The sequence below is a fragment of the Haliotis asinina genome, chromosome 15 (assembly GCF_037392515.1).
Source record: "Haliotis asinina isolate JCU_RB_2024 chromosome 15, JCU_Hal_asi_v2, whole genome shotgun sequence".
Lineage (NCBI taxonomy): Eukaryota > Metazoa > Mollusca > Gastropoda > Lepetellida > Haliotidae > Haliotis > Haliotis asinina.
In genome coordinates this window covers 43038927-43183105 of record NC_090294.1, presented here as the reverse complement: position 1 = coordinate 43183105, position 144179 = coordinate 43038927, and the positions used below count along the sequence as shown (strand labels likewise).

The 144179-nt window shown below is 39.3% G+C and overlaps 5 protein-coding genes across 6 annotated transcripts in view; 2 read left to right on the top strand and 3 right to left on the bottom strand.

Moving 5' to 3' along the window:
* The window catches only part of LOC137265490 (sodium-coupled monocarboxylate transporter 1-like), a 118608-nt gene extending 85715 nt beyond the window's left edge, over positions 1-32893 (bottom strand). Inside the window, exon 1 of the mRNA XM_067800901.1 lies at positions 32704-32893. The gene's annotated coding sequence lies outside the window, so the exon portion shown is untranslated. The remainder of the gene's footprint in view (positions 1-32703) is intronic.
* On the top strand, positions 16230-72543 carry LOC137266140 (sushi, von Willebrand factor type A, EGF and pentraxin domain-containing protein 1-like). The gene is made up of 10 exons (XM_067801629.1): positions 16230-16520; positions 51523-51622; positions 56167-56349; positions 57107-57283; positions 65490-65666; positions 66650-66826; positions 68204-68377; positions 69458-69637; positions 70487-70675; positions 72329-72543. The coding sequence occupies exons 1-10, from the start codon at positions 16230-16232 to the stop codon at positions 72541-72543; spliced, it is 1863 nt and encodes a 620-aa protein (XP_067657730.1).
* A 9364-nt stretch (positions 72544-81907) lies between these two features.
* Positions 81908-100298, bottom strand: LOC137265491 (telomeric repeat-binding factor 2-like). The gene is made up of 12 exons (XM_067800902.1): positions 100144-100298; positions 93688-93923; positions 92886-92975; positions 90367-90525; positions 89542-89609; positions 88728-88857; positions 87375-87447; positions 86245-86293; positions 85188-85265; positions 84711-84764; positions 83059-83324; positions 81908-82361 (listed from the first exon to the last, which is right to left on the bottom strand). Exons 1-12 carry the CDS (start codon positions 100292-100294, stop codon positions 82069-82071), a joined length of 1647 nt encoding a protein of 548 aa, XP_067657003.1. The 5' UTR covers positions 100295-100298; the 3' UTR covers positions 81908-82068.
* Positions 100299-104643: 4345 nt separating this feature from the next.
* On the top strand, positions 104644-116919 carry LOC137265343 (threonine synthase-like 2). Of its 2 annotated transcripts, none has more exons than XM_067800726.1 (10): positions 104644-104707; positions 106216-106506; positions 107470-107664; positions 108639-108791; positions 109879-110030; positions 110900-110966; positions 111822-111967; positions 112400-112525; positions 113474-113610; positions 114087-116919. In XM_067800726.1, the coding sequence occupies exons 2-10, from the start codon at positions 106287-106289 to the stop codon at positions 114310-114312; spliced, it is 1422 nt and encodes a 473-aa protein (XP_067656827.1). In that variant the 5' UTR covers positions 104644-104707; positions 106216-106286; the 3' UTR covers positions 114313-116919. The 2 variants fall into 2 exon arrangements, with proteins under 2 accessions (XP_067656827.1, XP_067656828.1); XM_067800727.1 differs by having other exon boundaries at positions 104669-104756.
* Positions 116920-118491: 1572 nt separating this feature from the next.
* Positions 118492-140848, bottom strand: LOC137265341 (GPI transamidase component PIG-S-like). The gene is made up of 16 exons (XM_067800725.1): positions 140745-140848; positions 135710-135849; positions 134607-134700; positions 133558-133653; positions 132238-132381; positions 131513-131622; positions 130172-130292; positions 129226-129287; positions 127508-127622; positions 127043-127132; positions 126297-126469; positions 125318-125374; positions 124395-124523; positions 123714-123816; positions 122938-122995; positions 118492-121352 (listed from the first exon to the last, which is right to left on the bottom strand). Exons 1-16 carry the CDS (start codon positions 140770-140772, stop codon positions 121244-121246), a joined length of 1629 nt encoding a protein of 542 aa, XP_067656826.1. The 5' UTR covers positions 140773-140848; the 3' UTR covers positions 118492-121243.
* Positions 140849-144179: the final 3331 nt, after the last annotated feature.

Below are 144179 nucleotides of genomic sequence, written 5' to 3'. Positions count from 1 at the left end.
CTAAATGCCTGAAAGCACTGGATTTGTTAAAGGTTGTTTCAAATTCAAAGTGGGGAGGGGATCAGACTACCCTCCTTCACTTATACAGATAATTGATACGGTCTAAACTTTTAGATTCTGTCCACCACCAAGGTCTAAGATTCTGTCTTGGGTCTTTCAGAACTTCACCTGTTGATAGCCCTTATGTCGAGGCTGATGAGCCATCTCTTGACTAACGCCGTATTTTCACTGTGCTTGACATTAAAATGATCAATGTGGTTTATCTGTTTAGTAAACATGACGCCATATGATATGAATTACAGACCTGAGAACGTGGCAGTACATCTAGCCAAAAGTTTTCAATATGTAATCATGCAGTATCTTGATAAATGAGGCAAATATGTAGTCATTACAATTCTCTTATCCATATTTATCAATTTACATGTGACCATCATGAAACCTTGTCAATTTATGTGCATATTAAATATGATATATTAAAAAAAATGCAAATCACAACATTTCAAAACTGTTTCAAATCCTATTTTTATTTATCTGTACCATTTAACCCCCTGGATGCCACAGGAACATATATGTCCTTCCTCGTCACCCCTCACTTTGAAGTCCAATAAATTTCTAAATATACCACGTACGAGGGGATGTCAATAAGTTTTGAGCCTTGAGCATTTTTCATACCCAGGAGTCACAGCCTATGGTACGACATTGAACCTTGGGGTGTAGATGATGTGATATATAAGTTTTGGTATCCTACTCTCAGAAGTTATTGAACAACTCACACTAACAGAAAGAGACCCCCCTCACGGCAGTGAAAATGAATAAAATTGAGTAAAGAGCAGTAATTAAGTTTTTAGTTCTTGAAGGAAACTCGGCGAAGAACATTACAGAAAGACTTTCAGCAGTTTATGGGAAGTCTTCCCCTTCATCTGCTACCATAAAACGATGGGTCAATGAATTTAAGCATGGTAGAGAGACCATGGTTGAAGACGACCCCAGTCCAGGTCTCCCAACAACAAGCACTAGTCAGAAAAACATTGACAGAATGCATAGACTTGTGCTGGAAAATCATCGAATCACACTCCACGAATTAGAGGAGACCACAGGCATTTCACACGGATCCATCGAGACAATTCTTCATGAACATCTCGTCATGTCTAAGGTGTGCGCAAGATGGGTGCCAAGAATGCTTACAGATGAAATGAAGCACACAGGGGTCACCATAAGCAACTCCACGCTAACCAGATACAACAAGAATCCAGAAGATTTTCACTTTAGGCTAGTAACCTGTGATGAAACCTGGATCCACCACTATGATCCTGAGAGCAAACAAGAATCCATGGAATGGAAACTTGTCACTTCTCCCGGGACCAAAAAGTTCAATGCCTCCAGATCAGTGCAGAAGGTAATGGCGACAGTCTTCTGGGATAGCAAAGGCGTAATCCGCATAGATTACTTACCAAAAGGAAGAACAATGGATGGGGAATATTACGCTAACTTGTTGAGGCAAGTGCGACAGTCAATCAAGGAGAAGCGCCGGGGCAAGATCAGACGTGGTATTCTTCTACATCAAGCCAATGCTCCAGTACACACCTCTCGCGTTGCAGCCGCTGCTGTCCAGGAATGCGGGTACGAAATCTTGCCGCATCCCCCCTACTCTCCAGACCTGGCACCAAGTGATTACCATCTGTTCCCAAATCACAAGAAACACTTCTGTGGTCGTCGATTTCAAAATGATAATGAGCTTATTGCTGCTACTGAGGCTTGGTTTGAGGACCAAAATGGCGCCTTCGACAGGGATGGCATCAGCGACTGGCAGAAAAGATGGAACAAGTGTCTTGACTCACAAGGGGACTATGTTGAAAAATACATGTGGTTCATACCAATATTTTGTGTTTTTCTATGCAAGGCTCCAAACTTACTGGCATCCCCTTGTATACACTTCATAATTTTGAATTCTGCGGAAAATGCCCCGTTTCCGGATACCATCCACTATTATCTCAGACCAAGCTAATGCACTTAAAATTGTCTTTTAAAATAGACTTCATCGTAAATGTCGCCATTTTCCAAACTATACAAAATCGCGATTCAGAGCGTTATTTGCTGTGTATTTTGAAATGTGAAAATCGGATAATTTCTTACAATATTGAATTTCACAAATAGCATATTAATGATCACTGATATCAAATTTTCACGTAACCAGTAATGATAATTCTGAAACGTCGCCGATGAACCCGGAATCCGTTGGGATGTTTTCTTGCAGAATCCGTGCAGAATTTGCCACTTTTCTGCCGTGGAATTTGCTTATTTTAAAAACTGAGTGAAAACTGACTGACAGCCGAAATGAAAAGTAGAGTTAATGTCAAAAGTAGGATCGGTTATACAGATGAGTTAATCTCGTCTGTGAAGGGAGTGGTTGGTGCCTTTCGTATTTTTTGAACATTTCAGCATGAAAAAAATATTCTGTCTAAAGAAAACAAACAACTGATTATTCAGTGCAATAATGTAATGCATAAGAGCTTGTTTTTATCATCCCAACTCTACACGACTGAAAAACGCCTATTGCTTTGTTTGCCGTGATACTCTACCCCCTTGGTTACACAATAATGGAATCGTCTCACCCACTTATTTTCATGGAAGTAGAGTTACGCAACAGGACGGTAATACAGGACAAATTTTATGGATAGCAACTTCTTGGGTTTATTTTTACGACGTTTCGGAGCTTATCCTAGCCCCCTCATCAGATTGAGCTGAACTGAACAGTAAGGTTGAAGAATCAGAACAGGACGGTGTTTACATTTTGCGAAAGTTTTAAATTTGACGTGAAAGTGGAAAATACCTGACTGGATGTCGAATCACAACCCTCCAGAATCGAAGAATAGATCCTTTTGTGATAGACCTGCGATCTGTATCTCATTAAACACTGTTGATTTGTACGCTCGGGAGTGCCGATTGTGCTCTTATGTACTTGCCTCCACCCCGGCATGCGGCAAAATAGTGACAGTGCCGTGTTGTCAAAATGTGTGTTCATGCGACTAGCTTGGGGTTCCTGGAAACTTTGTTTTCATCATGGATGTATTGAGACCAAGCGTACGAGCATAACAGTGACTGCCTTACGGGGATGATTTTTTACATGTAGATATTATTGTGACAAGATGGAGTACGAGTAGCTTAAATCTGATGTTTCGCCACAACCGTTGTCTGTCGTATTTCCCATTTTAAATGGAAACATATATACATATTCCAGGTAGGTAGATGTTTATCAACGTTTTGCTGCAAAATTTTATATAGGTAGGGATGTATAATGGCAAGGCATTCTGATTTATGTGTTAGATATTGTTTATGTTAGGGGCTGTGTATTGTAATTGAATGTTTTTGTATAATAGAGGGTAATATGATAGTGAAATTCCCATAGAATTGTGAAGGAAATATCATATAATTGTATTTTTTTAGTGTGAATAAATGTTTGCTATCAGCATTTCCATCACGTCTGTTGTGTTCATACAGTTCCGGATCACTAAAGAAACACCGACTGCATGCGCCACCGTAAAAGTATATCTGAAGCGTCTGAGGACATTTTCTGTCTGAGCAATGTTTCATGTTACTCACACCAAAATATGAAATATATTCGGTCCTGATTAACTTGAGAAATCTGGCAAAAAGACCACTCCGCTATTACGGCAGTTTCGAATCATTTCAGGGTATTCCAGATCACGGGACAAAACGAGGCAGTGTTTGGTTATTGATGCTCATTTAGGGCAACAAGGGGCTGTGTCAAACAGTGACACGCGTTTAATTGAATAGATGTGTTAACAATATACATAATGTTTGATACACGAATAATTAACAAACATTACAGTTGATAACAGCATCACATTCCAGAATCATGATTCCAGGTACCAGTATGAGCTGAAAAATATTCTGTTGGGGTTTATAATACGTAATTTAAGGTACTGATCTCTTCTGAATCGATATATGACATTTTGTCGTGACTTTTAAATGCGACTTTAACTTTAACAAAGTGCAACTATCGAGACAAAATAATCCATTTTTTTCATAAGCTTTAACGATTTATTCAGTCAATATGAAGATTTTTATCATCACATCATCAGTCACAGAAAGTAAAGCCAACGAACATAATCAATTAATACCAACATATTCGAACTCTTTATGGGTATGTATCTCAGTATGCCTAAAATGAAAAACTAGTGTCTACTCCGGCCTCATCGATTACACCTCTGGCAAACGCAACAGGGCATTTTTATTGTCATTAAAACCCACTTCCTGCTGCTTCGGTTAATAGTGGCATGTTATGACCATGCCTCCACCTTTTTCTGCCGGTGCAGGCCAAGGGGGAAAACTTGGAACAGGTTCTCCAGCTGGCTCAGCAAACACACTGCCACCTGCATAAAGAACCTGCCGGAATGACCCTGCATGACCTCTTGGCACATGACCAATGGGTAGACCAGCTACGTCCTTAAGTACAAGATTCCGCTTCACATATGTAACCATATGTACTGGAAATGTTTCAATTGAGGGTATCCACACCAGACAAGCATTTACGTCGTGAATATTTGTATATTCCCTGTCCACTGCTAGGGATCTGTTAATAGGGGTCTATTCTTAAACTCGTGATAGCCCTTGATCACACTATTTTCCAGTCTAATTGGCTGGCTTGAAGGTGCATGAGAAGACGCTGTAGTGGTTATGGTAGTGATGGACGGCGAGGAACTGCAGCACAGTCGTGTCTTACAGGTTGTGATGAACACCCCCCATGAGTTACCTGGATACAAAGGAAGATTGCTTGACAAAGGACACAAAATAATGTACATGTGTCTTGTTTAAATTTCGTGTCATGAGAAGGTGAGGTACCTTTCACACATGCAGTATTTGGTGATGTATTACATGTAAAACTCACTTTGACAACATATAATGTCGACACATACATGTGTGGTATAGGTTTGAATGTGAAGGGATAAAGTACTCAAAGCGTTGTAAATAATAAACGGCCCACGTCTAGTAAGAACAAAATGCACAATGCGTTTATTTCAGAAATAAATGTACATATCAGTGAGAAGTTATTCCACACTTTCTCTTTGTGAAGGCTATATGCTTTAAGTTTAATATACCTAGTATTTAGTACGATGCTCACACGAAGGACACATGAACTGATCATCAGCTGAAACAGTGGGATGAGTTGAATGTATCCACCCCTTACAAGAATCACATTCCACCCAAACGTGACCACATTCAAGTTCCTGATCATCAGCCCATGACAACCCATACAAATGACATCTTCCACCTCTGCTTCGTCCCACTGCTTTACCTCTAACTGAAGCCTTCTTTGTAACTGACTTGCCCTCGGCTGGAACGGCTCCTTGCAACATAAACCTTACCTTAGCTCTTTTTTTCTCGTTCTGCAAACTGTCTAACTTTATTTAAACTCATGGCCCTGATGCACTCATCTGACGTTACATTGTCAGGCATATTATCAAGTATATGGGTTCTCTTACGCAGAGAAACGCGCTTGATCCGTGGCAGTACCAAACGTTCTTGCAGGATCGGGGATACCAACAACGTATTAACATCAACGGAGGACTCTCCATCATCATCCTCAGTCATCAAACGATGTAGCTGCACTAGCAAGGAGTTCCAGTCCAGACATGTCCGCAGTGGTTGAGGTCGCATCACGGACACTGGTAGTCTTCATGCATTACTTGTCAAGACGTTTCTTGTAAGTATCAAAACATGGAGACAGACCAACCACATCATATCCCTCCTGGATGTGTTTCTGATACGTCTCTCTTACTGGTGTTGACAAAGCATCTTCAAGGGATCTTAAGGCCATAACAGCGCCTGTATTCTCATCTGACATACTGGGTGTTTGAGTTACACTGGTCGCATTAGAGCTGAGTACTTCATGGTCGTCACAGGCTGCTAATGTGAGTCCAGGTTACACATGATCCAGTGTGATGACAGAGCTGTCAACCGGGAAGATGCTAGATGATCGGAAACTGTTGATGACTGCGAGAGGCTTATAAAATAACAGAAATGCCTCTAGCAGTTTTTCAGCAAATGTTTCCTTTCCAGTGGACATACCTGGGTGCTCTCGGCTGTGCTACCTGGAACTACCTGGTTCCAACGTGTCTTTAAGGGCCCAAACACCCCTTTGTCGAGAGGTTGCGTAACATGTGTAGCATTGGGTACAATCCTGTATAACTCAATGCCCCTTTCCTTAGCATCCTGGATAGCTTGGAAATCCATATGACTACTTACACTCTCGATCAGGAGGATCACAGGTCTTTCCCTCCTACAGTGCTGATCGAAGTGCTACACAAAGGCTCGGAAAGCAATTGCATCCATCCATCCATCCCTTTTGGTTTTAAGCAATGGAACTCCCTTCATGTGTACCTGTCAACGGATTTATAGCCCCTTGGTTTAGGTGCCGGGTATACAAAAAATGGAGGCATCATCCTGCCATCTGCACATCCACAAAATATCACCGTGAACCGCTGCTTACTTGATCCTCCAGATACATGTGGAACATGTGAAGAAGTGCTTCTTCTCATGGTTGGTCCAACCATTGTATTAGCCTTGCTCCCCATGGCAAAACCAGTCTCATCAGCATTCCAGATTCTCTCTGGTTAGTCGATGAGGAAATCCTTGAAGTCATTATACCATCTATCGATCCTGTGTTTGGATAGTTTAGCTCTGCTAAACTCAAGGGGTGTTTCTTTTCTGGGTTGAACAATGTGTGAATTCCTTTTAAGGAAAGAATGGTACCAGTCATAACCCGGTCTGTTATTTTTAAACGGTGTTACTCTAGTTTCCTTTATGACTACGCTCTGTACAAAGTCTGAAAACTCTTTTAACCACAGCGCCATCTGTTCCTCCTCTCTTTTTTGTTGAAGAAAGGCATAGGCCCATTTTCCTTATTTATTTCTACTTCTCCCGATAACCTACGATAAAGAAAACCATACGAGAGGTCATACATTTCTGCAGCCTTTCTGATGGATACCTTTTTGGTCTTGACATCATACAGGGCTCTTCTCACTCAATGATGTCTAGGAGTGGACGGAGAACTGCTCTGCTTGGCTTTATACTTTTGTTTGTGCTATTCTTTTCGCTTTCTGTATAGCGGGGCTCTGTTTCTTCCTGGGACCTACTTTTCTGGATCTTAAACTATGTCTTCACATGATGAATTATCTGAAAGATTAGGCTACAGTAGTTTAGTAGCTGTTTCACATTACACTACACTGTAGCTGCACCGTATATGTATACTGTAGCTGTGTTTGTACCTTACAAAAAAGCATCATGTTTTTGAAAAAAAGCTTTAGATGACTTGGAAAATCAATTCAACCCCAAAGCATTGTCAACTGTTTTCCAGTCATCATAACCTAGCTATTACCTGGTAAACTGTTCTGTACCGCAAATTACGTTTGGTGACATGAAGACCAAAACGTTTTATGTATCTACCTTTAGCAAAGAACATCTAAAACAGACCCTAGAGTGAGTATATGTTATAAATATAGGGAACTGAAGTAACATCCTGAAACTAATTACTTTATTTCAAAAGTAATTAACATTTTTCGGCTGCTGACCGGGTTGAGATGACCCCTATTTTCTGGTGATCCGGAACTGACTTGATCACGTGGTTCCATAAATTGCTTATTTCTAAAACAATATGGCGGATGTGGAGATGATTTTTGTTGCTTTTTACAGGTGAAAAGTATTTGTACGCAATGGATTGTTAACATCAAGCAACTTGCTTCTATACTTATTTGAGACGGGTGAGTTACCTTTTCCTGCCTTGCCAACGACACATTACCCGATGATAGGTTTCCTCCTTACAGGGCGCGCAAGTAAACTTGCGTTTCAGATCGAGTAAAACAAAATATATCACCTTCAAGAGCACTGTCTAGGCTTTAAAATGAGAGGCGGCTGAGTGAAGAAATCAATCATGATTTACACTTTCTGGAGGTTATTGTACGTGGCAGTGATCCGGAATAGCCGTGATTCGGAATAGCCGTGATTCGGAATAGCCGTGATCCGGAATAGCCGTGATTCGGAATAGCCGTGATTCGGAATAGCCGTGATCCGGAATAGCCGTGATTCGGAATAGCCGTGATCCGGAATAGCCGTGATTCGGAATAGCCGTGATCCGGAATAGCCGTGATTCGGAATACCCTTACCCACTGTATCAGTCATGTTGGTGGTCAAGCTGAAGTACTGCGGCCATCTTGTATATAAATGTGTAGTGAAGCGTGGTGAAATCAGACGCATGTTCAACCAAAAAATTTCGAACTGCATAGATCTATGTGGCAAATTCCCGAGTCAGCGTCAAAATCCATGGAGTTGTTGTTACGACCCGCCATCATTATGGTCAAATGGAAGTACTTCTCACAATAAGACTTGTCTGATTTTTCTCAACAACCCATCAGAATCCAGTGTTTTCTTGAGTCATGCTGTAGAACATTCATTTTACCATGACTCAAAAAATGCTGTAGAATATTCATTCTACCATGACTCAAGAAAATACTGGATTCTGATTGGTTGTTCAGAGAAATCAGACGGCATCAATTCTCTCTCTCTCTCTCTCTCTCTCTCACACACACACACACACAGAGAGAGAGAGGGGGGGGGGAGAACGAGAGAGAGATGTTTGGTATGTATTGTGCGTATCTTGATTTGCATTGTGATATACATATATGACCTTTTACCTTATCAAAATTGGTATGCAGGGCCATACTGCAGTTTGTCACATATGCTTAGATGTATACCTATATTAAGTATGCCTTGTTTGTGTTCAGAAAATGTTAAACGTAATTGTATGCTTACTTACAGATGGATAGTTGCTGTTTCACAACAGTCATTTTTTATATTTTTTTCAAAGGTTTAATCGCAAGATCCTCTGTGAGGGATCATCAAATCCCAGACAGTAAATCTATAAACCCTTCACAACTATTTGTCTTTACTAAATCTTCACGAGGTATCATTGTTACACGAGTAAATTCACACTGACAATATTAATATTGGAATTATTAAATTTATTCTCATTGCTCTTAATAATGGAGATGTTATGATACATTAGTTATTGTTATTACATACCATTTTCAAATGCAACACTGATTTGACTGTCCCTGAAAATTCGACTGTCATGTACGCTCCCAGGCCATTTGGCCACACGGTTTATAACTCTGAACTGTGCATCATGACAGATCATCTGCCACAAGTAAAATAATTATTTGTAGTGGAAATTTGATATTCATATTGATTGTGAACTCAATATTACGTGGTCACATTTTACTATATCTTTATAGATTAATTTTAATAAACAAAATTAATTCAATTTTTACTATGATGCAAACAATTACAATGCAATAATCATAAATTTCTTTGAAACAAATTCATTACTTTTTATTTTTTGACATTAAGTTCTATCAATATGAACAATCTGAAGTATGGAAAATATCTTTAATTAGCAGAATTTCAATACATTAGCTCACGTGAACATTGAGTGAATGGAACCCCTTTCTGTTCACATAGTCACCCTCGTCTTTATAGGGGACTGTGATCCTTATGAATGTCCCATCGACACACCCCAATACGTTTGGAAATCCGTGTACAAAATGTGTACACAATCATCTACATTTAGACTGAAGTGATAACGACACCATAGGCGATATCTTTGTAATATTGGTACATGTCATTCGGCTTCGCAGGTCAACTTTTTCATTTCGACACCGCATTTAGATTGATCTCCATTTACGTAACATCCGGTAAGGATTCTTGACCGTGGTTTTGTTATGACATTTACTGCCTGAGGAAAATAAAGATTCTTACGTGCAATCTTGTAAAACATGGACTAGCATGTGTCTGTGTCCGCTGGCATCTTAATGAAGCGCTGTACCAGGGGAACAAACGCTCCTCAAAAGTTCCTGATAGACCGATAAACAGTCGATGCGGAAATACTACGGTAAGTATCAGCAATCAGGGAACAAAACCCACCGGTCGCCAGAGACCGGAGGGAGACGAGCACTTGCGTCCGAGGAGGCAGGGGGCAGCTCCTAGCTGTCTCTCACCTCAGCTGGCCAACTTTCAACGACACTATGAAGAGAATAGAGTCAGGCCTGAAACGATAACACGCAAACACCGAGGGGTTTCCAGAGGGTTGCTGCGGTCGATCAATCCTCTCTCGACCCTAGCCTTGTTTCTCCGACGGCGTTGTCTCCTTCTCCTGTACGCCATTTTGATCTCAAATAATGACTGAAGTTACCTATCTAGCAGACTCAAATAATTTGAGTTTTTAACTCAAGTTGAGTCGAAAAAAACCCCTCAGTTTTGTTTGAGAAATGCATTTTGCTGGGTTTTCACAAATTTGAGTAAAAAATCAGACTTAAGTCTGAAAGCAGACTTAAGTTTGTTTAGAGAAATCGGGACCAAGACTATGGTGAGTTAACATTTGATATTTGTGACCCATTATATTTGACTTGTGACTAACATGCATTGCGCTGTAAATCAGTATATTGATTCATTGTAACTTGCTCATTGTTTGCTCAATATATTATTACATAGTTAAGACTTGTCTGTGTTATATTTTGCTGCTGGTTCAAAGGGGTTTTCGATTTATTAACCGTAACAATAGTAACAAAAACAATTTGTATTCTTGACACATGAATGAGAAATACAAAAACCTGACAAACTACACTACAAGAACCCAAACGTCACAGATACAGGTGTAAAGCCAGCATGTAAATGTAAAACCATAGACAATACAATGTTTAGCAGGCTCCACATCGTCAACAACCGAGGGTTGATCACCATACTAGGGGCCATGGAGTCTTATGGTACGTTTGCCTCCTGCAAGCTAGCTGGATGTACAACATCACATCATCCGTTGTGGTGGATTTTTTTTAATATATTTACAAAACGTATTTATCAAAACATTTCAACAATTCAATTCTAAAAAATCTACTAAGGTCGGCCAAGCCGAACGTAGTCAGCCTCAAAATGAAACAAATGTAGCTGTTTTTTATGTTTTACATTTCTACATATCGCCCAGCGGATACGTGATCAAATTGTGCACTTCAAGCTGCAAGCATAAAATGTGGCAGATTGTAGCTTTTATCCTTCTTATTAAAATAGTTTGGGGGAAAAGAGAATTTTTCTACTGTTTTTTATAATTGTTTATTAAAAAATCTCTTATTTTCATAAACCATACATCAAATTGTAGGACATTCATGGCTAACCATTATTCTTCTATACATGTGTTTTGTTTTCAACTTTAACGGTTAGATCAATTTATACGTGACTACCTGAAAATGGTCAAACTGAGGGACATTTTTCAAAATGGCCACCATTTGGACTACATTAGTGACATACGTAACAACACTGAATTTTCAAAAAAAATGTTACCTCAGCTCTGATAAATTAAGAGTCAAGAATAGTGTGAGAACAAATAATATATCATATGATTTACCTACATGTATTATGTATGAGTTTGGTTGGTTATAGATCACCATAAAAAGTAACGCAAGCATGTTTGAGTTCAGCATCAGCGTCAAAGTAGCTGTCTCTTCAATTTGTGGCAAGTTACTCAATCATCTCTTAAGTGTACATGTAACTCTATCCAGCTTACGTGGTCACATTTTACTATATCTTTATAGATTAATTTTAATAAACAAATTCAATTTTTACTATGATGCAAACAATTACAATGCAATAATCATAACTTTCTTTGAAACAAATTTATTACTTTTTATTTTTTGACATTAAGTTCTATCAATATGAACAATCTGAAGTATGGAAAATATCTTTAATTAGCAGAATTTCAATACATTAGCTCACGTGAACATTGAGTGAATGGAACCCCTTTCTGTTCACATAGTCACCCTCGTCTTTATAGGGGACTGTGATCCTTATGAATGTCCCATCGACACATCCCAATACGTTTGGAAATCCGTGTACAAAATGTGTACACAATCATCTACATTTAGACTGAAGTGATAACGACACCATAGGCGATATCTTTGTAATATTGGTACATGTCATTCGGCTTCGCAGGTCAACCTTTTCATTTCGACACCGCATTTAGATTGATCTCCATTTATGTAACATCCGGTAAGGATTCTTGACCGTGGTTTTGTTATGACATTTACTGCCTGAGGAAAATAAAGATTCTTACGTGCAGTCTTGTAAAACATGGACTAGCATGTGTCTGTGTCCGCTGGCATCTTAATGAAGGGCTGTACCAGGGGAACAAACGCTCCTCAAAAGTTCCTGATAGACCGATAAACAGTTGATGCGGAAATACTACGGTAAGTATCGGCAATCAGGGAACAAAACCCACCAGTCGCCAGAGACCGGCGGGAGACAAGCACTTGCGTCCGAGGAGGCAAGGGGCAGCTCCTAGCTGTCTCTCACCTCAGCTGGCCCATTTTCAACGACACTATGAAGAGAATAGTGTCAGGCCTGAAACGATAACGCGCAAACACCGATTCCTCCGACATGGTTTCCAGAGGGTTGCTGCGGTCAATCAATCCTCTCTCGACCCTAGCCTTGTTTCTCCGACGGCGTTGTCTCCTTCTCCTGTACGCCATTTTGATCTCAAATAATGACTTAAGTTACCTATCTAGCAGACTCAAATAATTTGAGTTTTTAACTCAAGTTGAGTCGGAAAAAAACCCCTCAGTTTTGTTTGAGAAATGCATTTTGCTGGGTTTTCACAAATTTGAGTAAAAAATCAGACTTAAGTCTGAAAGCAGACTTAAGTTTGTTTAGAGAAATCGGGACCAAGACTATGGTGAGTTAACATTTGATATTTGTGACCCATTATATTTGACTTGTGACTAACATGCATTGCGCTATAAATCAGTATATTGATTCATTGTAACTGGCTCATTGTTTGCTCAATATATTATTACATAGTTTAGACTTGTCTGTGTTATATTTTGCTGCTGGTTCAAAGGGGTTTTCGATTTATTAACCGTAACAATAGTAACAAAAACTATTTGTATTCTTGACACATGAATGAGAAATACAAAAACCTGACAAACTACACTACAAGAACCCAAACGTCACAGATACAGGTGCAAAGCCAGCATGTAAATGTAAAACCATAGACAATACAATGTTTAGCAGGCTCCACATCGTCAACAACCGAGGGTTGATCACCATACTAGGGGCCATGGAGTCTTATGGTACGTTTGCCTCCTGCAAGCTGGCTGGATGTACAACATCACATCATCCGTTGTGGTGGATTTTTTAAATATATTTACAAAACGTATTTATCAAAACTTTTCAACAATTCAATTCTAAAAAAACTACTAAGGTCGGCCAAGCCGAACGTAGTCAGCCTCAAAATGAAACAAATGTAGCTGTTTTTTATGTTTTACATTTCTACATATCGCCCAGCAGATACGTGATCAAATTGTGCACTTCAAGCTGCAAGCATAAAATGTGGCAGATTGTAGCTTTTATCCTTCTTATTAAACTAGTTTGGGGGAAAAGATAATTTTTCTACTGTTTTTCATAATTGTTTATTAAAAAATCTCTTATTTTCATAAACCATACATCAAATTGTAGGACATTCATGGCTAACCATTATTCTTCTATACATGTGTTTTCAACTTTAACGGTTAGATCAATTTATACGTGACTACCTGAAAATGGTCAAACTGAGGGGCATTTTTCAAAATGGCCACCATATGGACTACATTAGTGACATACGTAACAACACTGAATTTTCAAAAAAAATGTTACCTCAGCTCTGATAAATTAAGAGTCAAGAATAGTGTGAGAACAAATAATATATCATATGATTTACCTACATGTATTATGTATGAGTTTGGTTGGTTATAGATCACCATAAAAAGTAACGCAAGCATGTTTGAGTTCAGCATCAGCGTCAAAGTAGCTGTCTCTTCAATTTGTGGCAAGTTACTCAATCATCTCTTAAGTGTACATGTAACTCTATCCAGCTTAACTGAATCAGAAGTCAATTACAATCACCTCCACCTTTGCACAATGCAGTGCACGGAAGAGCTACATTTACGCACTTGACCTGTTTGAAATTTTTCACGCAATTCATCAATTCCTGACAGCTCATTGGTCCCTTCGGGACGGTTGACCTTAGCGCAATCAGCCTCATGAAGGTGACTGAAACAAGAAAGCACTTGTTGAACACGAAAGGGAGAATACTGGACAATGTACCCCCAACAGAATCAGCTTTGATCCAACATATAAAGAAAGGTGTATCATGGGAGTTATGCTTGGGGACAATCTCTGATGAAAGCACGAGATACCAAGCACTCTGGATTGGGGCTGGCAACACGTCACTGTGAGAGAGCTCGGACCTCTGTGGACGAATTTCCTATTCAAGTATCGCACACATTTTCGAACCCACCAGCGTTCAACTGCTGCTCACAAGTCACAAGTTGTCTTTACCCTGCTGAATGGTCACTGAATGGAATCTGTAAAAATTCTACATCTTATATTATGATCTTGTTGTGTCATGTTTACGGACCATCAAACTGGACATGGCTTTCTTTTGCCGCCTAGTAGATATATCAAGCAAGCAATTTTTTGACGGAGATTCTCCCAATACTGTACACAACATATTTTTTATGATTTTGTCTGAGATCATGCCAGTATCCTGGAGGTAAAAATGACATCGTCGCCTTTCCTGCAGTTTTTAGAAATATTGTACCCCAATATGATGACTAACATGTCGGTAACAACACATATGTGACATTTTGGATATGGCTTTGCTAGCCATTCCTTCAAAATAGAATGGAAACTTTTCAAACATTAGAAATAAAGAAAATATTCTACTCATCAAAAGTCTAGAGTAAATGTAGTCACTTACTTCAGTCAACCGCTCTAAACTAGATTTGTAAAATAATCCATACTGTTTAAATTTTGGCCCTCTTTATACATGGACTGGTGTATTGTAAACAAAGGATTCTCGTCATGCTCGGTGAAAACTTTACACCATAACGCAGCTGCTCACGTGCACGATAGTTGCCCGTGTGTTTTGGCAATTTGATGTATGATCATCAGGCAATCGACCTATAAGGTTCGTAGTTGTTTCCTCCAAGTTAGAGGAGAAATTATTCTTCTATCGTTGTAGTGAGTGTAGTTTTACGCCGCACTCAGCAATATTCCAGCTATATGGCGGCGGCCTGTAAATAATCGAGTCTGGACCAGACAATTCAGTGATCAACAACATGACTATCGATCTGAGCAATTGGGAACCGATGACATGTGTCAACCAAGTCAGCGAGCCTGACCACCAGATCCCGTCAGTCGCCTCTTATGACAAGCATAGTCGCCGTTTATGGCAAGCATGGGTTGCTGAAGGCCTATTCTACCCCGGACCTTCACGGGTCTCAAGCATAATATATAGTGAATAACAACCAAAACAGGTAGTGAGTGTTTTAAGTTAGTCTAAAGTTTTGATGGGTAGCACAGTTAGGCCAACTACTTTTTGACCGACCCTCGTGTCAAATGAAAATACCCTTCACTGTTTTAACACTGAAATATTGACCACGCGTGGTGGAATAATCAATACAAGACATGACTGACCATGATTATTTCATCAGAAGAGATACGAATATTGATGGAGAATCCGCACGACACAATTGTAGGCCATACAGAGAACATGACTCACTTATTTATCATGATACAAACAGCATTCTCTGCCTGCCAAGGAAAATACTTTTCACTTACAGAAATAGGCAAGATAATAATGAGACAAGTGTCCCTTAAAGCTAAACTAACATGTCTACTAGGGCAGCTTCAAGATAAACATCAGCTGATTTTATCGTACAAATATATGGGACAGAATATTAATGTATATTAATGTATTATATATATGTACACACACACACACACACACACACACACACACACACACACACACACACACACACACAAAATAAATGTAAGTTCATGGTCCAGGTGATACATACATTATTTAATTAAAGACAAAAGTTTGACGACCCTGGCCTTGGTACCGATATACTTTCTTCAATTCTAACCGGTTTCACATTGAAAGTACTGACAGCCATGACGAGGGCACCATTTAAGTATTAGTTTACATTGACAACGGCGCTCTTCACTGCAGAAGAAGTATTGATTTCGTGAATGCTGTTTCCCCAATAGACATCACTCGACAACTGATGCAGGCTTGGTGTCGTAAAAGACGCTGCTCAAGTCGACAACGACACTGAGACATGATGGAAGCGTTACAACTATTTTACGGATGTCTTTTCTTACCCATCTACTTTTGTCAAGCTGACGGAAGTGACTGGTTACAGACATCTGATCTGATTGATTCGTCTCGTGAAGGACCATCAATATGGACCGCTAACGTTATGAACAAATTTCAGTGTGAAAGTCTTTGTACGAAACTGAGGTTATGCAGCTCAGCAAATTATGATCCACAGAGAAGAGTGTGTCAAACAGTTGGTTCATCAACGAAATCCTCCAAGGATACGCGTGGACAAATTCACCTGAAGCAGCCTAGGGTGAGTGTTATATCTATATATATTGTCTATCTCAGGTTTAATCCCGCACTCCAATATTTGAGATATATATCAGCTGGTATTACATAAACACCAATGATTGGTATAATTAGCGTTATCTTAACCAATTTGCTTACGGTCACTTGCTCTCAAAGAGGTTTTCAGTCTTGACCACCAAATATATTTAGTCGCCTTCACGTCAGGCAAAGCTTGTCGGAGACCAATCCTAAGACGCTCGCTGTACAGTCCAGCCCCCTGTTGTGTACTCGGATATTTTATTGCAGAAATGAGCATGGTAGGTATATTTTCATTCGAATAAGGATGGGTCTCTAGGTGAACACATACTTGTCGTAAGAGCCGATTAACAGGACCATTTGGTCAGTCTCGCTGATCTGGTCATCGTATTCCAATAGCGTAGATCGATGCTCATGCTGTTGATCACTGGATTATCTAGTCAAGACTCGATTATTTACAGACAGCTGGAATATTTCTGAGAGCGGCGTTAAACTAAACTCACTCATGGATAATGCGTAATACTCAAGGTCTGTATGATTATCCACGACACTTGGGATATTCAGAGATTATACTTTCCATGATTTATATATAAATAGTAGCAGTATGAAATGTTCATGTTATACAGCATACATGAATAATATATAGCTGCTTGTTATATACCTAGAACTGTACGCTCGGTATTATATATCTACAACTGTACGCTCGGTATTCTCATCACTTTCTATATATAAATAGTAACAGTAATGAAACGTTCATGTTATACAGCATACATGAATACTATATAACTGCTTGTTATATACCTACAACTGTACGCTCGGTATTATATATCTACAACTGTACGCTCGGTATTCTCATCACTTTCTATATACAAATAGTAGCAGTAATGAAAAGTTCATGTTATACAGCATACATGAATAATATATAACTGCTTGTTATATACCTACAACTGAACGCTCGGTATTCTCATCACTTTCTATATATAAATAGTAACAGTAATGAAACGTTCATGTTATACAGCATACATGAATAATATATAACTGCTTGTTATATACCTACAACTGAACGCTCGGTATTCTCATCACTTTCTATATATAAATAGTAGCAGTAATGAAAAGTTCATGTTATACAGCATACATGAATAATGTATAGCTGCTTGTTATATATCTGCAACTGCCATTTTCCAGCTATTAGCTGTGAAAACCACTTACTCTGAATACCAGAATGTGAAGATAACTGACTCATGTTAAATACCAGTAGAGATAACAGTCATATGTCATGTACAAAGTAGAAAGGGACTATGAAGCTGAAACTGATATCTTGTCATACAGGTGAATGTTTCATGGACACCACTTGTTGTCTGTTGAAGAACATGTATCTTGTCGATGGTATTGTTAATCCCAGTACGACTGCCAGAAATGGATGATGTGTGTATGTGTGTGTGAGGTGTGTCTGTGTGTGTGGTGGAGGGTGTGAGGGAGATTTTACGCAGTAAATAACTGTACAACAATATTGCCTATTCTCTGTATGCAATGTATGCACTGGCTTTATCTTCTTATTCATGCAATGAAAGGCGCATTATTACTTTCAAGCTCCCTGAAATTGATAATTGAAACCTGTTAGCGAACGACTTCCAAACAGAGAACACTTGCCATATATGAAATGTAAACAATTGCTCCGTACATCACAAACTGTCACACGCGGGGTTTTCGTTGTTTGCCGAACTGTTTTCAATGTAAGTTGTGCATGGGATATTCGTAAATAGCGCTCCAAGATACATAGAAGAAAGATAAAAGAAGAAAAAATAATGAAATAATGACTCGATTTAATGTGACGTTGCGTTAATTAATTCGAACGTTTTAACTTAACATTGTAACCTAAATGCATAAATATTTTGGGAATGCATTAAATGGTAGCTTCCCTGATTGCTGATAGTGATATTGAGGGAAATGCATTGTCTATTTATCACCTCGTGCACACCTTACATATATGCGTACATATTTTACGACAAATGAAAGAAAGCACCTTAAGACGTCGGTAAATAATTTAGGCCTTAACCAAACCCTCAACAAACCTTGAAAGAAATATAACGTGCTTCCTTTCACTATTTGTCCACGTAAACATGTAAGCATGACGTTTCTAAAACCAGCTTGAGGAGAAAACGCAATTCATCATTTATATCTAGACACTCATGTACACGTATAGTCGTCAGTATACAAACGGGCTCATAAACTATAGGTGACAAAATTGTGAAGAGGTACTTTTCTCTTTTCATGTATTTGACATGTCATTGACAGGTTCTTTCAAAACTCGTGTTTTAACACATACTCAACAGCAAAAGAAACGTTGTTTTCGAAAGCAAATCTCATGAAAGTAATGATTACGGATCCGGTCTCGCAAATGCCATTTATGGGTCCAAACAGAGAAGAGTAACAAAATAATGAGGTATTTCTAGTGGTGGTGTTGTCATTGGTAGAATGCACAAAATTGAAACAAAAGGTGGGAAATGGAATTCTGTCCCATCCAGCTGCATCCAAAGTATGGCTGCCCTGCATGAAAAGCCTCAAAGAACCTATTATTTGTACATAAACATCATTTCAAAACCTGTTTGACCCAAGAACTTGGAATTCGTGACTCATCAAATATTGTCACATACGAAGTCAGTATGGCAGCTCTGACAACATTAGCTGTTCTTGTACTGAGATTCTTGGTTGTATGTTAAGAAACAATGAAAATATTAAAGGTATAGTCATCAGTGATACGGAATATAAACTGGATCAATACGCTGATGATACTAAATTATATCTTGATGGAACTGAGAAGAGTTTATATCTTGCTCTTGACACAGTTAATGCATTTTATAAAATGTCTGTTTGAAAGTAAATTTAGATAAATCTAAAGCAATCTGGATTGCATCAATAGCTGAATCTACTTATAAAATATGTAATGATCTGAAAAGTGAATGGGTAACAAATGAATTTGATGTACTAGGTATTAACTCTAGGCATCTAAGAGAAAAAGACATTTAACACTTGATAAAAGTAACAGTAATAAAAACCCATTGCTAGGGTTTTTATAATTACTGTTATTTCCAAACTAGTTCATATATTTTTTCATTCGTTGCCCAATCCACCAGCAGAATTTATTACTTCACTTGAAAAACTATTTTTTAAATTCATTTGGAATGATAAAAATGATAAATTAGAAAGGAGTGTGATATGAAGAAGGAGAAATAAGAACGATTGATACAAGCAGAGTTATTGATGCTGTGGAATTATCAACCTTAAGATTATATTTTTTAAAAAAAGTGTGAAAATAAAAATCCATGCAATGTTCCTTTTAAAGATATATTTAACTGTGGAGAAAATTCTGAAACTTATATTGAGACTGAAAATCATTTTTGGCTAAAAGCATGTAACCTATTTCACAAACATGATATTGACCCAAACAACATTAATGAATATCTATCCCAACCACTATGGTTCAATCACAACTTCAAAAACTCTACATATTTCATTAACAAAATGCCAGAAGTATTTAGTAAAGTGTCAAAAGACTGCAGAATGTTTTATGATAACGTATTTGTAATGATAATTATTTAAACATTTGTAATAAGTGGCAACTTTTATTTCCAGAAACTGACTTTGATTGGAAAAAATATATTTACAGTATATTGAAAGGGTTGGCAAGATACAAAGCTTTTAGACTTTCAGTATAGATTTCTACAAGTAGTCCATGAGGTACACAACTTTTGATGCCCACATGGGGTGACCAATGTTTGAGGTGTTTAAAATAAAGATACATCACTAATATCAACTTTAAAGCATGATAGCAATCATATATTAGCAGCTGTTGACTTTTATGGCAGTTTTAAAAAGTTCCTGACGCTGTTTCCCTAAAAATAGATATGTAATTAGTTGTAAGGTAATATTATGCGTAATCCAATATGGCCGCACTTCCTGTTTATACTGTTGCTACAGAGGATGATGTCACTGATGACATCAGAAACCACTACAAGCTGTGAAAGTGGTAAGTATTCATTAAAAACTGTTTAACAGTATTTCTGAAATAATATATGATATGAAAAGCAACCCAAATCACATCATTTCATTCATTATATTGCTCCAAATGACATAATAAATTTCCCAATGTGAAGACATGCTTAGCACTCAAGCTTCATGCACAGTCTAATTCTTTGGAAAACTACCCTTTGAAATGTTCATACATTAATATTTAAATTCTAGCACTTGTAAGATACTGATTCTAGTTGATAATTATAAGCAAAATGAATTGTTCTTCTAACATATTTGCTTATAAAGAGAGCACCAAAACTGTCAATCAAATGTCTTAGATACTATTCACCTACAACTTTTCATATATATTTTTTCAAAGCAACATGTCTGGTGGTTCCTAAAAATTTTAGAGCCTGATTTTGTCAATTCAACTTCATCAAGTCTGAAAATGATTATGATTATATTGTACCATTTTATTGTTTATTTGATTCGATGTATTTTCTATGTTGTAAATATTTACTTTTTTTCCATCAAACATCAAAAATTCAAATATTCATCATTTTTCCCCCTTCTTCAGGATTTTTTTTTCTGACACTATCTTCTACTTATTCGTATTAAACTGTAATGCATATGCTGTAAAGAAATCAGAAATATTTACAATTATTTGGGCAGAATGATGGACAATGGAAAGTTTGGAATCTTCTCCAAAACTCCTAAATGAAATTTGGTAAATACAATCATTTCAACTTAAATGTTATCAAATTTTTCTGTTTTTTTTATTTTTGTGTTTATTTTATTTCATTTTGAGGGGAGGTGGGAGGCTTCTGTGTGTTTTTGGAAGGTGTGTGTAGGGTGAATAGAGGCAGAAATTGTATGGTTGAAACTGCTCTTTAGTTTTCAATGATAATGTCTGATAGGATTTCAGCCTATTGATGATCATGTATGTTGTTAACTGACATGTTGACAAGGTTATATTATATTGGGTATTATGTCTCGAGAATAACCCTACAATCATAATGTTTTCCAGATGTTACTTCATCATGATAGCCCCAGTGTGCATGATTCATACTGGCACAGAGGATACCTCATCCAATCTGGTATCACCAAGAGATCTCGAATCATGGACTACGCTTTACAGGGCAGCCCAGTTAAAAGGACATAAACCAATCCTTGAGTTATGTGAACATTTGCCTGAAGGTAGTATACCTAATGTTCACTATCACAGAAAATGTAGGCAGATATTTACCATGAAGAGGGATTTAGCTAAACATGAAAAAGAAAATGAGTCAATGGCAAAATCCCCTGGGAAATCTGCTCGTGAGAGAGATAAGAGATCAACCAGCATTCTTGACAAGGTTTGTATATTCTGCCCTCCTGGAAGATGCAACAAGTACCTGAAGTCATCAAACACAATGGAACCTCTTACACAGTGTGTGGAACTTCAAGCGGACAACACAATTAGAAAAGCTGTACTTGAGAAAGAAGACAAGAGGCTCTTACCCCTTGTAACAATGAAAGACCTTGTTGCTGCAGAGGCCTGGTATCACAAGTCCTGCTACAAGAAATACACTAAAGGTACAGGAAAAACAATGCATGAGGGTGTAACACCAGACAAACCTGACGACCAGGAAGATAACAATTACAAAAAAGCTGAAGAAACTGCCCTGAATTATTTATTCCATTTTGTCAGAACAGATTTGTTTGAATCTCCTAGAGTCATGCCTCTTACAGATATGACAAATTTTGTCTCAAGCAAGATGACAGAATTGTATAGTGGATGGCATGGCAGTAGTCCAAAAGATAAAGGGTGATGGGAAGACTTTTGGTGAGTTGGCATCTGCAATCCTATCTGTGGCAGTATGTGAGGCACGGACAGCAGAAAGAATAGACATTGTCTTCGATGTTTACAACCAGACCTCGATAAAAAATGCAGAGAGACAGCTGCGGGGAATGTCAAATGAAGACACTGTACAATACAAAGGGATTTCATCAAAGCAGACTATCACTCAGTGGAGAAAACTTTGAAAACAAACAATAAAACAGAACTAATCAAATTTCTGGTGGACGAATGGCAGCGATCTGAACTCAGAGAAATGTTGGGCAACAGGGTACTTTATGTCACCAGAGAAAAGGAGTGCTTCAAGATCAGTAAAGATGGCTCTGTCAGAGATGAAGATCTCCAGTCAAGTCAGGAGGAAGCAGACACAAGGCTACTTCTTCACAGTGCCCATGCTGCAGACCAAGGCTTTCAGAACATTTTGATGATTTCAGATGACACAGATGTATTTGTCATGTGCTTGATGTATACCTGGAAAATTAAAGCAAAGATCTTCTTGAAGGCTGGGTCAAAACTGAGAGTACAGTACATCGACATTCACGCCATTTCAGCAGCGCTTGGTAAGTCACTGTGTGATGCTTTACCTGGGCTACATGCCTTCAGAGGATGTGACACAGTTAGCGCATTTGCTGGCCAGGGAAAACTATCAGCTCTGAAACTCTTAAGAAGTGATCTGCTATGGCAAGGCACATTCAAAGAACTCGGGAATGATATGCAGGAATCAAATTCTCTTCAGAGTCAGCTGGAGGAGTTCACTTGCCTCTTGTATTCAGCCAAGACTAACACAAAGAAGGTGAACAAACTCAGGTATGAAATGTTCGCTAGTAGGAAAGGAAAGATTGAGCCCCATCAACTGCCACCATGTGCTGATGCCCTTCAGAAACACATTCAAAGAGCCAACTACCAAAGCACCATATGGAAGAACAGTCTTGTGCAGATGCCAGTTATACCATTACCAACTGGTCATGGATGGAAACTTGAAAATGGAAATCTTAGTTTTGATTGGATGGATGGAAGTCCCGCATCTGAAGGTGTCCTAGAACTGATTTCATGTCCATGTCGTAGGAACTGTTCTCTGCCTCAATGCATTTGCCTTGCGAACAACCTGAAGTGGTCCGAATTATGTAGACTGGCAGACTGCTCAAATCAACCAGATGATGAAGAAGATGATGAACACGGCCATTCTTTTTCCGGAGAAGACAGCGACAGTGATGAGGAGTTTGCACAGTAACAGAAGTGACTGTATAATTAAGAGTGGATGTACAAGTGATACTGAAGCCCCACCATGATAATAGGGGAGCTGCTATCATGTTGATATTTGTTATCATTCTCTCTGAAAATGGATTTGTTTTAATCAAAAGTATCAAATGGTTACAGGTTATTCTCAGTAATTTGAACTTGTGTCCACTGAAAAAATGGCAGCAATCTCAGTATTCAATATTCATATAATGTCATTGATTTGGTTTAATGCCAGCCCTATGTTGCTTTTATGTATCATGTTTTCTCCAATAAGGATTTGTGTTAAAGTAGCATTTAGGAAATAATCGTGCGGTCTTTATTAAACATCAGATGAAATTTTTTATTTATAAACGTATTCCCCGTTGATCCCAAAATATATCTATTAAGGAATGTTTTGCCTTTGAGGTAACGCTCACTAACAATTAATTAATTTCTCCCACCGGGCGCTTATTAGAGGAAATACAGAATATTTTAAAAGTCTAAATATCATTACTAACTATGATTACTTAATATCTGTTATATCTTTTTTACATTATTAGAGATGATTTCTTAATAACTACTGCATGGGATTTCTATTGATTGTAGTACAGTGAAAATCATGCTGCGGATGGTTTTCCGTGTAGGGGGTACCCATATTCAAGTAGCCAGGGAAAGTGTAAGCTGTGTCACCCATCTTGCTATCATGTTTCTTATTAAACTAGATATATTGAGCTTCCATAAAAATACAACAAACCTTGGTCACCTCAAATGGTACCGATGACTCAATTTTCAAGCCGTACCTCATGGACTAAAGGGATTATTTGCACAAAAAAAGGAACTGGTCAAAATGAAAGAAGTTGACAGCGGTCTTTGTTGTTTTTGCAAAGATGTAAATGAGAATCTGTGTCATGCTTACTGGGAATGTCAGGCGACTCAAACCTTTCGGATAAATTAAATAATTTTCCTTATCACTTTTTATCCACATCCTTTGGAATTGTCACAAAACATGATTTGGTTTGGTGCTCAAGGTGAAAATAGACTCTAAATCACATCATCACTGCTGCAAAGAGACATATTCACATATACAACATTAAAAAGATGCTTCCTAATTTAACTTTATACATAAAAACTCTAAAAGATTGTGGAAAACCATATAACAACAAAATAGTAATAAAATAGACCACTGCCATTATAAATGTGGAACTTGCTTGCCCAAGTACCTCAATGACTCATTCTGTATTGATTTGTACTTGATATTATCTGTACATCATCTATTGAATGCCTCATGCATGTTCATAAAGTAATGTTACAATAATATCGCATCTGTACTTTATGTAATTGTATTACTTTAAGCCATATGTATCACAGCGTTGTATATCTGAATTATTTTGATCTTGTGAACCAATAAAAGAAAAAATCTCACTCACAACATTAATAGCGTTTGGCGTAAATCTGAAGACGTGTCCATTCCACGTTTGTACTAGAAGCTACATAGGAAGGCAAACAATGAAACATATAGTGCTGGGTGTCCAACAAATGTACCACCACATGCTCCTGACTGAAACAGTAACCGTTAGCCTTAATACTCTCAAAGAAGGTCTTTCCCTGTCTTCACGGAAAGTATGTGAGACAGGTGGAATTCATAGAAGTTGATTCTCAAACAGTTACTTCAAACAAACAGTTTTGTTTGAAGTTTTACGATCTTTCTGTTAAGGTCTGGTAAAACATTTACTCTTTCAACGTTGAAAGTCATTAAACCACATTACAAACTCATGGAAAACACCATTCTTGATCCATAACTGAACAGTGAGCTCAAAATAAAAAACACTTTAATTAGATCGATGGTCAAATATCGTTCAAAGCCTGTTTCCATCCCACAGCCTATTCCTTCGACCTGCCTGAACTTGAAATTAAGGAGACAAACAAGATCGGCCTTCATATTTAGACCTATGCATAAAGATTCAGAATAAGAAAAAGGCTCAATGCCCAAAAGGGATGATTTCAACCTTCCATTAGTTAACTCCCTTTACACGTAGGGCAATATCCCATCAAATCCAGTCTTAAGTGTTTACATTTCACAACGTGTAGGGTACATTTGGACACTTTTCGTTCACCAAGATTTCGGAGAGCATCATTCGCTTCTTGCTCAGAAACTGTTCGATCAGGGTTACAGGGACGTTTCATGGTACACATGTGGACGACCAGACAACCCAGTGATTAACATCATGAGCATTGATCTGCGCAAATGCGATACGATGACATGACTACCAACTGTCAACCGTGTCAGACTTGCTGACATGGTTGACACAGTTGGTAGTCATGTCATCGTTTGTCACATCATACGACAAGCATGAGTTACTGAAGATCATTTCTAACACGGATCCCCATAGGTACTGTCATTGTTTACAGATCACGTGACATATGTGTAATATTACTGAATTCGGCCTCTAACACACACATGCTCATGATATAGTCAGGATTGTTCAATCAACTCTGCAGGTGCTTTCTACCGAATGTCGTTTCTATTTTGCATGCAACTGTGTGGGAATATGTTTTCACCCTGTGTTTTCACCCATTGTCTTATGCCATCGTATCCCAGTTATGTATATCGATACTCATGATGTTGAGATCTGGATTGTCTGGTCCAGACTCGATTATTTACAGCCCGTCAATATATAACTGTCTTGGATGTATGCCAAAGTCATGAATATGTTACCACTATCATGGATCCGATAGTATCATCTATTACAAAAACACTGTTCTAACTGAGCACACTGAGTCAAATGTTCTAACTTCGAGCAATATAGGAACTGTATGATCAACAGCTCGTTATCTGAAAAAATGTATTCCATGACATTAATATGTTAAGGAAACACAGGAAACTATACATAAAAGTAATTGCACTAGGGGCCTCAACGCCAACGCGGCTGAATAAACTCCATTTAACGACAGACATTTAATCTGCAGTGTTGGTAAACGTGAGTGAGCTGAGTTTTACGTCGCTTTTACGAGTGTTCCAGCTATGTCACCAGAAATGGTTTCCACACGTTGTGCCCATGTTGGGAATCTCCCGAGTCTTCGGCGTGACGAGCGAACGCGTTAAGCACTTTGACATACCGCCCCCGTGTTGGTAAGACTCATTCATATACAATAATGTACAATATAGCGTACATAGATCTTAATAGCAGCAGGGGCGTATATCCTGAAGAAAAAAGCCCCTAGGGCACTTCTTCCAAGGCAGAAAATTGCAACTGAGTGATGGATGACAGTCATCAAAGGAACTCTTTAATTATAACCAAAGGAACTTTTCATTTAGTGAATTCAAGCTTCAGCAGAAAATGTATAATTCATTTCAGTGAGTTCGTTGAAAACGTGTATTGTATTTCGCAAGTTTATTATGGAACGCTGGGTAGAGTATATGTTATGCCATTGTATATTACTAAATAACGAACTATCAGTGTATAACATTAACATCTAGATAAAACAGGACGAAATATAATTCTCCAACATTATCTGGTGTTATTTAACCAACCCATGTGATGATGGTGGTGGTTGTGAAGAATTATTATTGCTATTCACCATCTCAAATATATGTGTTTCTACAGCTTGTTCACTTTGAACTGATCAAGGGAATACTAATGCACAACTGGTTGACTCTATTAACGTTGCACGCACCTTTGTCAGGTGATTGTCAGCATGTCGGAACGAACAGCTGAGGCAAAGTCGAGTGGAGAAATTTATATATATATACTCACATCTTTCCATAACGTGAGTGTGCAGCCAAGTATTCCGGCTGTCTGTGTAGGGACTACCGCTGGCAGGATTATGCCGCTCGCAGGAAAGGCCCTGGGGTTGACCTGCAAATCCGCTCACCTCATTCATGTATACTTGTTTGTCATGTCTTGTGGAACCAACTAAAGAAGCTCGAACTAAACTATGCCTTCGTCAACGTATTCATTTCTTTTTCGCCAGCGTACTCTTTATCTTCATTATGAGCTAACCCAGTCGACCATCAACCATATCCACCCTATACACGTTTAACAAATGTTAGTACAGAGTTGGGGTTTGGTTTATTTTAACACCTGCGTAAACGTGTACAAATCTGACAGCCAAATGATACGAAGATTTTAAACGTTGTTCATATGACTGGATGAAACGTTTATTTCCAAGCATAATCAAATTTGTGAAATACTCTTCCTTGGTGTCGTGTAAGGTCTCCTGCCCGCTGCGAAATCGCACGAATGAAGTGGCATACGGGCTATTATATCCAGCGGCATGTCCCGTGTCTTAATCAATCAGATGTCAGCATACACGTCCTCTGTATATTATACTACCCATCAAAGGTTTAGACTAACAATTGTAAATGTAGCCATTTACTTCAGTGAACTATTCTAAACTAAATTTTGCAAAATATTCCATACTGTTGACAAATAATTCGCACATTGTAAAACAAATTCTAACATCGAAAACGTTATTGACATGAGTTCAAAAAATAATTAAACTCACTGAAAATTGGCGAATTCTTAACATTTTACACCATAACGCAGCTGCTCACATGCACGACACTTGCACATGCGTTTCAGCAATTTGATGCATCAACCTCGTGCAATGTATCTACATAAGGTTTGAAGTTAGTTACCCCAAGTCAGTGGAGAAATTCATCTACGGTGTAGATGTACATATACATAACATATAGTGAATGCTGTAAGTCAGTCTAAAGGTTTGATGGGTAGTAAAGAACGCAGTATAACGTTTTACATAATAGGATAATAGCGAGAACATACCCACTCGACTTTGAGCCTCATTGATTTATTTCGTTCAAAACTGAAGGGTCCTGTCCAGTAAAGCTACCCTATCGCTAAGACGATAGGCGAGTGAGTTAAGAATTCTTGTTTTGTCGGCTTCAGCCATACAGTGACTAAATCACTATACTTTCATGACACATAAACACAGAAAAATATAAAAAACCTGTTGACGAACTATGTTAAAAACAACCAGTAGTTACAGATGCAGATGCAAAACAAGCATGTAAATCGGTCTCAAATCATAGACAGTACAATACATAACAGGCCAACAACAAAATGTAGATCGCCATGGGCACTATGTTTGCCTCCCGAATTTCACTTCAGCCTTTAGCGATTCTGCTACGTATCTATACACAAAACACATCTATCAAACGTTTTCAAGCAATTCAATGTAAATAAAAACTAGTTGTTAAATAATAATGGACATGGCAAAATGCCCCCTCAATGTTTTGACACTGAAATATTTATCCCTTGTCATGGAAAAATCAATTCAGTCAGCACGACATGCTTGAACGTGATTATTTCACACTGGATACAACGTGGTGGATTCTCACCTTTCACCGGGTACGAGAATATCTACAATGACCAATACGACATCGTTGCATAATAACTTCTTCATATCTGGACTAAGTGCTGTTACGAGAGTGTATTTTATGTAAATTGTATTATTAATTATGTCACAATTTTTTATTTATTTTTTTATTTTTATTTTATTTTATTTTATTTTTTTTTTTTTGGGGGGGGGGGGGTCACAACGTTTAGAGTTTTGAGTGATAGTTATTATGGGTCACGTTTCGTATCATAAATGTTCAGTGCTTTTCGTACTTTGGCAGCAGGCTTTAAGTTAGCGCTTTAGAGTTACCTCCCTTTGAGTATGTGTTTGAACAATTGTTGACTTCCGGGAGTTCGTGCTCGAATGTTCAGGAATCAGTGACTGTGTTTATAAAGGCTGGTTGTGTTGACACACACACGGAAACTGGAGTACATCAAACTGCCTGCGTTCGTGAACGCTTGACCTACATGACCGCTGTCTGAACGTTCACCGTGTAACATTCAGTATGAGAGTTTCTCACTCTCATACCAAGACTTTCGTTTTTCATTTTTATGCCTTCATGTAAACTACAAGTGGAAATGTGTCAAAGAAATAACTGGTTGTATTATCATAAATAATTCGTAAGAGGTGTTTGAGTATCTAAGTGAGGCAACTAGTTTGGACACTTCTCCGCGAACAACTGACCTAAATTTCTAGATTTTACAGTCATAATGAATATTTCAGTATCTGACAGGAACATGATTTAGCTAATAGCGCATTGCCGGGACAGTCACATCCATACGATTACTCAACCATGGCTATTGACGGCTGAGCCACGCCATTTTCAACTCTGTTTTTTCTTATATGTGGCTTTCCCGGGCTATAACTGTTTTTGTCACATATGGCTTTCCCGGGCTATAACTGATTTTTCTTGCATATGGCTTTTCCGGGCTATAACTGTTTTTCTTACATATGGCTTTTCTGGACTATAACTGTTTTTCCTACATAAGGCTTTTCTGAGCTATAACTGTTTTTCTTGCATATTGCGGCTTTCCCGGGCTATAAACTGATCTTCAAGGGTCTATTTGTGGAAAAAACATCCCAGGAACCCAGGCTCCAAAACACAACATTGCGTTAATGCGCAGGTTGTGATAAGCAAGATTCCAGGTTTACCTTCCTTTATCAAACCGCTGATTGTGTTCTTGGAACTAAGCCATTAAAAGCAATTATTAAAAATATTTACTTATTAAGAAATAACACTTTGTTCATGCAACCATTCGGACGTTCTGAAACTTTACATGGCATAGGCATGTTGCCAACGCTGAGTAGTGTTTACAGTATAAGAAACTACATTGTCTATAGTAGGTTGCAGAAGTATATATTTGACACTAACCATTACATAGAAGATATATAGGAGTAGATCAATACCTCAAGTGGAGCTGTTTCGATATCCGATGAATTATTCAGAACTTCTATGACAGCTTAACGGAAGAATAGTCTACTTAGATCACCATAAGTGAATATCCATTACTCCTTTAGAAATTGACAGGAGTTCTTGATGGATAAGAAACGTGATCTAAATTACAAAGTGAAGGAATCGCCAATCTGGAATCTTCGGTTGTGTTCCCCGACTACTTAACTGGGTATTATTTGTTTGAAGTATGTCTTTTGAAAAGGGTAAGCTATGCGTAATGTTCATATATGTTCAATAATTCCAATTGTTTATGTGTAATCTTGACATGTGAACAAATAGTCCTTATTCGTAATTTCGTAGCATTGATATCCGCTTAATGTAACATTCAGTCAAAAGAAAAACAAGTAAGAAAGACTCGTCGCAGTTTATATTTCTTGCATAAAAGATTTCAGTCTAACGACGAAAATAAAACATATTTCTTCCTTTTGTCAGTCATGTGGATAAGTGACTGTAAGAATCAATTAACGTTGTTGGTAGCTGTATCCTCAAAGGTGTTAAAGTATTGTGAAATCATCGTCCTTCTTACGTTTACGTTTGGGAGACCTCGTAGTTCTATATTTATTGTTTTATGTCCTAGTTTGTACAATTTTGAATGGCTGAAGATATAGTGTAAATCCAGCTAAGGTCCATGCAGGTAGCGAAGGTACTGTAATGTAATGGAACAGGTGAATGGATGAATGAAGTTTTACGAAGTTTTACGCCGCCGTTAGCAACAGTCCTGAAATATCATCCTGCGGGGAGCGGGGACACCAGAACGCATGGAGGGAATCGAGCTTGGGTATTCCGCGTCACGAGTGAGAATACACGAGGACAATACCTCTTGACGGGTATACCAAATCCTGTCTCTCGGGGACTTGCATATGAAATTCAATCAGAGAACGCTTTTGCGGGTGAACAGTAAAGTGATGTCAATGAAACATGAATTAATGTGAGAGTGATTTCTATTTTGCGCCGCAGTTAACAGTACTGCTGCAAGGCAGAGATAACAGTGACACAAATTGCGACTGATTAACGACACATCTAGCTAAGGAAGAAATGTCCTTCCACGTTCGGACAAAGGTCTGTAAGTCTCGCCTGAAGCGCCACTTCCGGTACTATGCTGGTTTCGAGCTCCCTTTGAGCGCACCAACTTGCGATGTGCAAGACAGGGCCCAGCTTACTTCCGGTATCAGATTTCTGGTGAAGAACCACTTCTGGTTCCAAAGTGCTCGAGCGCCATATATGTCGTTACTAGACCGGCCCAAGTCTACGTTGTTTGTCACTGGTCTCGCGAAGTGTCGTGACCTACACATGTGCCCTGTTGACCCATCAACACTGGCTGCACTTGATTCAGTGTTTGACCGAGATAACCCAATTTCAGGATCATATTGGGTAGTTGTACACGTGATTTTCATGTGTTATTCTCAAAATCTCACCTAGTTTAAGACCATGTTTGTGTGTGACATTTCCTAACAGTCAGCTATTGACCTAATATTCAACAACCATGTAGATATATGCTAGATATATATCATCATTGTCTCAGCAGAAATATGTATTGATTCAATGTTCGAGCTCCTATATGCAGATCAATATGAATCACCAAGCGGAAAGTGTGTTGGATAATTATAACCGCTCGTGTAATGGGGACAATAATTATCATTATTCAGACTGTCAATACGAGATACCATAGCCATCGAACGGCACTGCTGACGCATTATATAACATTCTGAGTGTGCAACCCTATGCCCCATGAGCCAGTCCATTGTTACCCTGGATACGTCACAGTGACGTGCGACAATCGGAAACATCGTCAACAGTAAAATTTATTAATGATTATCGATATGAAAAGTGTGTTATCGGTCATATCGTACATTTCGACAGAATTAATTTTAATATTGATTTTCTCAAACAACATGCAAATTTTGGACTTCATTCATGATCTGCATCTTAATCATATTCAGGGTGGTGCTGTTTTATAATTAATCCATTCAAAAACATATCACCGCTCACAAGAGATGTTAAATATACTGAGGGGAAACTAAGGGATCACGTGAAAGGACAAGTGTTCCTCTATTTTTGTCCAAGGGTTCTTGTGAAGAAACCTGGAAATAAATTTGGCAACATTTGTGTTTCTATGTGATCCCTTATGTTTTCCCTTAGGTATATGTTGAATACGTTTAGACCCACGTTAAAGTTACTCCGATGTTTCACGATAATCAATCGCTGTTGAGTTAACGATTGTCGATGACTATATATATAGTCACACGCAGTCACACACACAATAAGACGCATATTGTGTAATCTTGGGGAACTCACCTTCCTACTCAGTCGTGTGACGCCAAGACCACGCCTCACCGATCCCCCTAAGGAATGTTCTAATACCGTCCAAACTGACCACAGGAAGGCTAGGATTCACTGGGAAATGAGCCGCTATTCAACCTCTGAAATATGTGCCACGTGAACGTTTATACAACGAATGTCATTCCTTGTCTAAACATTCTAGCATATTGTTAATGTTATATGAAAACATAATGGGAACATGTTAGCACTGAAATTTCTGTCAGTGTTCATAGCATTTTTCAACTACAAAATTTAACGTTTTGTTTGTTTGTTTGTTTCGATAACCAATTTAAACGTAGTCATTCCAATGGTTCTTAGACATTTGTGTTTGTTGGTTTGTTTGTTTGTTTGTTTGTTGTTAAACGTTGCAGTCAGCAGTATTCAAGCTGTATGGCGGCGGTCTGTAAATAATTGAGTCTGGACCAGACAATCCAGTGATCAACAGCGTGAGCATCGATCTACACAACTGGGATACAATGACATGCATCAGCCAAGTTTACGACAAGCGTTGGTTACTGAAGACCAGTTGTGGTACAGTTGTGTGTGCGTGCGTGCGTGTGTGCATGCGTGTGTGTGTGTGTCCCATTCGTACTATGGTATGTTAGGACATCTCCGTTTAGAATGTACCATGACTTTATCGAGAGGATGGGACAATGTGCGTGTTGGGGGTGTAGCTGTACATGTGTGGGGAGTCGGCGTGTGTATGTGTGTGCGTGTGTGTGTGTGGGGGGGGGGGGGGGGGGGCTGTGGACGCTGCGTTTGCAAAACAGTGCACTACCCACGTAAATCGTGAGGTGAACCGCATTATTAAAGCCTTATCGGAGTATTGTATGCGAATACATGTACATATATATCATTGATGAACTGCTTTTAGTCGCGGAGTTGAAAGGAATAATTGGTTTCAACTCAGCCTCAAATAATTAGTACTTCAGTTTAATCAAGATTATGACTTGTCTTTATTACTTCTGAAAACACTAGTAAAATATTTATAACAAAGGTACATCTCCTATTTTAGACATATCAGAATGTCATCATGGGATGAAGAAATATAGATTTATTGTGTCGGAGCCAATTCCATCTTAGATTTCACCCTCGGAGACTATTGTTGCCACACAAAAGGTTCTCCGTTATTAAATAAATTATAATAACACTCAAAGCATTATTCTTAATTTAAATATTGAACCGAATATAGAAACATTATCAGAGTATAACAATCATTTGTTTGTGAAATGCACGTTGTTGGTGAAAACTATAGGTCGGTAAGGTCGGTAAGGTCGGTAAGGTTGGTAAGGTTGGTAAGGTTGGTAAGGTAAGGTTGGTAAGGTCATAGTACCAAATGACCCATCTTTAAGATTAAAATTATAGATGTTCATGAAATCCAATATGTTGCGGTCAGTTGCTTTCAAGTGTATCTTAACCTCCTCGGTAGTGTAGTGGTTAGAGCGTCCGCCCGGTGAGCGGAAGGTCTCAGGTTCGATCCCTGGCCGCGTCATACCAAAAGACGTTAAAATTTGGTACGCGTTGTTCCCAGCCTGGTGTTCGGCCTTAATGGGAACATCAAGGCTTGGTCGGCTCGGAGTCAGTATACTGTGTCTGAGTGGAGTATTCATGCTAAACTGCTGCATGGGGTCAGTAAACCAGCACTATGAAACCAGCTTCAGTCTGGGCTGGTACAAGCAGACACGCATACACTCGAATGTATGTCGTCATATCAGCAAAATATTCTCAGGTATGACCTTGACCTTCATTTCACCCAACCTGCTGTGCGTCTTCTAACTAATTTAACTAATTACTTAAAACATGTAGTTCACAATCAGCAGGAGTCTCCAGGTTAAAGAGTGTGGATCCACAGGCAGACTTACACCGACACATCAATATATGACAGATTTTCACTTACATATATACTGTTTGCAATGATGGCGTAATTCCTCGTTTTGCGATATTTGATATCATCTACATTGTCCATTCGCCATGACGTTTACTCCACCTTCCATTGTATCACTTAAACAATACACTAGAAGGGATATTTAAATTTGTCATCTCACTCTATCATCACAAACTGCAATATCCATTAGACAAAAAAAACAAAAAAAAACAAAACAAAAAAAACGGTGTTAAACAGAGCATTGATTTCGATTTGTTGACTTAGACTCCTTACAGCGTGACTGCCGTGATGTACAAATTAGTTAATGATTCACGAAAACCTATATTGACGTGCATTTCCTACTGCGATGCGCTTTACATGCAAGGTAAATATTAATAAACAATGGCCCCGCAAGTTGTATAGAGCTAACTTGTTTCAGTGCATTACATTTGCAGTTGACAGATAACAAAGTACACAAAGGTTTAGGAATACCGTTAAAGTCATGTTTTTGTAGATGCTACAAGCTTGGCAAGCACGGATAATTATTTGAATACCTATAAAAATACTGTTTGTGTTTTCGTTGCTTGGAGCCCCACAATATTCAAACTATATGGCGAGGGTATAGGAACCTGTAACGAAACGCCGCACCATAACATATAAAATATCTGCCTTTCTTGTTATTTATGTCCTAAATGACAATCAAACAGACAAAATGACAATGGTCTGCAAATAATTGAGCCTGGACCATATACTCCAAGGATTATCACCATGAACATTAATCCCATTAATCGATATTATGCAACAACATGGGTTGTTGATTACACAATACCATTTAGAAAGTGGTGAATGTAAATTTATGTTATATTTGGGATTACACTTTCAAAGGACAAATTCTAGTACTTTTTAAGTTGAGTCCCATCGGGGATTCGAACCCACACCCTCATAGTCGGCAAGTTAATCGCCAGCATACACTAATCGCCCGCTCAGCCACCGCGACTTTCATGAAGAGGAAAGCCGGACAACTGATAGTCTAGACTTTGTGCCTGACTCTGAGGGTGTGGGTTCGAATCCCGGGGATGGACTCACTCCAGAAAGTACTAGAATTTGGACTTGACAAAGAAAGTGTAATCCCAAATATAACATATATTAAGCATGGGTTGCTTATAATCAATTCTAGCCTGAATCTAAAGAAAATATATAACAGGAATCGGGAGTGTATCTGCTGGTTTCAAAATGTCAGATAACTATTCTGTGACGATTCCATCCAAACGGGTTTTTGCAAAGGATGGTTATGGTCTAATTCATATGTATCCGATTCACCTAAAAGGAAAGGCAACATTAAGAACTAAATTGGTTGTTGGTTTGCAGGTACAGTCAGTAACAATTGTCACAATGACAATGGTCATAATCCACAATTGTCACGGTGACAATGGTCATACCCCACAATTGTCACAGTGATAATAGTTATACCCCACAACTGTCACAGTGACAATGGCCATACCCCACAACTGGCACAGTGACAATGGTCATACCCCACAATTGTCACAGTGACAATGGTCATACCCCAGAACTGCCACAGTGACAATGGTCATACCCCACAACTGTCACAGTGACAATGGCCATACACCACAATTGTCACAGTGATAATGGTCATACCCCACAATTGTCACGGGGACAATGGTCATACCCCACTTTGCCGGACAGTCGATAAGATGATAACGGATTAAGAGTAACGGTCTGCTAGTTTGCCGACTATACAGTAAGTAGTTGTCACCCATAGTCTCGTGCAGGAGTCTTTGGCAGACTGAGTTCGAACCCTTCAACTACAAAGTAAAAAATTGTTTTGAGTCAATTCGACTTTTAGCAGGTACATTTTAGTGAATTCGAAATGTATTACCAGAACTGAGTAAAACTTACTCGGGGGATGCGCAACCCCTGCACTCCACCTCTTGACCGCCTATGGACATGAGACGAAACTATAACCTGTATTTTGTTAGCTCGAGACAGACTGTAGGTTAATCCCCTCTTGTTTAAGGGATTGTCGCGCATCAGTGAATTCCTATCTAGAACAAAACCGTCCGGCAAATCGACCATTTGCTTGACAAAGTAGTTCGGATACTATCACTCAAAAACAAGGACTTATAACCTGTATCTCAAAGGGAAATAGACCCAAACAATTTATTAAAAACTGGACACCAATCTCACCCCTTAATAGTTCCTATAAGCTAGCTTCAGCTGTTATTGCTCAAAGAATAAATCTGTTTTGCCACATTTGATCAAAGAAGATCAAAAAGGATTTATGGCAGGCCGTTATACTGGCGAAGCCACCCAGCTTATTTATGACATCATGCATTTCACCGAAACCTATCAAATTCCAGGCCTGCTTCTTCAAGCAGATTTTGAAAAACTGTTTGAAAGAGTAGACTGGAAATATATTGATAAAGTAATATGTTTTTTTCCAATATGGCCCAGTGATAGAACAATGGATAAATATACTCTACAAAGATATAACATCTTGTATTCTTGTGAATGGATTTGCTACACTTTTCTTTCCAATATCTCGTGGTTGTCGTCAAGATGACCCATTATCACCATACATTGTTATATTGTGTGTAGAAATCTTCATCATTATGCTGAGAAATAACAAAAATATAAAAGCAGTAAAAATTGGACATATTGAATATATTCTCTCACAATTTGCAGATGACAAATGGAGTTAAAGTTAACATTGCAAAAAGTAAAATTATCTGGATCGGATACAAAAAGAGATCAAACATAAACTATGTAACAAATGGAACGTTGAATGGGAAGAGAGCTTTGATTTGCTAAAAATAGACTTTGGTGTAGACTTGGATGTAATGGTAGAAAAAACTTTAATATAATATAAACTTCAAAGATATCGAATTTAATCAAAATCTGGTCATTCATGACATTAACTCCATTAGGAAGAAACACAATACTGAAATCAATACTTCTCCTGCCTAAACTGTCTCTTCTCAACACTACCTAATCCAACTTAGAGTACAGTTGATGAGCTGCAAAGGAACTGTTTTCAATTTATTTGGGCTGGAAAGACTGACAAAATAAAGACAGAGAAAATGTACTGTACTCATACAGACGGAGGAATTAAAGTATTTTTAAAACAATCCAATCCAAACAAAAAAACTTTCTCGGATAAAAAGAATCTTGTTAAAAGACTGAAACATGCAACATCTTTTGTCTCCGTCCACTAATAATTCTTTTTGGAGTGATGTACTTATGGCTTGGGCAGATTACACTGAAGCCTTATATGAACACAATCACCATGTGTTGAGGAATTTCTGACATTTCCTTTGTGGTTAAACAACAAACCAATGATTGGTAATCAAACACCTTTCTACTCAGATTGGTACAAGAAAGGATTAAGTCAGTCAAAGATCTACTAGATAATGATGGAAAATATTTAGATTTTAATGAAATTGTAACTAAATTTCATTGCCAATTTCTTATCTTATCAAAGTATGATCTGTTGTGTTAAACGCGTATAAAAATATTATAATCTTGCTACCCTTCATTCCGACTACTTAACATTAGAACTGCCTATAGCACCTTACTACATTCATAAACTGCTACAGTCCGATACGGGTAGCAAGTTGTTTTATATCACTGTTCTCCCGTCAATATATAAGAAATCAGCCTCAAATTTAAAATGGGAAACCATACTTGATTCTTACATTGATGAATCAGATTGGAGAACTTACAATATTATTCCATTTAGATGTACACAAAGTACAGAATTAAGAGGGTTCCAAATGAAAATTGTTAACAATATCTTAGGCACAACCTAATATCAACATAAAATAAAAGCCAGTGACTCATCCCTGTGCAGCTATTGCATAATTTCCAGTTAAGCTATTTTACCCCTTTTTTGGACTGTAATTTGACTTAAAAGGTGGCTCGTGTCTTATGCTGGAATACGAATTAAACTTACCCCACAAATCGTACTATTTGCATTCAAGGAAAATCAAAATGATCCTTTGAATATATACTGAACATCATTGAAAACGCACCACCCCTAAAATTGTGGATTTCTAAGAGCAGAAGTGAGCAATCTATGTAAATTTTACATATTTGTGTAGACCAATGTTTGATAAAGAAAAGAAGCAAAAAACAATCAAGCAAAACAGTGAAGATTTAATGCAGCTGACAATGAAATAAAGATGGGGTCAAAATGGAAAGTCAGTAGCGTGTATGACCCCCGTTAGCAGCAACACAAGCTGTGCAACGTCTCCTCATTGAACGGATAAGTCTCTGAATAAAGTCCTGAGGCACTGCATTCCACTCTTGCTGCAAGGCATTGTCGAGTTCCCCAAGGTTGTTGATCTGCGGACGACGTGCGAGGCGTTGGCCGATGTAATCCCACAAGTGTTCGATGGGTGACAAATCTGGTGACAATGCAGGCCAATGAAGTAGAGGAATGTTGTTGTTAGCCAGATACTGTATCGAAACACGTGCAGTGTGGGCTCGTGCATTGCCATGTTGAAATGTGTGCAGATCTTGATGCTGGTGAAAGAAGGGAACGACGTTGTTCTGAAGAATGTTGTCACGGTAGTAAACGGCATTCACTCTGCCACGACAAACAATCAGAGCGGTTCTGTGGTGATAACTTATCCCTCCCCACACCATAATGCTGCCTCCACCCCACCGATCGGTTTGCACAACACAATCCTGATGATAACGTTCACCCCGTCGACGCCATACCCGTAGACGCCCGTCAGCATTTCGCAAGTGAAAACACGACTCGTCGGAGAACATCACACCATGCCAACGTCGTAACAACCACACACGATGCTGTTCAGCCCATTGTCGGCGTTCACGGCGATGCCTGTCAGTCAGGATGGGTCCAACGTAAGGGCGTCGACAACGTAACCCTGCCGCACGGAGACGGCGTCGGACGGTGGAAGCGCTGATCAAACCACGTCGACCCTGGACAGCGTTGGCGGGCAAGGTTCGATCCCGAATATGGCGCCGTACAATGTCTCGATCTTGACGAGGGGTGGTAACACGTGCCTGACCTGGGCGTTGCCGGTCCCTGCTGGTTCCTGTTTGTTGGTATCTGTTAGCAAGCCTCAGAATGGTCGAATGATGACACCCAAATCGTCGTGCAATGTTTCTGCTTGAAGCGCCGACCTGCAACATACCCAAGGCCTGTTCTCGTTCCTCTGGTGACAATCTTGGCATGGCGAAAAAACTTTACTTACGAAAGTACTGCGAAAATGAGAACGGTTTTGTGCCGAAGGTCATTTATACCCCTGAACAGCATGCTTTCTGCATGCAATTTGTGCCCTTCGTGTGTGATGTGCATGAATTTTGTTGTTTTCATGTGATGTTCCATGATGTGTTCGAACGATCCGTTTTTTACTGTAGAGCGTTATTTACGATCTAGTGTGTTATTATCAAAATTCCCACCATTAATTTTCCATTTCCAAAAGATTCTATTGCCTTATTTCAAAATTTAAAGGTGGTGCGTTTTCAATGATGTTCAGTATAGTTCTGCGTCTTACTAAACAAACAATCTTTCGCAACCGAAAATATGGAATAATACTAGATCAAAAGAATATTTTTAGAATCTGCTGCCAGAACTATCATGTCTCAGAATGTATCGCTTTTACAACTTGTTCATATGATAAGCTTACAAAATTGTGGTCATCACTACATACTTTATTTGCCTGGTAAAATACTACCTGCTTTGGATACAGTCCATATCCAACATTGAACATAAGCAACGACTGTGGAGCAATATACATGTATGTTTTTGACATTAACACCATTACATACTGGTAAATACATAACAGGGCATGATTTAATGATGCTTTGTTACTTGCACTGTTATAGCCCAATGTTACTAAATGAACCTACTTATGAGTCTAACTTGCACAAGGTGCAAGTCAATCTTTGAGAAATACATCAGCAATAAGTCTAGCAATATAAGCATACATATGTCAGCTCCTTTTTCTCCTACACCTTGAATAGCTATGGCTGTTCATAGACGCTTCCTGGCTATGGCAATTCATGTAAACAGGGATCAGTTTTGTCTATGTGTTGCTATGGTTTCATGGGAACTGCATCAAGTTTTACATACACCGAAACCTCATATGTTTTACACACTCGGGTTTTGGAATTTGGCTGGTACAGCTGGGTTCTTGTCATAGGCTGATGGCATTCCTTAAATTCAGCCCTACATATTCTCTAGGAAATATTAAGACCATGCATTGTTACCTACTGTTTGTAACATGTGACCTGTACTTTGAAAAGAAAAAGAAAAAAAGTAGTTCGGGTAATTAGTCAAAATACTTAAACAGAACAACATCAAATAGTAAGGGCCGTTAAACCGCCCAGAACTACACGGATGATCAATAAGCACGTCAGTGACAATTACTAATACATGACACGTTTTTACGACTTTCCACAGCTAATTCTTGTTGCTTCATCAGACAAAGGACGAAGGAAGTATCGGCTCTGAAACGTGTAAAGAATCAAAAGAAGTTGTGAACCGATAAAACGTGTCATGTATTCATGTCCGTCCAACTTCTAAATGCCTTTCAAGAACTTCAGAGCCAACCAGCTTCCAGATGGCTGGGTTATTGTACCGTTTGAACTGCACAAGTAAGATTAGATCGAGACACTTGATACAAGTTTGGGATAAAAAGAAATGAAACAGAAAAATATCCTTTGTCTGAGGATTTCAAATGTTTGTAGCATGTATGCATCTATTGGTTCATAAACCTTTGCTCATGTAGGCCGAGTCGTACAATAGACTGCTTTAGGACAAATTTCGTTTTATCACAAACGGTTTTATCGCTATTATTTATTAATAAAATATGACTGAAGAAAAAGAAACAGGCGCGATGAATTCATTTTCATTATTACACATTTGACAAAGACTATTGACGATTACCTCAATTTTAAACAGATGTTTTCTAGTGTTTATAATGCCATGGAAAATATAACATAGAAAGTTTTAAACCAGAAGAGCGATGAAATAGGAATTTTACTTATATTGACCCTATATTTCGGTTAGATTGACAGGATTAATTTGTTTATCACATTATGGTATTCTATGGCATTATGCTTTATTAAATTGTTCAAAAGTATTCCTATATTCTTAATAGAAAACGTCATTTGATCGTGAAGAGTATAAATGGTATAGACACTGTCAAAATTCTGAAGGTGTGGTTCCCACAAGTTATTCAATAGAAACGTGCCGATATTTAGCAGGTTAGGCCAGACAGAAAGTGTTTAGTTTGTTTCAAAGCCGTATATCGGGGATGACTACCATTTTATTTGTATTTGTAGTGCCTATGAAGAAATTAGAATCACATATACACCTGAACCATACTTTGCCCATCCTACATATCTCGAATTTGCAATACTGATTGACATAAATAATATTCTGATCAACTTAGTTATCCACGTGTACAAATCAATGTTTGTCAGACAAAATATTCTCATTGTATGATATGCTGATGTCTGTCGTGTATGTAACATTGATATGGGCTCAAGGCCTCTCCACTTCAGAAATAAACTTGACTTGACCCATACTTTCTTTGTGAAGAGTACTGAGTGAAAAAGGTTTGCCCTTCGGAATACAACGGATATATATCACGCAGTGTTTTCACTGCACGGTATATCAAGACATAAAGATGTTTCTTTGGTGAAATGCTGAGTCCACGAGAAAGTCATGAAATATGGAAAAGTAACAGTACATAGTCAGGTCATTAAACCTAAAATGTCAACTCTTTCTACTGCAATGGCACGACAGCAACATCACGACATAGACCGTTATGTTGTAGCCTGGTTATTGGGTTGGTGAAGTTAAAAAAAATGTTTCAGCATCTTCCTCTTCGTCCATGGAAATCAATACTAATCAAGTGTTTGTTCAAATTTCTAGCAATTGTTTGTGTGTCACATCTTTGTGGAGGCGTTTACTGCACAGTGACATAATTTCTCCACAAAGAAATTGAAATAGCGTCCTATAGCGGTGATTCCGTGGTGTGTGTTTACATGAAAAATACTGCCAATGAGTTTCGAAATTATTCTCTTTAGCTCGAAATGTCATGACTAAGTATTGGTTTTAGTGAAAACGTCTGATCAACCCTGATAAAGCCACCCCATACACGTACTATAACCAAATCAACCAATTCAGTATAAACAACCAACCCCAGCTAAAAACCAATTCCAACAAATATAAAAAACAAAAACGAGGTAATGGGCGCTGACATTTCATGTTTGCGAACTCAAACTCATCCATTCGTCGTGCAAATGACGTTAGTGACAATCAGGTTTTGAACAGGCAGTCGATCACGTGATCTTCGCATCGAAGTTTTCTTCATTTGCACGTGTTTGCATTGGCCCCAAGAACGGAAAAAACACTGTTAAACCACAGTTCTAACGGTACTTTAAATGCCACGATTGCCAAATGTGCGACGTGAACGTGCCGTCGGCATGTTGCAAGCGGGAAGATCAGTTATTGACGTCGCAAGAGCAATAGGATGAAACCGTCGTACCATGTATGACTTGCAAGATCGTCTAAACAAACTAGTGCCACTTCTGATCGCCCAAGGCACCCGTGGCGAGCCACCTCCTCGTGGTGGGTGCTGGGTAACGCAAAGAGCTCGCCGACACCCCCGTTGTGGACCCGGGGGGATATTTGGTCCACCAACCCGTTTGCCGTGGGTTGCGTCCCGTGTCGGTGGAGGACGGTAGTCTGGTGGTTGAGGGCAGCAGGAGTCTGGAACCGCGCTCCTATTGCTCAACACACCACTTCGGCCCTTACTTCACCTAGACGGGTGGTAGAATCGGCCCGATTCTATCAATCGGCTGGTCACGCCAAGCCCTGTGCATGGTGACTGTATTTTGCACATTTTAACTATTATTGGGTATTGGCCGTTTCTATGTCAAATATATACACTATTTATTATTTGAACTGCCTAGAGTCCTATGCCAGAAGGCGGTGGCTCATGGGCCAATCTGGCACTATTGACCTCCAGGTTCAAATTGTCATCAAATAAATGTAGGGTCTGAACCAACCTGACTTTTATTCTGTTTGGCAATATTTGCTACCTGTGTTGATATTGCTTGAGTATAACATCCTTGTAGCCCTAGTGTTTGTCGTTGGTTTCCACTACAGCACTGTCCTCGTTGACACTCGATGGCGGGTGGGGAGCAGGGATGTCGAATGTTTACCTTCAACATGGCTTCCCCACAAATCACTGGTTCTCGGTACTCAACTAAAAGACGTCATATTGATATAGACACTATTTCGTCTTCTGATGATGAAAGTTCTGTTTTAAAGGTCATGGCCACGATTTCTGGTTGTGGAAGGTGCTAAGGGTCTCCCGCTTAAGATAAACCCTTTTGTTGTCTCTAAGGCTGTGGAAGGAATATGTGGCACTGTGCAAAATATTACTCGTCTCCGTTCTGGCTCTTTGTTGATTGAATGTGCTAAAAGGCAGCAGTCTCTAAATTTGCTCAAAGCAACCCATTTTGCTGATACTGAGATTGTTGTATCTGTCCACAAGACATTAAATTCGTGTCGAGGCATTGTTCGAGATCGTTCAAAATGTTTATCTGACATGTCAGAAGAGGAGATTGTGGCAGAACTCAAGACTCAAGGGGTGACATCCGTGAAACGTTTCACTAGAAAGGTTAATGACAGGGTTGTCCCTACTACCACCTATCTGTTTACTTTTGCGCTATCCAAACTACCCAAATCCATCAAAGCTGGATATCTTAACATCGGTGTGGATACATATATCCCAAATCCACTCCGTTGTTTTAAATGTCAGCATTTTGGTCATGGGGCAAGTTCTTGTAACAACTCCCCAATTTGTTCCCGCTGCAGTGGAAATCACGAGAACACTGATTGTACAAATGCCATGAAATGTGCAAACTGTAGTGGTGAGCATATGTCTTACTCTAAGCAATGTCCAGTGTTTGAGAAAGAATCTAGGATTATTAAAATCAAATATTCAAACAACATTTCTTTCTCTGAGGCCAAAAAATTAGTTGCCGACCAGACACAAAACAACAATTTAACAAAACCATATTCTGCCGCAGTTTCTTCTTCTATCCAAAAAGTGGATAGTGTGTGCCAGACAGCCATTAGCTGGGTCACCGATCAGCAAACACTCCTCTACTCGGTCAGTGGAGTAACTTCAACAACTGACACGCAGACTGATGTACCATCTACCCCCCCGTCTCAAACAGTTGATCGTAGACCAGAATCTGTGCCAGAACTCCATACTGGGAAAAAAACTGAACCAAACAAAACTGTCTTTTCCAAAGCAGAAAGAAAACAACATAAAAGAAAAGAAGCAAAAGCTCTTAAGCACCTTGACGTATCTTTGAACGATTCTGTCGAGGTTCGTAACAGCTTTGAACCTCTGGATATGGAAACCTCTCCATTACAGTGCAGAGGACCTTCCCCTCATTCACGATCTCCTGTTAAACCACCATGACTTCCTCCACCTGTTTATTACAATGGAATGTTAGAGGACTTCGGAACAATTATAATGACCTCCAGCTATTAATCCAGGATTACAAACCATCAGCTTTTTGTTTACAAGAAACCTTCCTCAAGACAACTGATACATTAAATTTAAGACAGTACGACTCGTACCATTTCTTTTCACCTGCAGGTGACAAAGCAACCGGAGGTGCTTCTGTTCTGGTACGACAGGGGGTAATTCACAGTCCAGTTTCTCTGAACACCCCTCTCCAAGCTGTTGCAGTACGTTTGACACTGAATATTGTTTTCACCTTGTGTTCTTTGTATATCCCACCGTCCTATTCTCTTCACCAGTCTGATCTTCAGGCACTTTACGACCAACTTCCCAAACCCTGTGTAATAATGGGTGATTTGAACGGTCATAACCCACTTTGGGGCGGTAATGACACTAATGCAAAAGGAAAATTACTTGAAGATTTTTTCTCAAATAACAATTTATGCATTTTTAACGATGGTACTAAAACCTATCTACACCCTGGAACTGGCTCGTATTCCTGCTTGGACCTATCAGCTGTCGATTCCAATTTACTAAATGAATTCGAATGGTCAGTTCATGATGACCTCTGTGGTAGCGATCATTTTCCTACTGTATTAAAGTCAATTACACCATCTGATGTTCCTCCGTCTTCGAGATGGAATTTTGCTAAAGCAGACTGGGCTCGCTATGAAACTCTTTGTTCAGAAAAGCTAACACCAGATGTTTTCATTGATGTTCCCGACTCTGTACAGCTCTTTTCCGATAGGCTTCACAAAATAGCTGATGAATGTATTCCGAAATCCTCTATCATTCCCCACATACGTAAACCTTGGTTTACTGCAGACTGCAAACAAGCTAGGAAGGCACGGAAGAAGGCTGAGCAATATTTCCGTCGTCATCCAATGGTCCATAATTTGAATAAATTTAAAATACTCAATGCAAAAGCCCGGCGTACTTTTAAGCAAAACAAGCGCCAATCATGGCGAAAGTATGTCTCGAAGATAAATTCACGAACGCCAATGTCAAAGGTATGGAACATGATCCAGAAAATTAAAGGTAAGGGTAGCAAATCAAGCATACACCATCTCAAATGCGGAGATGAACTGCTGACGGATAAATCTGATATCGCAAATAAACTGGGTGAAACACTTGCGAAACATTCTTCCTCAGCTAACTATATTCCTCAATTTCAAACATACCAGAAACAGCAGGAAAAGAGAATTCTCAATTTTCATTCAGATAATGGGGAAGATTATAACGAAATCTTTTCTATTCATGAGCTTCATACTGCTCTTGACCAATCCCATAATACTGCTACAGGAACTGATGGTATACATTATCAGCTCCTAAAACACTTACCAGAATCCTGTTTAGAGACACTATTGAATATTTTCGATGACATTTGGACATCAGGTAAATTTCCTCCATCCTGGCGTGATGCCATAGTTATACCTATTCCCAAACCTGGACGTGACCATACCGATCCATCAAATTATAGGCCCATTTCTTTGACTAGCTGTGTTTGCAAAACCATGGAACGCATGGTCAATAACAGATTAACTTGGTACCTGGAATCTAATAATTTAATCACAAATATCCAATGTGGTTTTCGTAAAAATCGCAGTACCGTTGACCATTTAGTTCGACTGGAGTCATTTGTCAAGAATGCCTTTATCAGCAAGCAGCATGCAGTGTCGATCTTTTTCGATTTAGAAAAGGCTTATGATACCACCTGGAAGCACGGCATCTTAAAAGACTTACATGACTTTGGTTTACGGGGCCGTATGCCTCAGTTTATATCACAGTTTTTAACTGACAGGCAGTTTCAGGTCCGAGTGGATTCTACACTATCTGATCATTACCATCAGGATCAGGGTGTCCCACAAGGTAGTATTTTGTCTGTCACTTTATTTAGTATCAAGATCAATAGTTTAGCTAAAGTTTTAAATGATTCAGTTGATGGTTCACTTTTTGTGGATGATTTTAATATTTCTTGTCGTGGGAAAAATATGCATACTATTGAACGGCAGTTGCAACTGTGCTTAAACAAAATAAACAAATGGTGTCTTGAAAACGGCTTTAAATTTTCTCAATCAAAAACCAATTGTATACATTTCTGCCGCAAATATAAACCACACAAGGACCCAGAACTCTTCTTAAATGGCACTCCCATCAAAGTTGTCAAGGAGGCCAAGTTCTTAGGTCTGATTTTCGACTCACATTTAACTTTTCTGCCGCATATCAAATCCCTCAAAACTAAATGCCTGAAGGCACTCGATTTATTGAAGGTCGTGTCCAATTCAAAGTGGGGAGGTGATCAAGCTACCCTTCTACATCTATATAGATCACTTATCCGCTCGAAGCTTGATTATGGCTCAATTGTATATGGTGGAGCCTGCAAGAGCAACTTAAAATTATTAGATTCCGTCCATCATCAAGGTCTAAGACTTTGTCTTGGCTCCTTTCGTACTTCACCCGTTGACAGCCTGTATGTCGAGGCTCATGAACCATCTCTTGAGCAGCGCCGTATAAAATTAGCCTTACAGTATATAACAAAACTACATTCCAATGAGTCAAACCCTGCATATAACTGTGTTTTCAATCCTCTGCATGAGGATTTATACAATAAGAAATCTCTTGTTCCACCTCTTGGTTTAAGAATAAAACCGTTTATTTCTTTGCCGGCATTGATCTGGCTACTATAGCTCCTTCCCACCTTCTTTCTTCTCCTCCTTGGCAGTTGGTTAGGCCACAAGTGGACCTAACATTGACCACCTTTAAAAAATCAGACACTAATGAACTACAATATAAACAAGAATTTAATCAATTACATACTAAATATAAGGAATATAAATCCTTGTTTACAGATGGGTCCAAGGACGGTGGCGCAGTGGCTTGTGCCACTGTCACTGGACCCAGAACAATATCTTCTAGATTGCCAGATAACAGCTCTATTTTTACTGCTGAAGCTAACGCCATCTTAATGGCTCTTAAGTATATTAAAAGACACTATAAACATAAACAGTATATAATCTATTCAGATTCTCTTTCTTGCCTTCAGGCTCTTCAAAATATTTGTTGCAAACATCCACTTTTAATTGAAATTATTGAACTGCATAATGATCTTGCTACTGGCCAATACGACATCGTCTTTTGTTGGTTACCCAGCCATGTAGGCATTTTCGGGAACACAATGGCTGATCTTGCTGCCAAGGCAGCTCTCAACAAATCTGTGACACCTCTTCTTATTCCATACAGTGATTATAAAGCTTCCATTAGATGTTATATCCATGATCTGATGCAGAAGAAGTGGGACACCCAAGTGGGCATTAATAAATTACATGCAATAAAACCTTCTATTGGTTATACCTATTTGGGTTGCCAGTCAAGATTTGAAGAGGTCATCATGCGGCGATGTCGTATTGGCCATACGAGATATACACATGAATATTTATTGAAAGGTGAGGATCCTCCATTTTGTATCCCTTGTGATGAAATAATCACAGTCAAGCATGTCTTGCTTGACTGTGTCGAATATTCCATCACAAGGGATAAATATTTCAAATCACCAACTATGAAAGATCATTTTAGTAACATAAGTTCTCGTTTAATTTTTGCATTTTTAAAAGAATTGGATTTGCTAACGGATTTGTAAATAGATAAATATTTTATGATCGGAGGTTTAAATTGATAACAAAGATTGTTCGTGGCTGTATCCTCGAGGGGGGTTAAAGTAGTGTAAAATTATTGTCCTCCTGAGAGGGTACGTAAGCCCACAAACATTCCAAGTAAATTCAAACTCTCTGCCATTTTAATCGTAATATATGTGTCCTTTTAAATGCATGGCTAGACGTGCCTAAATTGCTAACAACTGAGGGGATGGTGTAAATCCAGCTAGGAACCATGCAGGTAGCTAAAGTAATGTAAGTCCCCATGGCCCCTAGAGTGGTGCTCTACCTTCGGTTGTTGGCAATCTATAGTCCATTTTTATGTTGTATTGTCCTCTATAATTAAACTGTTTTATAACTCCTTACTAGTCTTAGATGGATATCTGTGATATATACTAGTGGTTTTACTGTTCTTCGTTAACAGGGTTTTAGTTTCTTATATTCTTTCATTCCACAATGTCATTCTTACTTGTTCCCGTCACGATATGGCTGCAATATTGCCGATGTGACGATAAAATTTAACTCACTCACTCACTCACTCTGATCGCCCAAGGTCGGGTCGTCGACGTGTGACGTCACGAGCAGACGACCGTCAAATCGTCCTACGTCACCTACGTGACAGCTTTCTGCCGGCTACACGAACCAGGGCTTAGATGTTTAGATGTCGACTGTCCTCGCAGACCATTCGAATCGGTTGCGGGCTGCCAGTCTCCATTCTCGACGTCCATATGGTGGGCCAATACTGGCGCCGTTTCATCAACGTCAACGTCTGATGTGGGCCCAACGTCACCTCCGATGGACCCAGAGAGACTGGAATGGAGTCGTCTTTAGCGATGAACCCAGGTTTACCCGGACGACAGGCACAGAGTCTAGAGACAACTTCGTCAACGGTATACCCAATGTTGTGTACAGGAAGTCGACAGATTCGGGGGCGGAAGTTGCATGGTGTGGGGTGCTTTCTGTGGGACTTCCCGACTTCTGGTCATCCGTGGAAACCTCACAACTGCTGCTTACCGCGATCAGGTGCTCATCCGTCAACTCGTTCCTTTCAAGGCGGCTAATGGCCCAGGTCTACAGTTCCAGCATGATAATGCTCGCCCGCATACCGCGATGTTGACACGAAATTTCCTTCAAAACGCTGGAATCAACACCATGGACTGGCCATTGAGGTCCCCTGACCTTAATCCAACAGAGCACGTTTGGGATGCACTTGGGAGAAGGCTTCGTGGTCTTCGGAACCAACCTCAGAATTTGCAGGAACTTGGCACTGCCTTGCAAGAGCAATGGCACAGAATCCCCAACCACGTATACGCAAGCATCAGGCAGTAGATGAGGAGACGGTGTTTGACAGTGGTGATTGCGCGGGGCGGCCATACACAATATTGAACTGACAAATTTCGAATTTTTATTCTTGTGATTTGATATTCTGTATACCCATGTTTTTGAACGGCGGTGTAGCCTAATGGAACTGATTGTGGCACTGTCAGTGTACCGAGTACATCACAGAGATCTCAGCAACGAAATAATAACAATTTAGCCATCTTACCATCTCTTGTTCTTTTATAGTGCCCTGAAGAAAGAATGTGAAGTTTCTTTTTTGACTCAGTATATTTTAGAGCATTGTTTAGGAGGACTAAATATGTCCTTCCAGTTTTAGTTACTTAAGCACATTTGCTGCTATTGATACAGACATATGGATGAGTTTATTATATATCTTTCGCGATCCCTTTCAACGGTCTTAATATGTACCTTTCAGGTTGATCTTTTTAAAGTCTGTAAAAGATAAGGACCCTTTCTTATCACATAGATCGTTTATATAATACTCTTTTACGAAGCCAATCTTTTGTAATAAAACTTGAATCTGTGCACAGGTGGTAATATGTTAAAAGTTGGTTATTGATGTGATTAGGATGCCTGCGTACGTACCTGCTTAGGACAGACATTCATGTATACATTCGCCACTAAAATACATAACAATTCCTACTGCGGGGATATTGCTAAAAGGAGGGTAACACTCACTCACTCACTCACTCACTCACTCACTCACACAAAGTTAGAACATCACTTAGACCTTGCACAGTTAAGATCAGGATTTTCGAAGCTCCCGTAGCGCTAGGATGGTACAATTGGTCGTAAGGTTCATACTGTTTTGTACAGTTATGATAACCGTAGGTTTTTATAATTATTTATATATCTTACGACATAGGACTATCTTAGCGCTAAGGGTGCTTCGAAAATCTAGGCCCAGGGCCCAGTTTCACAAATCTGTCGTAACACTACCGCTGTCTTCCCTTCGAGACTTACGGCTGTCATAGCGCTACGAAAGCTTTGTGAAACGGGGACCTGGTTAGAACTAGTCTTCAGCAGCCCATGAAGCTGAAAACATACTGTTTGTTTGTTTGCTTGTATGTTGTTTACCCCCACACTTAGCAACATTTCAGCTATATGGTGGTGGTCTGCAACTAACAAAGCGTGGATCCGTGGATCAGACAATCCAGTGATCAACACCACAAGAATCGATCTACGTGACTGGGATGCGTTTACATTTATCAAGTAGGTCAGCGAGCCTGACCACCTTGTCCTTTCAGTCGCCTCTCAAGACAAGCATGGGTTACTAAAGACCGATTCTAACCCGGATCTTAATGGGTCTTGCACTGATAACCTAGGGTAATACATGCACACGTAGAGTATCTAAAATATGCAAAGTATAGCTGAAAGTATTTTGGATCTTTTGCAGCCGTTTCCCCAAGACAGTCCTTGCGCATCCTATCCTTGTCCTCGGCCGACTGTTTGTGCGACCGTTAGACCACCTTCTGGATACAGGTGTCTTGGAATCGGTGAGTACAATACACTGCATCTCCAAAACACTTTCATTTAAACAATATTTAATTTCCCAGTTTCATTATCATTTTTCATTATCATACTAAGACAAAGATTCGTCACCGCTTAGAATAGCATGAAAACATATCGTTTTGAAAGAGGCATTTATTAAATTTAAATCTATTATATAGAGGGCACTGAAAGAGATAATGGAAAGGGTCCTCTCGAGTGTTTCCACAGGAGGAGGTTCGGCTGTCTGACAAACTTCTATCAAACAAATGGGAGTTCCGAGTACTGGCACCAAGACACAAAACACCTTTAGCAGGTTAATAAGCTTGTGAACGCTTAGGAACACATCCAAAGCCTAAGAAAGAACTGTTACCGAGGACCGACCACCCGGGAAATCTAGTTCGGCGCTAATAGTTATCTTTGTTTTTACTGGAGTCGCGGGCAAACAAGCACTGTAAACAGAAAACCAGCCCAGCAAACAGCGCTGGTGCAATCTGGTAATTTTGTTAGCAAACGTCGCAAGCCTATTGACAGGAAATGGTATGAAGGTATCAAGGAAAAAGCAATGCTTATGTGCCTTAAAGATATGCGACAATTAAGCCTTGTTAAAGTGGAGGGTTTCAGGGCTTTATCTGAAGTATGGAACACAAATAGCCGCGACAATTCACAAGTACCCCATGAAGTCGTAAGAGGATTGTAAGCACCCGCCGTTGCCCTTAGTACGGACCTACCCCCTTCTACAGACACGTTTGATCTCATGTCTCCAGCTCAACAAGTCGTTCTGCAAGCTAAAGCCAAGTTGAAGAGAGAAAGTGTGCACCATAGGGAAAACACAACGGAAGCAGTGTCACCAATGAGAATGAAAACAGATTTTTGAATAGAAACAAGAGGCTAAATGTGTCATTTGTAGTAGGACTGCCGGCATGCATCCCTGTCCCGCATGCTCCAAACAATATGTTTGAGCTCATGACTTGTCCCATCATATTCGAACAAAACATTCAGGAGAAGATCCCAAGCAGCAGCACCTGATTTAGAAATACACAAATGACCGTGAGGACAGCTCAAGGACATTAGCCTTATGTGAAAATGTGCCCAGATGCACGATGACGACAAAAACAAAATGGCGGATTTTCCGCTATTTAAGCCTCTCTACAACACTTGTTGACAATCACCTTGTAGTGAAAGATCTTGACTCCAACATCATCGGTGATATTAAGATGAAAATCTCCACAGGACTTTCCTCACAATCCCCTACATTGATAGCGTCAGCGGTTGACCCATGCTACAAAAACCTGAAGTGTCTTAAGCCTGAACAGAGAACTGAAGTCCAGAGCTATTGACCTCATCACTAAGGCAGCAGATGACGAGCCTCATGCCGATGTTGACCTACCTATGGCTATAAGAGTGAAAGAGCCAAGATCTCCTTTCGATCCAGCTCAGACAAGCATACAGAAATTCAAATTCTGTGTATCAGATGATGCGATGTCGTTCCTGCTGAGCAACATCATTGAAATATCAGATGACATTGAGGACATACTAGACATTAGAACAGAATACACTGAGTTCCTGAACGCACAACATGAATGTGAGAAAGGTCTGTCTATATTGCCATAGGTGGTGAGAGAATGAGAACCACGTTCAGCACCACTTGTCAAGGGGTATCTCTGTATACCTGGAAGCAGTCTCCCATCTGAATGCGCGTTTTCTGCTTCCGGACTCACCATTACTAAATACCAAGCTGTCTTGAGTCAAGAGACAGCTGTCGCAATCAGATTCCCAAACAAGAACCTTTGCGACGCATTAAAAGAGGAAGAACTCACTTCAGTCTCACGCTTGAACCCTATAATTTAGGAAAGAACTCACTCACAACACTATAACAGAGACCCCCTACGAGGTCTGCCTGTGTTACCCATTCTCCCGGATATAACGAAGTGATGGGCTGTATATATGTATATAGCGTCGGCAAAATAGTTAAAGTTAATGTTTCATTTTCAGAATTAGTATCATTCCAGACTCCAAATAAATTTGCTTGGCTCATAATATATATGCCAGGCATATCATCAGGCTGTATATGAATAGATACGGGTTGTATTCATATTTGATTTTAAGTTGTGCTATTGACTTTCGTTGTTGTTTCATGATAACGTTAATATGTCACTTTTAACGACAATTTCGAAAAGCAAAAATGATGGAAATGGTTGAATGATATCTGTCTTGTTTCAATAAAAAGCTATGTTTTTTTCAAACTTGGCCTTGTGTTCTTGCTTTCTTGCATAAATTTCATTAAACAAATTTGATACAATTAGTCTTCACTTTTGTTTTCTACACAGACATTCAGTTGTATTTATCCAACGGATTTCAGTGTTATGTCAGAATAACATTCCCATCTGGCAATCTAAATCCTGAAATAGCCTAAGGTCATACTATAAATACCATTGACGTTATCTCCGTTCATCGGAGATAAGGGAGAAAGAATTCATTGTAATGTTACTAAATAAATGCCAAGTCTTTTGTTTGAAACCAAAACGTTTTCACTAAATGAAGTCTCAAATAAACATCAATCTTGTTTTACATACTGTATTCTTTAAGGTCCATAGTCGATCCTTTTCCAGAACGTATCTATAATGAAGGTTAGTTGATTATGTGACTTACAGTCTAGGTGAATGTTTAAAAGTTGCAAATGGAAATGCTGCTCTAATTACCAATGTGTGAAGACAATTTTTGGTTTGCTTTGAGCATGAAATATGAGCATGACCAGCAACGACAAAATGTGCTTGCACGTCGACGACTTATCGTCATGACATTATTTAACACTGATGAAATACTGATCGAAGTAACAAAACTAAATAAATGGGAGACAACTCCATTCCACGTATACAAAAGCCCCGCTAATAACAGTCGAGTGTATAGTACATTATGCACCACATGAAGAAATTAAGGATTGTCTTCCAGGGATGCTTAATAGGCTGTCCTCAACTCAACGTAGGGGTCATAAAATCGTTTTCTGAAGAAAGAAGCCCACTTACCATATTTATTATTGATGAATGCACAGTGATCCATTCTATAGGAGCTTCCCCTGACATGCAAAACTAATACCAATACTAATTACGTCCAAATCAACGGACCCTGTTGGCAGTGCATGCATTCTGATTCTCTAACAGTTAATCATCAGCCATACAGACCATAATGTAGTTTCCTTTGTTACTTTTGGGTATCGTTCAAGCGATGTATTCTGATAGATCTGAAAGGATATTTTTGTCAGTGAAGGTTGATTGCACCATTGTGTCTTCTGCAGTCTGGTATGCTACGAGGCATCTACCTGGAGACAACTTGTAAGTCAAGAAGGAAGGGTCAGATTTTAAATGGCGATATTGTTGAAGTTTTTAGTCTTCTATAGTCCGGTATTCTAACAGGTTGGTAAGATTAAAATCATAGGGTCGTCTTTTGAGTAAAAAATGAGACGTCAGTCTGAAGATACGTTTTCTTTTCGCTTCTTCGAAGCAGGTAGAATTTGGCTGCATCATTAGGTGTTATACAACCTGGCATTGGTTTTACCCAGTGTCAAAACAAAACCGTCTTCCCGAAGGATTCCTTTGAATTTAAAAAATCAGAAGTTAGATCTGAAGGATATATATGTTTCTTTTCGCTTGTACAAATATGGTTGCACAGTTTGATCTTCGTCGAGGTTGGATTTATCTTCAAGGTAAAAACATCTTCCTGGAAGCTTCTCTTGAGTCAGGAATGAGACGTCAAATTTTATATGACGCGACAGTTCGATTACACCATTATGTGTTCCGGTGATCGTCAAAGTTGGTTTTATGTTTGAGACAAAAACAATCTTCCGGCTTCTTCTGAGATAAGAAGTGAGAGGTCAGATCTGAAATGACGATATTATTAGGCTTAATTAAGGTAGTTCGATTACACAGTAAGGTGTTCGTCGAAGTTGCCACTTCTCAATACAACCATGAAAATGCAAACAACTGGAGTAAACAGAGTCGATCGAAGTATTTGTGCAAATGTCAATCGTTTCGATACATGACAAAAAGAGGACAGCCAAGTTAAATATTTACAATATATTATTTGAGTATTCTGCCAAAGCGTGGAGGTTGGTAAATTGCTAATTTTGGACAGTAAGACACGATACTGACAATGCAAACATGAAAATACAACTGGCGTAAACAGTGTCGATCGAAGTATTTGTACAAGTGTCAACCGTTTCGATGCATGACAGAAAGTGGTCAGTCAAGTTAAATATTTACAATATAATATTTTATTAATCTGCCAAAGCCTGGAGAAGGGCATTCATCATGGTGTACCTGCTATTGTCGCCTTGAGCAATACTGCTTTTACGTCGTCGGGGTGTAAATATGTTACCTGTTTGACAAATTGTATGAAAACCTGATGGCTGTTGGTTGAAGCCTTCGTCCATCAGGACGAATCCCCACTTGGGTAAAATGTGAAAATGTGTGAAGGCTCTCACTCACTCACTCACTCAATCACTCAATCACTCAATCACTCATACAGTATTCTGTTAATTCTGTTCATATCTTAGTTCCAGAAGCCGAATGCCCTACCCCGGATCCCATCCAAAACGGAAACTTTACTTATACGGACACAAAATTTAACTCAGTCCTCATCTACAGCTGTGACGTCGGTTACAACTTCAGCGGCAACAACAACATCGCAGTATGCGGCGCACATGGACAGTGGAGGGGTTTCAGCGGAAAATGCCAAAGTGAACTTTACATTCTCTGTTTCCAATAGATTTTAAAATATTAAACGAGTTCCCATCAGACCCCATCAGAATATTTCATATTCATTACCTCACGAGCGAAAGCGAACGATGAAACAGTATCTACTGGGATTATTCCTGGATGTAAGTTGGCAATAAAGCGCCAAGTGTAATACGAGACAATATCATAACTGACAAGATACAGATTAAGGATCAATGTTTGTCAAAGCCAGTATGTGAGGGCGTTAATCGCATCACCTGGTTTTAACACGCGAGACAGCAAAGGAATCTTGTTTGAAACTGAAATCATTTTATTGTAAATTTCTATTGAGGAGCAAATAGTTAGCCGCCATGTTGAACATGGCCTCCTTTCACAAACCACAAAGGTGATCGTAAATCACTAAAGTAACCTTAGTGTAATTTTAAAAATAGTAGTTAAGGTTAAACATAGTAAAGTTTGCTTCGTGAAAGAAGACCCAAATTGTTAACTAATTTCAGTAATGAAAGAAAATGATTAAACATTTAATGTTTAGTGTTGCAGGAAATTTATTATTTTCAGGATCTCTACAGAGACGACAAATACTTACGTTGCCATTACTTTGTTATGAAAACACTTGAATTATCATTTCAGTGTGAACCATATATAGAAGATCAATGAACTGGTTAGGAAAATATTTTCTTTTGTTTATAACAGTTTGTGGAAGAAAATATACCAAGTATCATGCTAGAAACATTAAATATTTTATTAAATTATTTTCAGTCATCGATTGTGGAGAACCAGTGCTTCTTGCGTATGGATATCGATCCTTCAACCTCACAACGTACGGTGAAAACGTCATCTTCTTCTGCGACACTGGGTACAACCTCAGCAGCAGCGACAACGTTGCAACGTGTAGTAGTAGTGGATTGTGGGAAGGTTTTAGTGGCCACTGTGAAAGTAAGAAACCGTTCCTTTTCAGTCTTAAGAAATATATTCCTCAGAAGAGAAGTGGTGGAGAATCTAAGCATAGGGTGTTTCTTACTTTGTCTTGCCTCACACAAATGTCGTTTTCTGATTAACCGAGCGTCCTTCTATTATGTTCTATATACCCCGCTCACAAGCAAGTAACATTTTCCATGTACACCGCTGGGAATGCCGAAATCATTTGGTACTTCGCGGTAGTAATTCTTTATCTCGAATAGCATTGAATCGCGTACGATGTACGGAAATTACCGATGTTTTGCGGATGCGAATTGATGAACGGGAAATAATTGTGTTTTCCCCGTCGTCTGCAAAATCTAGCAATGGCTACAAAACATTTTGTACCCGCACTTCAAACAATTCATAATTAACATTGAGGTGTTCGGTAAGATAAATAAGTTGTGAACAACTTAAAATGCCACAATGCTGTTTATAAAGCTCTCGTTCATCACGCCGCGCCCCAGGTAAACTCAACATGTGCAATGTGTAAAAAACATTTCCCAAATCTCCCGCTGTGATATTTCTTCAAATGGCGGGGTAAAACCCTACTCATTCACCGTGGACCCATGAGGGTCCGGGGTAGAATAGACCTGGAGCAACCCATGCTTGCCATAAAAGGCGACTATAGAGGCGACAGAGGGGATCGGGTGGTCAGGTTCGCTGCCTTGGTTGGCACATGTCATCGGTTCCCAATTGCGCAGATCGATGTTCATGCTGTTGATCACTGGATTGTCTGGTCCAGACATGGTTATTTACAGACCGCCGCCATATAACTGGAATACTGCTGAGTGCGGCGTAAAACTAAACTCACTCACTCGCTGTGTCCACACTAACAACTGCTAAGAACACAACTAACAACACAGTTGTCAGCCCGTCTCACGTCGAGTCCCCATTTGCGCAGATCGATGCTCACGCTCTTGATTACTGGATTGTCTGATTATTTACAGACCACCGCCAGATGGCTGGAATATTGCTGAGTGCGGCGTAAAACTTATCTCACTCACATAACACCTTCCCCTGGGCCAGATATCACGAGAACCTGGACATTTCGGAATGTTTAAAAATTTAAGCATGAATTAATATTAATGCTTGAAAATATGCACCCATCGTTCTGACATTGAACGTTGTATATAAAAAATCAATGTTGACATACGACACATCTGTCGTGAAACGATTTTCACAAAACATCGTGTTAACCGACGCGTGTACGCAGAACATCAGGAAGAACAATTTTATTGATTCATGGATTGTATGTGCATCAACGTGACATGTAAGTAATCAGAAACGTTTCGACAATCTATACTCTCTACAAAAAGCAGAGAATCAATCAAAGTTGATATAATATTGATTTTTTTTTGAGAGTGCAACACTACTTGCACTTCCATATGATAATGTTTATCACACTGTAATCGCTCTTAAAATATGATTGACGTATACTGTGAAATTTGCATGTGTACGATTTCCATTTTCGGCTAGAAAACTAGAAAACACTAGCAACTGGGTGATCAAGGTAACTGACGAAATTAATACTCTTCAGTGATATATGGGTGTTCTTGAAAACCGTCAAAATCAACAATGACACCACATGCACGTGTATGGGGCTACTGCATCGTGCACGTGCATCCCATGCGTTTTGTTTATGGGTGGTGATAATATAAGTTGTTCCCTGGTCCCTCGGGGACCATGGGTTGAGTTACAGTCGATGTTTGTTTATGTTCCCTGAGCCAGAAGTAAACATCGAGGGTACATCAACCCATGGTCCCTCAGAGACCAGCGAACAACGTATTTATCTTACCGTGTTAACACCTCAGTGTTAATTTTGAACTGTATGAAGCATGGGTATCACGCCTGTGTAAATCAAACGATTAGAATCTTGCATCTTGCTGTTTTTTTCGCGTAGATATTGTCTTAGTAAAGTCGCCTCGATGTAATTCCCCTTCTTAACATTCACAGGACCCGTGAAGGTCCCGTGGTAGAATTGGCCTTGAGCAACCCAAGGCGACTATGCTTGTCATAAGAGGGGTCTAATGGGATCGGGTGGTCAGGTTCGCTGACTTGGTTGACACATGTCATCGGTTCCCAATTGCGCAGATCGATGCTCATGTTGTTGATCACTGGATTGTCTGGTCCAGACATGGTTATTTACAGACCGCCGCCATATACCTGGATTATTGCTGAGTGCAGCTAAACCCACTCACTAATATTCACAGGGACCACTGCGCATGCGTTGATTCAGATTGCATGTGGTGAAGTTGTGTATTGCATATGGTCATTAGCAGACAGGCAGGCAGACACATGGATGTCAATACAACAGACAGTGAGTTTTGTCTGTGACAGAGGCTGTTTATCACAATCGGCATGTTTTTTCTGTTTCCACGAAACATGAATCAAAACGTTTCAATTTTCAAGCTGGGCATCCTTAAAAAAGAATGGAATTTGTGTTCCTAATGCTCATCTTTTTCTTTAGAAACTTGGCAGACCTGCAAACAACCCGTTACGATCCTAATGGTGTGGGGTTAGAGTTAGGCACCCTTTACAATCCTTGGGGTGTGGGATTAGAGTTAAGCACCCTTTGCGATTCTTAGGTCAAGGGTGTGAGGGTAGGTTTAGGCCCCCTTTTCGATCCTAAGGTTTAGGATTTGGGGTTAGGGTTAGCACCCTTTACGATCCTTAGGTTTGGGGATAGGGTTACGCGCCCTTTGCGATCCCTAGGTATAGGGTTAGGGCTAAAGGTGAGGGTCTGGTACCCTTTCAGATCTTTAGGGAGCTGACACGTCTTCAGAGGCAAACAACCCATAGGATTTGGGTCAGACCTTACCTTAGGACAGTGAAATCCTAGATAATCCAACTGAAACACATTTCGCGCCTTTAGGGTCTCATAAGTACAGTCCCAGAAACAATGACACAAAAAGTGAATGCAAAGGGTGTTGCATAGTGGTGTCGCATGCGCAGTGGTTCATTTTCATTTCTTCTGCTTCTGTCTCACTGCTGTAGCAGTGAGTTAATGTACGAGCACTTGTTAACTGTGATGGCGCTCGTGGTCCCGAGGTAGAACGTCTGCTAACTGTATCACTTATTAACGAAGTCAGTCATTCGTCGAGGCGCGTTCGAGTTCCATCAGCGCTACTTAATCTGAAAATGTGCAGTATTTTGTGTTTTTACGAGTCGCCTTCAAGGGAATAAACTGTCCTGGCATCCCGGTTCAAGACGCCTGAACCTAACCATTGCGCATGCGCTATGTTCACACCACAGCATTGCTACTGAAACTGCTTTTCATCTCATCTGGGTGAAATCAGTGAATCGCTTGCACTCCGATTTTTCTTTCATCGCGTTATTTATGAGTTTTTTGTGAGGCCATTTTGACTAGGGTCAGTGTGGCCATTTTGTCGTGTGGCCATTTGGACCTGTTCCCGTGACCTTTAACATAAGCTTACAACTGCCGTGGCGCCACTATCACATTGTGAAACGGGCCGCTAGATTTTGTGTTTCTATGTTTTGCTTTCATCACTGATGAAACTTTGACATACTCGCTACTCTCTCGTTTGCTGTTACTCTCTCGTTGTTGTTATGGCATACAAACCTTTACATTCTGATTTGTCAAACAACCTTTTTGATGACAATCCGTCAAATTTAGTACGTGATATGATGTTTATGAATTTCTTCAGGGTCATTTTGTTATGAAATATTCAGCAATTTCAGAAAATCATGAATTATTTGGAGTCTTCCATGGCAACTGTAGAAACACGGCTTACACACAGTCTGTTTCTTACGCAGACAGGTTCCAAAAGGTCGATATATATGTCCTGAAAACTAATGTGCAGTTCCTTCTCCTGTCGGTATTGACAGAAATGTCAGTGGTGTGCATTTGTTCACGGCCCAGCGACAGATTGTCAATGTCCGGTTGCGTAGCTGAATAACCCTAGGATAGCAATCTTTTTGGGGTGTTCCGACACGGCAGGTCAACTTCTGGGTCGATCACATGGCTGGCCTGTCATACTGAAACGGTTAAGCAGCCAAATTATGGTTTGTCATGTGCAACCTAATTTCCTTGAAATATGAAATATCCTACTAGTTAGAAAGCAAGTTTGGGATTGCAACAACAATTACACCTGTATACTTTCATCTGCTCGTCAGTTTATTTCAGTTGTTTCATGGGTGAAGTCAATATTTCAGTTATTCTATAGAGCAATTCAGTTGTTTCATGGGTGAAGTCAACTATTTCACTTGTTTCATGGTTGAAGTCAATATTTTAGTTGTTTCATAAGTGACGTCAGCTATTTCAGTTGTCGTTATGGGTGAAATCAGTTGTTATCAACTTATCACTGGTATTCGTAGCAGATGGTCAAGCTATATGCAGATGATAAATAATCAGTTCTAAGAAATCTAGACATGTGGTTGATGACACGAACCACCAACTGAACTGGGGTCCAGATATGGTTTCGGTTCAAAGTGATCATTGATGTTAGGGATATTAGGGATAATCTAGGTCTTCTATTCTCCCTTTTGACAGGATATGTTTTTAACCATCAGATAACAGAACTGGATCATAACAACCTTTTTCTGAAAACTTGAAAACATAAATGAAAAATCATCTTGAAAATAAATGCTCTTTCTCTGTCATGAGACCGACAGACAGAATACACAAGAGCAGAGGCAGTGTTCATTCTAGGCCGCGCCGTTGGGACATTCGCGCATTAACTTTTAACGTAGCGCTCTGTACATGTAACGGGGGATCCATTCATCAATGTAAACTTGAAAGGCATTACGGGTTTGTATCCGCTTGACAACTCAAGCAAATTTCCAAACTAAGTAGATCTTTAAAAAAACAACAGCACACCTTTTCTCGTCAGAACGATTTATTGTTTTGAGTACTCTGAACTCAGCTCGTGACTTTTACAACAGTGCGAAACCGTGTAATGCTGAAAATCGAAGCGCTTAGTAAAAGTGGTTGCGATAGGTCGGTACCAATAAGGTTGCAGTTTTACACTGTTGTTGTCGTTTGGAAAACGTTGTCTCCCAAACGCCGATGTCAATCTGAACAGAGACCATGTAAAAGATGGTATCTGGTGTGAACGTCTCATTTTAGAGCAACAGCATTTTTTTTTGCTATGTATCCGAAATGGGATCCCTATCTTTCGACTTAAGAAAAAAACGTTAGCAAAACCCACCAAAACACATCCATTCGTCGTGCAAATGACGTTAGTGCCAAATCAGGTTTTGCACGTGCAGTCGATTACGTGATCTTCGCATCGAAGTTTTCTTCATTTGTACGTGTTTGCATTGCCCTCAGTAATTGAAAAAAAACTATTTTAAACCACAGTTCCAACGGTACTTTAAATGCAACGATTGTCAAATGAGCAACGTGAACGTGCGGAAAGATCAGTTATTTACGTCGCAAGGGCAATGGGATGCAGCCGTCGCTGCGTTTATGACTTGAGAGGTTGTCTACAACAAACTGGTACCACCTCTGATCGCCCAAGGTCGGGTCGTCGACGTGTGACGTCACGAGCAGAAGACCGTCAAATCGTCCTACGTCACCTACGTGACAGATTTCTACCGGCTACTCGAACCAGAGCTGAGATGTTTAGAGGTCGACTGTCCTCACAGACCATTCGAAATCGGTTGCGGGCTGCCAATCTCCATTCTCGACGTCCATATGGTGGGCCAATACTGACGCCGTTTTATCAACGTCAACGTCAACGTCTGGTGTGGGCCCAACGTCACCTCCAATGGACCCAGAGACTGGAATCGAGTCGTCTTTAGCGAACCCAGGTTTACCCTCAGATTCGCGGACGGCAGTGAGGGTAGTGATGCCCAGTGCTGTGTACAGGAAGTCGACAGATTCGGGGGCGGAAGTTGCAGGGTGTGGGGTGCTTTCTGTGGGAACAACCGTTCCCGACGTCTGGTCATCCGTGGAAACCTCACAGCTACTACCTACCATGACCAGGTGCTCACCCCTGAACTTGTTCCTTTCGTGGCGGCTCATGACGTCATGACCCAGGTCTACAGTTCCAGCATGATAATGCTCGCCCGCATACCGCGATGTTGACACGAAATTTCCTTCAAAACGCTGGAATCAACACCATGGACTGGTCATCGAGGTCCCCTGACCTTAATCCAATAGAGCACGTTTGGGATGCACTTGGGAGAAGGCTTCGTGGTCTTCGGAACCAACCTCAGAATTTGCAGGAACTTGGCACTACCTTGCATGGCAATGGCACAGAATCCCCAACCACGTGTTCACAAGCATCGGGCAGTCGATGAGGAGACGGTGTTTGGCAGTGGTGCACAATATTTAACTGAGAAATCTCGAACTTTTATTCTTGTGACTTGACATTCTGTATGCCCATGTTTTGAAACGGCAGTGTACCCTAATGGAACTGATTGTGGCCCTGTCAATGTATCAAGTACATTAGATAGACCTCAGCAATGAAATAATAACAATTTAATACATATATTTAAAATATGTGATTCCAACTCTGCCAGTGGCAGCAACTCTTGCTTGAACTTGATTCTTGATTCAGCAGTCCGGACGATTCGCAATCCGTACGAATTTATTGAGAAATCAACCATCCGGATTAACGACCGCTTCACTGTTGTCCTCGTGTTAATGGCTTTCGGGTGTTTAACCATACGTTATCAATAATAGTACAACATGCCATTAGCCCGAAACAAAATCCGTAAAAAATGTACCCGTCACTGTCAAACTAATCATAATCATAAGAATCATTCTTTGTTGAAGGATGTGGTTGTTTCCAAAACTCTCTCAGGTTGAAAATTCAGACTTAGTTTTACCTGGACGAAAAGAAATGCTCAAATTATATTCACATAAAGTTTCTGATTTGTTTGTTTCTTTCAAATATATTTCAAAGTGTATGAAGATGTTGCTGGAATACTGCTAGAACGGCATAAAACTACACTCATTCAGTCTTACAGAACCAGTATCTAGGAGTTGGTTGGCTGGGATATTCAGTTGGTTGGTTGGTTGGTTGGTTGGTGGTTGGTTGGTTGGTTGGTTGGTTGGTTGGTTGTATAACACCGCACTCAGCAATGGTCCAACTCTATGCCAGTGGTATGTAAATAATCGAGTCTGGTCCTGAAAGTCCAGTGATCAACAGCATGAACACCAATCTACCCAACTAGGTTACGCCATGTGCCTGATCCCCCGATGCCGTTAGTGGCCTTTTACGACAAGCATGGGGTGCTGAAGACCAAATGTAACACGGGTCTTCAGAGGTTATGAATTTAGAAATTTTCATGTGTGTCAATAGTTTCATCAAGGAATTTCCAAGATCCGTCTCCATATGGTGTGCCTGTTAGTGCGGATCGCGCACCGTGGCATGACACCCGAACCGTCAATAGTTGTGAATTATTAATATACAGCGTATGGTTTTTAAGATACCAAATATCCCTGGTTCGTGTTCAGTGGTTTTGAAAGTCAGTAGTCTGTTTGAAATGAATATATATCCCATGACAACATCAAAGGCCCATCGTTGGGGTAGACTCCAGGCGTTACACCTGAGACCAAAGAGTTTATGAAGAAGCGATAAAAAACACACTGTGCCCATGTGGGGAATCGAACCTTCGTTGTTCAAACACCTTACGCCCTAGACAAGCCCCTGCCTGTCAATATAAAAACACTGAAACTGTTGTTTGCGGAATATAAACTCATTATCGACAATGTCTCACTAGACTTTGAAAAAATGCACACCACTGATATTTCTGTCAACACCAGACATGCTACTTTTCGACCTTGCTTGCGCGTGGTTTAATGTCGTATGAAACAATATTCCATCTATATGTCTATTTATTTTGCTCGAAACCCGAAACCGCACTTCATATACACCTTCAGATACAGTTCCAACGAAAGACACCGAAGAATTGATAATTTTCATACTTTTTTTCTTCACACGTTATGTCAAAATGGGGAATCGAACCCGGGTCTCCAGCTTGACGAGCCACGGGACGCTTTAACCATTAGGCTACACCACCGCCCCTCGACTGACGGATGGGATTTTGCTAAAAACAGTATACCGTGACGAACTGGAGTTCAATATCTATCTAGGTGTTACCAGATAGTTGTTGAAGTGATCTTCTTAAGATCAAGATGTAGGCGAAGTTAGAAGTTCTCGGAAGGACAGATCCTCGCGTTAATTGTTACTTGTGATCGTCCTTGTTCCAGAAGTTGCCTGCTCTGCGCCAGACGCACTGTCCAACGCCAGCCATTCCTTCAACGACAGCACCTACGGCGCAGAGGTGACATACAACTGCAGCATCGGGTACAACTTCACAGGACAGAGCAACATCGCGACATGTTCAGCCTCGGGGAGATGGGAGGGGTTAGAAGGACAGTGCAACCGTAAGTGGGTTTAGTGAGTGAGTGAATTCAGTTTTACGCCGCTTTTAGTAATATTCCAGTAATGTCGCGGTGGGGGACACCAGAAATGGGCATCACGCATTGTACCCATGCATGTGGGAAACCGAACCCGGGTTTGGGGTTTAACCACCAGGTTGCCCCACCGCCCCTTCATGTAAGTGAATCCGGAATCGAACCGGCGCCTTCGGCATCGAGCGAACGCTTTTACCAATGGGCCACCGCTCCTGAAATAAATTGATATAAATCAGACAGGCGCATCTGTGAAATTACGTCTTACGTGTTCCCCGACCAGTTGATTATGCTTTCAGTATTCTTAACTCCTCGGGGAGTATGGGTCTAAGTTACCCGGGGACGATGGTAGGGTTTTACATCCATTTCACTGTCGGGTACCCTTCTGGATGAACAGACGCACATTTCCTGTAGGTGACTTGCCCAGGTTGATGCCTGTTGTACTGTTTCGGTTCCACTATTTTGTCATCTACCGTGCAATGAGCGGAATGAGAGTACCCACTGTATACCATTTGTCCATTTCGCACCCCTTCATCTATGGCTACAGATTATGACGTCAGTACCACTGATTGTAACAGTAGTGCACCATTATATTATTTCATGCAGCCGATCGTTTCTGAGCGCCACGGATTGTGCAGGGACAGAGTGTTCAGTGGGGGTTCATTTGTATGAATTGCAATCCCAGAACGGAACAAATAAAAAATCAACACGTAAAGCAGAATAGGTCTGTGAATCTGCCTGATGATTGTCCAAATCAAACTAAGAATCCTTCTTTAAGACCTGCTGGCCGGGCTTCACTTGACACTACCTTCACATGAAAGTACAGGTGTTCCTGTATTTTTTCCAGGAAATAAATAAAGAATACTTTCACATGTTCACTTATTTGTTTCGTGGAGGTATCGTATCGAATTTTAGTGATATATTTTGAACATTAGTTGTTGTTTTTCGGCTCCTAGTCATCGACTGCGGTCCGCCTGCAAGTCTCAACAATGGCACCAGTGGGTTTACCACAACGACGTACGGGTCAGTTGCCGTCTACACCTGCAACATCGGCTACAACTTCTCCGGTAACAGCAACAGGGCATCTTGTGATGCTGATGGCACATGGAATGGCGTGGAGGGTATTTGTCAAAGTAAGTACCGGGAACGATATCTTGTCACTGGGTAACATTGATACTTGAAACGTATCTGGGGCATGTTTGGTACCGGGGTCGGATTATGGGGCTGTCCGTCTCCAGTTCGTCCTGATTGTTTATTTCGATTTTTTTTCTGTTTTTATTTATTTTATTGTTTTGGTTGTTTCCTTTTTGGTGTGTGTGTGTGCGTGCGTGCGTGCGTACGTGCGTGCGTGTGTTTCTTCTTATTGCACTCAGCAATACCTATTACCAATACCCTCGGCTCTGGACCAGACAATCCAGTGATGAACATAATGACCAGGAATCTAAGCAAATAGGATACAATGACGTGTGTCAAAGTAACGGTAATTCTAATGTAACACATTGTTTGTTCAAATATAGTGCTCTAGAGTGTTCTACGCCTATTTAGGAGACTCAACCGAAGATCCGGATTAGAAATGGGCTTTAGTAGCCCATGCCTGTCGGAAGTGGCGACTAACGGGACCAGGTGGTCAAAGGTGCTGACTTGGCTGACACGTCATCGTATCTCAGTTGCGTTCATGATATGCTCATCAGTGTTCATAATGTTCATGCTGTTCACTGGAATGCCTGGTCCAGACTCGAGTATTTATAGACCGTTGTCATATTGCTGAAATATTGCTGAGTCCTACACTAAACAAACAAACAAACAAACAAACAAACAAACAAACGTATTTAAGAATCAAGTACTTCGTTTAAACCTTGATTCAGCTGAAAATACTTTGATACTGTTACGGTCAAAACTTTGCCGTGACAAAAGGTGTAAGAAATCCCCACCGAACCAGCCAAATATAACACTGACGATGCTAAGAGTTTCATTAATGTTTTATTCAGCAAACCACTGACAAGATACAAAGCAAAATACAGAGGTTCACAATAGAGGTTTCATATACAATGCAAATGAGTCAAATCTGCAGTAATGGGTCACAAATACAATGTCAACTCACCGAAGTCTTGATGTGAGAGTGAGGTACAGAATGTAACACAGCGAGAGGTCGGGCAGCGGTTATGAAGATCAAGCGTTGAAGGAGATCTGTCTGTATTTCCGTGTCGACAACACGGCAACTAGCCTTTATATATACAGTCAATATTTCTTGAAAGTTCGAGCACTTACGACTATCGCCGTCAACGTGGAATCTTCTTAAACAGTAGTAGTCTGCCGGAAGTAAACAGTTAATCAAGGGAGGCAACTCTAGAGCACTTCTTTAAAATTTGCTGCCAAAATACCAAAAAGTGCTGATTATTTATGACACAGAATGTGACCCATAATAATTACCATTTAATTAATAATACAATTTACAGATAATACACTCTCATAACAATACCATTTTTCTAAAACTAACTTTTCTCCTGTAGATGTTGACTGTGGCATCCCTGGCGAAGTCGCTGACGGCAACGTGACATACGATGAGTCCACGTATGGTTCCGTAGCCGTGTACACTTGCAACGTTGGCTTCAACTATACCGGCGTCAGCGTGGGCGCTACGTGCGACCACACGGGGCAGTGGCAAGGTCGAGGGATATGTCAACGTAACTACAACTTCAGCTTTCCGTCGTTTGATACGAACATATGCCGCATAATTGAGAATCGGCGTTATCTGATATCGACTAGATTTACCGAAGCTCAGTTGACCCCAAAATGCGCGAAAAGTATAATTGTGAGAAGAGTGTCAAAATACATAAAGTGTCCCATAACGATTTGTACAAACGCCTTGGCTCATAGTTTTAATAGTACAGGCGTATCTGGTTATTGAAAACAGTCGTTCCTTTGTACAGTTTTACCATCCTCGATATCTCCAAGGTATACGTTCCGATAAGTCTCCACTATACCCTGGACACATCTACGGGTCGGCCCGATAATTTTATTACCTCCCTTTGCTGGCTCCGCCTTCTTCACAGCAGCCAATCAGCAAGGCCGCCGTTATAACCGAGCTTGCCAGTGTCAGCAAAGGTAGCGGTCGCAACTGCGGAGGCTTGTTTGCAGTGCGACTCATGATCAGATTTGGTGGAAATCATACAGACAATTTAAATTTATAGGTCCGAAACGTTCAAAAAATGTATGCAAAACCCCCTTCTACCTCTTGCAGGGAACCTATTCATGGTTTGTTTTGCCTAGTTTAATCGGTTAGTTAATTTAAAAAGCGAAAGTGAGTTGTGATTGGTTCGCTTCCCAGCGTTGCCCCCTGATTGGATAAAAAGCCAATCAAGGGGGGTAATACATTTATCGGACTGAGCCGTATATGCGTCCAGGGTATAGTGGAGACTTATCGGAACGTATACACTGGAGATATCGAGGAGGCAGTTTTACATGAGTAGGACGATTCTTGGATCAGAACTGATCTTCAGCAACGCATGTTTGTCGTAAGAGCGATCGAATGGTCACGCTGCTTGACCTGGTTGGCAGATGTCATCGTATCCGTATCCGTATCCGTATCCGTATCCCGATGTTCATAATGTTGATCACTCGCACCAGCATGCTGTCTCATCGGCACCAATCGTAACAAACCTCTATTGACCAATCCAGTGAGTCTGACGACCTGATCCCTCTTATGGCAAGCATGGGTTGTTGAAAACCAATTTTAACCCTGACCTTTATGATTCTGTTGACAGTTGTAGATTGCGGAACCCCTCCTGCTGTGGATAACGCCAACAGCACCTACACCACAACGACATTCTCATCCAACGTCACATACGAGTGTCACACAGACTACGTCTTCACGGGGACGGTGTTGGACTCGTCATGTACCCAAGTGGGGATTTGGATAGGAATGGACGGTCTTTGTGTGGAATGTAAGCGTTCTTTTGTGTCACTTTCGAACATTCTTGTTCGAAATTTCATGGATTTGTAATTTCAGTGTTTACAAAGAGAAGTTTGTTGTGAGCTCAACAGACACATATTCCGGTGTTGTTGTCTTGTTGTTGCTTGGTTTGGTTTGTTTAATTTGCTTTGTTTTGTTGTTGGTGGTTGGTCCGGCTTGATCTTGGTTGTTTTGTAGTTGTATTTTTTATCTTTTATTTTAATTTTTATGAGTGGGGGCAAAGAGGAGTTGGGACATTTTACGTGATGACTATTCTCGTAAATCTCTTAACGGCTGTTGTTTTTGTTTTAGTTGTTATGAGTGGGGGCAAAGGGGAGTTGAGATATTTTACGTCATGACTATTCTCGTAAATCTCTTAACGGCTGTTAACGGTATCGAAAATATTTGGGAGCAGTTATTCAGTTATGTGTTACAATTTACTTCATTGTAATTCCTGTTGGTTGATTGGCTGAACGTGTCATGTGATGTTGCATGTATCACCCCAAAAATGGGAAAAAATAATCCACGACTATCATTGCGTTCCCTTTGTGTTAGCCCGAGTCATGTGTGTGCGGGACGCGTCATACGTGTACGTGACCTTTTCGTTACGCCAATGCATATTCAGGGCCCCTCAAGACACCTTCAGATACCCAATGCCCGGGGCAGAGGGGTAGCCCAGTGGTTAAAGCGTTCTCCCGTCACGCCGAGGACCCGGGTTCGATTCCCCAAATGGCTAGAATGTTGCTGAAACGGCGTAAAACTAAACTCACTCCCTGGATTAGCCTGGAAGTAATTAAATAACACACCTGCTGGCTTGCAATCATGCGATTCTGTTTTTCAGACTTTGTAAATATTGCGGCTGGCAAACAGGCCTCACAATTGAGTACCTACAGCTCAGCTACGGCCGATAAGGCCCTGACCGGAGGTTGCGCCGATGGACACTACGTTAACAGTCCATGGTGGAAAGTGGATTTGGGCAAGGACTATGATATTGATCACATGACAGCTAAGTTGAGAGGCGATTGTTGTGGTAATTCAATCTTCTTTCATCCGTGAAGATCCTGGTTAGAATTGATCTTCAGCAACCCATGCTTGCCTTGAGTGGTGACTAACGGGAGCAGGTTGTCAGGTTCAGTGACTTGGTTGACACATGTCACAGTATCCCAATTGCCTTGATCGATGCTCACGATACTGATCACTGGATTGTCTGCTCCAGACTCAATTATTTTCTGTATGCCGCCATATAATTCAAATATTGTTTGGTCCAGTTTTAAATAATAATAATAACAACAAACCAGTCAACCCTTCCTTGCCCCATGAGGCGATGGATGGGATCGGGTGGTCAGTCATTTAGAAAATCATTGAAAAACAGACCACTTACACTTTATGAGGTTCCAAAGTGCATAAAAACAAATTATTAGATTAATAGTGTTTGGTTTATGATATACTGCACACAAAAAACACCTGAAAGAGCCGAGACGTGGGTTGTTAGGAGTAGTGCACTTTACCGGGCGCACTTTTTCCGACTTTTTTCGGATGGATATACTCGCACCAAAAGTAAGCCAACCCTAACCTTTACTCACTTACCCTAAGGATCTAGAAGGGGGTTGCCCGAGGGCTAAGGATCTAGAATGGGGGTCCCAAAGGGCTAAGGATACAGCAGCGCGCTCATTAGCAAGCGCTCAGCATTCCCCGGGTAGCGCACCCGGTAAACTGCACTCTAGCCAAATGATGTTATATCCAGCGCACGTTCGTAATCATCGGCACGACTTCGATGTTCAGATGTAAACAACCTCCAGGGGCATGACTTGTGACACTCTTCTGCAGTGACAGTCTTTTCCAAACACAATAAGCTATAGCCCCAATAACACCTCATACCTAAACGCATTCAACACGGGTGGTCAAAGATGGATAAGTATAAAAATGTAATAGTAGGAGATAAAAACAAAACCCATCGAGACGGGTGCTTCTTCCAACGACGCCACGTTTTGCTGCGGGTGTTTCCGCTCGCGACCGACAAATCACGGAAGTGAGCCGAAAAATCCCCGAAGATGGCCGAGCACGTTTCAAGTACAACCGATATTGCTTCCGATATGGCCTATGTGTTCCTGTTATTACCGCTAAATTGCCGATATGGCTGCAATTGTTTCGCGAGTGGGCTGCGTTTGTTTAACATTTGAGATGCAATTCCTTCAGATTTGCTGTAATTCATTTAATTACTTAGTGGTGCCTGAAGGATACGTTTCATTACGAGGGGGCAGCCAAGAATGGCATACTGGCGTCCATACAGCGTGAGCAATGCAAAAAAGTGTACTGTCGGTGCCTTTGATCTTTCAGTGCCTTTGATCTTTCAGGGGAGCACCTTGGAATCATCCATAATATTCACAAGCACAATACGGTCGCGGAACCAGACACTTGTTAGGCTGCATAAAAAAAATTAAATGTTTCTAGGGCACTTTTTTTCAAAAGTGATGAGGGTGGTAGGAATTTGTTGGATTTTTTTTCATTTTTATAGAAAAAGAGTGACAAGGGAGGAACACACTTTTATTTTTGTTCTCTCAGAAATAGTTTGGAAAGTCATTTTTGTAAAATGTCAATAAAAAATTGTTACGCGCACAAATAAAAGTGACGCGCCGATGCCCAACAAACACTTCACTTTTCATATTTAGAATTATTATTTCAGCAAGCAGAATGAGGACCTTGACCAATGTCCTACAATCATCCACTGGAGCGTCAACAACGTGTCCGAGGACGTCCGGATCCATCACTGAAGGCAGCGTTTTGACATACAGCTGTGCAGGAAGGGGCAATTTTCGTTATGTGACGTTCAAACTGACGGAAACTAACGCAATGACGCTGTGTGACGTCAGAGTGTACATAAAAAACCCATTACTCTGAGACACTAATAGTTGTGAGGGGGGTGGATGGGTGGGGGACCAGTTGTGTTCGACCAGTTCGAAGAGTGCCTTAGCATTTCCCTAATTCTTCAGAGCCTCCTAGAACCTCAACATGCATATGTGCATCCGTGTGTTGCAGTCCTCAGTTGTATCTGCTCTGGTGTGTGGTAATAATGTCAAAACATTTACCACGGATAATGGATAATTGTCCAAACCGGTTTTCCAGAAACTCGCGCCCATGGTTGTACGCGTATGTGCATTGTGTGTGCGTGAGTTTAGTTCTACTTTTAGCAATATTCCAGCGATATCACGGCGGGGGACACCAGAAATGGGTTTCACACATAGCCCCTATCTATCTACATAATGTTAATATGTTGGATGTTTTCGGATTTGTGCTCCTGGTGTTATCCTGTTCAAACTGTGAGTGTTTCTTCAGTATTTTATATTAATATTCATATTTTTTGCGATTCTCTAGTCTTATTTGATCTGAAATGTTTATAGATATTGAGAATTAACACTTGACCCCACTGAATAACAATTCATTGTGTGAAATAATGTATTTCACTGCAGTGTCTACTAGAAAGTTATTACACTCAACGGCAACAGTTACTGTTATCAACACATTTATTTATGTAAATGAGAAAATTTTTATGACGCATTTTAATATTCTATAATACACTGACCCCAAAACCCCAAAGGACCCTGTCGGTTGTTCTGTTTTGCATGTCCTTTCAAAAGCGTCTCTCTAAATCTCATAGTGCCCTAAAACATAGTTTTGATGTAGACGGATCCGAAAAACACAATATTGGAAGAAGCTACTTGCATTTCTGTATACCACGGCTAACCGAAAAGAAAAGCGGGAGAGCAGTTGGAACATTTGAAACCGGAACACCCCAGCACATCGTTGCACGGTAGTTCAGCGTGCGCAGAAACTCCGCATACCGCTTGAAGACGTTATCAACAAAACGCCGTCGTTGCAGACCGTCCCCGAAGCGGGTGCCCTGTAACGACGTAACAGTATGGCAGTGGTGCAGACAACATCTGAGAGCATATGAGAGGAGACATGTTTTCATGACGCCAGGGTGATTCAGCAGCTCCTGGTGCAATACATTGTTAACGTTCTTCCCTGGTCCCCGAAATCTCCAGATTTGTCTCCTCTTGGACACGTCATTGCTTACGTTCGCTGATTGTCCTAACAGGTGGTTTGAACTTACTGAGTCTGCCTTATCCTACCTTGCTAATGGACAATGCAAACTGATGAAGATGGCGACCGTATTGTCTGCTTAATGTATCAAATGATGTCTCGAATGCCAGACAACGTACGCAGTGTCGCGGTGTATGCGTGCCAGCAGGGCAGAACAAGAAGATTTTGTAATCGGTATTCGTTATTATGTTATATATAACTAGACCTGTGTTAGACTGAGGAAGGCTATACTGCCTGATAACGATGTATATAAATACTATCACGAGTCAAGGTGTGTGATTCAGTGTGCGAAATATGTATCATGTCGGAAAGCGAACGCTAAATCTCCAAATCTACATCAGATCTGTGACACGTCTGCATATAATTAACTACCACAAGTATATATCATACATTTTAGGGAACACTCTCTTGATATGTATTTACACACAATACAATATTCCCAAATGAAATCATAAATCCTATTTATAAATCTGTATATATTGGCCTGAAAGTATTTATCAGTACTTCATAACATCATGTATTGATAACATTGTAGATACGTCATATCTCCATGTTTGTCGTAAGAGTGCGGCCTTAAACAACAAACAACAACAAACAATATCAACAAACAACATCAAGAACAAACAACATCAAGAACAAACGACAACAACAAACAAGTCCATTGTTGACATTATTCACAATAAATTTGTGTATCTCACTGTTAAGTTTATTTGTTGTTTTTTCTTGTTATACGCTTGATATATACTTCCAGTCGGAGGGTGTTACAGTGTATATTTCTACAGTACTAAAGTTAATGAAAGATGCACAGAAACGTCATTCTGTTATATCGAAGTTCTAAATTATAGGGACGAGCTTGAATACTTCGGGTTACATTGCAAAATGATGACAATGCAAAATCTAACATACGACGTACGTACGTCAAATTTGAGACTCCACTTTCTTGATGAGGGACACACTCTAGAACTTATGTATCATTCAGCATCCGAACCCATACCCTCAGAGTCAGGCACTTAATCGCCAGCACGTACAGTAATCAAACTAGCGTCGACGCTCTCGTAAGTTCGACAAAAAGGTGTTTAACTGTTTACGTTTACGCGACGCACGAAAGTTTCACGTTGGCTGATGCATCAAATGGCAAATGTACCAGGTGCACATTATGTATGGATAATAACTTTAATATACTGTTCAAAAATGTTCTTGAACAACATCTCTTCCTACACTAAAATGGATGGTGCCCAAACCATAACGCTCCCACCACCCCAATGATCAGCCTGCTGGACGTAGCTGGTTGCGTAACTCACACCACGACGTCGATAAACACGCCCACGGCGATCAACTCGGTGCAACAGGTAGTATTATAACGGGATTCGTGTGTAAACAATATCTGTCTCCACTGATTCCTGGTCCATCGGCGCATCAATCGACATCACTGAAGACGGTGTACTTCATGACGTAGGGTTAGGATGTAACGTTGGAGAGGTCATTTGTCTGAAAGTCCTGCACCTCTTAGCCTTTTCTATCAGTTTGGTCCCAGATCCGACGTTGTGAAGGAATGGCTTAAGTTGTGCTAACACTGAGAGTTCGATTGTGTAAATGTCACTGTTGTATGAAGCGGTCTAGACAGCATTAGTGACCCTGTCCTTGGCAAGTTGCGGACGTAGCCATTGGCACTGCAACGACGCCAGGTGTTGGAGATGGTTTGACAACATCTTGCTATGTCGCCCCTGCTAGCATTTTTCCGTTGCGCTTCTGATACCATTTTGAACACCATACACTGTCACAATTAGATTCATAGCATGCCATAGCCATCCAAAGAGGCTATCAGCATGGGTAAATGAAGAAATCACACCTGCACGAGAGTTCTTGAAAGATGCGTTTTGGCGACATGCTTTAAAAGCCGTTCGAACCTTGACGTTAAAATGGTACTGGTTCTCAGAGATCTTCTCAATTATCCTTTGCTTTATGGTTCTACACCCAGTCTAGTTAGGTATCTTTGGAGCCTTAAACAGTTACCTAACTTAGGACTAGACAATCCAGTGACGAACAATAGCATCGATCTGTGCAGTTGTTTGATCTCTGATTGTGTCAACGCCAGCAAGCCTGACCACCCAATAAAAAAAAAAAAAAAAAAAAAAAAAAAGAAACCAAAGCAAAAAACCTACAGTCAAACACATGATGCCTAGATTCTAAAGCATACTCACACACAGATTCCAGCAGTGAGTGTAAGTTCAGTTTAAAGTCGCTTTTACAATCGGTTTGACACCCAGCTCTCCCTTTCCCTGCTCTAAACCCTCGTAACAAATAGAGAACAGTGTAAAACATGATGATAAATTGTTTAACAACTTTTGTTTGTTGGGCAAAAGATCTGCAAAAACCTCACAGAATAGTTATGATGCTTTCATTACGATCAGCCTTTCACTGAGTATTGTATGTTTATTAGTTTTCGAATTATATTGCAATTCATCGGTCCAGTTTTGCGCCAAACGGACTAGAGAAATATTTCAGCAATATCAGGGCAGGACACCATAATGAGCTCACACATAGTGCGCATATGGGGAATCGAACTGGGTCTTCTGCATGGTGAAGGAACACCTCAACCTCTTGGCTACCCCACCACCCCGGATGCCATTAAATACTCCCTAGTAATTGTATACTTTCAGAACACAGATGGCAAATGTTTCAAGTCAACAGACAAGACTAGGGCGTCATGAATAACTTTATTACAATAAAACAGAGTAACATTTTACAAGAAATGTTTAGTCTAAATTAACAGCATACACAAGGTAAATGAACATATAGATACCTATGAAAATACAGCAAGAATCCATACTTTTCATTCAAACAAGACAATATACCTATGGTCTCTGGAAACTATTGAGGCCCACTGGTCCATCAGCCCTAACTTTACAATTACAGCATTCACAGAATATCTTAAATGAAGTCAGAGTCAAGTTAATTACCAACAAACAACAGGGTATAGTTTTCATATTTTAGTTCAATGAAATATGATGCAATTACAAACTAATTTTTAGAGGTTAACATACTAAATGCATATAAATATTGCAAGGTAAGTGTAGAGTTATCTCCTCCTTATATGTAAACAATTTCACAACAAAACCAGTGACACTCATGGAGGATAAATGATGCAGATAGAATAAATTTTAATCGCAATGTCCAGCTGATACCTGATGTGAGGATTGTGAGACAAAGAAACTCGCAAGATGATCTTTAGATATATATCCATATATATCCATATATATATATATCCATAAGTATGTCATCTGCCAGTGTCATTTTTTCTATGTCAGACTTGAATGAGCATGGCTTCCAGTGTTAGCAATACTCCTGCAATATCCCTATCAAGGGACACCAAAGTGGGCTGTACACATTGTACCCTTGTCAGGAATCAAACCATGGTCTTTGGCATGACGGGTGAATGCTTTAAAAACTAGGCTACTACACTTCCTCTGATGTCTGAATGAGTGAGTGAATCAGTTTCAGTATATACCTCTTCTAGCAACATCATGGCAGGGGAAAGATCTTATGGTCCTTATCATCCAAAATCAACTTCTTAAGAACTGATCAGTTACTTCAAATTACCATCAAGTCAAGTAGGTCTGGGACGGCCCAGTTAGAATTCATAGTTGACCCAACATTGGCCTATCGTTTGGCAGTGTTGGTCCTTTGTCTGCCAACATTGAGCCAATTATGAATGCTATCTGGGAGGTAGGAAAAAATGAAACAGAGTACCCGCATATACTTAATCGGAATCAAGGACCCGGAAATGTAAGAAATGCAGTATTTTGGTCAACATTCTGAATATTCAATCACGACTTGACAGATTATTACAAAATATTTGAAAGGGTGGCAAGAAGACGTTGAGACCGATCTCAGGCTAGATAATTTACATCTGTTCAACTAATATAGTGAGTAACACCATTATTTACATTCCTCGTTACAACAGAACTTTTCATTCCTGGTGTTACTGTATCTTGACTACTCAACGCTCATGCACAGATAACTTACAGTCTCAAATAATCACCTCCATTAATCAGACAATACCAGTGATATCAATGTGCATTACATCAATATTGAAAAAGACAAATTATTATCTACCCAAGTCATTACAGAGTTCTCTCCCTTTCCAGGTACTCAATTCCCCAAAATAGGGCTTGATTCCAACTGTATGTGACCTGGATTCGAGTACATGTCCCATCCCTAAAGTCAACTGAAGGTTTTAGTGGTATCGTTATTACATATGAACACACTTCAACATAAATTTCTCTTACAATGACACTGTCAAATAGATGGCAGATTTTCTGTACAACATTCTTCATCAAGTTGGACCATCTGACCAGTGAGTGTGATTGATATGGTAGTATCTCAATACTCACCTCATCTCCATGTGGCTGCATCAAATTGATGTCAGCAACTAACTACCATTAAGCATGATTATTAAACAAATATATACATGTACTGTGCTTCCAATGGCAAGATGGGCTACTGTAATATGAAACCTCAATAATTAAACTTGGTATTTTCAAAATCCATCTTGGCATGAGATTGAACCCATGTCACTCAACAAAAACACAGCAACGAGATACAACCTTCAATATCATGGTGTCAGACACCAGAAATGGGCTTCACTTTGCAGTGAAGACATCATGGTGCCAAGATTGTTTCATGCAAATGGGCCCTTGAGTCTTCCCTGCAGCATGATAAACTAGACAAAGATGATCTATCAATAATAAGCTACAGCGAAAACCCAATGTCAAGTAACAATGAAGAACTACAACGAAATCCGTTGATACATGCAAGTTTATTTACACTGTGTTATCATAATAATAAATGCCACATCCTACAACATTCCAGCAATATGATCAGACATTCTGCGATCAAATCTGGATCAGACCATTGTTAAACTTTCTCATACAGTAATAATAAACAGGGTATGAAACTGCGAAACATTCGAACCCAACCATTGGGCAAGATGCCAGTCCTTACTAGGAACAACCTGCTTAAATGTTTCCTCACTGTTGGGAAAGTAAATTTGTGAATCTGGCAGTGTGTTGAAAATTGCATACAAATAGGGATGAAGATTTTTATGGATATCAACTTCTTTATTTAAGGATTGACTGTGTATTTCTTTCGTTGCACTAAAGTATGAAACTAAAAACCAATGTGATAGGAAGCCGACACCAGCAATCAATCGTGACCAAGGAGTGTACCTACCAAGTGCCTGGGACTTATTGATAAATTAATCTTATCTATCGGTGTACATTCTATCTATGTAATTCATTAGCCAATCGACCCGTGTACATCCTTATCTACTCGTGTTTGTACATCATCTACCCCCATGTAAACATGCCCATCAACCCACATGCAGTCATGTACATCATCCTTATCCCCAATCATGTGTTTTGTAAACATCATTCAATCATGCGCAATGTATCACCATTGGCCTGCATCCTTATCCCCAATCATGTACATCGTCCTTATCCCCTATCTGTGTTATGTAAACATACCACTGACTTCCATCATTGTTATCATAACTGTTGGCTTCCTATCAGTGCTTGTTTATACTGGCTTCCAGCTTTCGTTAATTCATTCCACTTGTTACTTTGTTATTGTTTTACCTGTACATAAATATAAATATAGCTCTGTACCCCATTCTCATTCACCTGATGAAGGAGTAAGCATTGACTCCGAAACGTTGTGTTCTCATAATAAAGAAGTCGATATCCATAAAAATCTTCATCCCTATGTATTTCACTTCTAAATGCCCTTCAAAGACTTACATACAAATAGACAGTTCAGTATTACCCCAAATAACCCAAATAACCTACAAGGTTATGGTCATGTGACTTATAATTATCCCACCTGGTACCCATATTCTTCCTAGTGATAGAGGCAATTTTTAACAAACTCACGTGCCAAAGGCGAGACCACAAGGATCACGTGCTTCATAGAGCAGCAGGACTAAATTCCTAGAAACTCTCAGGAGTCAAGCTACTAAACAAAATCACTCATGCAAGACCTCACCCAATGTTGCTTAGCTTCAACTGATTTGTGACCTGAGCTCTATGCACAGGACCACGTACCTCCACAGATGGGGTAATAGTCAGGGTATTCCTACTTTTGTTTTGTTAATTGATCAAACCATAATACACCTGACCGACGCGCATGTAACTAAGCTCTGCATTCTGTGGCAAGATGTGAAGTTGGTCGGATGATTCTTAGATCGTTGTCCAATATGAAACCAACAAATCTTTGCGTAAGAATTTGTTATCCTTGATGAACGTTTGTTCATTGTTTAATGCCACACTCAGCAATATCACAGCTATATGACGGTGATCTGTAAATCATCAAATCTGGATAGTCCAGTGATCAACATCATGAGCACCAGTTTACAAATATGGGATGCAACTAGTATCAACCACACAATCTCTGCTAAGGACATGCATGGATTCCTAAGGACTTAACAATCTGTAGTTCAGATCAAAATGAATGACCAAATGTTATAATTTCTGCATCGCATATCATCGCGATGTTAAGATGTGATTTTTGAGAGAGGCAATGAAATAATACTGAACGCAATGTACACATGGCTAATGGGTGATATACAAGTTCCAATGATCATTGCTCCTGTGGCAAATAAATCTTGTCGAATCTCGTCCCAAATCCTTTGGAGTGAGTGAGTATTTTCTATGCTTTTACACCACTTATACCAATATCCCATCAATATCACAGCAGGGGACACTAGAAATGGGCTTCACACATTGCACCCATGTGGGAATTGAACCCAGGTATTCGGTGTGACTAGTGAACATTTTTACCATTAGACTACCCCTCCTGCGCGAATCCTTATGACATATCAATGGGGCACAGTGTTAACAGGTTCCATGCAATAGTTTCAGTATTCCTGTTAGATCATGACAGGATGTGGAGGTCAGCCTGCAGTTATGTGCAGATCTCTTATGACATTTACAAGAACTGACAAACTTAGTACATACACTAAGACACCACTGTCTCAATATTCATAAGACCGAGAAAACATATCGAGTTATAAGAACGTCGAGGCATTAAACCAAGGCATATCATCATATATCACTTTGAAAGAAACCAAAACAAAGAGAATATTGCATGTACATCGGCAATTTAAAAACAACTCAACAATCACATGCTAGTCATGTGATCACACAAAACCCTCATTGGATTCTCTGTTTTCATTAGATACTATAATCAGATCAGTAATGTTTAGTCGTGCCAGAGAACACTTATTTATTAATTCCTTCTTGATCAATCCTAATTAAATAACGAACAAGTGACAACTTCAACTCAATTAGCCCTAATTAGTTTTCACTACAGCATTCCTTTGAACCATGCTGCACTGCGTGTAAACGTGTGGAAACAAACTTATTTCAGAGAGATACTTGTCCATAAAAGTTAGGTGAATAGCATGTTTTCTTGCAAATACCAAGTAGGTTTAGTGCGAGTGTGTGAAGAAATGAAATTAAAAATATCCAGTTCAAATCTTTTGAATGTGAAATTTTCATTACTATCTTGAATCATTTCAGAATTTATTGTTTGTTTTATATGTTGCTGTTTTGAGGTGTTTCTTAACATCAAATTGACCAAAATCGTCCAAAACACACACTCAAAACGTTTTTTGGATGTTATTATCATACCTTCATGTGAAAAACTCAGGTTTCTGCATTAACGCGACCACTGATTGTTGGGACGATGAAATTATACAGACATATCCGAAATATCAAGACATGCGTTAAAAGAGCTTAAATAAAGAGAAACTGTGAAGGATTTTGTCAAAACCAAGATGCCATAACGAGACAACCTAGATATCAAGGAATGAGTTCGACACAACTGTGCTTGACTACTTGTAACATCATCGGAGAGAACAGGCACTTAAACTATTGATCAAGCTGTTATCCATCAACACCAAATCTGTACAACAAAGTTTGGCAAATCAGATGTCTGAGGCACTCATGTTCCCTAATTCAAAACAGTTTCATCCAGAATCTCAGCGTCTGACCAGTAGGACTTAGACAAGTTATATTAATGTAGCTATGACATCATCAATCTATATTTACACCCAATCATGGCACATACAATCCAGATTACAACTGAAACAGTAAGTTACGAGTGTTGTTGAGCTAGGAAGTGTATCCTTAGTCTGCTCTGAAATCATTGTAAACCATACATGGAGCAGGCAGATGCGCAAGGTTTGGTCATAATGAGACGAGCTGTTCTTGTATACAAACACTTGTGCAGATTTTCTCTCCTTCTCTGTTTCAAAATATTCTCTCACTCAACTTTTCCAAATTTCTTTGATAAAGTTTTCAATTTACCACATCGCTCCAAATTCCTCCATTTGTCCTTCAGATTTACCGATGACCTGAACGTCTTTAGATGGGACTTCATAGAGGCCCAGTTCCCCACACCAAACTCTTGAACTGCCTTGAAGAAATCCTCCTCTTCCTTGGGAGTCCAGAACTTCCTGCCACCAACATACCTACCCTTCCTCCTGGGCGATTTTAGCTGCAGGCTCCGTCGCACTTTCAGTTGCCCTTGCAAATGAATTCGTTTTTGGGGTGACACTGTGATACATGTAAAAAAAGAAAATGTTTTTATCAATAAACTCTCTTTGGTTTTTTTCTTAGTTAACACTGTAATAACACTGAATAAGCCTATCTGGACATGACAGTTACTGACAAGAGGATCAATCTACACAACTGGGATGTGGTAACAAATATAATAACCGCATAAATGTCCTTGACCTTTGAAAAACATGGCCAAACATTTCATGTTGACGCGTTTGCAAATCAAGTTGTCTTAGGCTCCAAAACCACACAGTGCATACCATGTTTAATGAGAAATGAATCACTGCCTTTTGAGAAAATGTAAACAGACACAATTTTCTATCACATGAATATATAATTTGGCCCTGAGTTTTCTATAGCACATGCTAACAGAATTCCCTACGATCAAAAGGGAAAATAATTTTCAACGTCGAAGAAGAACATATTTTTCTAGATTTTTAATACATATGAAATTTGAGGTTTGCATGTCACATGTATATTGACATAATTCAGCCCAATCTCAAAACATTCTTATGTCTGCCAATGATTATTTGTTGAAAGAAGACAACTTCGATTTTAACCATCCCCATAGACAGGATCAGGGATAGACAAATCCACAAATCTCCAAGCCTACGCTTAGTAAAAATCTCAAAGGCTGTATATATTATATTAAGAGAACTAAACACAGCAAAGTAGACACAACACAAGGTCCTACCTTCTTCATCAGATCTTTCCTCGTCCGTCAGATCTACGCTCTCTATGTCCTCTGAACTGGACAGGTCATAGACATAGCGGTCCTTTCTGTTAACATTCTTCCTGTAGCGAAACTCCCGAAGTTTGTTAGTAGGACTTGTATGTGGAGACCGTGAAGATCCATCCTTAGACCTGTCGGTAATGTTACGATCTTGGGACTTGTCTTTGTGTTGTGATTGTGGTGTTTTTTCTCCAGAATGTTCTGAATCTGAGGATTTCCCCTTCCTCCTAATGTTGACAGAACTATGTTTAAATTAGTGATATACATTGACTTAATACCTAAATTTATCAATTCCACAAATCAAACACACCATCGGACACTGAGGTATGAACAGCTTAACACAGTTAATGCAAGTTGCTGTCAGCAACGGTAATCAAACATCTTGCACACTGATTATCAAACATCTTGCTCACTGATAATCAAACACCTTGTACATTGAAGATCAATCACCTTGCAAACCGATAATGAAACATTTTGCATGATGAATATCAAACATCTTGCACAACAATCAAACATCTTGCACAACAATCAAACATCTTGCACATTCATATTCACACATTGTGCACATCAACAATTACACACCTTGCACATTGTTTATAAAAGATCTTGCACATCGATAATCAAATAATTCATACTTACACATCTTGTATGATCATATTTGTACATCTTGTGCAAAAATATTGATGCCATTTAAACATTCAGTGTGAACATACAGCCCATATTAAGTCATCTAGTTTCAAGAAGCATAATTACGAAGTCCCTAAATATGGCATTTTAAAGAGAAATTGTTCATTGTGCTAAACATACTTGGTATGCATGAAAACAACAGAGAGCCTCAAATGAACATTGTGGAAAAAAGTTAATCCTCTCTTGTATAAAACACACCAATTTTCATTAGATCTTGAAAACAGTCTAAGTAAACTTAGTCTCAGTGTATTTCGTTATACTCCACCACTGAGTCTAACAAAACCTAGTAGAAGGTTGTGTCAGGTAACCTTTGAGCGACCAGTGACTGTCCAACCAAACGTGAAACCATTAAATAGATTTAACCAATCAGACAACGGCTACTATTTAGGGATCAGAGGGACTTTCAAAATATTCAGGTCACTGACACAGATCTCTCCACAATCAAAAATCTGCATATAACACAATTATTTGACCTGCAGTATATACGCTTCTGTTGACGTGGTTACCATAAGCTAATATTTCCACAAGATGACATCCTTGAATATTGCCAAATACACCATTTTTGACTGTTTACTCGCCGTTGTCATGGTTGTATGTACGCCATGTGCATCACCCGGAAGCAAGCGTACGCTATATAGTATTCAAATTGTTTGGGTATGAACTTTTTCGAGATAAAAAGTTCAAAAGGTATGTGCCAATGTCCACATTCGCGATTTGGTAAGCTGTGTTCTGATTGGTCAATCTCAAAGGTTACCTGACGCGACCTCCCATAAGGTTTTGTTAGACTCAGTGGTGGAGTGTAATGAAATACACTGAGACTAAGTTTACTTAGACTGATCTTGAAAATAATCACAGACTGATTGCTTCTATGATGAGCATTAAATATGACACAAAATAAATCATATTGTCAATTTTGAATCATTTACCTGTTGCTTGATTGTGGGGATGATGAGACTGCTTGCACACCCTGAACAGTTTTCCTGTAGAACATCAGACTAGTAGACATTAATATCTTGCTCATCATCATCATCATCATCATCATCATCATCATCATCATCATCATCATCATCACAATCCCCATCATCATCATCATCATCATCATCATCTTTGACAAAGAGCTGGGTTCAATTGTGAAGAACATCTTATGGCGTCCCCAGTCGCAATATTGGAAAACTGCTAAAATATGTCTGTCCTTAAAGTTCATAGATTAAAGGCATGATCCATACATTCATTGTCGTCATCGTCATCATCGTCATCATCATCATCATCATCATCACAACAAAGACCTGGGTTCGATTCTCCACATGGGTACAATGTGTGAAGAACATTTTTTGGGGTCATGATGTTGGAATATTTTCACAAACACCATAAAATCAAGTGCATTAACTCCATCATTAACTGACCTTAGGGCTTCTGTTGTCTCTGCAAGTCGTTTTCTTGCTTTTTGTGTTGACAGTAACAGTTTTCTTCTTTCTGAAGGACTGAAAAGAAACCAAATCAATAAACTGTCCTGTCTTCATGAACCGTGAAACAACAGAACATTCAGTGACCAGGTGGCTGACACCATTTGGAAACATTCTAAGTCATTAATGAACAATGAGAGACAATCAACAAGTGTTTGAATGAGTTAGTGAGTTAAGTTTCATTCCACACTCAGCAATATTCCAGCTATATGGTGGGGGTCTGTAAATAATCTAGCTGGACAAGACAATCCAGTGACCGAAAGTGATCAACAGCCTGAGCATTGATCTGTGCAACTGGGAACAGATGACATTTGTCAACCAAGTCAGCGAGCTTAACCATCCGATCCCATTAGTCACCTCTTACTATAATCAGAGTCACCTTTTATGGCAAGCATGGGTTGCTGAAGGCCTATTCTACCTTGGTCCTTCACAGGTCTCCAGTATTTGAGGCGACGTGCAAATGTGCTTTCATTGCACACTGGTTCAGATAATGGATGCAGAAAAATAATTCATGCAAAAGTAACTCAGCACACATGCAATTTTCGAAAAAATTAAATCTCATAAAAGTACGCATTCATGTTTGCCTTCTATTGAAAAATTTGACAAAGAGCCAGAGTTGCATATCTTTTGCAGTTTTGATTACTGGGTGTACTCTGAACATGTATAGGGGGCACATGGTATAGACTTCAATAAATGCAAGAACAGACTGAATGCATATTTATTGACCTCTCAAAGCCTGGTTGACAAGTGTCAGTGCCTAATATCTAAAGTTACTCTGAAACAAATTGTTAAAGGACAGCCTAAATTTTACTTCACTTTCACAAAAAATGTTTCAAAATTAGGTATGTGAAGTAGATAGGAATCCTTAAATACATGACATCAGTATGTCACATAAAAAACACTATTTAATATATATATCCAACCACAGACTAACTCACTGCTGCAAAAATAAAGGCCTTTCTGCTTTTACGTCCAACAGAACTTAATACTGACATACCTTGAATTTCTGGGGCTGCCTCTGCCTCTGTCTTGCGAGTCACCATCATCTGCAACAGATGCTATAAGGTAGGTCTGTGTAGCATTGTCTATTTTGTTCATGTTGATATTTAAATATGTAATGTCCTTACTACAAACTTCTGAAAACAGAGATCACACTGGAGTGAGTGAGTTTAGTTTTACATCAAACTTAGCAGTATTCCAGCTATATGGCGGCGGTCTGTAAATAATCGAGTCTGGGCCAGACAATCCAGTGATCAACAACATGAGCATCGATCTGCCCAATTGGGAACTGATGATATGTGTCAACCAAGTCAGCGACTCTGACCACCCAATCCTGCTGGTCGCCTCTTTTGACAAGCATAGTCGCCTTTTATGGCAAGAGTGGGTTGCTGAAGGCCTATTCTACCCTGGGACTTTCACGGGTCGAGATGACACTGGACATGTCCTCATCAGTATTTTTAAAACATAGGGCTTGATTTAAAGAACTTGACTAAACTTGCACCAGACAAAACAAGGTTGCACCAAACAGCAATGCCAATGTATGTAATCATAGGTGACAGAGGAGTGAATGGGGGCAATTGATGACACCTTGGCACAAGCATTGAACCTGCATTCAAAACTGCAGAGGTCCAGTACCAGTTGTCGTTGTATCGGGCTGGCAGTTTCAGATATTTGCAGGCCCTTGTGGCCTTCAGTAAAGTATCTGTCAATTTCCTATTCAACTGGAACTTTCGTGGAGCCTCCATGGTCAATCATATAACGATACCTTACAGCTTTCCTTCCTCTCTGCATAGGAATGTCAACACCAGTTGTCAGCAAATTAAAACTTCTCTATGCATAATATGAATGATGATTGCTGAATGATTTTGTAAATACACTACAGTGTGAAATTAGGCATGGTGTAACCTATTTTGTTTCTACTGGTTTGACTTTAACAAAAAAAGGGGCCTGCAGATTTCATACAGGGCCTGTAGATTTTAAGAACCTGTAAGCAACAGCAGGCTCGTATGGACAACTGGCAAATTAAAGTATTGCAACACTGCATTGAACCCACAGGTGATAGAGGAGTTTAGTGTATGCAGAATTGATGTTACACATTACAAGTTTAGAAGTCTATCTATGAGTTACCTCCCCCTGACTCGTAGTCTATGTTGGAGTTGTTTGTGTCCTGTAATGCTGTTGTAACGATGCCGTTCACCGTCTGAAACCAATCACAGTATGTTCCATCATGTCCTGTCTGAGCCACTGTCTACACAAGATGACTCCATCATTCTTTATGATGGCATGACTGTTATTAAAAAGCATGGGTCCTAAGATCATGTTCTGAATACAATGTTTGGGATTTTTTTTAATATTGTATAATGCTCCACTCGACAATATTCAAAATGAATGGTGGCAATCTGTAAATAATCAAGTCTTAACCAGACTATCGAGGGATTGACGGCATGAACATTGATCTACGCAATTGGGATATAACATGTGTCAGTTAAGTCAGGGAGTCTGACCTGACCATCTGATCCGTTAGTCACTGCTTACAATAAGCATGGGCTGCTGAAAACCAACTCTAATGCTACTCTACCCCCGGTCATCCTCACTCTTCTAAATAATAACGATAACAAGATCTTCAAAACTTCAACTCGTCAATCACCATTCTACAACTGATTTTCTCTGATTCCTCACGTCACCACATATTCCACGCTCCTTCCAAAAAGGACCTCACACCATCTCCATAACAACACAAGAACAGTCTTACTTACATTCTTCGTTGAACACCATCACTCTCTCCAAGATCCATTTCACTTCACAACTGTCCTGTCACAACTCCATGCACCAACTCACACACCAACACTGTCACGAGCACTCAAACAAACCACACACAACACTAACATGGTTTTCACTGGTCTGCAACTCATAATGCAACAAGCAGCTAGCAATGGTAAATTTGGACCAATACTGCCTGAATCTCCTAAATGGAGGCAGTGTGTGCAGTACTGGCAACCAATACTGCCCAAGCAGCACTCCCTTGGAAGGGCTGCATTGATTCAGTTTGATTCATTGAAAATCAAATCTGACACCTTAGTTTCCATTTTCAGTCACCATTAATGCCTTTTCAATTCAATATTTGGATACCAATTTAAATTATTTCCAAACAGCCAGAACGCAAACTAGAGCAGTCTCAAGCACTGAAATAAGGAGAAACATGACTGTTCGATGCAAGGCTAAAATAAAAATTGTTGTTAGTAGACATTTTTGACCTTGGATTTTACGATAAAAAGAATAACTCTGAGAGTGAAATAAAATCTGATGTTTTCATTTGTATGAAGAATCAAATTAAAAATAATCAAATTGAGGGTCTAACATCGAAAATAGAAGCATACACAACTAGGTGAATCATTGCATCTCTACCCCTTGGTTGACAATTTGCTTTTGTAGCACCAATTGGACGTATCAGGTAAAAGTTTCTCCTAGTAGCCAACAAACCTTGTTCCTAAATCTTTCCAGTTTCTTGTTGAACTCATCTCCATTGTTGGGTGAGAGGGTGATGTTTTCACTGCCATGAAGAATTCCTTCACGAGCCGATATAGTCTTGATGTCTTGCAGATTCAGTTTCCTGTGAACATGGTGAAGAATGCACATGCCACGTAGACTTGTCATTTCAAATAATACATGGATGACCGGTTAAATATTTAGCTATGACTCATCTCTTTACTAAAACTTCCAATCTGATACATTTTTAAGAAGTCACATGAAGCCATCTTTTGGACAGTGGACAGGCCAAAAGTACATGGCCACAAACCAACTTCAACTACTGTCGGTAAGCTTAATCTAAAACTGAAAAAAGTTGGATGACAAGATTTTTTGAGACAACATTTTGCTGAAAACGAAATGACACCATAGTATGTGTTTCCTGTAAGTAAATGTTCTCTAGCACAAATTCAAGTCTTTTCAAGCTATAGTTAGGGGTGAAACTGTATACAGTGATTTTAGTAGAAACACACTATTTTGACTTCGATTCAGTATACTATAATGCAATTTAAAAAAATTATCATTATTTTCGGTTTTCATACCGTCATTCAAATGAATCTTTTTAAACTAATATGCATAGAAATGAAATCATTTTGTCATAATCTATGCATTTCTTTTCTTCTATGCATTATGATGATATCTCATGTACCAAAACGGATCGAACCGAAGGTCTTGTACCACAATATGCACTGTACCATGGTAAGAGCAGTTTACCCCTAGTTACTTGGTTACTTTGAAGGCCTTTTTAAGCTTGTGTGACCCGACTTACCTGCGCTTCCTAGGCATTGTCTGATTGATGCTGTCCCTCCGGTCTGTTCCAACATATGCCTTGGCAAGCTGAGACACAGAACGAGGTAAGAGTCAACAACAGAGTGAGTGAGGGAGGGAGGGAGGGAGGGAGGGAGGAAGGAAGGGAGGGAGTTTAGTTTTACGCCGCACTCAACAATATTCCAGCCAAATCCCTACATTCTGTAAATAATCGAGTCTGGGCCAGACGGTGCAGTGATCAACAACATGACCATCGATCTGTCCAAATGGGAACTGATGATATGTGTCAACCAAGTCAGCGAGCCTGACCACCCAATCCCGCTAGTCACCTCTTTTGACAAGCATAGTCGCCTTTTATGGCAAGCATAGGTTGCTGAAGGCCTATTCTACCCCAGACCTTCACAGGTCGTAGTGAATAAGAGGGGTTACCATGGTTGCCACAAACCAAATAAGCTAAGATTCCTGAATACTTGACAACTACTTACAGATGACATGGTTGATGAATAGATGTGAAATTATTGTGATCACGATGAGAGGCATCTGTAACTTTGGTAACTGATAGTACTATTTGTTTTTGAACACTGCACTCTGCAATATTCCAGTTACATGGCAGCAGTAAGTAAATAATTCTGTGGTCTGAGTCTGGACCACAAAATCCAGTGATCAACAGCACGAGCATTGATCTAAGGACTGAGAACACCAATCCTTATCATGATCACCTGTTAATTGTTAGAGACTGCACTCAACATTATTCCAGCTACATGGCTGAGGTCTGTAAAAACATCGAGTCTGACAATCCAGTGATCAAGACAGGAGCATACAGTACCTTCAACAAAAACGGTTCTTCGATGTGATCATGAGTATCAATGATTAGATGTAGAAAGTTCTGCATGATATCCAGGAAGGACCGATATGTCTCCTTCACAAGGTCTTTATGTTTCGAGTTCTTGGACTTCAATACCGCTTGTATGACCGATTTCTTGGTCTGAAATACAAGTACAAGATACAATACTCAGAAAAAGAATTTTTTAAAAATCACACTTACCATACCAGTCACAAATTCAACTAGGGGAATGCTCACAGGTTAGGGCTAGGGGTTGATGATGTTAATAGGGTCACCCAATATTAGGGGGTCAGCAATTTTGTACATATGTACTGGAGATGGGGTGTTGTGTCAGCTGATCTGAATATAGAACAATAGAAACTAACACCTAACAATTAGGGGTGGGGAGGTGGGGTTGGGATGGTAACTGATTTTGTACATGACATCGTACATGCTTTTCCGTTAATAAAATGAATGGTCCCTCAGAAAGTGTCGCAATAAATGATTTTTCAAACTGCAGCAGGGATTGTGAAAGGCATGGGCCATGGGCCATTTTGCACAATGGAATAAAAAATGGCCCATTACAAATATGAAATTACTATTGATACAAGGGCAGTGGCCCATTTTAAATTGAGAAAATAGCTCATAATCCTGAAAATAACCCATTGTCAAAGTTCTCTTTCCCAACCCATGCTGCATCCAACAGACCCTTGTACCTATATTTCTAAAATTTAATGTGTTCTACACAAACATAAATTGTGAAGGAAGCAGACACGAGGGGATGTCAATCAGTTTTGAGCCTTGCATAGAAATACACAAAATATTGGTATGAACCACATTTATTTTTTAACATAGTCCCCTTGTGAGTCAAGACACTTGTTCCATCTTTTCTGCCAGTCGCTGATGCCATCTCTGCAGAAGGCGCCATTTTGGTCCTCAAACCAAGCCTCAGTAGCAGCAATAAGCTCATTATCATCCTGAAATCTACGACCATGCAAGTGTTTCTTGAGATTTGGGAACAGATGATCTGGAGGCTTTGAACTTTTTTGTCCTGGGAGAAGTGACACATTTCCATTCCATGGATTCTTGTTTGCTCTCAGGATCCTAGTGGTGAAGCCAGGTTTCATCACAGGTTACTAGCCTAAAGTGAAAATCTTCTGGATTCTTGTTGTATCTGGTTAGCATGGAGTTGCTTATGGTGACCCTTGTTTGCTTCATTTCATCTGCAAGCATTCTTGACACCCATCTTGCGGACACCTTAGACATGACGAGATGTTCATGAAGAATTGTCTCGATGGATCCGTGTGAAATGCCTGTGGTTTCCACTAACTCGTGGAGTGTGATTCAACGAGTTTCCAGCACAAGTCTATGCACTCTGTCAATGTTTTCCTGTCTAGTGCTTGTTGTTGGGCGACCTGGACGGGGGTCATCTTCAAGACTCTCTCTACCATGCTTAAATTCATTGACCCATCGTTTGCTGGGGGGTCTCTTTCTGTCAATGTGAGCTGTTCAATAACTTCTGAGAGTAGGATACCAAAATCATATCAGCTACACCCCAAGGTTCAATGTCGTACCATAGACTGTGACCCTGGGTATGAAAAATGCTCAAGGTTCAAAACTTATTGACATCCCCTCGTAATTTCTTGTGCAAATCCTGTACAACACAGGACAGTATGGCTGATTGAATGATTACTTAGAATGCCTGTCAACATGGTCAATGAGATTTTCACGTGGTTTTTGACCATGTGCAGGAATAAGAAATTCACACAGTCTGTGGAAATGAGTGAAGCCTGCCAGTTTCCCTGCCAAGGAAGACTTAAATCATGCCTTGAACCTAAAAAATTAAAAGGCCATCAAAGAGGTGGGCGAGCTGTCTAAGGTACCAGACTAGTGATACAGCAAGCTTGGCGGGGTAAAATACAGTGCAGTCAGTGTCCTGCCTCTTTCAGTGTTGTCACAACCCCTAGTGTACAGTACACAACCCTGTGCATTTAAAAGAATCCACGAATCCATTAGTGTATGTCTAGGTGGTGCTTATATGCAAACCCCTAGTTGGGGGTACAGCAACGATCATGAGACTTGGACAAACGTACTGTGTCCTAGTCCACCCAGCTGTGGATGGGTACCCGTAACTTGGCGTAAGGATGGGAAAGTCACATTAACTTAGTCTGCCTGATAGGCTGCAAGAGTTGTATACTGAAAATCTGATGTGCAGTTGTGACTGGCATCCAATGATCAAGGGAAAAAATCAAAGTCCCTTTGAACAGCTGAACTGGATATTGACATTTAATATATGTGTACATTAAAACAGAATGAAACAAAGAAAAATCACTTGATCCCTGCTTAGTGAGTCATCATGGGTTCAAAATTAGGTGTCAGACTGAACATCACTACTGTGCACACAGTCGTTAAACACTGGTATCCCACGTACCTTCAATGTTTCAGACACTGGTTATAAAACTTAAATGATAAATATTCTCCAGATTTTCAAAACATATAATGCTGTATAAACAAGTAATTACCTTTTCAGTGTCAGTCGGATCTGACCACTGCCTGTCGAACACTTCCTGAGCCAGGTCAAACTCTCCAGCACGACAGCAAACATACACAGCCTACAACATGAATGAGTGAGTGAGTGAATAAGTGAGTGAGTGAGCAAGCGAGAGAGAGCGAGAGACATCCTCTTGAGACATGGGAGTATGTTGTTTATCTTGCAGTTTTACGAATAAAGAAACTGCATCAGTTGCTAATGTCTTGATCTAAAAAGCAATATCAATAAGAAACATATTTTAATTTAATTTTCTAGTTTAATTTGAGGTTTCATTTTTTTATGAATATCACCTAGTCCAGAGCCCATCAATAACTGCTGATGCAAGCAAAATCAATCGATTGACCAATTCTTCAATCATCAGCTCTAATACTAATCAAAATAATCAAAGACTGGTTGTAAGAATTAAACGACCAAGCAATTGATCATGTTTTCTCAAAATCAAACACAACAATTTTGGAACACTTGTTTGCTCTAACAATACTATACACATTGTTGGTTTTGTCTGTTGCATGTCATAATATGCTAGCCATCCTTTTAAGATGTAAAATTTGCAACTGGATTTTTTGCAGATTGCCAACAAACTTGAAAGAACTACATGCTTTTTCTAGTACTTTTTGTGCACTGACAGACATAACCAGGAACATTTGATAAAAGACACAAACCAATTATTTTCAGTGATTGATCAGTTATAATGAACCAGTCATCAATTATGAGATTTTCACCAATTCCCAACACTGGTACAAGTCCAGGTAAGATAACATGTATGTCTTGACCTGCGTCATGATGGCAACTCGGTGTTTGGCAGACTGGATCCTGACGTTGGAGGATGTGTCGTAGATCTTGATGATGGAGTCAAACGATGCCAGTACCTCCTCCAAGACTGTGAGATTTGAGGTGCTGGTGTAACGGGCATTGTAGTCCTCGCCGTCAGACAACTTGCACAGAATCAGCAGCAGTTGGACTCGGCTCTTCTTCACAGAGGAATTCTTGAGTGGACGGCACAGTACTCCTGGTGATTGACAGGATAGACAGGATATAGTGTGTTACCTGTACCTTTTACATATTAAGCATGAGACAACTAAACTCTTTGGTGCTGAGGTCGGTTAATCAATGTCCATTAACGTAAGAGCACTAAAATCTGAAAATGATTAGTCGAGTTTTGAGCCCAGGATCTGATATGGACAATAATCAAGATCATTATGGAACTTGTTGTTGCTCATATTGTGATCTTATAATGTTGCCAATTATCATGATTATCACTAGCACAAGGTTCATCTACTTTTAAGATTGTTGTTTAACTCAGCAATATTCCAGTGATATGGAAGCAGTCTGTAAGTGTAAATGATCACGTCTGGAGCATACAATCTAGTGATCAACATCATGAGTATTGAACTACCCAATTGTGACACAATCTTGCTAGTTGACTTCACCTACAAGAATGGGGTGCGGAAGACAGTTTTAACCCAGATATTCACAGGTTTCCAGGTGTAAGAACCTCTGACAGACAAATTGAGAAAAACTATGGGAGCACCTTTAGAATTCAGCACCACAATTTCTCGTGAGGACGTTCCCAGCCGTAGGTCGCATGTCAGTGAGACAGGCAACCAGTTTGTGAGAACCTGTCAGACGCGAACCTGCGACCTACGAATTGTTAGCCTGACAGCTAACTGACTGAGCTACGTCCATATTGCTGCACAATGTGCAAATTTAGCTAGTCATTCCTGTGACGTCACGTAAATGAACAGAAAGAGTCGAATTGGTTGCGGACAATTACAAAGGTTACGGGTAGACTTGGTGCCTCGTGCCTTCAATCTACTGATGGTTGCCGAATGGTCCCGATATCATATGGCACAATCGTCCTATTCCGTAATCTACAAGATACCATGCTGTGTTGAATGAGCCGATATGGTTCAAACTGAACATGGTTGTTGACATCAGGCGTCAGACGTTGATCTCATGGTGCATGCATGAATGACGTGCTTGTATAAAAATCATTGTGTGCTTTCGTGACAGAAAAGTGTTATAGGGAACCCAGTAAGGATAATGTGGATCTCGCTGAGGAATGTGTCAGACATGGGCATGTTTGGTGACGGCACGAGGGTGAGTTAGACTTTTTGAATCATTATTGAAAATATGTAGATCTAGAGGTGAAAGTTGCTGGAGGCCGATTTCCATCAGCCCTAAATTTCGACATTAAACCATTTCATCGTTTATTTAACTTTTGACGTTTTTGGTTTCCCGGTTTTCTTTGTGAACAAAGTATTAAAAAGGAAAGGAAAACAATTGGTACTCATGCATTTACCTACTATATTGGATTAGGTCCCTTACCCTAACCCAAAAACTAACCTTAACCCTAACCCTTGGAATAATTCTAATAAACAGTATATGCTCAAAGAACCGGCACGAAAATGGCCGACGTATCCAGTGTAATGAATTCTTACCGCTTCGAAAAATAAATATTTCCTTGCAATGGTGCAAATTACTGAATGACAAAGATATCTATGAATATTTGTTCACAGTTATAATTCATTTGATCCAAATAGTTACGTTTGAAAGAATGAAACCGAAATATAGAACATATTTAGATTATTTTAATTGACCAAAACTGCGAATAATAAAACATAGCACAATGTGACCAATGTAAGTCATTCTTACTAAATTTAAAAATACAAAATGTATAAATACACAAAATATAACACCTCAGCACCTCTTAATACAAAGAAATATGAGCATATTAGTCAAAAAAGAAAAAATATTTAAAACCGGTGCTTGCGAAAAATTGCGCATCCGCTGGGAACTACTACTGGAAACTCGCAATATTGTTGGGTTTTTGTAATGACATGACTGGTAGAGATGAAACATCAGTGAGCGGAGCTTATACGCACTCGCTGAGCTTGACGACCTTGTCGCTATGCCAGCGTCATAGGGCATTGTTTCAAGAACCTGCTTTTGAACAAAATCACTTGTAATTACGTAAAATAGTATTATGACGTGTCTTTAAAGTTTGTGGCACTGTATTCTAAAGGTATGCCAAAATATGTTGCCTTTAAATATATCAATCAAGAACTTATTTCAAAGGGACAGTATTTGACTGGTTTGGGTATATCTGGAAGACTGAGTTACAAAATCATTATGGCCAGCATGACTGGATTTGCAAAGGATCTGTCAAATCCCAGATTACAACATTAAAATGATAAATGCCTCAGATGTATGAAGTCAGTCACACTTTGCTAATTAGAGACACCTTGCAGAGATCCACCAAACTCGTGAAAAATACATACTTTAAACAGAAATAGCTATATCACAAATTACACACACAAAAAAACACAACCTCCTACAGTGCAAATGGTAACGATATAAACTTGCACCAACATCAGTTCATACAAGAGAACAATATACTAAAGCCTGGCTCAAAGATTCTCAAAACATGTAAACTCAGACTTAGCCGAGAGCCGCGATGCGGTCCTATACAGTCAAGACATGACCCTGCATTGCGGCCGAGAACACCTCCTTCATAAATCCTATTCAGATTCTAGAGGCCGATTCCCGTTCGCATTTTCTTGAGATTTTTTAAATATACTTCCCGTGGGTTTTGGACTGAAAAGTCGATACTGATCTACTCCCAGATACTTTCCCTACACATACACATAACTGTCATGTTTTTATGATCATACGTTTATATGTTAATGGGCATGTTACCCGTAAACTTCATGCTTCAACGAAAGCAAGCTGACATGTTGACATGCTATGCACATGTGCCAAATTTCTATAGTCTGTATTGGAAGATGTTCTTCATTAGTGGTACGCAAAACTCACTCCCATCTCCTGTTTCATGTGCTCGTACTTAGGTTACAATCACTCCGTTAGTCGCCTCTAGCGACAGACAAGTGATGCAGAAAATCAAATCTATCCCAGAACTTTACGGGTGCACAACCTTATAAAATGGATAGAAAATTATTCCGGTACTAAACAAAATGCATAATAGAACACCCTCATTTTTTATGATTAAAAGAAAAATGTAATGACGTCTGAATTCAAATTACCTTGCAACAAGCAATACGTCTACACAAACACAATCAAATTCACACACAGATTAAGTTCAAACATTCATATTATCCGGCAAAATCTTATTTATAAGTGTAAAAACTAATAGTAGTAATAACATTCTTATCTTACACTTAGGTGTGCTTGGATTTTGTTAACAATACAAGAATGTAAATTTGGAGAATGTTTGAAATTCTTGGACATGTGTCGAAGTGAAAAATCATAGTGAAAACGACAAGATCGTGCTCCCTTAAGTGTCCTGAGCACTATATTGTACAAACATAAATGTGCTTGATCCCACCTAAACATCTTTTTCATTTGGATGTGAATGGGATCCTCTATGCAGAGAAAAGCTATAAATCATGACACAAAAACAGATAAATATGTTATACATAAGAGTGATTGTAACCTAAGTACGAGCGCGTGAAACAGGAGATGAGAGTGAGTACCACTAATGAAGAACATCTCCCGATACAGACTATAGAAATTTGGCGCATGTGCATAGCATGTCGACATGTCAGCTCGCTATCGTTGAAGCATGAAGTTTACGGGTAACATGCCCATTAAAGGGGCACTGATGCGGAGCGAATAATGCTTCTCGCTAACGGTCTAATTACGAAAGCAGACCGCAAATTGGTCAGCGCCCACTCCTTCGACCGTGACGGACAAAGGAACTGGGCTCCTGTCCATATTAGCAAAATTTCTTCACTTAAACAGTCAGGAGGCCGGATGCCCATCACATGCCATTTGTTTAAAAATATCCATGGTATTCCTTGTCTGATCGTAACCATATATCCCAGCAGTGTAGTTCTTTTCAGATGCTTGGATGGTATACTTACTGATCCAATTTGATCCTATTTCTGTGTTTTTAACCTCGATATTTAATCATGTTACATGGAAATATGATGTCTACAGGCACGTAGCAAGCCATTTGTTTCAGTACGGAAGATTGCAAAGCTGTATATTTAGGTAGTTTTGAGTGTTGGTTGAGCTGTGATAGCAAATAGCATACGTAAATTTTGGTAGCTATGGTAGCTACAATGGTTTATTATTTATGATAATAAAACACACAGTTGATTTATTTGAATTCGTAAACAAAAAAACGATGACCTTGGCTTTGGTAGAGAAATCTGAAAATTGTCTTACGTAAAAAAAACGTATTTCACTTATTTACCAAAGTACACAGCAAATGCCTGTGTGTATTCCTTATGTAACGAAATTCCGTTGGTATCCTCAAAACAGTTTCGGCCCATAAGTGTTTTCAGGCTGCATGCGACACAGAGATTACATCTTCCTTGCTGTAACTCGCGTTTGATGGTGTAAACCTACACGTGTTATTTGTCATCATTCTCTTGATGGTCAATTCATGAATTTATAACAGGTATAATTAGTAGCAACACCACATCGGTTACTCAACAAAGGTTCCCATTTGGCATTTCTCCTGTCTGGAGTAAATACTCAACATTATAAATTAAGGTCTGTAATGGCAAATGTATTGTATGTTATGTAATATGTGCATGTAAGTGATGCAAGAGGGTTTATCACCTGAGTTACAAAAACAAACATCGATCAAAGGATTAACCGATAACACACTGATTGATTAATTACTTTTGTTCTTCTAGCGGATTTGTCAAAAGGCAGTGTGTGTAGATGACTACACCCTGTCGTAAAGTGTGAGTGCAAAAACAACATCCTCCCATCAAAGAATTAACCACCCTTGCGTTGATTGATTGATTGCTCAATATTGGTCAACTAAATTACTTAGAATAGTGGACATCATACAATTAGTTGCCAGGTGTGCTATCTTGGGAGACCAATGAGAGGTTTATCTAGTTTTCACCAACGAAAGACGTGAAACGATGTGTTACTTTTTCGCAAATGAGACAGTTGTAAGACACGCGACACAGAGCAGGATTGTTTACCAGCTGCAGATGAATGGAATACGATTTCTTTTACGTGGATATTGATGGATACATTTCTGAACAAGGTAGTAGCCTGACACTGTTGCTATAAAATTAGTCTGTTCATTATTTGCATTTTGTTTTAATTTATTTGTTGTAGCATTCAGCAGAATCTGTATGACAGAAAACACACACTAGATCGCGTATGTGTGTGAAATAGGATCCACATTGGCAATCTATACAATGTATAAATGTTGCTGTTATGTTAGAAATTTACTATGAGTATAAGCAAATCGTGTGTTCTTTTATTAATTTTCAGAATCATACAAATATGACAATAAACTAATTAGGGTTATGAGACAAAATATAGAGACGTACATTGGCTTCGTTATTTTTCCGTCCTAATAGTTTTTTACCATTTCTACCACTGGCAGATGATTAACCTTCAAAGTGTTTCATTTGTTTTCATAATACATTTGTAATGAAGTACAATTGACTTCACCTCAGTTTATATGTCTATAATTAAACTATCAATTGCGCTTACGGACTGCGCAGCAGAGGTCACGAGCCAGTCACGAATTCTGGGATATCATCCGGGTACTCACGGGAGAAAAACAATAACAAAAGTTTACACCAGTCCACGGAAAATGCTCCGCATCAGTGCCCCTTTAATATATAAACGTATGATCATTAAAACATGACAGTTATGTGTATGTGTAGGGAAAGTATCTGGGAGTAGATTGGTATCGACTTTTCAGTCCAAAACCCACGGGAAGTATATTTAAAAAATCTAAAAAAAATACGAGGGGTAATCGGCCGCTAGAATCTGAATTGGATTTATGAAGGAGGTGTTCTCAGCCACGATGCAGGGTCATGCCTTGACTGTATAGGACCGCATCGCGGCTCTCGGCTAAGTTCAAGTAATCCATACACCACTACAATAATCAGACAGTCTGTTCTGACCAAAATCTATATTCATCCTCAGTAGCCATCATATCATGGCATCTCTTCCTGCCATGTTGGAGTAACCCTAGCATGCAGTAAACGTAATAACAGTCACTCGTAGGGGAAGCTTATTTTCACAATCAGTTAGCAAATCAATGTAAGACGTCTTTCATGCTGACACCCAAATATGTAAGAGAAATACATGTCAAATCGTGCCGAAACATAAATGGTCTGCTAATCCATTCACTCTAAATTTCCAGAATCAATTCAGTGAAGCCTCCGCTACCGAAAACTGGACAACCACACAACTATTTGGGAGTACTTCATTAACTAAGTTACCTTGAATCAAATCTCGAGTAGCAAATGCATCCACGGACCCCTTTTCCCTAAATTCTTTCCATGCCGTGTAACAAGCGAAATCAAGCAGCCATTCGTTTACTGTTGATTCGATAGATTCTTTATCTTCCCGCGAGTTCAGGGAAGCCGCCATGTTTTCGACGGTATTTACTCACAGAGGAACATGATACAGGCTTCAAACGAATAGCAATGTATATGCGCCTTTTTACTTCACTTTCACCATTCCATATTTCACGTTTAACCAAAACAAGAGCAGGTCAGGAAGAGACGTTAATAATTATAGTAGTTATAATTTTTAATCTTTCTTAAGTATAATCTTTAATCATTCACATATTTTACAATCAGTGTACAGTTTCACAAACAAGTTTTCACTATTTAAACCAACCATTCAATTATGTATATGGTACATTTGTGTGAACTGGCTTTAGTGAACTTTTATAGTACCAGATACAACATTCTTAATTTTCTTATGGATATACATCGTGTATTTTAACAAGGTGAAATCAAGACAAGCCAAAAACAAGTGCCATAGGTTAACGTTTATCAGACAGGCGCGACCAAGGTTGGAACAAACGACCTTCAGTAACTTTGTCGGAAACACAAACGTTTTGATATTCATGATAACATCATTGTCTCACTCGAGGATCTACTCTCGGTAGCAGACACACTCGCAGCACCATGAGCCTACAACGTTCTGCACGTCCACAAGTAACCCATGAAGATCCTGGTTAAAACTGGTCTTCAGAAACACATACTTGTGAGAGGTGGAGTGAGTATAGTCTTACGTCACGCTCGGCAACATTCCAGCTATATAGGGGCGATCGGTAAATAATCGAGTCTGCACCAGACAATCCAGTGATCAATATCATGGGCACCAGTCTCACGATCAATCTCTTACGACAAGCATGGGTTACTGAAGGTTAGTTCTAACTCGGATCTTCGCGTAAGAGGTGACTGTCGGGATCGGGATATCACGTTGGTTTGGTTTACACGTCACTGTATCTAAATTGCGTAAATCGACGCTAATATTGTTGCTCACTGGACTGTCTAGTTCAGATCCGAATTCATGTATTTACTGCCCGCCGCAATGCAACTGAAATATTGCTGAGTGCGACTTTAAACAACAAACACACAAACAAAACCAAAAGCTAATCGCATTCGTTCAGTTCCAGGGCCTGGATTTTCGAAGCTGTCTTAGCACTAAGATAGTCGTAAGTTCATATTAATGTATCGCAAGTACGACTATCTGAGCGCTAAGAGAGCTTCGAAAATCGAGGCACAGCTAGGTTTTCTTATGATATCCCACATGCCCTGTCTAAAGAGAGCATGACATCCGACCACGACGCCAAGACATACGTTCAGTGTTCCTGCTACGTCACAGACATACTCACCTTCCCTGCTTCAAAAACTATGTAAACTGTACTTAAGCACTTTTAATGAAATACAACATGCCACCAATATAACGCTTATACGTCACGGACCCCAGAAACGAGCTTCGTCAACGGTTCCCATATGGGAGAATACTTCAAACGCTAGTTTACCCACAACGCATCTGGCGTTGACGATAAAGCTGCGTGCAAGCTCACCGCATACATCGACGTGCGTACATACTCGAATCTGGGACAATGGCCTCGGCGGTTCATGTTAAACGTCCACGTACCATTGGTTGCCATGGCTTCCATGAAATAATACCGAGTCATAAATCTGATCTATTCAGTCAAGTTCTGTTTGACAAACCAGCAACCACATTTAACCCAGCATGTAGGTGCGCAGTAAGAAAAAACGATTGTTATTCGTCACCACTCTCTCTTTTCCGTAACCACCAAGAAGGCGCTATAATCACATACTGTCATGACAAATTGCTCGGGATTATTTTCATCAAAGTACCCATATTTTTCTGATCGTTTCTCGTATTTTCACACGTAACACAAACCGACAAGGACCGAGCGAGCCCATAGGCCCTCTTGTCTTTGCGAGATTGAAAGCAGCTTTGACTGAGATGACCCCGACTAGAAATACTTCACAGTACAACGAATCATTGTAGGGGTCATATCAAACAAAACTACTTTTAATCTTTCTTTCTTGTAAAGACACGAGGGCCTATGGACGAAACGGAAGATTTGTCTCAGCTCGATGGTCACGAATGGCTGAATGTGTGACACACTGATGCTATAGCAACAGTCGAAGTCGGCAATACGGTGTTCTCTTCAAAATTGATAAATCAATCTTAATCTCGCAGTTATTGAAATCTGCTAAAAAATTACAAATTCCAAGCGAGTCCATGGGGAGCGTTTCTTTGGCCGTTTTTACATCCACAATTACTACCAGTTTGCACCCTGGCTAAGCTGAGTAGTGCAGCGTTACAATGTTTCGCACTTCTTAGTCGTCTGCGACAAAAACAGTTGGTATCTTATGCTTGACGTCATTGTCGACAACAATGTAATACTGCATGCAGTATCATCTGCCAAATGTGAACAATTTCTAAACAAGCAAACAAAATTGTATCAGCCCCTCGTTTCTACATACTTAACAGCCCATATTTGGTAAAAACAATTACAGCGAAGAGCAAAACACTCGCAACAAAGTATAAAGACGTTTCTGTCACTCCCCGCGTGTATATTTATTATTGCCGACCATCCAACCAGTACACATATGCATCGTCATCGTTTTACGAACAACAGGCAACAAAGGCATAACTCCCCCAAGTAAATCCTTGTCGCACTCCCCTGTGTCGTGTGAGGGTGATAAGTCTTTAAAAAAGTTCTCCCGCCGAATAAAAAAAAAATAATTGAACTGGCATTTCTACTATTTCGCTCTAAAACCTCAGCGCTTTTATTTGCTTATGGAGACAGGCACCCAGTCAAAATTATCGTCTGCTTGGTTGTTGTACACGTATCGTTTTAGGACTAAACATCTCGTTCGATCTGTGCTATGAAAGAGATATAATTGATCCAGATGATCACCGCAGCGCTAACACTTCTCCTAAAACATTTGTCGTATTTTTTAAAAAAAGAAACAGAGGGACAAGACCGAGGCCATATATAGGTACTCCTTTTCACACTGCAAGTTTTACTCGGTTTATGACGAGGGATGTTGCGACACACATTGTAAATTCTTGAATGGCGGAGTGCTGAGGACAAATTAAATCTATATGTCGCAAGTTACTAAGATGTTTGATAGTTCACGTGATTTGAAAGATAACAACGAGTGTTTCATAAGGGATATTGATAATATAATATCCGATGTGTCAATAAATCTTAACTCCCCCACTCTTCAGAGACCGAAATCCCGCTATATGAGGAAGTCTCTAGGGTTTGCTAACCCCAGAGTCTGTTGCGATCTTAGGTCGTGGTTATTGTTAGAAATGTTACATGCAAATTTTGCTGTTGACATTTAGCAGACACCGATCACACAAATTGCAGGACGGTTCACCCCACTATGTCTGATGGCGGATATAGAGATTACTACTCGAGGTATCATTGCATGCGAATTATACGAGACGAGTGTCCTTCCTATGGTATCTTTAGACCAATTCTAAGCCGGATCCTCACCGGTCTTAAGGTATTGGGCTAACACTTAGAGGTGCTGCAACACTTGGAATCATACTGGCGCTTAGTCTTAGAATATATATCATTTTGATAGAAACAAATAATTCTTTTAAACCGAGCAGTGACACAGGAGATTCAGCCCTTTGGAAGTCAAGACTCGCTTCATGGTCTTTGGTCTTACATATGGGGAAACCTCATGCACCCAAGTCCCGATCACATAAGCCATTATATATATAGTGATCTGACATACATCGCTGTGTTATTGTTTGTATCCCTCTTCAAGAACAGCTGTAATTTACCTGACAGAACAAGGCATCAGAAGATAGAAGGACGCTGGCCGCAAAAGAATGGACAGAAACCAACATTCACCAGGTTGTCTGTTACTGGCGGGCACAGAATTGTCTTGAGATTTTCTCGATCAATGAAAATGAACACAGTTTTAGTTTAGCTTTGGTCTTCAGCAACCCATGCTTGTAAGAAATGTCATCGTATCAAAATTGCGTAGATCGATGCTCATGCTGTTGATCACTTGGTTGTCTGGTCCAGACTCGTTTATTTACAGACCCATACCATATAGTTTGAATATTGCTTGGTGAGGCCAAAACCTAAACGTGCTCAGTCACTCTTAAGAACAGTTTTTATTTAGATTTACTAGTCAATATGTACTCTTGTGTCACTCGCTCATAACACCAAGCCAAGAAGGTGTATAGGCAGGCTGGCCAAGCAAACGCCTGGTAGCACTACATTAGTTCCTACCAGGTATTTTCTTACAGCTGCGGACATAATCATTCACGTCAGCAAAGGGAACAAATATAATAAAAGTCAAGTCAGCTAAATCGTCATTTACTTTTGTACTAGAATAATAAAATATATTACGCAATGAATTTTGAAAGTTTTCTTGAGCCGTTTTGATACTGACATTTTTTGCCATGTTGTTCGCTCGCCGATTGGTGCGTGTCAAACTGGATGGCTTGGAGTGCATCACGAGTGTAGGGCAGGTAAGCTGATCCGAAGGGGTGTTCATGCATAGAAATACGCATCGCAAAGGTGAGAACATAAGGTTTTTATCATGTGACGTCATGATTGAAAGCAGTGTTGGGACTGTCAATAGGGATTTTGTCGAATCCTTGATGTCATTGGATCGCCGTTTTGATACGACCCCTGCAAACATAGGTTAGAATGCTTGATGGTCCTCTGCATCCTGTCAGCATGTCATAACAGGCGATTAACGGGATGGGGTGTTCAGACTCTCAGACATGGCTGGCAAATGTCACCATAACCCATTTGTGTGTATAAACGCTCATGCTGTTTATCATTGGATTGGCGCGATCGCTGCCTTAGGGACCGGTCATAACATATGGCGTGATGATAATTTTTTACGAAGCACTGGAGACCATACAATAGAGCTCGAACAATGTGAATGACCCCCTGCATGTCATACATGAAGCCCCTCCCCTTCCAATATTTTTATAAGCATTATTTTAAAATATTTTTATTTACAAATTGTTGACCCCACCAGGTATGGTAACAAAATATTTTTAAAAAACCCCAAAGAACAAGTTGTACATCTTTGTAAAATCTTTGTAAAGAGTGAGTGGTCCAATATGCAATATTCCAGCAACATCATGGCATATGACACCAGAAAGAGGCCTCACACATGACAGCTCATGGTTATTGGTTATTCAGTATTTGCCCCATAATATTGCACGAGTACAAATTTTATGTCAGTGTACAATAGTTTGGCAATACAATCACTGTAACTGAAATTTTAGTATTGTGATGTATGGTATTGCAGGTTGTATGCCAATACCAGCACTAGTCTGTTGCTTTTGAGATTCGTTATTATCCAAGAACATGGAGGCATGAACCATTCCCTGATTGGACAGTGTACATAGGTGGTTTAGATTTGTGTACATAGGTTATGTTATATTTAGAATTATTCTTTCTTAGTAGAACATGTTACATTTGACAAATTTCTAAATGGCATTGTTTAATCATAACATTGACATTTGTAGGTATTGTAATACAAAAGGGTGTCAAATGACCCCAGCAACAAAATGCCCCAGCAGATTTGGTCAAAATGCCCCTGATTTTTGTACAAATTACTTCTGCTCTTATCAGTTAAGACTGTCGGTTATCCCTAATAGATCATTCATCAAAACTGTTACTATAAATATAACTATATAATATCATATGAAGAATATAATATTGAAGTTGATATAAACTATCCGGTTTTGGCATATATTTATTCATGTTAAGTACTTTGGGGCATTTTTACTACCCCCTGGGCAATCTGAACAAAAACCGTGGGCCTGCTTGAACAGAACAATCTTAGAGCTATGACTATCTTAAACCTATATTGGATATTGGTTGTTACAATTATTGTACTACTAAGATCACTCTGTGCAAGTGGGCCCAGGGCATTTTGTAGCTGGGGCAATTTGACTGGCACTCATACAAAATGCATTTTTCTGCTGTATGAAATGCTTAAATTTTTTTTTGACAGATTCTCTGCAGATGTTCGTTTATGCTAAGTTAACAACAAACTGAGATATCTTTACAAACTGAAGTCTGAATATGAAGTTTGCCAGTACAAGAGGTGGTGTACATGGATTGACGTTTGAGGAAGCCTTGTACTCAGGCTATGCAGACGATGGCGGGATACTCCTCCCAGAGACTATTCCCCAAATTTCGGCAGACACCCTCAAGTCATGGGCTGGTTTGTCCTATGTCCAGTTGGTGAAGAAAATCATTCCATACTTTGTTGGGGCGGAGATTCCATTTGAAGACCTCAGTGGTGAGTAAACACAACTCAAAACACTTTTATCCCATCGGTTTTACATTATGTTTGTCCCCAAACAGTAGGACAAGAAAGTTTGTAATTTTTAGAGGTGATGTATGCCAGATGGTATGTTTCCCTTAGACATTGATTAACCTCACATTTATTTTATTTATGTTTGAAATTTACATATTTCAAGTTCTGACTGTAAAGTTGACATCCTTAAATTCCTCTTTTATGTGTATCCCTTCTAAATACAACTCAAAGATTTTAAGGATTTATCTGTATACAAAATCATATAACAGGCGTTTCAAAAGTGGCGTTCCATTAAAGGAAGTCCTGTGGTTTGGAAGAGTAGAAATGCTTAGATGACAGCTTTATCTGCACCACAAGTGGGTATAGGTTCCCAAGTATAGATCTGCAAGTCCATGGTTCTAATAACTGTGTTCTGTGTACAATACTGTTGTTGATGCGTCATTGTCATTACAGATACATATACAGAATCATACCATAGGAGTCCACTCTGCATTGCGCCATTTTCTCGACGGAAACTGTCATACAGCTGTATCATGCATTTGATCGCAAGCATTGTAACAAATATTTCGTGATGTTTAATACCACTAGCAGTCTGTTGAACAGGACAACCAATTTTGGTTTTGGGTTTGAAGAATATGGACTCAGGGTAGTGGGTACATTTGTGTATTTTTACTTTGTTTTGGGTACGTTTTCAGAACCTGAGGTACGTATCTGTAGTGCTTGTGCTGATAAAAACCCCTACAGACCTACTATTCTTCTTAGTGACAGAGGTTCATGGGTCCAGGTTTGTTTCCCCCACATGGGTAACATATGTAGAGCCCATCTCTGGTGTCCCTTGTCAGGATATTGCTTGAATATTGCTAAAACTGACGTAAAACAAAAGTCTCTCACTCAATACTCACACTTAGTGATAGTAGGCACCCCAACATCAGGGCTTTGTTTCAGAATTGGTGGACAAAGCCTTCAGCAGGTTCTCCCATCCTGACATCATTCCAATAAAGAAGTTTCCTGGTGGACTTAATGTCATGGAGATGTGCCATGGTGCCACTTTCGCTTTTAAAGATCTGGCGTTGTCCTGTCTTGGACAATTCTTTGAATACTTTCTCAACAAGAGGAAGAAACATCTAACCATCTTGACAGGTAAGAACATGTGACCATCTTGAACTGAGGAGTGAAAATTTACACCATCATCACAGCATGCTGGAAATTTGGAGAGCAAAAATGTTCCAAAGCTTGATTTGATTTACTATTGGTTAATCCATGTGAGACACTTCTGAAAATATTATCTCATGAAACTATGTCTGCCAGCTGCCCAATAATAAGCTTGTTGTTTTTTTTGCTCATCACTCTTTACATGAGATCTTAAGTACCTTTTTATAGGTGACATTAATTCCAGTTACTCTTGAAGCAGTAGTGACTATAGTCTATGTGCAATGAAAACATACCAATGAATTTCACTTTACACTAAAATGTAAATTGAATACAGTGAAATTAAGATTGCAAATCCTGATAATTTTACCTTGCCAACTGAACATTTAAACCTGACAATTGTATTCAACTCAGATTAAAAGTTGTTTGCCAAACAATCATAGTTTCAAATCGCTAATATTGGTTTGTATTACACGTGGGTATGTACATTAAATGAAACACCGAGAACAAGTAGGGTTTGTCTAAGTTAATGGTCATCATATACCACTGGTGTATTTGTTTCACTGTTTCAACTGCTGCGCTTACCTCATTGTAATCCAGACCAGTAATAGTGTTTTGTATGCATGATCATCTGGTGGACAACTTTTATCCTGAGTTGAATGAAATTCTGAAATTTAAATGTTCAGTTGGCCAGTTAAAATTATGAGCCTTCGCAATCTTAATTTCACTTTATTTGAGTTATTTTTGTGTGTAAAGTGAAATTCATCAGTAAATTTTCACTGCAAACAGACTATAGTGGGTGTCATTTTGCAGAGTTATCTCCCTTAGTGTCCATCACAGGGTGACACATTCTAGTTCCTCATTAAGCTGGCTTGCCTTGAAATACTGAATTTGATTACACGCCATTGGCATTATCCCCAACAGTTCAGAGTGGCATTTAATCCAACTGATTCATCTACTCCCAGCTACATCAGGAGATACTGGCAGTGCTGCCATAGAGGCTGTGCGTGGGATGAAATGGGTGGACATCATTGTGTTGCTTCCCCGTGGACGAACGTCCAGGTTCCAGGAACTCCAGATGACAACAGTGATAGAACATAATGTCCACGTGTATCGAAGTAAGTATACATCATAGCAAACAATAGTTTATCTTTTATGATTTATCTTTTACATTTTAAAGTTACCTGCCAAATTGAAAATTGAGGATTGTATGATGAAATAATGTTTCTCAATCACAGAATGTTAATTCAAATATTTTTGCCCACATCTGTTGGCCAAATAATACAAAAACAAAAGCTGTTAGTAATAGTTGTTGGCTGTTCTCAAGGCAAAGTTGCATGTTTCTAATCTTTGTCAATGTATTGTATGCTAGACATAATTTGCAATGTTTTTTGTGAGTGGTGTAGTTGTTGAATGGTTTAAATGTTCCTCATCATGTTGAAGTACCTACAATTTACAAAATATGTACAATATCTGGAGCCCATTTCTGACATACCCCTCAGTGATATTGCTATAATATGGCTAAAGGTGGCATAAAACATTACGTGCTCAGTATTTATTTTAGCTATTCATGAAAAATATGAAATATTGGTGACTAATATGTATCCACAAGGTTCAATGTTAGAAATGGTGCTTAACAACCCATTGTCATAAGGATAACTGGATCAAGTGGTCAGACTGGCTGTCTTGGTAGATACATATCACTGTATTCCAAATCTGTAATCTGTGCTCATGCTGTCGATCACTGGATTGTCTTGACCAACCTCGAAATATTTGAAGATCACGACCATATAGCTGGAATATTGCTGAATGCATTGTTGTACAACAAACAATATGACAACAAATTGCCATTTAGAAAGTGGTCAGATGTAACTTATCGGGGATTCAAACCCACACCCTCAGAGTCAGGAACAAGTGGAAGTCCCAGTGGCTGAGTGGGTTAGGTGGCTGACTTTGTATGCTGGCGAATGGGTGCCTGACTCTGAGGGTGTGGGTTCAAAACCCGGATGGGACTCAACACAAAAGAGTACCAGAATTTGTACTTCACTAAGAAAGTGTAATCCCAGATATTATATATTTAACAAACATTTTGTGAAAAATATATGCCCTGACATGAGTTTAGGGTCTCACATCTTCACCATCTGACAAACCTACAAGCATGTACATCTGTAGACAAGTACCAGCTGATCTGTTTTTCTTCAACAGTTGACGGAACCAGCGATGATGGCGATATTCCAATCAAAGAGTGTTTTGCTGATGCTGCCTTTGTGAAGAAGCACAATCTTTGCTCCATAAACTCCATCAACTTTGCTCGTATCATGGTGCAAGTGGTTCACTACTTCTATGCATATCTTCAGGTAAACTGAATGATGAACAAAAGTCTTTACTGCAATCTGATTGATTAAAAATCTAGTCACATGTTACTGGATCAAAGGAATTTTACAGAAAATATATTTCTAATTATTCTTAAATATATTTCTCAGTCCCAAATGTAAAATTTAATGGATGCAGGATATCTATTGTTCATCACTTTTTGTCTAAAATTTAGATCAGATGGTCAGGTCTGTCATATTAGCATATGCTGCAAATGAATGTTAATATTCTGTTGTATAATCTGTATTCTGTAACCAACTGAAAACAAATGCAACAGGCCTGATAACATATTTTACAGGGCTCAAGGTAATTTTTCAATGTCAGGAATATGTAATCTTTATTTTTTCAATGTAGGAGTGCCATAAAAACTTAAGAGGACATTTAGAGCACGGAAGTTAATGGCATATCAGTAATGTTATGTTTTGTTATGCATCACAGCATTGCTACTCTTGTGTAAACAGGTGAAAAAACCATAAAACAATGCTTCAGTTTTTGAGATTAATACGTCTGTAAGTGATTCTACGACCACCTAACACAATTACTGCTCATCTGCTACGTTTTCTCAATTTTTTCCTCCTGTATCATGCATATTTGTTATATGTACATATGCCGATACGGCTTTTATCTGGAGCCCCGGATTTGAGGTTCATCTTAATTTTTTAATTTGTTTTTAAAAGGAAGTTTAAAGAAAAAAAAATAGATGTTCTGAATTCTGAAGGTTTCCTTAACATTTTCTGTCATGTACACTTTGTAGTTAAAAAGATGACCTAATCAAAGCTTATCCTTTCAAATAGTAGTACAACAAATGAGTGCACACACGGATTTGACCCAGTGTTTGTGTGTATGTATTCAGATGCGTCCAGCATGTGATGGTGAGGTTGAAGTAGCCATTCCAACTGGAGGCTGTGGCAATGTGACATGTAAGTATATACCTGTGTCATGATATAGATAAACCTACGACGTCACTTTTGTGTCAGCAGACATTATCTGTAAATAATTGTTTACTGACCTGTTTTCTGCAATCCTGTCTCAGCCAGACAAACCAGTGATTGATGTCTACACTTTCAGGATACTATATGATGTGGAACAAATGATTCAGAAAGTCATGTTGTATAACAGAATACTTTTGAGTGTAGTTTTACACCACACTCCTCAATATTCATCTATCTGGTGGTACTCTGTAACTAATTGATTCTGGACCAGACAGTGTAGTGACCAACAGCATGAGCATCGATATATGCAGTTGGGAGACAATGACATTTGTCAACCAAGTCAGCAAGTCTGACCACCTGATCCCTTTAGCTGCCTCTTACAACAAGCATGGGTTATCCTGAAGGCCAATATTCTAACCCGGACATTCACGGGTATGTTCAGTAGAGAACCTTTTGTGCAATTAAAATCTTGAAAGTATTTTTAAAGAAAAATTATGTTTTAAGTATCTTTATACATGATTGCCATCTTACCTCAACAGGCTGATTTGGGCTGGAGAAACAGTGGGGCCTCTTGGTCACGTGGTATTCTGATGGTGGATCTGAATTCCAGATTTGCCATGACTTTAATAATACCTTGTCAATGCCATATCTGTGACCACCATGTACATGGATGGAGGGGTAGATTCATTTCTCCACCTGGTTACAATGTGTGAAGCTGATTTGTGATATTTGTGTACTAATATTGGCTTAAAACCATACTCGCTCACTCACTCATTCATGATGTGATGTAGGCGTGAGTATTTCATGGTATTTAAATATATTCACTGTTTTGTTCACTTCCAGCTGGATGTTTGGCAAGGAAGATGGGCCTCCCAGTGAAGCTAGTCTGCTGTGTCAACACAAATGATATAGTGTATCGTACAATTGTAGAGGGAGACTACTCTATGAGAGAGGTGAAACAGTCTCTAGCACCTGCCATGGATATACAGGTTCTCATTTATACATTTCCTTGTTCTATCATTAAATGTCTTTATAAGCAAAGCACATAGATCATCAGAGGAAATGTGAAAGTCTGGAATGATTGTATTTATAAATAAACAAACAAACAAACAAATAAATAAATAAATAAAAATACAACATGAGATTGATTATCCATGTTTCATTTGATCAGAAATTGGTTAAAAATTGATCACAATATGTCATCTTGAAATTCGGCTCCCATCTCTGAAGTTTCCCTGTATGGTTGGCTAGGACAATTTTTGATGTATTTTCTCTCTTTCAATACTCTTTTAATACACATTAACCACCTGAAGCTCAGATTGTCTGTCTCCAAAGAATGAACACTGTACGTCACAAGGTTCAGCATTAAGTCTGTTTTGGATCTGGTTAGCTGACACTGTCAATTATTGTCACACATCCAGCTCGCATACAACATGGAGAGAATATGGCACATGTTCTCAGATGGTGATGCTGAGATGGTTAGCAACATGATGTCAGAGTTTGACAAGACAATGAAAACCAAAGTCCCAGAGAATCTCAGAGTCAAGGTAAGTAGTCTTGGTCCTTTTCACCAACTTGGTAACCAGTGGTTCAGGTGTAAGTGAGATAGTTGGTTTTATAAACCATGCCTGAAGAACGTAGGAACCTGGCTGACCATTGTGTTTCTTTTCAAGAGTCTTTGCGGGAAAAAGTTTGTCATTTTTCCAACTATAACTTTGAAGTCAAGTATCAGAGCTTTGTAAATAGGCAAAGACTTGTTTGCGATGTACAGTGATTTCCCTAACAACAGAATTCTAAGGTTCAGCAGTTTACAATCACAACAGTCTTGAATAAGCACAAGGTCATGTCATTCTCAAACCTAAATGGCAGCTGGGAAAAATTTGACTGCCTTGGAAATGAGCAAATATTCCCAGCATCCTCTGTCTGCTTCACATCAATGCACCTGAAATCAGTTGTCATAACTTCATCATCGAGACTAGTGTAGTACATTCTTCATTATGTTAAGGCAACCAGCACTTGTACCTTTGTTTTGGAAGAGGGCACAAGTCCTTTGAGCTCTTGAAAACCCTGGATCAGTTTGCTTACTCCTGCTGGCAAACAAGGGTGAGTTGAGCACCGAGCTGACAGTTGACCCGTATTAGCATGTATGGGCATTGTCCTCTGGCACTTGGCGAAGGGACCCCACGTTGCCTGTGATCAAGTGTAGTGCAGTGGGTTAAGTGTGAGAGTCATATGAGAAAAGGTGTGTCCATCTAAACATGGAATCAATTTAATTGTCATGCATTGCACGTGCACTAGCCTACATCTGCTCTATCTTTCACAAACGAAATGGGTTTGTACGTTGCTGTGCACCGCCTATGTCTCGTAAATGTGTTTTCTGCACTGGTACAACTTATCCTTGTTTGCCAGAAGTAATGATTTGCACTTAGGACTTCCAGCAGAGCCTGTCATGACAAGGATCATATCAATAAGGCGAAGTTTTGGGTTGTTTTCAGATTGGTGAGGTCATCAGCTCCCATGTGGTAGATGACGAGGGGATCAAGAGGTCCATGAGGAAGTGCTGGGAGGAGAACAGCTACCTTGTGTGTCCCCACTCTGCTACTGCACTAGACTACCACTACAATAGACAGGGGTAAGATCAGGGATCACAATAGACTGCCACTATAGTAGACAGGGTTAAGATCAGGGACCACACTAGACTACCACAACAGTAGAGAGGGGTAAGATCGGGGATCACACTAGACTACCACTACAGTAGACAGGGGTAAGATCGGGGATCACACTAGACTACCACAACAGTAGACAGGGGTAAGATCGGGGATCACACTAGACTACCACTACAGTAGAGAGGGGTAAGATCGGGGATCACACTAGACTACCACTACAGTAGACAGGGGTAAGATCGGGGATCACACTAGACTACCACAACAGTAGACAGGGGTAAGATCAGGGATCACACTAGACTACCACTACAGTAGACAGGGGTAAAATCATTACCACTTTGGACTACCACTACAGTAGACAGGGGTAAGATAATGACGGAAGAAAATTGTTCTGAGATATACAAAAACCACTCTGAAAATGAATTAGAAAATCTTTCTGCCTCAGTTCTGAGGACAAGCCAAGAGTGTGCCTAGCATCAGCATCCCCTGTAAAGTTCGAGGAGACTGTGTTGGCAGCAGGGCTGCAGTATGAGACAACAGACGCTGTTGTCAGGCTGCTCAACTCACCCACAAAGTACCAGGACTGGAATAAGGAGGAAGACTGGGTGGCCATGCTCAAGCAGAAAATTGAAGACATTGAGAACACAGTTCAAGCCAGAAACACAGCATAAGATGTCACATGAAATTATAACCTGAGGCTTCGCTAGCATCCTATATATATACCTAATTAAATTATAGGAGGAAACACTCCTCCGAGGTTTTGATCGACAATGTAAAACGGGAGGGGAAATTTCCGAACCCCGATGGTTTTACATTGTCTACCAAAACCAAGGAGAAGTGTTTTCTCTAACATATATACCGTCAATGATGGGTAATTACAATGTAGATGATCATTTGATGAAGCTACATAACAATTACTGAAGCATGCATAAAATCAATGTCATGACAGTAACTATAAATACCTGGTAGATAAAATACCGAGTCTCAGATTTGGAGGAACTCTTACAGACAAATTGTCAGGTCCGAAAGTTTAAAAAATAATTAAGTAAGAACTCCTACTACCTCTGTCAAAGTTCCTGTGCATGATTTGTATTGCCAAGTTTATTCATTTGGATAATTTAAAGAGTGAAAGTGAGTTGTGATTGGTACATTAACTTCCTGGCATAGACACCTGATTGAATAAAAAGCCAGCCAAGGGAGGTAGCAAATTCATTGAACCATGCCGCAAATGCGCTCAGGGTATAGTGGACATTTATTGGAAACAAACAATCCTTTATTTCTGCTATCCTTTGACTGAGGCAAGCTAGAGTTGCCAAATCATTCTCGCGTTGAGTGGGTCTCCAGTTTAGTTTGTGACTGACTAATTCAATTCCAGAATTGATGCTATGGTTGCATTTGATGAGCACAATGAACTCTGCGAGATTACAGTGTCACGTGGGGAACTCACATGGCCAAAAGCATCTGATATGGTTTTGCATAACTTAAAACAAGCATAGGTAGCTGAACAGCAATTTACATGAATTATGAATTATGATAGGTGCTAACAACATTTCATGAGGAAATATTGAATGTTGAAGATGTATGCCTCTCAAAATGAAATTATAATATCATCCAAGTCCCATTTGATGTGGCCCTGGTAACACAGAAAAGAGTTGAACTATGAAATACCTTAACAGTTAATAATACAATGCATTGATGATATAGATGTAAAGTTGCATGGAGTAAATTCTATATGGTTTCTATAAATTATGATCCAGATAGTCCAACAACAAACTCAAACCTATTTCTTTGTACATGAAAAAATACAATTCCAAATTTTCCAGACATCAGTTGAAACAAATCCTAACAAGTTGAAAAGAAACACACAAACAATTAACTTTCTAGATATTCCGGAAAAGAAAAGACAGATGTACATACAAAGTGTTATGGAAATATTGTACAGTTTACATGTTTTATTCAAGAACCAAGTTAGGATTGAAACAATTTATCCAGAGGTATAAAGCAATCCTAATAAAAAATTAAAGAAAATAAACATGTATGAGACAGTATTCCAGATCTGACCTTAAGTTTGATCTTTGTAATCATCATAGATTGACATGTATTTGGTATATTTCATATTCATACGTACAGTAGAAACGTGATAAGTAAACTCTCAAGGAACTCGTCAAAATTGTTTACTTATCAGGTTTTTTACTTATCCAAACTTATCAATATCTGCAAATGACAGAGTAACGGACAAGATTTGTAAGTAATATAACATGTTTTATTGCACCGGTCTACTCACTGATACTCCCAAGCTACATATAACAAGGAACAACTCATCAGGGCTGACCTCCAGTTGTCAGTGTATTGTAATCTGCTTACGCCAGAGCAAGCTGTAAGTGGGATATTTATTTACCCGGTGACTGACATGTCCCTCGTGTCGGATTATGTGGTGATCGCTAATTTAGTTATCAGGTCTCGTTTGGTCAGAAATTTACATCCAGGGACCATGTAAAAACGTTTACTTAAGCGGTATTGTTTACTTATCCAATTTTAGTTAACAGGACTCAAATAGAGGTGATTAATGAAGAAGTTTGCCGGAACCAAAGAATAGTGTTTACTTAGCCGATATGTTTAGTTAAGCGGTTTTTACTTAGGCGGTTTCCACTGTATGTCTATTTTTACACTGCTTTTCTCCTCCTTGTTGTCAATATTTGGATACAGTGTGCTATTTCCAGGTCAGCCATTGTTTTTTACCTAACCTGAAGAGAAATGAATTTATTTACCTTTTCCATTTTAATTACTTAACAAATCTTTGCAATTCAGGCAATGTCTGTGCGCCAACAAGCACTTGCAAGTACTTACGATTTTTACCAGTGTCTGTCTGCCCACAGGTCCCTTCAATTCAGACAATGTCTTCCTGCCAACAAGTCTTAACAATTCCAAGAATGTCTGTCTGCGTCAGTTTGTCATCTAGTCGTTATGATTATTACAGGGTGTCAGTATCTGTTAACTACTTTTATTCAGCATAAATTATTCTTATTGTTTTTGTTATGAATAATGTTGATTTTTATCTTTACTTGTTTGTTTGTTGTCCCCTGCTGCACTTTTGGTATTCCACTTCATTGAGGCCAGCAGAGAGTGAATATAGCCAAACAAGTCTGTATGTATGCTTTGAGTATGATACCCTTCAACCCAATCTGAGCATCAGTGCTTGTACAGGAATTTCTCCTTATTGCCTATAAAGAAGTTGTCTTCCATGCTGTATGTATTTAAAATAAAAATTCTAGTTTTCACTTTGTGTCTTATACTGATTTCTCTTTGAGATGAATTTCATTCTCTGTTTAAGGAAATCTTCATTGATACAAACACATCTTAACATGTTTTATTCACGATAGAGAGATTTTTCTTGGTTACATCTATTTTTTTTTAAGTAACCCAGAAAACTCATCAAATACCATTTTCTAATATGCCAGTCAAGCATATTTTATTCACAATGTCAACAGGACCATGAACAAGTTCACAGGCGGATACAGAGGAAGGGTGAGCATCAACCTTTTGCCCTGCAAACTTGTAACCTGGCCTGTTAAAATGAAGTGTGCGCAACACATCCCCACCCCTCTCTTTCTCAAGAGTGCAACACCCCCTACCTCCCACCCCACTTCTCAAAAAGCTGTATCCTCCCCTGCAAGTTCTCCAGTTTAGATCACTTTTCTCCAGGGATATTCATTCTTTACATACCATTTCCATTAGGGCTGTGTATGGGCAGCATATTATGTTGTAATATATCATGGAGATTGTTGCTCATGCTGTTGATCACTGGATTTGATTGTCTGGTCCAGACAAAACCTTCCACAGACCACTTCCATGTAACTTGAATGTTGCTGAAAAAACAACAAACAATGAAAATGTTGTTTTGTCCAAAGATCTTGTAACTGTATAAAAATGTGATTTCCAAAAAAATATTTGTTGTTTAATGACACAGTCAGCATGTATCTTATTGTATTGTTGTGGCCCATAAATAGTTGAACTGGGACTAGATTAATGCTTAGGGGAGCTATCACAAGCCATTGTCCATTTTGTGTCCACGTTACAGTCAAAGGTTGCTGTAGACAAGTTCAAACCAAGAAGCCTGGAAGTGCTACTGTTTTGATGAATGTAGGTTTCCATTAAACATTTATATTCAGCTGTCTGAATTTCAGTTTAGGACAAGCAGTGGATGATAAAAGTTATTGCTCCCGGGCAGACTGGGTTGTATACTCCCAAGGGAGTTGAGATTGATTATTGGAAACAATATGGATTCAATAGTCGGGGTCTAATATACATTTCAGCACATACTGGAAAAGGCATCTGGATAAGAGTTCGATGTCAGTGTGTGATGACACAATTATACCATGCCATACCATCTGGGGATCCAGGGATGAACGCCTGTATAATGAGACATCTGCGTTTTACACAACATTGAACAAAAACCATGAAATATCATATTTCCCTGTTCAAAGCATTGCTGCTATTTTGTGCATTTTTCATAGTCAAAACTATGTCAGATCACTGGCGGTGAACAAACCTCACTAATAGAAATGGGAAACTTCCATTCAAATAATACCAGGCAATACAAGTGAAGTTTTCAGTTGTTGAACCTGTTTGAAGGCATGGTTTTATTTGTACAGATAAAGAATACTGCATTTATTTGTATTGTCAGTTAAACCTGAAATATCAGATTTGAACACGTTTTCTCTAATCTACCAATTATTTGGTTAAAAACAGTCTGAACTTAAACTTCAAAGAATTTCTTTCTATTCCTTGATCAGAAGAATATATAATATGGATATTCACATCTTTTAAAACGTTTACAAAGAATAAACAAATTTTTATATTTTGGAGTATTTTTTATTACAAAATATCATCTAATTATAACAGTCATCCATACAAAAGCCATTCATAGCAAAACAAGGACTGGTGAATAGAATAGTCGATATAAGGTAAATAACTATCTACAGTGTGCTTACATATTCAGTATTGCAACACCTGCACTATTTGTCAACATGAACTTGGAGTGAGCGAGTGGTGTGACAAAAGAATGCTTTAACCACTCCACAAACTTTGTTATTTTTAATGTGCTAAGCAATGTTTGACCTATGACAAGGTAGCTTGTAGAACTGACAATGTCATAGTCCAGCATACTGGCAATGATCGTGTCACCTGAGATCCTGGACTAGTCGTCAGTCTTCACTGACTATGATGTGTGCAAGACTATGATGTATAGTGAACTCTCCCTCCAAAATTTATAAATGTTTTTTTGAATAACAACTGCATATATGCTGGTAAGAAAATGATGCAGGTGGGCCATGCACATTTCATCAGATTTGCAACCATGACACACAAAATGTATGATATCATTTCATCAAACCTGCAACTGTGACTCATGAAATGTTTCATCAGACTGGCAACTGTGACACACGAAATGTGTGATACCATTTCATAAGACTTGCAACTGTGACACATGACATGTATGATATCATTCCATCAAACCTGCAACTGTGACACATGAAATGTATATCATTTCATTAGACTTGTAACCATCACACATGAAATGTATGACATCATTTCATCAAAGCAGCAGCCATAACCCAGAAATAATTTCTCAGAAATAATCGCACACTCCTACAGCTAAGACTCTAAATACAGCAATGTTGCAAAGATATCCTGTTTGACACAGATATCACAGTCTGAGATGTATCCAGCAATACAAAAAAGTCAGACATTTACACAAACACCCCCCACATTTATACAAACACCATCTCGTTCAACCAATACATACATAATTACAAAACACATTTTCTTTCAATAATTATTATTCCAGAGAATACAACCAAGATTGTATCTTTCATTATCAAGTGTGTATCTTCATCATGTTTGGGACACATTAACCACAAGAGCTTCTCTTCAGAATGCCATCTCCCCTTTTCTAACAAACAAACTGATTGTCTGTGTGGTTTAGTGGACAAAGCTTTTGCTGGAGATCACAGGCTGTTTGATTCTTGCAGTGTCAAACCCAAAAATGTTAGAATATTGTACTTATTGTTACCCTGCCTGGTGCCCAGTATATATACTGAAAGGCAAAAGAAACATTGCTGGAGACTATGTAGACATCCAATGGCTTGATCTCTCATTAACCAACACAAAGCTGCTGTGATCAGAAAACAAGAGAACAATGGCCTTTCAAGATGGAAATTTATGCCAGAATGCATGCATCATGCACATGTATCTTGATTTCAATTATGTGTTTGTGCAAACTCTTCCCTTTCTAACTTCAATCTCAAACAATACTTTCAAAACAGGCTATACGACCAAGAGTCATGTTTTCCTCAAACTTGACTTCCAGTGTATATTGAAAAAAAATAAATAGATTCAACAAACTCCACATTTCTCATGTGACTGGCATAAAATCACAACACATACACACACTATATGTTAAAGCAAAAACCTTGACAACTCTCCTATTTTATTGCAGCACATGTAAACTGAATCATACCACTTAATATGATGTTTTTGGGTGTACTATCCCCAAGGATGGGATTCATTTGGTACCAAGACCTTCAATGTTCTAGCTTAACTTGCACACAAGGCAAAATCAGTGTGTGAGTTTAGTTTAACGCCACATTTAACCTGAGTCTTCAACCCTCACCCTGAAAGGATGAAGATAAATTGTACTGGATACACGAGGATGTCAAGACTGATGCTCATGGTATTGTCCATCAGGTTTTGTTCTTCACACTAGAACATGTCTCTGAGCTCAGAACTGGTACCGGACCAAGTCCTGTAGCTCACATTGACAAGCAGTTAACAGTCGATTATGTAAACCAAGGCAGCTACTAAACAAGACTGTTTGACAACATTCATATTCAAAATATGTTCTGCAAATATACAAATATCTATTTACTATATATCTATTGTGTTACCACATTTAAACAATGTTTCCTTACCTGTAACAAAATATATCAACTGTTTTGTGCAGGTGAGCTAACAAAATACTGTAGTGGTTCTGATTACAGCTTTTTAACATTTAGGTAGGTAGGAATATTGTTTTTCTTTTACATTTTTTTCAGAAGTACAATACAAACTAATATCATATTTACTTACTTACATACTTAATTCAGCTTTTGGCCATCATGTCGACTTTCTCTATCACAATATTTATCTTATTTATACCACTTAAAAAAACTAGGGTTGGCACCAGAATTCAAAGGTTGGTTGGGTTAACAGAACCACAACATGTTTTTGTTTTAGGCCTCAATTATCCCTTTCGTTTACATCCAACTTGAAATGGAATAAAAAAGATAAAAAAGATCAGATTCAACTGAAATGCAATAAGATCTAAATATTCCTTGGGTCCACGAGAACTGGCAGTTCAGTCCAGGCACCATCTAAATCATACATTGATAACATTGGAAACATTTATAGGGTTATTCCTAAACCTAGATTCATTGCTTTCCATGCTTATTTTTAAAGTTGAACAGTTTTTTTTTATATTTGATAGTCATATCGCTACAACTGCTGTCTGTGCCAAGGCCTGTTCCAGAGACACTGCATAGAATGAATTGACTAGTGATGGTGCGGTCACTCTGACTTCTGTTTCCTCCTGCTGCGGAACCATTTTATGGCCTGCACAAGCGATGTGAACACAGGGATGCTGATCGGCAGGAACAAGGGGATGTAGATGGCAAATCTGGAACAAAACAGACATATGACAGGGATTTTCATCAAGGAGACTGATCCAGTACATAAATCAGTGATTGATAAAATGAGCAACATGAAGGGGAGTGCTTGATAGACAACTTCTTTATTGCAGTAGATGCAACGTTTTGTGTAGATCCTAACACCGATATAAAGAAGCTTATTGGTGTATATCCTTTCTATCAAAAATTAAACAAAACACCAGCTTGATGAGGCTGCATAAAAACATTTAATATTTCTCTGGTACATATTTTTCAAAAGTGACAAGGACGGTAGGACTTGTTAAAAATTTTTGACAGAAAAAAAGTGACAAGGGAGAAATTTTTATTTTTTCTCTAAGAAATACAGTTTGAAAAGCTTAGCATGTGTTAATGAGTTGTAGATTCACACAGACACTCATTCTTAGAGTAGACAAATGGATGAAAGAAACGTGGCATGGTCAAAATTACATTTTAAGAATGGCAATAAAAAATTGTTAAGTGCACAAATAAAAGTCATGCACCAATGCCTGAGAAACATTTCACTTTTTTAATTTAGCCTAATGGTGTTAGGATCTACACCAAAATGCTGCATCCACTGCAATAAAGAAGTTGTCTATACATAAAAAAACCCAAACTCCTCTTCATCACACCAGCTTCTAAATGCCGAGCATTTCTTATAGAGAATCTGCTTTAAGTATCCTTGTACTACAAATATTTGTGACTTTGAACCAGTTCTTCAACAGGAACCTACAGGGTTCCTTGTGATGAGATACACTGAATAAATGTATTAATGTTGACAGAGAAACATGAATGTCCACAGTACAATCCAACAGTATTTTGTTTATTTTGTTAGATGGTTGTTTAATTCCACATTCAGAATGTTCCCATCGTATTGCAGTCGAAAATAATGGGAGTCTGGACCACCCAAGTCAGTGATCGACACTGTCAGCAACAACTGATTGGCGTACGAAGACACACAATCACCCATTTTGTCAACCCTTATGACCAACTATGGCCCATTCTAACCTCACAGTGTTTTTTTATCATGAGTGTGTAGGGTTTTACACGACAAGACACGACATGGCTTCACACTGTAGCCATGTGGGGTATCAAACATCAATCTTCGGCAAGATGAGCAACCACTAGGCTACCCAACCACCTTTCTTTTCCATGACAAGAACAGTAGCAATACATTCTCTGACCATTCACACTGACCACTGAGTGACACAATAAATGACTAGTGACATGACCAGTTACCAGTATTTCCTGCTACTATTTCCCCAGTGTAAACAATGGTGACGGAGTGAGTAAGTTTAGTTTCATGCCCCACTCAGCAATATTCCAGCTATATAGGTATATCGTCTGTAAGTAATCCAGTCTGGAGCAGTCAAGCCAGCGATCAACAACATGAGCATTGATCTGCCCATTTGGGAACAGATGACATGTGTTAGCTAAGTCAACGAGTCTGACCATCCGATCTCGTTAGTCGCCTCTTACGACAAGCATAGTTGCCTTTTATGGCAAGCATGGGTTGCTGAAGGCCTGTTCTACCCCGTACCTTCACAGGTCTGTAAACTATGGGGAGGACTGACTTACTTTTGATCTTCAGGGAAGTATAGGAGTTCCAGCAGAGAAGGATCAAAGAAAGCTTTTTCTGCAATAAATTGGACAATCTCATTAACTGTTGATAAGAACTTCTATACACACCAGGTTGTATTTGTTTGTTGTTTAAAGCCACACTCAGTATTATTCCATATCATGCATATGACAGCAGTCTGTAAATGATCAAGCCTTTATAAGACAATCCACCAGCATAATCATCAATCTACACAATTAGGATATGACAACATGTGTCAACCAAGTTATCAAATCTGACTACACAATTCTATAAGTTGCCTCTTTCAAAAAGCATGGGTTGCTGAAGGGCAGTTCTATCCCGGATCTTTATAGGTTTAATAGACAGGAACATTAGATTTTTGATTATATTTCAATCCCAGATCTTTATGGGTTTAATAGACAGGATCGTTAGATATTTGATTATATTTCAAATTATATTGGATGGCTGAAAGAATAAAATCAATCTTGGGTTCTGATGTAATGATTAAAGTTCCAATCTTCCAAGTACATACACAAAAACAAGGATTATCAATCATGTTCATTTAAGGGACTGTAAGTCTCAAATGACTTCCTTTTTCTCTCAGTGTCTTTGAGCTTCACTTAAATCTCTCAACACCAATACTGTTTCACATATCTTCAATGAAACATCCTGTCAGTTTTATTCTCAGATAAAAGTAGATGTTTCCTAGTATATTTTCTTCCTCCTGTCTTCAGTCAAAGAAGCTGAGGAAGAGACAAAATAACCAGAAACCCACCTGAAGCTATGAGAGCCTTTTTGGAAGAAAGGAACGCTTCCTCTAGTCGTCCCTCAGCCAGTTGTCTGAGACTCTCCCTGATGGCTGCCACAGATGATTCCACCTACAATTTGTCAGCCATTAAATGATATCATCCTTTAGTCTCCTATTTTGAAAACATAATTTCTGAGTCAGACTTAGACTTATATTGCTGTCAACACAGGGCCAGTTTATAGTCCAGAATCTAGTATATTTATATCATGTTACTTATACTTCCAGTAAAAATGACTGCACTCCTAATATTGAGTTCTTTCAGATTCCATGACAAATGACCATGCCTAAGTGCAGTGTAAAGTTGCAGATTGATTTTAATTTGAAACAAATGCCAACACTGTCAAAGTTGTTAATGTTTAGTAATCTTCCTAAAATGTGTATATTTGCTTTAACTTGCTCTTTGGATGCCTTGTATCACAGCTGTTGATAAATGAAAACCTACATATGAAGCAATCTGGAGACCTTGGGTAGAACGTTTGTCCCAGCACCCTAATGCAATTCAGAAGGGGAGATAATTTGGGGACTCAGGGTTAGAACTGATATCGAGTCACCTGAGATGTATAAATCTGGTGTGTTGGTTGATGGCATCTAAGCATCTGGCTTATTCAGTTACATTTGAAAGAAGACAGAATAACGGTTGAAACTTACCTCAGTACCAATGTCATCTTTGATAACGATGTTGCCGATTTCCCCAAGCAGTTGAGCAAGGGAGGACAACGTCCCTGCTGATGTTGCGATGTTCTCCACACAGAAACTTCTCAGCCAAGCATCCACCTCCTGCATAGAATGAAACAGTGAAAGAACAATTTTAATATACTTAAAATATGTCCTCCATTGACAAATGGAGTCTCTTACGGCATCCTTGAGATCAATGCTCATGCTGTTGATCACTAGACTGTCTGCTCCAGACTCAAATATTTACAGATAGCAGGAATATTGCTGAGTGTGGTGTCAAGAAACAAACTAAACAAAACTAATGTGTCATAGGGACACATGCTGTAGAGTTTGTCTGGAGCACACAATTTGCTGTGCACAGTTGCATCCCTTGGGCAAAGCAGGAACTTATGACTTAATGATTTGGCCCATTTTTAGGTATTCAGCACCATCCATATTCTGAGTGTAAAAGTCTGAGGCCTGCATCATGTCAAGTACTCCGCCCAATTAAGCCAGCATGCAGTGATATACTGCTTGACACGCATTAGATGAGCCTGTGCAGTAAACGCGTTTGTGACAAGTAGGCGGGGCAGGGAATGTAGACGAATACACTCGACTGCTACAGGTACATGAGGTAGGTCGGGGACTAAGCATGTGCAATACACGCTGACGGTGGCGTGAAATCAATACCGCTACTGTTAATCACGTGTCTCGTAGAGAGATTTCGTTAAGCAAGACACGATTCGCACAAGGAAATTGAACATTTTAATATTTAGACGACAACCTGCTTCCCTCTTGTTTCAAATGGTATGTTCTGGATGGCGTTCCCATATATGCAAATTGGGGTCATTTGTCAGGTCGTGGCTCATCTAATACTTGTCAAGCAGTAAATCATTCATGTCTTACTCAGTACTTACCCATGGTGTGATACCATGGTTCTCCAGGTCAGCAAATGACAGGTCGGCACTTGAGACCTGGAACAGTTCAATAGTCAAGTTAGTCAGAATTTTTTTCAGTAAATTTTCAGAACTCACTTTCTTATAGACATAGGAAACAGCCTTTACATATCAATATAACACATAGTTGTATCTATATATCAATATATATATTGTATATTGTATATATATCAATATCAATATATTGTATCAATATAATATGTACTTGTATCGTGGTTGTGACTCACAATAAATGAATGACAATATTTGAGTGACTGACTTCAATGAGAGACTAACTGCAGATGTGAGACTGACTGTGAATGAGTGACTAACTGTAAACATCTGATTGTGAATGAGTGACTAACTGTAAATATCTGATTGATTGTGAATGAATGGTTAGCTATAAACATCTGACTGACTGTGAATGAGTGACTAACTGTAAACATCTGACTGATTGTGAATGAGTGACTAACTGTAAACATCTGACTGATTGTGAATGAGTGACTAACTGTAAACATCTGACTGATTGTGAATGAGTGAGTAACTGTAAACATCTGATTGTGAATGAGTGACTAACTGTAAACATCTGATTGTGAATGAGTGACTAACTGTAAACATCTGACTGATTGTGAATGAGTGACTAACTGTAAATATCTCATTGATTGTGAATGAGTTGTTAGCCATAAACATCTGACTGATTGTGAATGAGTGACTAACTGTAAACATCTGACAGATTATAAATGAGTGACTAACTGTAAGTACATGAGTGACTGTAAACATGTAAATGTCTGTAAACAAGTAAAAAGTAAGTGACTGACCATAAATGACATCTTGTACATGTAAATATGTGTGTGATTGTAAATGAGTGTTTGAAAATACTGGTATATGACTGACTTTACTTAAGTGACTGGCCGTTAATCACAGACTGTACATGTAGCTGAGTGACATCAGCAAACCGTACCTGGCCCTGCAGGTTGAGCAGCATCCGCATCTGAGTGATGAACACCTCCATCATCTTCCTGACATCGATATCAACGGGATGAGGAAGACTGGAGTTGGGAGGGACTTCTGCATTGCTTATCCAGATCCCTCCCCACCGAGGACTGAAGAATGCGTTGCTAGGGACAACCTTGTCTGTAAAACAGAACTAAGCCTGACTTTCTGTGTTGCTTGAAAGCTGTATTCAACAATATCCAAGTTTCATCATTATGTCTGTGATAATCAAGGAGATCAATGGACCAGACAATCTAGTCACTGACAGCATGAACATCTGGTCTATGTGGAAACAAGAACATCTGGTCTATGTGGAAACAAGAACATCTGGTCTATGTGGAAACAAGAACATCTAGTCTATGTGGAAACAAGAACATCTGGTCTATGTGGAAACAAGAACATCTGGTCTATGTGGAAACAAGAACATCTGGTCTATGTGGAAACAAGAACATCTGGTCTATGTGGAAACAAGAACATCTGGTCTATGTGGAAACAAGAACATCTGCCAAATCTGCAAGTTTGATTTACTTCTCATACATTTACAAGACAACTTTATACTTCTCATGTTCGAACATAAGGCATCAGTAACCCAATTAATTCTTGACATACAGCTGTCTTTGGTCTATTTGCATACCACACAACAATTACCTGATTTATCCCTGACATAGAGCGGACACTGGTCTCGTGATGCTATGTAGACTCCACAACAATTACCTGATTTATCCTTGACATAGAGGGGACTCTGGTCTCGTGTTGGTACATACACCAAGAAGTTCAGAGCAGGATTGTTGGATGTGTGAGAACCTGTCCAGGGAACATGAAATAATTACTTCTAAACACTCCTTTGTTTGTTGTAGTTCACTGATTGATATCATGAGTAACTTCCAAAACAAATTACCTTTCTTTCATGATCTACAAACTATCTCCATAGTAATCTAAGTCACCAACTCTAAATAACTTGAAAATGTCACCCCTTAATCACCCCTCACTAGGATTGATAAGATGTCTGAATTAGAGGAGTGAGAACAGTATGTCAGCATTTTAATGATGATGATAATTATTTGGGAAAATCTGAGATTCAAACAAAAGACATCCAGATCCTGGCAAGACTAAAGGAAGCAACTCTGTACAGAAAACAGAAGAATCAACTAGTACTACATACAGATGGCGAGTTCTTACCTAGCTTGGACTCGAGTGGAGTGATGAGATGGGGCAGGTCCTGCTCTGTATAGAATGAGTCGCCTGTCGTGGAGTCTCTGTGGGGGCGACGCACCAGACCGGTGAAGTACAGAACCTAAAACATCATCTGGTTTTCTTACTAGCTGATTCATTCATAACTAATCCTGTCATTTCGGCAAGCCAGATGGTGTCTCGTACACCTCTCCTGTTTATGACTGGGTCCTGTCTAAGCACACCTGGGCATGGAGATGAGAATAGTCTAGCACTACTACCAAGGAAAGGTAACTCTGAATTTCCAAACATGGCTACTCACAGAATATCCTACATCCTGTGAGCAAAACAACTACAGCCATTCCCTTTGTAATGTTTCAGTGTTGAAAGTTGATGACCCTTTAGCTCAAAGTTTATGTTTAAATTGTGCTTTGCATAGTTAAGTGAAGTTTCAAAGTTTGACAGTGCTGCCATTTTAAGTTTTAAAATGTGTTTTACTACTCGCAGTTTGATTGGTTTGTCATGATTCTTGGCAAAAATGGCGTATGATAGGGGTACAAATCTCCTTGTAGGTCTTGGAATGAGGTGATTAGTAACGAATGCAGCTGATTCCCAGCACTGATGAGAAAGGTCAATGTCAAGAGCCCCTCTGACCTGCCAACAGGTGCTGTTATCCATCCCACCTATCTTCCTTGGCTGCATGGACTGGGACATGCACAATTGTTAAAGTCAGTTTATGATGGTACTGTAAGCCAGTAGACTAAACATGAACTCAGTTGTTAATAATTGGCTGAACTATGTTGTAACCAGCAATATTCCAGCCAGGTAAGTGTGTGGTCATGTGCATAGAGTTCAGGTCACAAATCAGTTGCAGTTAAACATCTGTCACAGACACTCCTTGGATGGGTGACCGTGTCTCGCAGACGGACTCCTGAGAGTTTCTAGGACTTCATTCCTGCCCCACAACAAAGCACATGTGATACATGTGGTCTCACTTGAGGTAAGTGAGTTTGCTCAAAACTGCCTCTGTTTTCTCAATAGAGAATGGGACTGGTTGAAACAAGGCAGGAGGCTATTAACCTTAAAGTGCCTAACAGGCAGCTTGGGTTATCTGGCGTGAAAATGATCAGATTGTGCACTTTGAGCTGAACATCTACTGATGATCTACCTTGGAGTATGGACCAGACAATCCACTGACTGAAGATGTTGATGAAGCATCATATTACATATGTATACCATAGAACCCCAACAGCAAAGGCACAGAGTCTGACCAGTGAACTGTCTATTTGCATAAGAGAAAACACTTCTCCTCGGTTTTGGTAGACAATGTAAAACCGGAGGGGGAGGGAAATCCCAAGGGGCGGAGCTCCGAGAGATTTCCCGACCCCGATGGTTTTACATCGTCTACCAAACCAAGGAGAATTGTTTTCTTTAACAAATATACTGTCAATGATGGGTGATGAATGACATTTTTCAATTGATTTCATGCATCATTTGAATGTTGATGTTCATATAGAATTAGGAAAAGTAAAACCTGGGAAGAGGTCTTTCTAGTGAAAAGTAAAACCCGTCCCTACAAAACAAAAACCTCAAATACGGTTATTCTGGGAAAACAAGAGATGACCTAACATATAATGAGAAGCATACTTCAGGTTTATATGACAGGTAATATCTAATCCAGCAGATTTTGAAAGCATATGACCATGTATCTAGACATCTCAACTCACCTGTGATGTCAGGGTGAAGTCTGCAAAGGCATCCAACTGACTCAGGAAGGGTTTCAGATAAGCTGTAACACAATTACAGATGTGTTACACTGCTGAGTATTGTAACTGGTCAGAATTCCATAAACGGTCGATGGATTTCATCATGCTTGACAAATGTAAAAATGCCAAGGAGTTAGTCAATAGTGTTTCATGCCCTGACTGGCAACACTCCAGCAGTTACATGACATTGTATGATTGTAGAGGTGCCTACCCGAAAACTGCCCCATCTGTAATAAGTGATGGGAAATACAAGTTTTTTCAGTAATTTTCATTTGCATAGTGGAAATAAATGATCTTGGCCGACCCACAACAACCAATCAGAAACAAGCCTGGGTGTCATGAGGTAGTTTATTCGCATATCGGAATTACACGATCTTTGCCAACATGATTACCTCATGATGCATTCTGGGAATAATTGTTGCGCCTGCTTACAGGAAGTGCAGTAACTGGAGAAAGCTTTGTGGATTGTTGCAAATTGTTTTAGATTAAAAGCTTGACTTATAAGTAATTTTCAAAAGTAATTTGGAATTTTTGACATCCAGAAAATAGTAGTATTGCTATATATTACCATAATTAGAAGGTAAAAGCCGTAAAAATTATGGAGAAATCGTAAGGGTAGGCACCTCTGTGATTGTAATAATCATTTCTGGATTGTGCATGTTAAGCAAACAAGTGGTCGACAGCATGAGCAATGACCTATCTTTATCATGAATCTGGGATTCAAAAAGACCATCTTACATGTTACAAGTTACACTCCAAGTTACACAACTCTGCATATCATGTCAGTAGAACATTCCAAGATAACTGCCTATATGTTCTTTTTAATCCAAGTATAAAATAATAAAATAAGCAGGGGAAGACATAATTGTTTCCATTATTTGTAACAGACGAGACTGAGTGCACATACCATCAATCCCAGCTTTGATGTCCCACTGTGCATCTACAATGTCTGGCTGAGGGTTTACCAAGGTGAAGGTCATATCATATCCAGGTGTCGACCTCAGTGATCTCATACTCTCTTTGTCTGGCTGAACAATAACATACAGTTGTATGAACAAAATTTACAGATGAGGTTAAGTGGGATTTAACATGGCACTTGAGAATATTTCGCTCATATGATAACATGCATGCGTGTGTGTTTGTGGCTGCTTGTACTAGCCCAGACTTTGGCTGGTATTATCGTGCTAGCTCACTGAGACACCATGCTGCCACCATTAAGCATGAATACCTCTCTCAAGCTGACTCCAAGCTGACCAGTCCTTGTTGTACCCACTAATGATGAGCACCAGACACCATATTTTAACGTCTTTTGGTATGACACGGCTGGGGATCGAACCCACAACCTTACGCTCTCTGGAGGAACCACCATGCCATTGAGGCGATTCATTATTTATAGACTATACAATCATCAAAGTGATACATGAACATGATACATGAGACATGATATATGAGACATGAGACATGAGACATGAGACATGAGACATGAGACATGAGACATGAGACATGAAATGAAACAGATCCTAAAAATAACTAAAATGCTAAACATGTTTTTGTTGGTTGTTTTTTTTGTGTGTGTGTTTAATGGCAGTGGTCTCTTAATAGTTGTGTCTTGTCCTGACAATTTTGTGATCATTGCAACTGGAACATGAGGACATGTTTCAGCCAAGGTCACCAGACTTTGTTTTAAGACAAGTCTGGGTCACAGAAGATAAATGCTTACCTCGATCTTCATGGGTGCTTAAAATCTAAATGACCAAGAATTTCTAACAAGCTTATGCCAGTGGCGGTATTACATTCCATAAAGCTCTCTGCAATGATACTACTATTTTTTCTTTCGGTGGTATTTGAACAATTTCGAAGTACAATAACAACATATTCATTCACATTGTACATGCATCTCCATAAAAATCATCATCACCCGCTCTAGCTATAAATTATGAACGGTCCCTTTTTGTCAAGATATGACATCTTGACACATACAGTCATAACCTCACTACCTTATCTCAAGACACAAAACTGTACATCACCAACCTCCATTATAGTTTATATGTGCATGACTATCAAGACATCTGCAGTAACTGTTTAGATGTTTTTAAGGAAACAGATTTACTCAAACTATTCAGAGTTATTCCCATTTGAAGCATGTTTGTGGACTGATTGTGATTTCATTTCTAAATTAATGAAGATATCTAGGAACCAATGTTGTCATGTTATTCCTGCTGTTCAGTAACCATGGTAACTTCACTACCTTCAAAGACCTTGCTCCTTTGGCAGCCACTAGACTCTTCTTCACTGCCACCTCCCTGACAATCACCTCCTTCAGCACGGAAGACACCGCCTTCCCCAGTGTGGTCACATCTGAAGTCACAGGCACCGGAAAAATTACAGTCCAGTCTGCAAGGCATCTCTTGCGGTAGTGAAAGGATTTGGGCAGATGTTGTTGAAAAGAAATATTCATGAAAACAATTCTTGTCAGTGGTCTTTCAATCTTTGGCTTTCGACTTGATATCTTGCTTACAAAAGGAGACAACCATTCAAACCATACTTTAAGACTCCACAAAATAGAACTACTGGACAAGTTCTGTGACATCCTTGCTGCTTGCTCCTAACAGCAACCACTGGTCGGGTTCTAACAAACATTTACTGGTCTTCACCAACCCATAAGAGTTGAGGTGACAACAGGATCTGGTAGTCAGACTTGCAGATTTGGTTGACAAATATCAATATATCATTATATCTAAACTGTGCTGATGCTGTTGATCACTGGATTACTTGTCCAGACTTGATTATTTACACACCACAGCCATGTTTCTGAGTGTGGTTTTAAACAACAAACAATCAGTTCACTCTCAGAATAGTGAAATGCTGAAGAGAGTGCTGCAGATAATGAAATACTTCAAATGTTTTCAGTCATGCAACAACATCACAGTAACAGAACTAGAAAGCACATCTGCATTCTACAGAACACCCTACCTTGGCCATCTGGGTGGATGAATGTGATCCTATTGCTGCCAATGAAAGTTTTTGTAGACATCAGTTTTGGTTTGTTCTTTAGCAAAACTACAAAATATTTGTTGCGTTGATTTCCTAGATGACTAGTCAGCTTTCTGTCCAGTTCTGAAAGCAAAAATCTTATATGACTACTGATATCTGATTCTCCATAAGAAAAGACAACTCTCAGTGATATCTGACTCTTCATAAGAAAATATAACTGTATGATATCTAACTCTCTCTACAAGAAAAGATAACTCTCAGTGATATCTGACGCTCTATAAGAGTGATAACTCTGTATGATACCTGACTATAAGAAAAGATAACTCTACATGATATCTGACACTATAAGAAAAGATAACACTATGTGATCTCTGATGTCAGCATTACTCGATCAGGTTCATCAAGCTGAATGATAAAAAAGATGTATAGTTTGTCAAAATCAACTTAAAAAACCTGTTCACACAAGGCTGAAATACGAACACTGACCTCTTTCAAAGTTTTCAACATGAAACCATCATGTAAAAATGTCAACAGCAACTTTCCATGAAGGTTGCTTGGTGGGATCTTGATTTTCAGAAATAACACACACTTCCTACCAGACAAACAATGAAACAACTAAAGACACAAGTTGTATATCACTATGTCCTCCAGGCTTTCCCACATGTCTGAGTAGAAGGGCAAGTCATGAAAGGGAACGAGAAGTCTTCACTCTTGGCTAGGGTGGGCGAGCACCACTTAATGTTAATTAGGGGTTGGGGTGAACGATAATTGTGATCCACTAATGCAATAGTTTTTCTTCCTTGACTTGTCTCACTTAAGTCATTTCCCAAATGAATGTACAGTTAATATGAAGTAAAAACAAGCTGAAGCAGTTAATTGTTATTGGAAACACAAGAATTGCTATGATTCAATAGTTTAATGCATCATTACAGCCCTAGAGTTAATACTAACTAAACAAGTGACAGCGATTAACTGATAATTACGATCGTGTGAATTCAGGATCTTTGTACAGACTCTGCAAATGTAATTATCTAGACTTGCTACATATTTTGAACCAGCAAGGGTGGTATTGGGTACAGATGTTTCAGCGTCTGTATGACAGACTAAGTACAAGATGAAATGGTGAATTTGATTAACATTCAAACATAAAAGTGCTAACGTTTTAATATACTGGACAAAATAAGTTAAGGATATTGGCATTTTAGGATTGATATTTTATCTAACTATTTTTCTCCAGTATATTAATGAACTGACATGACATCTTAAATAACTGACTTTGTACCATACTGTCATGAATACCTTTTATAGAACTGGCAACTTTCAGCATAACCGATTCTTCACTGACTGGTTCCCGAGCTGAAATTCTGTAGGTTGGTATGAGTGTCTTCTTTTTGTCTGAAACAAACATACATGATAATATCACATATCCATCTTCGATACAAAAATTTTACAGTCTCCATAACATATTGCTAACAGTCCAGACCACCAATACTAGCAAATAGTTACTGCTAGATAACACTTGCAGATGATAACACAGTGAGATACTGCCGTAGGAAGTAATACCATGTGATCATATGTAAGTGACAGTCTTTGACATAATCGTAGTGCAAAATAGCTACTAGCCTGTTAGCCTGAGGCTAGTAAAAACCCAATCAGGCTAGTAAATCTCCAGTCACTGGTCCGACTGGCAAGTGAAGCTTCATAGGATCATATCTTAAAAATATTTCACCCTTCAACATGTTAAGTCATAACACACTTAAAAATCATGCAAAACTGTGGCTTGGTAAATTACGATATATTACCTTTTTCTAATCTTTTGCTAAGTTTCTACATTTTAATTATGGGCTAGTGAATTAATTTCTGGGTTAGTAAGGTTCAGGCATAGCTAGCCCGACTGGCAAGGAAAATTTGAGACTATTTTGCACAGTGGACAATATCAAACTTAATTAAATATTGCAATAATTATAATATATACAGATCAATTACAACCCACTAGCATCCTTACACCACACCAGCTTGGAACACTGAAGTAAAGACACCAAATTATCAATTAAAAGATACATGCTTTTCTACACTACAGGTTCAGCTCGAAACATCAATGTGTAGAACTGACCTTCTATAGGCCTCAATGCTAAGACATATTTTGGCATCTTTCTTTGATACTTGTAGTAAATCAACTGCTTGAAACATCAATGTTTCTAAATGACCGCCTATAGGCCTCAATGCCAAGACATATTCTGGCATCTTTCCTTGATACTTGTGGTAAATCAATCGCCACAAGTCATCACTTGAACATGGCAATGTTATATTTTATATTGTCTCAACATATCACAGAAAAGTATTTATACCTGAAGTCAGACTTGATTGGACCTCCTTGCTCAACTGAGACAAATCAATGCTGCCATCAAAACTGATCACCTCCACATCAACCAGGTACTCAATCTGCAACAACCATGACGTTTCTAGTATCACTCATGCATGAGTATAAATGACAGTCCAAAATAAATGTGACAAAATACAAGAGTACAAGTACTTCTTATTTCAGGACATGAGGAAACAGACCATACTGTTTTTTCCTCAAGTTTTAATCCTATTTAATTGTATGATCATTGGCTCATCATACGCACCATCAATTATTGCCTACAGCAGAACATTATTAAGGACTTAGGCTCTGGACTAAGGATAGTGAGGAAGGCTGAGTCATGCATATATTTAGGAAGGAAGGAACTGAGCTAAATAAGCATGCATATATTTAGGAAGGAAGGAACTGAGCTAAATAAGCATGCATATATTTAGGAAGGAAGGAACTGAGTTCAATAAGTATTATGTTATTCAGGCAATTGTGGTAAACACATACAGATTTTGGCATGTCTCACATGTAGTGTTTCCATTAAATACAATTCAAAGGTAAATTCTCACTTTCAACAAGGAACATGTTTGAAGATTCTTTTGCTTTCATAGGTTGCAATACTGGTGAGGCACAAAGTATCATCAGCATAAGATTAGGACGATTTTGTATCTTTTGTCAGGCAAATGATTGATTGAGTGATCAATTTAATGTTAGACCGAAATAAATAAGCAATTTTACAACTTGCAGAAAAACAAGGTTTACCCATGGCAATCTCTTCAATGCGAAAACAGAAGTGTGAAATCTGAGATCAAGAAACATGTTTATACTGTCAAATAACCACAACGACTGAGGATTTTACAGGATGCTTCACCCACCCTGCGCCATGTTCACACCCAGTCAAGTTGATTCCACAGTGATTGAATTAATTAGGATCAAACGCTTCACTCTGTACCATGGACCACACCCATCTTGCATACATATTATGGCTCTAACTGATTCAACATTCTTAGAATATGAACATTGGGCAGGATATGAACAACTGTTCCTTTGAATTTAATCACATGGCAAGTAGTTTACAGCATCACATATGGTATTGTTAACCTTTGTGTCTGAGAGAGTTGTGATTTCTCCATATGGTAACTGCACTCGGTACACCTCTGTAGTCTTCCACCACAACGGAAGCCCAATGACGACACAGATGAGTCCTATACCCAGTGCTGCATATGCCTGGGTGTTCTTTTCTGTAAAGAAACATCAACAGATACCTTTGTGAGTCATTCCTGTTTTTTGTCCTTAACTCTTTTGCCATGATTTGAACATGTGTGATTACCCTGATTAGATTGAGCAGGTGTGAGTAAACAGAGCAAGGCTGCAGGTTGACTAGACAATATTCTGTTCTTTCAATTAGCGATAAACCCAGAAGCAAGGGTACTGCTACATGAAATCAGAGTTTGATCATCATCGTAAAAAAATGTTTGATTGAAATGGGTCCCTAACCATGTGATTCCCAATGACCGGGTTTATCATTGTGACAGTTAGTGACAAACCCAGAAGCATGTGTACTGCCACATTTAATCAGAGCTTGATTATCATCGTAAAAAAACATTTGATTGAAATGGGTTCCTAGCCATGCGAACCCCAGTGACTGTAATCAGTGGCTTATCGGAAAGTGAACACAAGGACTAATGAGAGTAGGTGTAAGCAGCCATATCCCTTACAAGTTACATATCAAAACCTAATGATGAATGAAGCTCGGACCAGGCATCATCATTAGGAATGGGAGAAATGCACATTATCGGCTGCACTTTTTTCTGATGTAGTAGGCGGTGCATCACTCTCTCCACTGAAAGGTGATGTAGTTTGCTGCCTTAGGATCATGAAACTATCACAGTCATAATGGGCCATTCCTACCTTTGTGATATGAAAATATGCACTTAAAGGGGCACTGATGCAGAGCGAATAATGTATCTCACCAAAGGTCTAATTACGAAACCAAGCAGCAAATTGGTCACCTCCAGCTCCCTCGACCGTGACGGACACAGGGACTGGGCTCCTGTCCACATTAGCAGAATTTCTTCACCCTAAAAAGTGAAGATTCCCTGATGCCCAGCACACACAGTTATTTAAAAATATACATGGTATTCCTTATATGATTATAGTAGTAGTGTAGTTTTTTTTCTGATGCCTGGATGGTATAGTGACTGATCCAATTTGATCCTATTTCTGTGTTTTTTACCTCGATATTTAATCATGTCATGTGAAAATACGATGTCTACATGCACAAAAGATTGGAAAGCTTTATATTTAGACAGTTTTGAGGGTTGGCCCAACTGTCATTGCAAAAATCATATGTAAAATTTGGTAGCAACGATCCTGGCTTATTATCTATGATAATAAAAACACACAGTTGATTTGTCTGAATTTGTAAACTAATAACGACTTTGACATTGGTAGAGAAATCTGAAAATTTTCTTACGTAAGAAACTGAATATACCCATTTACCCAAGTACATAGCAAATGCCCATGTGTATTTCTTATGTAACCGATGATATCCTCAAAACAGTTTTGGCCCATAAGTGTTTTCAGGCTGCATGCGACACAGAGATTCCTTGCTGTATCTCGCGTTTGATGGCATAAACCTACATGTGTTATTTGTCATCATTCATTTGATGGTCAGTTAATGAATTTATAACGAGTATAATTAGTGGTAACACCACTAAAATTACTCAACACGTGTTCCCATTTGGCATTTCTCCTGTCTGGGGTAAATATTCAACATTATAAATTAAGGTCTGAGGAGCCAAATGTATTGCATGTTATGTAATATGTGCATATAAGTGATGCAAGAGGGTTTATCAGCTGAATTACAAAAACAAACATCGATCAAAGGATTAACCAATAACACACTGATTGATTATTTACTTCCACAGCAAATTTGTCAAAAAGGCAGTGTTTACGAGTGTATACTGAATACACCCTGTCGTAAAGTATGAGTGTAAAAACATCCTTTCTACAAAGAATAACCGCCACTGCCTTGATTGACTGATTGTTGCTTATTATTGGCTAACTAATGGTGGACATCATACAGTTAGATGCCAGGTGTGCTGTCCTGGGTGACCAGTCAGATTGTGTATACACCAGTGTGAAAATTCTCAAACAATGTGTCCCTCTTTCGCATATTAGACTGTTGAAAGACACAAGACATAGAAAAGGATTATTTACCAGCTGCAGATGAATGGAACTAATATTTGCATTTTGTTTTCATTTTTTTCTTGTAGCATTCTGCAGAATCTGTATTACAGAAAACTAGGTCATGAATAGGGTGTGTGTGAAATATGATTCACATTGGCAATCTATACAATGTTTAGATATTAAAATCATGTTAGAAATTCACTGTAAGTATAACCAGACTGTGTGGGTTTTTTTTAATTAACTTTCAAAATGCATACAAATGTGACAAGGAACTAATTAGGTTCATAAGACAAAATATAAAGATGTACACTGACTTCGTTATTTTTGAATTCTAACGTTTTTTTACCAGTGGCAGATGAGTAAACTTCAAGGTGTTTGACTTGTTTTCATAATAATGAAGTAAAATGACTTCATTTTTGTTGATCAGTCTACACAAAAACAACTATCAATTGCGCATATGGGTGGCACAGCAGAGATCACGAACCAGTCCACGGAAATTGCTCCGCATCAGTTCCCCTTTAAAGGGGCACTGATGCGGAGCGAATAATGCTTCTCGCCAAGGGTCTAATTACGAAAGCAGACCGCAAATTGGTCAGCGCCCACTCCTTCGACCGTGACGGACAAAGGAACTGGGCTCCTGTCCTGTCACCTAAACAGTCAGGAGGCCGGATGCCCATCACATGCCATTTGTTTAAAATATCCATGATATTCCTTGTCTGATCGTAACCAAATATCCCAGCAGTGTAGTTCTTTTCGGATGCTTGGATGGTATAGTTACTGGTCCAATTTGATCCTATTTCTGTGTTTTTAACCTCGATATTTAGTCATTTTACATGCAAATATGATGTCTACAGGCACGTAGCAAGCCATTTGTTTCAGTACGGAAGATTGCAAAGCTTTATGTTTAGGTAGTTTTGAGTGTTGGTTGAGCTGTGATAGCAATAGCATACGTAAATTTTGGTAGCTATAGTAGCTACAATGGTTTATTATTAATGATAATAAAACACACAGTTGATTTATTTGAATTCGTAAACAAAAAAACCCAATGACTTTGCCTTTGGTAGAGAAATCTGAAAATTGTCTTACGTAAAAAAATTTATTTCACCTATTTACCAAAGTACACAGCAAATGCCTGTGTGTATTCCTTATAAAACGAAATTCCGTTGGTATCCTCAAAACAGTTTCGGCCCATAAGTGCATGCGACACAGAGATTACATCTTCCTTGCTGTAACTCGCGTTTGATGGTGTAAACCTACACGTGTTATTTGTCATCATTCTCTGGATGGTCAATTCATGAATTTATAACAGGTATAATTAGTAGCAACACCACTTCGGTTACTCAACAGAGGTTCCCATTTGGCATTTCTCCTGTCTGGAGTAAATACTCAACATTATAAATTAAGGTCTGTAATGGCAAATGTATTGTATGTTATGTAATATGTGCATGTAAGTGATGCAAGAGGGTTTATCAGCTGAGTTACAAAAACAAACATCGATCAAAGGATTAACCGATAACACACTGATTGATTAATTACTTTTATCTTCTAGCGGATTTGTCAAAAGGCAGTGTGTGTAGATGACTACACCCTGTCGTAAAGTGTGAGTGCAAAAACAACATCCTCCCTTCAAAGAATTAACCACCCTTGCGTTGATTGATTGATTGCTCAATATTGGTTAACTAAATTACTTAGAATAGTGGACATCATACAATTAGTTGCCAGGTGTGCTATCTTGGGAGACCAATGAGAGGTTTATCTAGTTTTCACCAACGAAAGACGTGAAACGATGTGTTACTTTTTCGCAAATGAGACAGTTGTAAGACACGCGACACAGAGCAGGATTATTTACCAGCTGCAGATGAATGGAATACGATTTCTTTTACGTGGATATTGATGGATACATTCCTGAACAAGGTAGTAGCCTGACATTGTTGCTATAAAATTAGTCTGTTTTACATTCATTATTTGCATTTTGTTTTAATTTATTTGTTGTAGCATTCAGCAGAATCTGTATGACAGAAAACACACACTAGATCGCGTATGTGTGTGAAATAGGATCCACATTGGCAATCTATACAATGTATAAATCTTGCTGTCATGTTAGAAATTTACAATGAGTATAAGCAAATCGTGTGTTCTTTTATTAATTTTCAGAATCATACAAATATGACAATAAACTAATTAGGGTTATGAGACAAAATATAGAGACGTACATTGGCTTCGTTATTTTTCCGTCCTAATAGTCTTTTACCATTTCTACCACTGGCAGAAGATTAACCTTCAAAGTGTTTCATTTGTTTTCCTAATACATTTGTAATGAAGTAAAAATGACTTCACCTAAGTTGATCTGTCTATAATTAAACTATCAATTGCGCTTACGGACTGCGCAGCAGAGGTCACTAACCAGTCACGAATTCTGGGATATCATCCGGGTACTCACGGGAGAAAAACAATAACAAAAGTTTCCACCAGTCCACGGAAATTGCTCAGCATCAGTGCCCCTTTAAGTAGACAGTGCACTGTGAGAGTGGGTTACTGTTAATGCCCTCCATATTTTTGCAGAAAGCATCCTGCCATTGTCCCTCAAATAAAAATAGCCAATCGGGCGCTCGGGAGTATCTTAAATGGGTATATGCTGGATTATCTCACTGAGATAAAGTCGATATACGACTGACGCGATCCCTTGTAACCCTAAAAAGGGAAAGACATGTCAATACCCTGCCTTGTCCGTTTGGTCTGCATTCGGTTTACAGCACACAAGCCTGTCGTAGAAGCATGCCCCGTGAACTTCAGTTTTGTCAATGAATTTTGGAGTGACACTGATGCTGGACCGCTTCATGCATCAAGGTAGCGATTTGGTTCTCGGTGGAACTCCCATCCAAATGGAATCGTGAAATGATACCGTTGAATCAATGGAATTAGATGCGCAAGATAAACATCTTACCTTGTTCTTCTTTCGGATATTTTCCCATTTTCTATTGACTAGTCAAAGTGATATTTCTACACAACACGAAGCCGGAAGTTGATACCAAACTTAATCATTATTTTAAAGAGGTGTTCTAAGGGAGATAACTCCTCGAAATACGAAAGTTTGCACTTTTGGTTCCTTGTTATATAGCATATTCTAAAATTTCGGATTCAAACTAAAGCGCTGCAATACATGTTGAACGTATAGGTTTTTCAATAGCATATATGTTTAGATAAAAGCCATCAACTAAAGTAGTTGCCATTCCTAAACAAAATCGTCTACTGTAATACTTCACGGAGCGAACATAAAATCTTATTTGGCGTGCATGCTCATGTTTTGTACGTCTTTTGCCATCAAATTACATCGGATCTGCCCAAATTGCTTGTCTCTCAGTTTGTCTTCCAGGCCTAGATGGTCCGGTGTATCAGGGTTACTCTATAACACTCTATATAGGCTCCCTGGGTGTATGGCCTCTGATGAAACTGAAAATAACCCACTCAAGTCTAAAATGATCTGGCTCAAGTTTCCCCCACGACCTGGAAAATGTATGTCCAGGGGTCCCTTTCACAAAACTCCCGTAAGCCTAAGGTTTCGTAACTTTTCCCGTAGCATTCTTGCTTCCTATGTTACAATATAGGGGTTACGAATGCTACGAGAAAAGCTACGAGACTTAGGCTTACGAGAGCTTTGTGAAACGCGGACCTGGTGTGATACGAAAAATATTCTTAAAAACACACACACTAATAAAAAAAAATACCCACTTCAGATTGATCTTTCTTATCTTCATGTATTTATAATGCTTCAGACTCAAAGCCACGCTATTTACGTCATGAAAAAAATTAAATACTGTTGCCAAGTGATTTGCATTTTAAAATTGCATAAAATACACTGCTTTTATATCTTAAGCGTTCGTTTTTCCATTTCTAGGCATAAATAATAAAGATAGATGTAAAGGTATACATCAATATATTCATAATGACAAAACTGTTTTTAATACGATAAAGGCAGGCATAAAATAAGTTACATAAACAGTGAATAATATTAATTTGTTTATTTTTCGTCTTTCACTCCTTTGCTGGTTTAAGCTGCAGCTGGAGTTGAGAAAAAATATTAATGGCCAAACATGGATATTCCTGTCATCATGCTGTTAAACATTCAAGAAATAACTGCTGCTTTTGTATTTTCTTGTCAGCTGACAATGGTATAACACCTGAATCAACAACTGTAGTTTCTCTCATGACTGCACCGTTACCGCTCACACTTATCGCGTAAATACTGAAATGAAAGAATTGTCATTATTATTTTTATATAAGACATACACAAAAGAAAAATAAACATGCTTAACTTTGTAACGAATAGTGTAGCTGTACCGAGATGGAGTTGAAAGAAATTCATCCGTTCAAATAAACATGACAAAAACAACATGTTTTCAATACATCTAAGTGCGTTTTTCTTTTTCAATAAATGTTTGATGTACTCGGAGACAGAATCTGAAAAAATGAATGATTTAAATTCTCAAGGAAAGAAGGTACATCCTCGTAAATCTAATTTAGAACAGGACAATAACAATTTGGCATTTAGAACAGAGGCATCAAACTTTGGTAATTGAGTTATATGATGCCTGGTGACAATGTAGATTATCTGCAATTACCATGATACATGCTCATAAAGGGTCACGACTTTAACGCCCATACATTAATGTCTGTTAAAACATATTAACATTGACTTTTACATAGAAGACTGAGTGATCGACCAACGTGGCATTTGCTTCAAATTGGATTGGAGTTACATTACATTCTGTGGAGGTACACTTGCTTCTTTGAAGCCAAGCAATCATGTTTTGCGTCATTTTTATTTCATGAGCCGAGGAAGCCATTTTGTTCATTCTAAATATTTTCATCAACTCAAGGAAACTGTCTTCACCGACTGTTTCTAGTAAATCCAGGATCGGCCTTTTCTGTACAGGTGATTATTGTTTTTTATAAGCCAAAGAAACACCTTTGTCTGTTAATTGTTTTGTTTTCAGCCAACGGGTGCCCTTCTAAGAAACACCCGTTTCAAAACGTAAATAAAAATGCATTTCATTAGATTAAAGATTTTTAGTAATTGTCATATTGCCAAACATTTGGCAGTCATTTCTAAATACAGTGCGCTCAGCATGGAAGTCATGTGACTATTAGAGTAAACCCCGGACAGTGGCTACTGCTATTATAGTACAGTGGAAGCTGACTAAACCGGCACTCATTGGGACTGAAGGAATAATCCGGTGTAGGCAAGGTGCTGGATTGTAGAGCTGATGATAAGTGTACAAGTCATGGATGGGGCTGAGATTGTATGCTGGTGTTGACAACCTGCCGGATTGGATAGATGCCGATTTAGACAGCTTCCACTGTATATGTATATAGGCCTCGCCTATCATTAGCTAATGCTGTTGTAGAGTTTGGACGCCACGACGACTCATACCCAAGCAAAGTATGTTAATTGAGTAATGTGCGCAAGGTATGATAGACCTATTGGGTTTTAAGTGATTCCTATAGGGTTTTTGTTCTCCCAGATTTGTAATTAACTGAGCAAATGTGGTTTTTATTGAGTAAAACACGCAAATACGCGACAAATCTGGAGCTCTGCCATCGTGTCCCACTTGTGTAGATCTATGCTCATGCTGTTGGCCACTGCATTGTCTGGCCCAGATTCGATGTTTTACCCTTATATAACAGGGACATTGCCGACTGCGGCGTTAAATAGCAGGCCAACCATTCAACCAATTATGTAACACCAGCGAGCATAAAATATTAACATGAAGACTGGTTATATGTCGGTTGTGTACTAATCAAAGGGGTGGTGGGGGTAGCCTAAATCAGCGTTCAAAACAACCGCCGGCCCGGAAGCCCAGCGCCGGTTGTTATTGTATCGGACCGGCAGTCTCAAATATGTGCAGGCTTTTATGATCTTCAGTAAGTTATCTGTCACTGGAATGTTTCCCCTTTTTTTTCATCATCATCCATCATGTTACGATAACCTACAGTTTCACTTCCTGGTACTTCAACGCTTTGGCACAGGAATGTCAACACCAATCTAACAAACAGAAACTGATCTGTGTGCTGTTGGCTTCGCTTGATTTGGTAGAAGTAGTGTGAAACTGTGCACAATGTAGTCTGGTTTTATTGGTTTGACTTTAACAAAATGACCTGCAGATTTCATTCAGGACCTGTAGACTTTAAGGCCTGCAGGTAGCAGCAGGCCCTGATGACCAAATGACAAATAGGAGCATTGCGAAAACTGGCCTTATGCGGCGTAAAGCCATGCTCCCTCACTCACTCAAGTATACTAGATCCAAAACGAAACCTCACATTCTTTCTTCAGGGCACTATAAAAGAACAGGAGATGGCAAGATGGTTAAATTGTTATTAT

What these genes read in the sequence shown, in the direction of transcription:
- LOC137266140 (XM_067801629.1), top strand. Translation starts at nt 16,230, where the DNA reads ATGGAAGCGTTACAACTATTTTACGGATGTCTTTTCTTACCCATCTAC. An exon ending in TTTCAGCGGAAAATGCCAAA is followed by an intron (nt 56,350 to 57,106) that starts GTGAACTTTACA and finishes AATTATTTTCAG; the next exon opens with TCATCGATTGTGGAGAACCA. An exon ending in AGGTCGAGGGATATGTCAAC is followed by an intron (nt 68,378 to 69,457) that starts GTAACTACAACT and finishes TTCTGTTGACAG; the next exon opens with TTGTAGATTGCGGAACCCCT.
- LOC137265491 (XM_067800902.1), bottom strand. Translation starts at nt 100,294, where the DNA reads ATGGCGGCTTCCCTGAACTCGCGGGAAGATAAAGAATCTATCGAATCA. An exon ending in TACTCGAGATTTGATTCAAG is followed by an intron (nt 93,924 to 100,143) that starts GTAACTTAGTTA and finishes GTCAATCACCAG; the next exon opens with GAGTACTGTGCCGTCCACTC. An exon ending in ATCCGACTGACACTGAAAAG is followed by an intron (nt 90,526 to 92,885) that starts GTAATTACTTGT and finishes CTTGTATTTCAG; the next exon opens with ACCAAGAAATCGGTCATACA.
- LOC137265343 (XM_067800726.1), top strand. Translation starts at nt 106,287, where the DNA reads ATGAAGTTTGCCAGTACAAGAGGTGGTGTACATGGATTGACGTTTGAG. An exon ending in CACCTGCCATGGATATACAG is followed by an intron (nt 111,968 to 112,399) that starts GTTCTCATTTAT and finishes TCACACATCCAG; the next exon opens with CTCGCATACAACATGGAGAG. An exon ending in TACCACTACAATAGACAGGG is followed by an intron (nt 113,611 to 114,086) that starts GTAAGATCAGGG and finishes TTTCTGCCTCAG; the next exon opens with TTCTGAGGACAAGCCAAGAG.
- LOC137265341 (XM_067800725.1), bottom strand. Translation starts at nt 140,772, where the DNA reads ATGGGAAAATATCCGAAAGAAGAACAAG. An exon ending in ACTTCACCCTGACATCACAG is followed by an intron (nt 127,623 to 129,225) that starts GTGAGTTGAGAT and finishes ATGATGTTTTAG; the next exon opens with GTTCTGTACTTCACCGGTCT. An exon ending in AAAGGCTCTCATAGCTTCAG is followed by an intron (nt 122,996 to 123,713) that starts GTGGGTTTCTGG and finishes AATTTATTGCAG; the next exon opens with AAAAAGCTTTCTTTGATCCT.